Here is a 120,328-nt window from a genome sequence, read left to right as displayed (position 1 = left end):
TGAACAATATGTGCATTCTTCATTTCCAAATCTAAAAGAAAACCTGCCACACGTTTTATGAGATATGTCGACACTGATCATGAAAAAAGGCACATGTCTTATGACTCACAAGATACCTTTCCAACTTTATTTATTTCTACATCCTCATATATCTTCACCTGTCAATCGGGTGATAAGACCGGGGTAGAATAGGTCTTCAGCAACCCATGCTTGCCGTAAAAGTCAACTATGCTTGTCGCAAGAGCTAGGCGACTAACGGGATCGGGTGGTCAGGCTCGCTGACTTGGTTGAAGCTGGTCATCGTATCCCAGTTGCGTAGATCGATGTTCATGGATTGTCTGGCCTAGACTGGATTATTTACATATAACTGGAATGTAGCTGAGTGCGGCGTTAGACAACAAACACTTAACAAACACATGATCAGACATGCAGTTGATTAAAGTTCTATCCGATCTGATTCGTCGAGGTTGAACTTGCAGAAGTACAATTACGTGTGTATCTATATTTAGCCTAAATTTGGTTAAATCAGGGCTAGATAAAACTTTGAATGTAATGGGTTCAGGTTAAACTAGTAGATGTGTACATATACACGCGTGCCTATATTTAGCTTCAGCTTGCCAATCTAGGGCTAAATATAACACTGAATCTGATTGGCTGAGGTTAAGCTTTTTCGTGCAATATTGTTCACATCCGTTTCCTGAATTGAGCTATAAGTGGATTTAGAGTTTAGTGAAACCCGTTAATCCGGACAGTTTCCTGGTTAATTCGTTTGTATTAACAAATGTGCGGATTAACAGATGTCCGTATCAACGAATTACGTCGTTTGACGTAGAAGACGTTCCAAGACTGACTTTACTCAGAGATTCGACATTAAATCGTGGAGATTGTCTTTTGGAAGTGATCTGCAATGTGAGTGCAGGTTGTAATTTGTTTATATTTGATAGTACAAGATGTTGTCTTTTACGGGGGTGCTATTTGATTAAATGTTGTACATTTGAAATTAGTTTAACACCATATTTACAGTATTACAGTTACATCATGGCGTGTAAGCTTAATGTGGGATCGTCACGATATGGCTGAAATATTGCCGATGTGACGTTAAACTTTAACTCACTCACTCACTTAAAGTGGGAGGAAAGACCGAGGTGATGCAGGTCTCAGACGTTTACCACTTTGGTGAAATGTACGAGCACGGGTATGGTGCTGACAAATTAAGAAACATAATCGAACCAAGATCCAAACCCACAATCATAGGTTTCTGGCCTGTCCGTAGGGTTGGTTGTTGGTTGGTTTGTTGTTTAACGCTGCACTCAGCAATATTCCAGTAGGGATGCAACTCTGCAAAGTTAAGATATTTTCGAATATAAAGCGGCCAAAACCCCAACCCACTCGCTCTCTTACTCCCCTCAAATTGAGTTTAGAATTTAAGCTGACGCTGTAGCAGGTGAGCTACAGCACCGTGGTTCTGTTTCGATAAAAACATACACACCTTAAGACACATTTGAAGATGGTCATGCACTCTGAATATAAACGTACATTAATACAGCTTCAATCTATCCATCTATCTATCTTTACAGCTAAAATGGATAGAATTATCATTAAACCACCGCGTGTTATCAGAAATGAGCGGGCCACTGTAACTTGATAATGCCCTCATATTACTTGACGACGGGCCATTATCACGCCCGTTGTTAGGTGACGTCATAGGATAGGATCGGTGACGTCACGGTCAATAGTGACGTCATCTGATTTGTTCTATGACGTTTCCATATTTGTAAAAGTGGGTCAGTGACATTCGTGTTGATTGCAGTAAATGTTTCAAACACGATATTGTTGTTTCTTTTTATTTGATAAAAAATTCCATCCATTTTAGTCGGGCAGTTAATGGAAGACCTCGGGCTTCTGCAAATGATAATGCCCGGAAAAATAGCGTTACCCTTATATTATTCTGATTCTAGTATCAATAAATAAAGGCAGTTTTGTTTTCTTCCGGGTATTAACGATTTGTAAGATATTAAGACTTAAAACTGCACTTGTTGCACTGAATGTGCTTTTTGTAGCTACATATTTCTATCATGAGACGTAGATAATTCTGTCTTTTATTCTATTACAATAATACAGCAAACACAGTAAACGTGCCGATTTAACTGGGGTAAGTGTGGTTCGAATTATTGGACTTAAATTGTTGGTACGTACATTTATTATAAATATACATGTACATAATTAAATATTAAGATGTTACATTAACCAGATGAAGCTTAATCAGCGAATCTTAATCAGTGTGACTACATGACTATAGGAAAATTCTAGCCGATCCAAGGTTGAGGTTAAACCAGCGACAGCTATAAATATCCTCATTGCCCATATTTGTTTTTCCGGGGCTTAATTTAAGGTTATATCTGATTGGTCTAGGTTAAGCTGGCGCTGTCGTTGTACATGACTTATCAAGGGACTATATAGTGACCTATATTTGGCAACCCACCCACATGTATACACGGTACCTGGGGCGCTATTCATAAACATTCTTATACATATAACCCTCTAGTCCTCACCACCCGTGCTATACGGTGCGTGTCCCTTGTTGTTGTGTTAGATAGGGCTGTTAGCAGTTGGCTGTTAGAGATGAAAGTGACACATTATTTCGAAGACCTATTTTACACACGTAGTCAGGAATAGCATGATGACTGGCCCTTATACAGTACAGTAAACTACGTTTATAACGAACACGCTTATAACGAACAGACGGATATAACGAACTGTTTTTTTTTTGTCCCGGCCACTTTCTGTATAGATGCTGTATATATGCTCATAACGAACTACGGTTATAACGAACTAAAATTAGTCGCCCCTTTGAGTTCGTTATAACCGTAGTTTACTGTACATCCATTGCTACACCCAACGGAAAACATCCATTTTGTTGGTCATTTTCCACAGCTATTTAAAAATGTTCAAGTACATGTGTACGATCGATTAGCTTTAAAATGATGATGACTGGTATCAAAGTTCGGGGAATATAGTACATATAGTAATATAATACAGAAATATTAAAAAAAATAATGTTATTACATTTATTGTTGCCACATAAAACAAAAACCTTCTTCTGGTTAAACAAATAAAAGGGATACTCTAACACATCACTTTCTGAGAGAAAAAAGAAAAAAGAAAGAAGATCACATTTATAACGACGTTTATTCGGTATCACCTGGCCAAGAGTACAAAACATGAGATAAATCTTTTACATATGGACAGGAGGGACAAATGTTGTAGTATCTCAATACAATATTTAGGAAACAGTGTGCAGGCATATTTCTTTTCAAATATAAGTATTATGTTTGATAAGCTAAACATTTTTTGCTCGTGGTGGATACACGTAATTGTAGCTTGGGATGCAGAGCTTCCCGTTTTCCATATAAAATGGACAAACTAATCTGAATTGGTATTCATCTTCAATTACATTATGATTACATTTATTTCACTAAAATAAATCAGTATTGACTTTATCATTTATATCGAAATTGTTGAATACCAAACTTATGGCTCAGACGTATGAATTACATAATATGCGGATGAGATCTTCATCAGCCATAACTCCATATTATATATCTCTGGTTCGAGTAAAGTCGTATATGGAGAATAATGGATAAGAAATGATGAAGAAATACTCTTAGCATGTCAAGTCTGAATCTCTACGTGTTTACATCTTTGCTTACAAAATTGTATAATATTGGATATATTGCCGCAATCCTGTGCGATCCAAAGATATGTAGATCCAGTTTCTACTGGCAGTAAACGAACTTGTTGAATGTGATAAAATATGTCTGATGTCATTATATTCTATGATAGTGACCATAACACTACATGATTTTTGTGAAAAATGAAGTGAAATGAAAATTTGAAATGCATTAAACTTGAATAGTATTTATCAATTTCCTTAGGTTTTTACAGGTTTTGGATTGACCGTCACAACTCGATAACAACAACTTCATACCTTGTAACGCATGTGTATGTCCTCATTATATATTAAAAGCATCGTCTCTCAGTGTATTCTTAGTATCTCCGTGTTTCTATACATGGTGCTGAAGATATCTTCCTTGTACTACCACAGTTTCACACACAAGATCATCTAATTCCACTGTTCCGTTTCTCACCTGGGCAAGAAACGAGGCTACATTTGCTTCTGTGTCCTGTATGTCTTGGTCATCTGTGTGTGTGTGTGTCTGTGTGTGTGTGTGTGTGTGCGCGCGCGCGTGCGTGTGTGTCTTGGTTGTCTTGGTCTGGATGAAACCATGTCCACTGGAGCTGCATCACAAATAGCAGGCACACTTGGGGCATCCCACCTGGGCATATACCACACTTCTAAAGTGGCCACATTCACCAACCTGTTTCAGCTCATGTGCCAAGAGACTTTCTTTCCTGCATCTGTTAGCAGTCCACGACTGCAGGCATCTTGTGGGACACTAACTTTCTGCGACAACATAGCTCCTGGAAATCCTCTTGAGGCAGCAGCAGTCAATGCATCAGTCATCATACCATCTTCAGCTCCTGCTGTCAAAACTAGTTTTAGGAGTCCAAGTTGTTAAGCTCCCTTCAATAAATACACCAGACGACTGGTCGACACAGGGTCTTTTAATGCCTCTTTTAGCATCATATTGCACTCCAAACCCAAGTGTTCCACTTCTGAACACTAGACAGAACACATGGATGTAACACGTCCATATGTTCTGAAAATATTCTGAACGTTGATGTTCTTGACCCAGAACAGGAGTGTTCTACAAACATATTAGAACGCTTCAGCGTGTTCTGACGATGTAACACTTTTAGAACGCCTGTAAAATGTTCTGGACCGAGATTCAGAACACTACACGTTCTCGGACACGTACTTCCACAGTACTGAAATGACAACTCATCGTGTGTGTCGAATACAATCTACCCGACGTTTTTCAAGGGGTGAGAATTTGAACCATGAATATTCTCTAGCATAAAATCACACGGACGAAATTCTGAACTGCAACCATGAATTCTTTATTATATTTATTTGTGATGATCATGGATATTCAAGTCACTTTAATATATGAGTCATAGTTCTTCACGAAACATTACAAACTGTCGAGAAGCAAATTGAAGCATACTTCCATACTTAAGATAACTTAAGTTTCAAGTCTTTCAAGAAGCGCATGTACTTCGCAGATGTTTTTTGTGGGTATATATCCCCAAGGACGATGTTCGTGACAGCGACATGACCATTGCATACTTCAGGAAAGTTCAAGTCAAATATGACTCCGCAACATCCTACAACACAAAACATTTATTTGGTCATAGTCATGTAGTTATCAAACTCGTACATATTACATAAGACATTCTAACAAATGTTCGTTAGTAAACGCAAGATTATCGTGACATTTGTTTCATTATTTATAGGTTGTAAAATGTTTTGCCAAAAATGTCATTTGACTAACAAAGTAACCACTTACTTGGATAAAGATTAGACACAAATATACACAAGTGATCTGCAAAACCTTGTTTCTCTTCCTCCTTAGCCTAGGCGTGTGCCTTGTGCAATAATTTCCATGGATGGTACTGATTATCTGCAATGCACCCTGATACAGAAAGATTGTTTCACTAAAATATTTCACATAAAATAGCCAAAAACATGTCCTGTGAAGGTTTAGTTCTTTTTGTTCATTACATACTTACCCTACTCTGCTGAATTCGATGCATTGTCGATGCATGCTGATCATGCCCTCGGATCCCAAATTTAGATGTTCAGAAATTTGTTGCATGTAGCCCGCTTCGCACTTTCAGGCGTTTCATATAGAACCTGAAATATACATTCATTATATTTGAACATCATTCAAATAAACGGAAACGTTCAAATAGTCACAATTGCAATTTGGATTGGAATTTCATCTCATAATTTGTGAATCATGCGTGTGGAACAATGGCAGAAATGACGGTCAAAATGGCGAGTAATATGTCGTCTGCTATGCGTTTCGTAAGTTGCCGGTTTTACTTCGCATGCGATCAGCATATGAATATATCGCCGAAATATTACACAATTTTAGGTAAGTATCGAATATGAAACAAAAGTATTCCTAGATGGATACTTACCACAGACACACCTCAGATCATTGGAAATTGTAGCGCCAAATACAGCAAACAGACCGTATATGTTCCATAGCACCCATAAAAGATCCAGCTATAATTAGCCATCAGAATGCCAGTGTTCTGATACACGTAAATGTCCCGTAATGCAAGTAAGTGATTTCCATGTATTAGCAATGATCGAGCTGTATTTCAGTAATGTTTCTTGTTGTGTTTAGTCAGGCTACATATGGGTTATTATTAACACAAAGTATATGCCATGTTTATAAACTATTTATTATTCATCAAACTCAAAATATAACCCTTCTTATACACATTTTCTGTTTGACATACCAATCTACCAGCCTCTCTTCTTCTCAAAAATAAATATTCAGAAAACACAAATATGATGGTCGAATTTAAATTTGTCGAACAAAATTCAGCACATAATCTCTGCTAATGTGCATGGGCTTCTCCCAGGAGAGAACACACGCGTTCTACAACAGATCACAGACGTTCAGCAATAGAACACGTGCTGCATTCGTATTCTGTGGCAGAACGTGTGGACATGGACATCCTGCATCTATAGCCCCCGTCACAACATCAGTCAGTTCTCCGCATCCTATGGCCTCTTTCAGGACATCAGCCATCACCCATCACACCAACATATAAATCCCCCTTCACAACATTGCCCAGATACCCAAAACTTACGGCTTCTTTCATGACATATTCCAGCACACCAGTCTCAATAGCTGCATAAAGAATTTGCCCTGTCCGTTTATGACTGTCGTGATTACGTTTTGAGATAGTCTTTCGACACATCGGAATCGCTTAGCTGTTCAACTAAAACAGTTTGCAGTCCACACAGTTTAGCGGATTGGAAGGGATATTTCATCGACAGAACACGTAAACCCCTTCACAACATCATCCAGATTGCTACAACCTACGGCCTCGTTCAGGGCATCAGCCAGCACACAAACATGTATAGCCCCCCTTCACAACTTACAGCTCTAATATAGAATGTTCTAGATGTGTATTATTATTATTATTAGTTTTTGGTTACGCTCTCATTGTTTTCTGTTGCTGATTCTCTGTCTATTGTAGACATTTGACAGTTTTTTTACGCAATCTGTCACTTTTCATTTTTAAGTCTGCATTTCCTCTTTTCAAATGTCACACAATTGGGTCACGGAATGACGCGAGTTTTACCGAATGAGATGATTGGTTAATGTAAACCTTGATGCACCTTCGCCACCACTCGCCCCTTTACGTAAAGTGCAAGAAAACTTGTATCCCGAGGACTGTGTTAACATTCAGTTTAGGGCTAATTTCAAATCCGTTGAGCTTAATCTCTGATAATTTAGTAAAAGTTGAAAGTTCCATATCCTTTATGTACTAACATATAATGAATATGTTAAAGTAACAGAAACAGACACCAGTTCAAAATCTATTACAGTTTGAAAATTAAATAGTTTTTAAAATTCAGTCCATTTGTAATGCTTTAGCAGCTTTTTTGTAATGTACCAGATAATAAATATATATTAAAATAATGACAATGAAAAAACATTTTTTCAGTTTAATTGAATTTTCTGAATGCAGATTTTTTGCATATGCACATACCATGAGTTTAGACATGTGCAGCTGGGCTAGTATTTTGTCCACTATGGTTTTTTATATGAATCCCCGTGAATTTTGCAGTTTTATGATTTACACACTCAGGCTGAGATTCACGGCCGCATAAATCAGGCAACATGGAGCTATTTTCAGATCGATGTAATGAGTATTTCATTAAGATAAAGCCTACAAAAAACATTTCGAAATTTATACAAATCAAAGATAGTCTTGGTTGGATTTATTTGTTTGTTTGTTGTTTAACGCCGCACTCAGCAATATTCCAGCTATATGACGGCGGTATGTAAATAATCGAGTCTGGACCAGACAATCCAGTGATTGACATCATGAGCATCGATCCACGCAATTGGGATCGATGACATGCTTCAACCAAGTCAGCGAGCCTGACCACCCGATCCCGTTAGTCGCCTCTTACGACAAGCATGGGTTGCTGATCGAATACCTATTCTTCCCCGGATCTTCATGGTTGGAGTAACGTTCGGCAATTCAGCCTTCCCTAATTATCTTAAAAGCTCGTCTTCGTTCTCCAAATTCAGCTTTAACTCTTGATTAAATTCTCAAGATTTATTATTCTGTTGCATATTTATAAATGTTGAAATCCTTTAGAGCAATTTTAGTATCGTTATTTTTACTTTTTTCTTCTTCTTTTATTTTCTTCACTTCATTTCCGTCAAGTGCTATCATCCAAATCTGAATTGATATAAGTGTGTAAATTAATATCAGATTAATGCTTATATCGTCTTTCATGTCGGATTAACTACACGTGTTTCTACCTGTACTATACATCAATGGACAGTTCAGAAAAGGCCGATCATATATACTGATGGAAACGGACAAGGAATCAGTGAAACATATGGGAAAATAAGTTTTACATGTCAGTATATTTGAAATAGCGCGCATACACATTCAACACGTCCGAATCAAACGTTGAAAGGTGTTTGTGTGCATTGTTTCCAAGGCGTATTGGTAGACAAGGCTGGGAACCCATGATAGCATATCATTCTACTGTGTCTATAACTAAGTGTTCCCTTATTAATTTCCATCAGTATATAATCAATTAGTATATAAAGGGTAGGTCATTATATGTTCATTAGTATATGTGGTGAGCATAAATAGAGCCATAGCACTGCTCACAAAACATTAATCTAAAATGATCAATTTATCAGTTATGAAGTAACCAAACAAACAGAAATACTTTTGTTTTCATTTAAAGTAATGAAGTAATATTGTCATATTGACTTTTCGCCCTATCCGCTCTTAGAGGGAACAGTTGACGCATAAAATAAAAGTCTTTCACAGCAGTTTAAACTGGTGCTGGGATGGTGAACGCACAGGACTGGTATTGCCTTTACAACACGCTGCCTCAGTTCGTGCACATTGTATGATCTATCTATCTATTCACCGTCCCTATTCATCACGACTGGCAAACAGGAAAACAGCTGTATTGCGTGAGGCCGTCTCGTCAAGATTAAACTGAACCAGTGCATGAATTATTGTTACAAGTTCACTGTCCAGGAGGGCTTGTCAAGAACTATATGACTGTTGTGTACAGCAACGCTACATCCGACCCGTGAAGACCCGGGGTAGAATAGATCTTCAGCAACCCATGCTTGCCGTAACAGGCGACTATATGCTTATCGTAAGAGGCAACTAACGGGATCAGGTGGTCAGGCTCAGTGACTTGGTTGATGCATGTCATCGTATCGCAATTGGGACCGTGGATCGATGCTCATGATGTCAATCACTGGATTGTCTGGTCCATACTTGTTTATTTACACACTTCCGTCATACAGCTGGGATATTGCTGAGTGCGGCGTTAAACAACATACAAACAATGAAGTTTTAGTTTTAGGTGCGTGCGTCCGTGTGTGTGGACGAGGGGAATTTATAGCTCCACAAATAGAGACTACTTCCTCCTTTTCAAAACATCCTCCTTTCAGGGCCCTGTTCCACAAAGCGATCTAAACGGTAAGATGATCATAACTCCCATACTTTTAACATAGGCTTACGACAGTCGTAGCGCTAAGATCGCTTTGTGGAACGGGTCCCAGGTCAATAGAGGGTGTAAGCTGGTTCCCGGCTCCCTATGCGCGTCGGCAACTTGCGCCATATTGTGATATTGGAGACGGGGCCCAGCTTATAGAGGGTGAGTCACATGTTGAGCTGCTGCACAACTGTCCTACTGGACATGTAACGACTCTTCCTATTGGCTGAGATTAAGCTATACTAGACTGGTCTGAACACAATGCTACTTACGCAGAAAGACGGGTTCCCAGTTTTTCTCAAACAGTAGATTTTGAAATGACTGATCTTAAGGCCACTTTTGGCGTTCAGAATTCCAATTCTATTAACTATAAACTTAATACATATTTACATTCATTAATAAACAGAGGAATAAACAAGCAATGATGAATGAGTAAACAAGGAAATAACATCATATATAGAAATATCACTTTATTCCTTGCCAATATATTTACAACACAACACATAATGCTAAAATAGTTCCTTGAGTCAAGTTTACAATAATGTAATGCAAAACTCAGCAGTTTGAAACATCACCTGAATCAGATATGTTGTGAAATATTGATCAATCATTATCCAGGGAGCAATGATAAAACCTCTTCACATGTAATAACTGGTCATAAAAATGGTATGGAAAGGGGTGTATCATTTTTAGCTCAAGGCACAACACACTATGCAAATGTTGTCAAATATTTTGCCAGATTTCAAGCCTCTCTTGTAAGCATTTCTTTCAGCCTCGTCAAATTAATCTAAAAAAGATTTGTCTCGACTAACATATCGTCTCTGAGTGAGTGAGTGTGTTGGGTTTAACGCCACTTTCAACATTATTCCAGTTACATCACGGCGCGTGTCAGCTTAATGTGGAAGGAAAGCCAAAAGTGATACAGGTCTCAGATGTTTACCACTTTGGTGAAACCCACGAGCACGGGTATGGTGCTGACAAAACTAGAAACATAATCGGGGCAAACCAAATTCGAACCCACAATCATAGGTTTCTGGCGTGCCCAAGGGACGCAACCCTGCACAGCGAATCACAGCGCTTTAGATGACTGGATTACCCGTGCCCCCATATCGTCTCTGAAATGATTTTAATTTTTTTTTAGCTTACTTCTCTTTCAGCATATAATAGAACTGAGTCCAAAGTTGCTTCATTCAGACCTGAAACCAAGAAAGTCTAGACTTGCCAAAGTATTGGAGTCTTGCTTGGAGGTTTTTGTCTAGTTTTGTCTAATGAGACATAAAGAGGCTACGACACTGTATTGAAGTGGTTATTTTACCTAACGTAAAAAAAATAAAAAATTGTGTGTTCTCAAGGAGGATGATGATCTATACATCTTACAACAGGATCATTATTGCACACATTGTCAACAGCAAAACAAATACCCTACTGCAGTGGGTATAACCAGAGGTATACATGACATACAGATATATATCCTGACACAGAAGGAATCCCGTACATAAAATTTTACCTTCATTCAAGTGGTTCAGTTTATCCTCGTTTCTTAGCAACGTGTGTCCTTTAAATGGGAGCAACCCACTCTTGCCGTAAAAGGCGACTATGCTTGTCGTAAGAGACGACTAATTGGATCGGGTGGTCAGGATCGCTGACTTAGTTGATGCATGCCATCGATCCCAATTGCGTGGATCGATGCTCATCTTGTCAATCACTAGATTGTCTGGTCCAGACTCGATTATTTACAGACCGCCGTCATATAGCTGGAATATTGCTTTGTGAGGCAATAACCCAATAACACGAGCACAGGTATGGTGCTGACAAACCTAGAAACATAATCAGGGCGAACCGTGATTCGAAGCCACAATCATAAGTTTCTGCTGTGCCCAAGGGATGCAACCCTGCACAGTGATTCGCGGTGCCTCAGACGACTGGGCCACCCGTGCCCCGTTAATGTTTTGAGTAGGTTGAAACACTCATAATAACCTTCAAACTACATCGCTGTAGATACTTAAATAGTTTTCTTCATCAATATACTCTACTCCACAAACAAACAAACAAACAAACATGAGGCACATTTATGTAATTACACATACTTGCATTAAGGCTTGATATCACGTTCACATCTTCTCAACTGACTTCTTGTGACAAGCTCAGTTATTCACAAATCTGTTCTTTTGTGGATTAAATCTTGACCAATATATATTTTATACAAAGTATGTATAGTTAAAAACATTGAGGGCAGCGATGATATTACCCTTGGATGGAGCATGTGGAGCTAGTGTTGCTGCATTTACAAGCATGGAATACATGCATAATATTCAAATTTCTTTTTTTCCTAAATATTGAACCCGCTAGAGGGGGGTGCGCATTATACATGGGTGCGCACTATACTCAAGAAAATACGGTACTCATACCCACAGCCAATATGACATGTCTAGATGTGTGCAAGGCAAGAAGTTTTAACGATTTTTAAGATCTTCTCTGGAAATAAGCACTACCGCCATTTTCAGTCTCAGTCAAAATTGTTGCAATGGAAACTCGTAAAATAATATAATTAAAATCCCAACCTACTAAAAGGCACAAGTTTATCACGAGACCTATCTATGGGCCATGTTTGTTGGAGAAATATTGTACTGTTTTCAAGATCTTCTCAGGAAAAGAGCACCACCATGACGGACGGGGGGGTGGGGGTGGGGGTGGGGGGGCTGGGGGGGGGGGGGGAGGGACGAAAATTCTGAGTAATGTCAACACATTTTATTAAGGCTATACCATACAAGTCTGTACACAATAGGGCATGACCTAGTGTTTGATATTCTGAGTAATGTCAACACATTTTATTAGGGCTATACCATACAAGTTTGTACACAATAGGGCATGACCTAGTGTTTGATATTCTGAGTAATGTCAACACACTTTATTAAGGCTATACCATACAAGTCTGTACACAATAGGGCATGACCTATTGTTTGATATTCTGTGTAATGTCCACACATTTTATTAAGGCTATACCATACAAGTCTGTACACAATAGGGCATGACCTAGTGCTTGACATTCTGAGTAATGTCCACACACTTTATTAAGGCTATACCATACAAGCCTGTACACAATAGAGCATAACCTCAGGCTTGATATTCGGAGTAATGTCAACACACTTTATTAAGGTTATACCACAGCAGTCTGTACACAATAGGGCATGACCTAGTGTTTGATATTCTGGGTATTGTCCACACACTTTATTAAGGCTCTACCATACAAGTCTGTACACAATAGGGCATGACCTAGTGTTTGATATTCTGGGTAATGTCCACACACTTTATTAAGGCTCTACCATACAAGTCTGTACACAATAGGGCATGACCTAGTGTTTGATATTCTGAGTAATGTCCACACACTTTATTAAGGTTATACCACAGCAGTCTGTACACAATAGGGCATGACCTAGTGTTTGATATTCTGGGTATTGTCCACACACTTTATTAAGGCTCTACCATACAAGTCTGTACACAATAGGGCATGACCTAGTGTTTGATATTCTGAGTAATGTCCACACACTTTATTAAGGTTATACCACAGCAGTCTGTACACAATAAGGCATGACCTAGTGTTTGATATTCTGGGTAATGTCCACACATTTTATTAAGGCTATACCATACAAGTCTGTACACAATAGGGCATGACCTAGTGCTTGACATTCTGAGTAATGTCTACACACTTTATTAAGGCTATACCATACAAGTCTGTACACAATAGAGCATAACCTCAGGCTTGATATTCAGAGTAATGTCCACACACTTTATTAAGGTTATACCACAGCAGTCTGTACACAATAGGGCATGACCTAGTGTTTGATATTCTGGGTAATGTCCACACATTTTATTAAGGCTATACCATAGCGGCCTGTACACAATAGGGCATGACCTAGTGCTTGATATTCTGGGTTATGTCCAATCAACTTATCCTGAGCTGATCCAAGTTAGTCACCTCTAACATGACGAAATTACTGGGACTAAATCGCCTGAGCATTCTAAGCTAAGTGCCTTAATTTTCACATTTTGTTTGTCAAATTGAAATTCTATTCAATTCAAGTATCCTGTCATTACAAGAGTGAGAAAATAAGAGGAGCTTTGCTGTTAGTCTGCAATTAGAGACAAAACTGTAAACAAGTAAACATTCTTTATAACTTCCATCTGTCAAAAATCTTTTTACAATTCACTACAATGACCTTCCCACGGAAAAGCACAAAAACATACATGTCACAACATTTTGGGTTGGAGTGAAAAAATATAAAAAACTTGTCTAATGTCTGCGACTACTACAGTGATGGCAGCGGTGATACCAGCAGGGCACCAATGGTGTCCCCTGCTCATGGCAGCAATGGAACCAGGAGGGTATCGATGATGTCACCCTGGGATGGAGCAGGTGGACCCAATGTTGCTGTATCAACAATGGACGAAGTAGAGAGGACACTATTTGGCAATGAAAATGTTAAAATCACTTACAAAAATCTGTATATGTGACTGACAATTAGATTTTTGGGTCCATATTTTAACTTGCAAGTTATGGACTTATGATATATTCCAGTATGTCAAAAATAAGTTGAATTTTCAATTTTCAACAGAAAAACTAACGTTGATTAAGTCTATGATTTGATACCAATGTTCGTACTGGTGCTTGTACAGTTTGGGAGAAAGAATGTTCAAATATTAGGAATCTATTCCTCTAAACTCAAACATATGAGTTTCTGAAACACTTCAACCTGATCACAAAACTTAGAGTTGTTATAACACAGCCGTAACTTTCACAAAGAATGTTTAATCTTTTTCTCATTTCTTAAGTAAGTAAATCTAGAGTGCCCAAAAGTCGTTTTCCCATATCCTTAACAATTCTCCAACTAAAATCATCACAGCCACTCCTAAAACTATAAATACCTAAGGCTAAAAAAACAATAGTCTTGGTTCTCAGGCATATCATCATAAAGTCTGCCGCACATTTTGTTTTTATTTCAATTTAAAATTTTAAAAAAAATCCTAATACTTAAAAACAATGCAATCCAATATAGCACGCAGTTACTTCCCTTTACATACCCACTGCTTTACTGCGCATCTCGTGTTATGGCCATGGTGGCAATTGAAGTTTGTATGCCTGTTTATGTTGGAAGACCCTTTCTAAGGTTGATGGTACACAACTGTTTATTTGGTTACATACTAGTCTTAAAAAAAACACACAAAAAAACACCGCCATCCCGCACTACATTTTCAAAAGTCATTGCCTGAAAACCAAATCTTTTATTTTTTAAGCCTAATTAACATGACAACCATACCACACTCAAAGGTTTTACCACATAATTTCACCAACATGAAGACTGACCTGTTGTGTAATCCTCTCTCTCACATAAAGTAACCAAAATTAGGTTGATATAAATGTCTACCTGAGAACTAAAGGTTCAACACTGACGTCCAGTCACTCAAAACATCACATGAAACATCGCGTGAAGACATGACATGACCTGGGGTCAGGAAAGTTCATAAACAAGTTGCTTAAGTGCTAAAAATCACCTGAGGTTTCAAAATCAACATCTCCATAATAAGTACACACTTGAGTCCTTAATACCATCCTCCATCAAGGTGAGTTTGGTTTAACGCCTCTTTGAACAGAATATCGGTTATATAACCGTGTGTCAGTTGATGGGACAGGAAAGCCCAAAGTCATGTAGGTCTAAGATGGTGAAACCCACAAGGATGGGTATGGTGCTGACAACACTAGAAAAATAATCCAGGCGATCCGTGATTCAAACCCACAATCATAGGATCCTGGTATTCCTAAGTGAGACAACTCCACACATGCATCATTTGATACACCTTCAGTTCAAGTGTAAATGAGAGCCAGCTATTTCTGTCCCTCACACACTGATGAATCCAACTTGGAAAAATCAATTATTTTACAGAATACAGAAGAATAAAATAAACTTAAAGAGAATTAAATAATTTTGGGACAAACTTAATTTTGATGTAAGTTTAACAAACAACCATGCATAATGTCTGATGTAGCTAACAGACAAATATTATTTTCCTCACATACAACAACAGATTAAACAATCAATGCATTCAAAGTTTTGATCAACTGTATATACTAATTGTTGATTTACCCATTAAATGAGATCCTTTCCATAACTTTAAAACTTTAAAGTTCATCTTGTTCCTGGGATGAGTTTGAGTTTGTGCACTTTTCTTCAGCTTCTTCTTTTCAGACATGGAGGCAAATCTCACTCATTGAAAGTCAACATGTATCCCGCAAACTTGTTACCATGACAACCTACTCCTCAATGGAAATGGAGAGCCCCGATTGGTCCACGCAAGCTTCGTACACTACAGCATCTTCCAGTCCCTGTAGAAACACATTGTCAAAATAAGAGAGTTTGGTTTAACGTCACCCTGAACAGAACCCAACACATCATCAAGGTGAGTGAGTGAGTGAGGTTTTACGCCGCTTTTAGCAATATTCCAGCAGTATCACGTCCGGGGACACCACAAATGGGCTTCACACATTGTACCCATGTCGGGAATCGAAACCCAGGTCTTCGGTGTGGCAAGCTAACGCTTTAACCACAAGGCTACCTGACCATCCCTCATGAAGGTGATGCTGGGCATATACAACTTGGAACTAGTCTGTCAATAGATATACAACTCAAAACTTCACACCAACAGGATGCGATTTGGCCTGGATCTGACGTATGTTAAGCTTCTTTTCACGAACAAAAGTAAACATTTATATATGTTGTTGTCTCCTGACTTTCGTAAGAGTGTGAGCTAACACAGTCTCCCTATCAGGAGTTGAGTAGTATTGCATGTATTTGAGTGAACGTAGGACTCAAGTTGTCATCGTTTTGGAAGAGATGTGAAACCTGTATGAATCAAACATTATCTTCTTCCCATTCAGTGTCTTAACACGAACACACACACACTGGTTACACCATGCACTACCAGTATTGTGGAAATCTTCTAAAGCTTTGCACGCATGCATGCTTTACATGCTCACATGTTTACTTTTGTCTATTATTACTTGAGTCAGTGAGTGAGTTGAGTTTAACGCTGCTTTTAACAGTATTCCAGTTATATCATGGAGGGTCAGCTTCATGTGGGATGAAAGCCTGAAGTGATGCAGGTCTCAGACGTTTACCACTTTGGTGAAAGCAACAAGAATGTGTATGGTGCTGACAAACCTAGAAACATAATCTGGGCGAATATTATTACTTGAAAAAAAGCATCATATTCTGATATCTGATATCAACACTCGTTGAGAAAAGTGGCAAAAATCCTCGGCAAGCCTCAGAATTTTTCCACTTTTATCAACTCGTGTTGATATATTTGATATCAAAAGACACTCAGATGAGATTCTCTATATCCAAAATATAACATGTGTTACATAAAAGTCAGCCCTCTATCAATATTGCCCCACGACGGAGGAGTGACATTACCTCGACAGTGGCGAGAAGCTTCTCCACCTTGTCCTTGGAGCTTGGTTCCTTCATGATGCCCCACATGAACCCCCCTCCCCCGGCCCCCGCCATACACAGGCCGAGACTGTGGGGTCGCAACACCTCCATTATTCTCTGAATCACAAGAGTCTCGCATCCCGGTGCCATCCGCTTCTTCATTTCCCAATACTTGTTGGCGCAGGAACCAAGAGCTTCCAGATCACCTAAGGGAGATAATCCATATTTTTTTCAATGTACAACTGCCAGCCATTAACCTTTAGCCTGCTGAATTATTTTCACACTTCTTACCCCTGCCTGCTGGATTAATTTTAGCATAAGGCGCTCTAAAGAGGGTGGGTGATTTCAAACAGTCGGTGCCTCATTAAACAAGGGGCAATTGAAGAAATATTTTGCACATTTATTCCTGATAGAAAACTACACAGTACTATATAAAAATATCCTGATGTTTTCAATCATACCAATGTTAAGACCAAAGCGAACACAAAATTTGTAAATTTTCTTGAACTTACCTGAATTGCGTTATTGAAGGTGGTTTGCATTTCATGCTAGGAACCTTTTAATATCGTAACATTTGTGCAAATTGATTTCAATAATCATATCTCCGATATCTTAATTTTAATTGAGTAAAAATTCGGGTTTTTTTTATCAGCAAATAACAGCGCGATGGTAAATTAGGAACCATTTCAGTGAATTTATTATCTAAACGTTAAACATAAAAATAACTTAATTTTCGAGGTCATCATGTCGGTTGCAGAAATACGAATATTCGGGTTAATCTGACGTGTCATGTTATAAAATTTGCAGGAAACAATTAATGACTTATAAATATTCACTAATCCTAATTTCAAGCGTTTTGGTTGAATATTTACGATATACAAAAATAAACAACCCGTGTCATGATGCTAGCAGACGTCCTAAAATCAAACATGGCGCGCTTCGCTCGACCTCCGCATAACTTATTGCTATTTTAACATCAACAAAGTTTACATTGCCTTTAAAAATATAACTTGGCGAAAGTTGACGATCTTCTCAATCGAAGAATGTTTTATTCGTCATATTCCAATAAATATGACGAGAGAAAAATGAAAATAAAGATCGTGAATTCTGACAGCACTATTTCAATAAGTGCATAGGTCACCGGATGTGATGTCACAGACAGGGGTAGTCTGCTGATAAGCTTTCGAAACAAAACAATTACAGTAAATTTTGAAATAGTTCGCCAATCACATACAGCAAAAACATAAGTCGATACACAGTATCAGTAATCGCCACTAACATGAAATAAAAATGTGACTTTGACGATATAATTCGCGTATTAGTTAATCCGTTTGACCTTGCATACTCCCGTGACCCGGAAACGGTAGACGATAAATCAACATGCCACATGCAAGTTTCTCGGTATCTTTTATTTGAACTTCTGTTGATATTTAAGAATCACCATTCAATGTTGTGAATATAAATGGGACATGATTCATATTTCTGCGATGTAAACGCTGATAAGTTTCACTACAACAAGTGTATCCCACGTAATACGTCTATGGATATCGTCGATCAGCAAGATCACCCTCTTCAACAGGTGCGCGAAAATGGGCTTGACAAAACGTGTTTCAAAATAACATCCCCGCGTTGCTGAATATGATAGGGTATATATAAGCAATAAAATGCTACGTACATATTTTCGGTGTTAGTTCCACATTACATTTAGGATAGCTTTCCTTTCGGGAATACATTCATAGATTCTAGCATGATTTTAGAACAGTTACACGAAGGATTTCTAAATTTATTCCAAAAATATGAAGACCACCATGATGGCGTATTGATGATAGATTTGTAATTGTTTAATTATTTACAGCTGTTTACAGGTTTTAAAATTTTAAGTTATATTTAATAGTTATTTTTCCCACAATGATGGTGTGTGGGGACAGTAAATATTAGTCTTTGCATCAGCACAGTGTAACTGATCAAACTTCAATTATTATCTTTAGTTTAAACATATTTATTCAACAATTATTATCTTGCACTCTGAAAATCAACTATGTGAATAAGTAACTCTCTGATGTCATCATTTTAATTTTAGTATTCCATGAATAATGAATAAATCAGATCCTTAACATATACATACTAAACTCATATGGACATTAATCTTGTGCATTATGTGGTTTGTTTCCAAGTAAAACAATTCTAAAATAAAATTTAATAGGAATTAATTTAATTTAATTACAGTAACAGTACTTGTAACAGTACATGACATTTTTGTTTGTTTAATCACAAGAACCATGGTGGCACATGAGCTGGTAAGTTTGCCACAGGTTTCTTAGAAAATGCTATCTCAGTCTTCTGGTTGGAATGAAAAGAAACATGCCTGTGTACATGTTTACCCTTGCCAGATGTATTTTTTCCAGTCAGCCAATCCATTACTTTTGTTCATCTTATGTGGTCTATTTTATACATACAGGTACTGCTTCCAACCTGTTTTTTCTTTGTATGCAATCACAGTATCACAACTTCCTCAGCTGGTGTGTATAAAAGTTCCCCTGTCATCATGAAAAAAGAATTATAAAGGAAAGTCATATTTTCATTCAAAAACATATCTGTCTTTCCTTGAATAGTCTTTGTCTAAGTGCCAGAAATGTCAGTGTCATAAAAAAAATAAAAACAGATTTTCATAAGGACTTTTCTTAGGTAGACCTAGATCTAAGTCAAACCATGTGACAAGTTAGGTAGAATTATAACCTTATAAGCCCTCATTTCTGAGGTGTCCATATTTTAAACATTTTTAGGACTAAACGTGATCTGTGTAGATCTGCCTGTTTTGTTATGTAAAACAAATTCTTGTCTTAAAAAATGAGAAAAGGAATCATTCAGACGAAAATTTTTTATCCCATTGATTCACGAAAATCAGTTGAAATGTACAGTGGTGACTTTTGTACCCAAAATTTCTAGTAATTTGTTACCCAAATGGGTATGTGATTTTGTAGATCAACCTAGAATTATTTCAAAGATATACATTAATTTGGTGTCTTAAACTTAACATATCACTTTCCTATCAAAACAATTCATTCTAACTTAGGTTTAACCAACTTAACTGGCCTCTCCTTCAGTGACAAGACGTCAATTTTCTCTCAAAACCAAACAATCAATTTCAAGGATCACAGTCATAATCATATTTGGAACTTGATGAAATATTTTATTGTGTGTTCTGTTCATCTACATGAAAACATAAATATAATTATAGATCTATTTTCTTATTTTCTTAGGTACAAATTCACAAAGTATTTTGGGTACAATTTAATTTGTTTTGGGTACAAAATCACATATATAGGAGCCTAGAATCTATATATATTTACACTAGCCTACCTCGTTGTGTACCAAAATTTTATCGGTTCAGAGGACGGGAGGTTCTCAGAAAGTTTTCAACAACATCTTTAATATTTAAATTGTTCTTTTTGTAATGTTAGACCTATAACAATATTATGTTATTATTATGGCATATCAATACGTTGTATCGCTCTCCGTTGCGTTCGTTTTTAGAAAATATTTTAAAATTAATATCATCGAGCGTGAAATCCATTACGGTTTCGGATTTAGACTTGCACATTTGATGGCGACAATCACGAAGAAATATGAAACAAATAGGAGTAAAGACTGCTCTCCAGATCAATAAATAGTAAAGAGTTGACGAAAAATAGTAAATTATGTATTTTCTTTTGAATTTGAATCTATTTCGGAATTTCTTTATGATAGCTTACCAACTTTTGCATATTTTGCTTCCATGTGTCACATGCGGTACGTGCTTCCGGTTTCAGAAATCATAGCTAAAATTGCAAGTATTTTGATTATTTCTCATAAAATGCATTATTTTGCTATTGAATGGTTTACCTAGAATGTATATCAGTTCAGATTTTGCGTATCATCCAATATTTGTCATTTTTCGCAGTGTTTGTTGACTTTGTTCAACTCAACAAATCGCGAGTTAGGCCACGCCCAAACGTATCACTGACGTTTGTCAGCTGTTTTTCGGCTTGTCAATGTGTCGGAAAGTTTATCAAACGAAATCATTTCCAAACTCTTTAAAAATGAAATTCTTTTTACAAAGATTTATACATACGTGTCAATAATTCTAGAAAATTAAGTTAGATGTAACAAAATGATTGTAATAGTCTAACGGGATAACTATGCATGTGGAGTTGTTTGTTTACCGCCGTTGCCATGATAGTACAAGTTTCATCCAATCGATGATGTTACGATTCAGATTGTTTTTGTTTACAATTAGTTACACCGAAAGTTGCTAATTTTTAGAAATTAAGGAACATGAGTGTTTTCCTTTCGCCAGCAAACAAAAAATTATGATCGAATAGGAAAAATGATGAAATTATAAAGAAAATATCGGACTGCATGCCGCTCAACGTGAAGTGCCAAAAGTCAACAATGGCCGTTTCTGGTAGTTGTGTGCCGAGAAGTTTGGCCGAAACATTTTTAACTCGCGATATTTTCTTTTTGAGGTAAATAAATGACTGAACGTTTTGATATTGAGCAAGCTGAGGATTTATGCATGTCATACGTAATTTAAATGTTACGCAAAGCCTTCTTGGTAAATAGATATGGCGAGTTTTATTTTGGGGTGTTGTTATGTTATTCGCCTGTCGAATGGGTTCGACATCAGATGCACGGGGATGGACACCTCTGTCGAATGGGTTCGACGTTAGCGTGCAGAGCTTTAAAAGGGTGCATCTCACATTTTCAGATTTATCAGAGCTGAAAAACAATGAGTGAGTGAGTGAGTGAGTTAGGTTTTATGCCGCTTTTAGCAATATTCCAGCAATATCACGGCAGGGGACACCAGAAATGGGCTTCACACATTGTACCCATGTCGGGAATCGAACACGGTTCTTCGGCGTGACGAGCGAACGCTTTAACCACTAGGCTACCTGACCGCCCCTGAAAAACAATGATGTTGTACAGAGATGTTTATACTGATATAGACATTGGCAAACCAGTAGAAGAGTATGTCACGGACTGCCTCCATTGTCTAGTGGCAGAGTGCCCACCCGGATAGCGGAAGGCCCGGGGTTATACCGGCCGCGTCATACCAAAAGATGTTAAAAGATGGTACTTGTTGTTTCTCTGCCTGGTGCTCGGCATTTAGGGGCTAAAACAAGGACTGGTAGGCCCGGAGTCAGTATACTGTGTCTGAGTGGGGCATGGCATCTCAGTGGGCTAGCACTATAAAATAGGTATCAGTCCGGACAAGCACAAGCGGCCACACACACATACATACACGTCGCTATATAAGTACAATAATCTTGGACGCGACGTTAAACCCTATTCACCTCACCCACCACCAATTACCATCAGTGAAGGCACGGCCACATTCCCGCGCTAGCATGACCAGGGCATCCTCAGTTGTCACAATGTGGGGGTTGCGGGCGTACCAGTTCCTGATGACGTCCTGCAAGCAATATCACATATCAACCACAGACCAGTGACACAAATATACCACTATTACTGGGTATAGGCTGAGTTCTTAGATCAAAATATAAACAAATGCAAAAGTGAGCGTGGCTCTCTAATACCCCCGACCCGCCTAGTGTGTCAGTAGATACAAATTAAATAGCTAGGATAGGTTAGGGTTTGAAAAATTCATAAGAAAATGGAAAATTAATAGAAACATTTTTTTTCTTTTGACTGCACCTCTCCATATGACACAGATTATATGTACTAAGTTTGAGATGAATCCCCTGAATAGTTTAAGAGAAATCGCGCGGACAAAGTTTTCGGACAGACGGACAGACGGACGGAACCTTGGTATAACTATATATAAAAAGGAGGTTGGCCAACACCCTTATCTGACCTACTAGTATTCTGCAGGGACATTGGAGACATCTAGAGTTAGCCCTAGTGTGTTACCTGTATATACAAGAGTCATTAGGGGATGATGAAATATCCTCCCGGTCTGGTGCAATTTGGAAATGGAGTTTGGCTACTTATACCCCACTTTTGGTTCCTTTTCAATTGATACCTTCAGTTCAGTGAAGAAAAAAATATTGCTGTTTTTTTTTTCACTCTCCCAAATCATCCAAAGGCACAGGTTCACCACCAGACAGATCTACATAGTAAGTTGCATCCAAAAATATTCAAAGGTTTGGGAGTTCTCTCAAGAAACGAGCACTATCCTGCTTTTTAGTATAAGTCCAACTGTCATCATGCAAACAAACAAAATTTATAAAAATGTAAAATTTCAAATCTTTAAAAGGCACCAGTTCACCACTAGACAGATCTGTACATCAAGTTTCATCAAGACATATGTAATAGTTTAGGAGTTCTGCTCTGGAAACAGTTCACTCGCTCCTTCCCTCCCTCCCTAACTCACTCACTCACTCATACCTGAAGCAGATTCCTGGCGAGTCTGGTCTTTCCGGTGTAGATGAGGACGAGTCGGTCACTAAATTTCTGGACGTATCTTTCGGACACCTGCAGGTCTATCGCCTCCACCTTCAGGGGTAGCTGGGCCTCTGACACACCCAGCCTCACCCCCCCAAACAGACCCCCAATCTGGTCCTGCCACCCCCCACCTGTTGTCAACAGTTGCTCCAGATACAGCACCTGTAGAGAACAATAGGGCATTGTAGATACAGCAACTGTAGAGAACAATAGGGCATTGTAGATACAGCACCTTTAGAGAACAATAGGGCATTGTACATACAGCACCTGTAGAGAACAATAGGGCATTGTACATACAGCACCTGTAGAGAACAATAGGGCATTGTACATACAGCACCTGTAGAGAACAATAGGGCATTGTACATACAGCACCTGTAGAGAACAATAGGGCATTGTACATACAGCACCTGTAGAGAACAATAGGGCATTGTACATACAGCACCAGTAGGGAACAATAGGGCATTGTACATACAGCACCAGTAGGGAACAATAGGGCATTGTACATACAGCACCAGTAGGGAACAATAGGTCATTGTACATACAGCACCAGTAGGGAACAATAGGTCATTGTACATACAGCACCAGTAGGGAACAATAGGGCATTGTACATACAGCACCAGTAGGGAACAATAGGTCATTGTACATACAGCACCAGTAGGGAACAATAGGTCATTGTTTATACAGCACCAGTAGGGAACAATAGGTCATTGTACATACAGCACCAGTAGGGAACAATAGGTCATTGTACATACAGCACCAGTAGGGAACAATAGGTCATTGTAGATAAAGCACCAGTAGGGAACAATAGGTCATTGTGAAAATACAAAAAAAAAAGTAATATGTTCTTATAGCCACATATGGAGATGGGCTGATATAGGGGAGGTAACTCTCAAGTGACAGGGTTTATTCAGTTGGATTTGTTTGTTTGTTTATTTGTTGGTTAACGCCGCACTCAGCAATATTTCAGCTATGTGATGGCGGTCTGTAAATAATTGAGTCTGCACCAGATAATCCAGTGATTGACATCATGAGCATCGATCCACGCAATTGGGATAAAATGACATGCATCAACCAAGTCAGCGAGCCTGACCACCCAATCCCATTAGTCATCTCTTACGACAAGCAGAGTCGCTTGTTATGGCAAGCATGGGTTGCTGAAGATCTATTCTTGGATACCACATATAACACATAATACAAAGCAATGATACTATAACATGTCAACACACTATCTGGCTTGAATGAGTATATACATTATAACAAATACAGAAAAAAATTCTAGAATAAATGCTGTCGGGTTGGTTTGGTTGGTTTGTTGTTTAACGCTGCACTCAGCAATATTCCAGCTATATGACGGCGGTCTGTAAATAATCGAGTCTGGACCAGACAATCCAGTGATTAATATCATGAGCATCGATCCACGCAATTGGGATCGATGACATGCATCAACCAAGTCAGCGAGCCTGACCACCCAATCCCGTTAGTTGCCTTTTACGACAAGCATAGTCACTTTTACGGCAAGCATGGGTTGCTGAAGACCTATTCTATCCCGTATCTTTACGGGTCTCCATGCCGTCGGGGCACAAAGACACTGAGCCTGACCACGGATCCATTGGTTGCTGCAGACCAATTCAAGCCCAGAATCCCCCTGTGGGATTCTTCACCATAACATCCAATGTACATCTTACTTACAGCATGCACCAGTCCTTCAGGGTCACATGTCTTGCCCCCTGCTGTGAGCACTGCCCCCATGACGGCGCCGGCCAAGATGCTGCTGGTGCCGAGTCCTGGGGGAGGGAAAAGCACACCTCATCACATCACAGCATCCTTACACCAGAGATGGAATAGTAGACCTGGGTGGTGTACAAAACAACCTTAGCGCTAAGGTGATCATAACTCCCACGACAGTCGCAGCGCTAAGATTGTTTTGTACAACGGCACCCTGGGAGTTACGCTCACCTTAGCGCTAAGATCGCTCTGTACAACACCACCAAGGCCTTTTTATGTTTCTATTTGGTGAATAGATTTTGACACTGAAGAATGTGGCTGGTAGGTTAAAAAATACAAATATATGTGAGGGACGAACCATTTAATATTCTGAGAGGGGCCTGGGATGGTATTTTTCGGGTACTTACCGGAGCCAGTGGGCATGTTTGACCAGGATTGCATCTCAAAGCCTCCTCCATAGTTGTCCAGGAGTTGTTTGGCCAGGGACTTGCTGGACATCAGGTCAACGATGTCCGCACACACGAAGGAGGCCTTCAACAGAGCACCTGCACCGTGGGAGGGGAAGTTATTAAGACATGTATCGGAGTAAACTTACCTGTTGGAATTGTCACTTTTGTAATAGTAATACAACTAGGATGGGTAACTCAACATTGATGACATCAACATTGATCTTCCCAATTGGGATACGATGACATGCATCATCCAAGTCAGCGAGCCTTACCCGTTTGTCGACAACAACCATAGAAGACAAGCTGAAGACCTATTCTAATCCGGCTCTTCATAGGGATTTTTGCAATACTAATTTCAATACTAAAACCTTAGGTTCATATTTCAACTTGTTATTTATCAGACCATAGTCACAAGAGATTCACAGATTGTTTGATCAGTAAACTGACATGCTCCACTCTGTCTTACCTGGGGTGTGGGGCTGGTAGTAGTCTTCAAGGTCACTCAGCTCCTTACACTCCACATACTGGCTCTCTGCAGTGTCGCTGCATATCTCCAACTTGATCACAGGCCTATTGGATGTTCATAGGCATTTATAGGTGTGTAAGTGACTGTTTAAGTGGCTACCTCATTGCAGAGGCTAATATTTGTAGAAAAGTACTAATCGCCAACCCAGCAAAAACATTGAACTCAATGCCACTTTAATCAATATTGCTGCTAACACCAGTACATATCCGTTTAATTTTGATAAACATACTAGTGCAAGGTTAGCCGTAGTTTAACTGCGGCAAATTTAACATTTGCTAAGCATTCCGAACCAAATTCCATTTAGTGAGGTTAAATCCTCAGATAATCTAGCTCTACACTGAAATCACAGCATGTTTATCTCCTAATTCAAACTTATTCCACTCTCTAATCGTACTTACTCGGGTATTCTTCGTGCTTTTACTCCAATAGGTCTCTGAAAAAATACAAAATTAATTTTAGGGAAATGAGTGAAAAAGTTGATTTTAACAATGCTTTGAACTGCTTTTGAGCCAAGACAGGTTTTGGGCGCATGGTGGCCCAGTCGTCAAAGGCGCTGCAATTTCCTGTGCAGAGTTGCATCCCTTAGGCACACCAGAAACCGATGATCGTGGGTTTGCATCCTGGTTTGCCCGGACTATGTTTCTAGGTTTGTCAGCACCATACATGTAATCGTGGGTTTAACCGAAGTGGTAAACGTCGGAGACCTGCATCAATTCGGGCTTTCATCCAACATTAAGCTGACATGCTATTATATACATTGTAACTGGAATACTGTTCAAAGCAGCGTTAAGCCCAACTCACTCACAACATGTTTGATGTAGGAGGATGAGGTGTCGCGTTCAAGATTTTTGCACTTATATAGCGATGTGCATACACATGTGCATGTGTTCGTGCGTCAATACATGAATACCCCACTCAGACACAGTACTCTACTGACTCTAAGCCGACCAGTCCTTGTTTTACCCCCTTAATGCTCAGCACCAAGCAGGGTAACAATAAGTACCATTTTTGACACCTCTTAGTATGAACCGCCGGGGATTGAACACCGGACCTTCCACACTCTGGGCAGATGCTCTACCACGAGACCATGAAGGCTGTCAGGAACGCCTGAAGTGTTGCAGGTCTTAGACATTTACCACTTCGGTCAAACCGACTGGTATGGTACTAACACAAATGAAGAATATAAATTAGATTGAACCGGGTGAAAGACAAGAACATAGGATTCTGGCGCACATAAGGGACACAACTCTGCACAGAGGTTCGTTGTGCCTTGGCCTACTCAGCCACCCCTATTTGGAATAAAACAGTGATGATGATGATGATGATGATGATGATGATGATGATGATGATGAAAAAGTACACACAGCATCAGCATCAACCTACCTTGCCGTTAATAAGTAGTCCAACGATTGTGACAGCGCCACCGTGTTCATATGTGATGGGGGGCGTGTCCGACCACCCCCCTGATATGTCAATACGGGCGGGGCACTCCGCCGTCACCCACTTGTTGATACGTGGCAGTGTTCCTTGTTGGGGGTTGAAAAACTGCAATGTAAGAAGTTAAAAATACTCACAGTGGTGGTGTGAATTAGGGGAGAAATATTCTGTTATTATTCAATATTCAATTTTGAGAGTAAACATTTTCACCATTAAAAACTCGATAGACTGAAATTGCATGATCTTTGTCAAATGATTTCAAACTGGCGAGTGAGTGAGTGGGTGGGTGGGTGGGTGAGTGAGTGAGTGAGTGAGTGAGTGAGTGAGTGAGTGGAGTGTGTGAGTGAGTGAGTGAGTGAGTGAGTGAGTGAGTGAGTGAGTGAGTGAGTGGAGTGAGTGAGTGAGTGAGTGAGTGAGTGTGAGTGTGAGTGAGTGAGTGAGTGAGTGAGTGAGTGAGTATGGTTTTAGGTCACTGTTAGTGATATTCCAGCAATATCAAGGCAGGGACACTAGAAAGGGGCTTCACACATCGAACCCATCTGGGTAATGAAGCCCGGGCATTCGGAAGACAAGCGAACCCTATACTTCTAGGCGACTCCAACGCCGGGTAGCCTAGTGGTTAAAGCGTTGGCTCGTCACGCACTCAAAACAGAAAGTGTGACAGTTCATATATGTGAGCAATAAACAATCCTTTTTAAATAAACAAATACCCCGGTATACAAATTTGCAGGATTGTTGAATGATTTTGCATGAGTCCGTGATCGTTGGCCTTATCTCCAAGGCCCAAGGCTACCCACCGTCCCTCCTCCTCCTCCTGAATATCAGTGATCCTACCTCCTTTGCTGTCATCACTGCCTGCCTGATGAGTATTTGTGCCGCCCCCTCGTAATGTCGCGCTGCCCTCACCAGGAGGTCAGGACGACCCAGCCAGCGCTCTCTCTCCTTGGCCAGAGCAGCCACACCCACTGCGAGGTCCTTAGCCTGGGAGGTCAGAGAAAATGTAAGACGATGAAAGACATTTATTAAAAACTAATAATAATGCAATCTCATTAAAATCAGATCACAGTTCTCGCTACCACTAAACAAAGATCTGAGGACATCCCATTACTGGTCACGTCAGACCGACCTTGCGCGAACTTTGACCGACCAATAGAATGACCAATCAGAAGGCAGCTTTCTCAAGTGCAGCTTACGGCACTAATTTCAAATTTGCGACTACGCTTCAAAACATATTTTGACAAATTCTCGATTACAAATTTGAAACCTGAACAAAAGAACATTCTGGAATGGCTAATAGATGGTCTAGATTGTATGGATTCCGTCATTAAACCCGTAACTATCGTTCGGAATACCCCGTGTTAAAGTTTTCGAGGATGCATGATTAGAAATCACATTCCGACTGTCACTTTCATAATCTGGTAAGTGACGCTCTGATTGGTTGGATGAAAGGTTGTTCTGACGTGACCCCTAATGGGATGTCTTCAGATCCTTGTTAGCGGTAGCGAGAACTAAGGTCTGAATTTTATGAGATTGCTAATAATGTTACATCATTAAAGAAATCAATCAAACCCACAAAAAATGATACCATATTTACTGGTGATATATTTGTCTCTTCATGCAGGATGCATTTGATATAATTATTTGTGAAGACCAGTGTACTGTCTTGGTTCACAGGGGTAGATTTAACAACTAATTTGTATGTAGTCAGCAGGGCTTGCTCCTATTAAATGTTACTGGCCCTTCTCCAAACTAACTGGCCTACAACTAAATGGTGGAGGCCACGAAGTGGATGAAACTTAGGTCACGGAGATACCTAGCAGGGCTCTGGACAAAAACCTCCTCACCCCCAAAACGCTTGTTCCTGCACGCTGAGATTAAATCTTGGCTTCCATTTGCCTCATTTCATAGTGATTCATGGACAGATAAAGGTGTTGTTGTACACAACATTACAAAATGGCGGCCGGTTGTCATTCTACCCAGATGATCAACATATATCTTTCTTTGAGTTAACCATTCACACGACCTCATCCCCCCTTAACATTTTCTCATCAAAATGACATGATTCACAGGAAGTGTCCAATTAAAAAAGTCAAAAATACATGGAGAAGGGGTGAAATTTTGACAGGCCAGATGGACCATCTACTGTGTTTCAGCAAGCCGCTTTGTACTAGTCCAGACTGATGCTGGTTTTATAGCAGTAGCTCACACACCGTGCCACAGTTTAACACTGAGTCCCCACTCACACACGGGCAGTCGGGTAGCCTAGTGGTTAAAGCGTTCGCTCGTCACTCCGGAGATCCAGGTTCGATTCCCGACATGGGTACAATGTGTGTCCCCCGCCGTGATATTGATGGAATATTGCTAAAAGCGGCGTAAAACCATACTCACTCACTCCACTCAGATACAGTATACTGACTCTAAGCCGAGTTTTAGCCCCTTAATGGCGAGCGCCAGACCGGGCAACAACAAGTACCATCTTTTAACGTCTTTTGGTATTATGCAACTATGAATCGAACCCCAGACATTCTGCTCTCCAGGCAGATGCTCATCTATGAAATTCACTTCATCCATAAAGCAAGAGTGAGGGAGTATGGTTTTGTGCCGCTTTTAGCAATATTTAAGCAATATCACGGCGGGGGACACCAGAAATGGGCCTCTCACATTGTACCCATGTCAGGAATAGAACTCAGGTCTTCGGGGTGACGAGAGAAGGCTTTAACCACTAGGCTACCCAACCGCCCCATTTGAGACATGAAATGTGAAAATTAACGTATTACCTCTTGGCATATTAAGCAACGGGGGATCGAAGCCCCAACTTTCTGCTTTCCAGGCAGATGCTCATCTATGAAATTAACATCCTCAGCGAAGCAAGAAAACATATTGGCCTGGCTTTAAGACATGAAATGTGAAAATGAACTTATTAGCTCTTGACATATACTTGCAATTGACGCATACAATAACAGTCAGCACAAAACCCCCAGAAACCAAGGACACAAATTTGAGCACAATTGTGCCTACTTCATCAATGCCTACTTCAAGATAGCCAAAAGCCTTGGACCAGGACTTGTTGGCTGCAGGCCCACTCCGCAGGCCCCCCTTATTCCCGGCCATGCAGCCCAGGACGTCCGCGATGTTGGCCAACGTCCGAGCAGCGATACCCGGCGACCTTGTGCTGCTAGCCACTGAAACCAGGCAATACAAAACTTCATCACTTCAGATGATCCTGTGAATGTCTGATAATATCTAAAATGAAAACCTCCGGACAGGTTGTCATACTAATACTGTGAAGATATTCTTGCATAGTAGTATTTCCTTACATAGATGAATGTGCAGGATTCATCTCGACCTGCTCAGAGGCTCAGATGTTGTTAATGCAACAACATCCTCATTCAGTCTTGCTTGACAACGGTATAAGGATCTATTCCGAAACGTCGCCTTTACAGTACTAAAGAAGCTGTTCTCCATTAATTGTGTCTACTTTGTCATCCGTCAACTTCTAAGTAATGCCTATAAAACAATTCATGTCTAGTGTTGTTTAATTGCAAATTTCATCGAACAAGTTTGTTATCTACTTGTTTGTTTACTTGAAGCGATAGGACGTAGTTTTTGACTGCGCACACACACAAAAAAGCAATTTTCCTAAACTTGTACCTAAGAATAGGGGTGCGTGTATACTCAAGTGCCCACTATACACATGAAACTATGGTATTTGCACCTTCATCTAGGGATTTGAGAATCGTCTGTGAGTATCCCTCGACGCTGGCGCTGTTGTAGACATTGCGGAATCCCTTGTGCTGCTGTTTGGTCAATACGTTGCATATTTCATGGTTGCTGATGTTGTAGAAGAGTTCTCTGGAACCAAAGTCTGTCATATCAACTAGCAGGCCGGCTTTGGAGAGGTAATATTTTACATCAAATAACATTGGCAGCCGCTTTGGGTTTAACGCCGCTTGTAACAGTATTCCAGTTATATCACGGCGTGTCAGCTTAATGTGGGAGGAAAGCCCGAAGTGATGCAGGTCTCAGATGTTTACCACTTCGGTGAAACCCACGAGCACGGGTATGGTGCTGACAAACCTAGAAACATAATCGGGGCGAATCGGGATTCGAACCCACAATCATAGGTTTCTGGCGCGTCCCTGACTCTACACAGCGGATCGCGGCGCCTAAGATGACTGGGCCAAGAGGAAAAGAAATTTATGGATTCATCATTCACCTGATGAAGGAGTAAGTATATACTCCGAAATGTTGTGTTCCTGATAATAAAGAAGTTGACATCCATAAATTTCTCTTCCTTAGTATTGACTGAATTTAATTTCAGATGTGAAACTACATCGATAGTAAGCATGCTTATTGAGAATATTCTTTATTATTTGCTACCCATGCTATTAGTAACCATAGCAACACTTATACTGATCCAGTCAATGCTTATTTGCACGAACGGAAAGAATTGGTTTCAATTCAGACTTACCGTCTCTGTTCAAATATTTTACCAGCATCAGTGAAAGTCTGGATTTCTTCCAGAGAGAGCCGCCACGAAGTGCGCCACCTGGTGGTAGAGAAGACATGCATCACGCATAGAGCCTGCTATAGCTTCTTGTGTAGAATATTTACCAATGAATATGGTGAGGTGAGGTGAAATAGGCTTTAACGTCGCGTCCAAGATTATTGCACTTATATAGCGACGTGCATGTACGTGTGTGTGTTTGTGTGGCTGCTTGTACTAGTCCGGACTGATGCCGATTTAAAGTGCTAGCTCACTGAGATACCATGCCGCAGTTTAACATGAATACCCCACTCAGACACAGTATACTGACTCCGAGCCGACCAGTGCTTGTTTTAGCCCCTTAATGCCGAGCGCCAGACAGGGTAACAACAAGTACCATCTTTTAACGTCTTTTGGTATGAGGCGGACGGGGATCGAACCCCGGACCTTCCGCTCTCCGGGCGGACGCTCTACCACTAGACCACGGAGGCGGTCACTAATAAATAATCTAGCCTGCGTATAATGTACAGTTGAAACCTGTAATGTTTTGCTTCCGGAAAGATCCTGGCAGGAGTGAACACATTTCAAACTTGTTAAAGCAGCAATGTAAATTTTCAAAAGTATATTACAAAACATGATTATATTGCCATTTAAAATGTACATGTATTTCCAAGCATTTGTAGTGATTGCTGCAAATCGGGAAAGTTTTGCACCATGAAATTACTATGAGTGGCTTAATAGCCTTAACTGCATCTAGATATTTTGTGACACCCTGGTAACATTACCAAGTATTAAAGCTACTTTTGCAGGTGTTGTATTTGATAAGTAGGGAGCGGCATGATGAAATGGTAACTCAGTGATTTTTTTACTATAGCTAGATGCATGAGTTGCTGTAGTTAACAATGGAGGTTGGAGTAGCATGTTTATCTCACAGAATAGACTGTGAATGTGGTGTTCACTCCGTCAGTGAGATGAGGACTGTGAATGTAGTGTTCACCCTGTTGGTGAGATGGAGGAAGGTGAATGTAGTCTTCACCCTGTCGGTGAGATGGAGGAAGGTGAATGTAGTGTTCACCCTGTCAGTGAGATGGAGGAATGTGTATGTAGTGTTCACCCTGTCAGTGAGATGGAGGAAGGTGAATGTAGTGTGCACCCTGTCAGTGAGATGGAGGAATGTGAATGTAGTGTTCACCCTGTCTGTGAGATGGAGGAATGTGAATGTAGTGTTCACCCTGTCAGTGAGATGGAGGAATGTGAATGTAGTGTTCACCCTGTCTGTGAGATAGAGGGATGTGAATGTCGTGTTCACTCCGTCAGTGAGATAAGGACTGTGAATGTAGTGTTCACCCTGTCTGTGAGATGGAGGAAGGTGAATGTAGTGTTCACCCTGTCTGTGAGATAGAGGGATGTGAATGTCGTGTTCACTCCGTCAGTGAGATGAGGACTGTGAATGTAGTGTTCACCCTGTCGGTCAGACGGAGGAAGGTGAATGTAGTGTTCACCCTGTGGGTGAGACGGAGGGATGTGAATGTAGTGTTCACCCTGTGGGTGAGATGGAGGAAGGTGAATGTAATGTTCACCCTGTCGGTGAGACGGAAGAAGGTGAATGTAGTGTTCACCCTGTCAGTGAGATGATGACTGTGAATGTAGTGTTCACCCTGTCTGTGAGATAGAGGGATGTGAATGTCGCATTCACTCCGTCAGTGAGATGAGGACTGTGAATGTTGTGTTCACCCTTATGGTGAGATGGAGGAATGTGTATGTAGTGTTCACCCTGTCAGTGAGATGGAGGAATGTGAATGTAGTGTTCACCCTGTCAGTGAGATGAGGACTGTGAATGTAGTGTTCACCCTGTCGGTGAGATGGAGGAAGGTGAATGTAGTGTTCACCCTGTCGGTGAGATGGAAGAAGGTGAATGTAGTGTTCACCCTGTCAGTGAGATGATGACTGTGAATGTAGTGTTCACCCTGTCTGTGAGATAGAGGGATGTGAATGTTGCATTCACTCCGTCAGTGAGATGAGGACTGTGAATGTAGTGTTCACCCTTATGGTGAGATGGAGGAATGTGTATGTAGTGTTCACCCTGTCAGTGAGATGGAGGAAGGTGAATGTAGTGTTCACCCTGTCAGTGAGATGGAGGAATGTGAATGTAGTGTTCACCCTGTCAGTGAGATGGAGGAATGTGAATGTTGTGTTCACCCTGTCAGTGAGATGGAGGAAGGTGAATGTAGTGTTCACCCTGTCAGTGAGATGGAGGAAGGTGAATGTAGTGTTCACCCTGTCGGTGAGATGGAGGGATTCGAATGTAGCGTTCATCCTTAGGGTGTGATGGAGGAATGTGAATGTAGTGTTCACCCTGTCTGTGAGACGAAAGAATGTGAATGTCGTGTTCACCCTTATGGTGAGATGGAGGAATGTGAATGTTGTGTTCACCCTGCTGGTGAGATGGAGGAATGTGAATGTCGTGTTCACCCTTAGGGTGAGTTGGAGGAATGTGAATGTAATGCTCACACTATCAGTGAGATGGAGGAATGTGAATGTTGTGTTCACCCTTAGGGTGAGATGGAAGAATGTGAATGTCGTGTTCACCCTGATGGTGAGATTGAGGAATGTGAATGTAGTGTTCACCCTGTCTGTGAGACGAAAGAATGTGAATGTCGTGTTCACCCTTATGGTGAGATGGAGGAATGTGAATGTTGTGTTCACCCTGCTGGTGAGATGGAGGAATGTGAATGTCGTGTTCACCCTTAGGGTGAGTTGGAGGAATGTGAATGTAATGCTCACACTATCAGTGAGATGGAGGAATGTGAATGTTGTGTTCACCCTTAGGGTGAGATGGAGGAATGTGAACGTCATGTTCACCCTTAGGGTGAGATGGAAGAATGTGAATGTCGTGTTCACCCTGATGGTGTGATGGAGGAATGTGAATGTAGTGTTCACCCTGTCTGTGAGACGAAAGAATGTGAATGTCGTGTTCACCCTTATGGTGAGATGGAGGAATGTGAATGTTGTGTTCACCCTGCTGGTGAGATGGAGGAATGTGAATGTCGTGTTCACCCTTAGGGTGAGTTGGAGGAATGTGAATGTAATGCTCACACTATCAGTGAGATGGAGGAATGTGAATGTTGTGTTCACCCTTAGGGTGAGATGGAGGAATGTGAACGTCATGTTCACCCTTAGGGTGAGATGGAAGAATGTGAATGTCGTGTTCACCCTGATGGTGAGATGGAAGAATGTGAATGTCATATTTACCCTTAGGGTGAGTTGGAGGAATGTGAATGTAGTGCTCACCGTTTGAGTATTGTCCTCTCTCCATCATCTGCGAGCTGTCCCTGCAGCCACAGAATCTCGCGCAGACCGATTACATCTGTGGCATGAAACACAGGGAACATCTTGGCCGTCAGTATCGTCTGATTGTCATTCTCCTGGAAGACAGGGAGATGAGCAAAGTTTGACCTCATGACAACTGTTAAAATTGATCAGTAGAGATAATTAGCCCAACACAGACATTATTATATTATATACTTCAGTGTGAAAGTTTTCTGTAGTTGAGAATAGTGATATTTTCACTGCAGTGAACATAACACTTGATATTTCACTGCAGTGAACATAACACTTGAAATTTCACTGCAGTGAACATAACACTTGATATTTCACTGCAGTGAACATAACACTTGATATTTCACTACAGTGAACATAACACTTCATATTTCACTGCAGTGAACATAACACTTGAAATTTCACTGCAGTGAACATAACACTTGATATTTCACTACAGTGAACATAACACTTCATATTTCACTGCAGTGAACATAACACTTGATATTTCACTGCAGTGAACATAACACTTGATATTTCACTGCAGTGAACATAACACTTGATATTTCACTACAGTGAACATAACACTTCATATTTCACTGCAGTGAACATAACACTTGAAATTTCACTGCAGTGAACATAACACTTGATATTTCACTGCAGTGAACATAACACTTGATATTTCACTGCAGTGAACATAACACTTGATATTTCACTACAGTGAACATAACACTTGATATTTCACTGCAGTGAACATAACACTTCATATTTCACTGCAGTGAACATAACACTTGAAATTTCACTGCAGTGAACATAACACTTGATATTTCACTGCAGTGAACATAACACTTGATATTTCACTACAGTGAACATAACACTTCATATTTCACTGCAGTGAACATAACACTTGAAATTTCACTGCAGTGAACATAACACTTGATATTTCACTACAGTGAACATAACACTTCATATTTCACTGCAGTGAACATAACACTTGATATATCACTGCAGTGAACATAACACTTGATATTTCACTGCAGTGAACATAACACTTGATATTTGACTGCATTGAACATAACACTTGATATATCACTGCAGTGAACATAACACTTGAAATTTCACTGCAGTGAACATAACACTTGAAATTTCACTGCAGTGAACATAACACTTGATATTTCACTGCAGTGAACATAACACTTGATATTTCACTACAGTGAACATAACACTTCATATTTCACTGCAGTGAACATAACACTTGATATATCACTGCAGTGAACATAACACTTGATATTTCACTACAGTGAACATAACACTTCATATTTCACTGCAGTGAACATACACTTGATATTTCACTGCAGTGGACATAAAAACTTGATATTTCACGGCAGTGAACATTATACTTTGACGGAAGAATTGCTGTATCATATATCCCAGTAAACAGATGCATTTCTTATTCTAAAATTAGGAATATAGGGGATAGTTGGCATTTAAAATTAGCAATGTTAAAACAATAATGGTTATTAGCATGTCTGACTATAGTTTTGAAAAATAGTTTTTAAATTTTTTTGCATCATTTTAATCATAAAAACTCCTCAAAATCTGTTAATCTTCACAAACTAAAACATATGATTCTTAAAGTGATTATAAAGAAGTTAAATATTTGACAATGACTAACAAGATCAAAAGCTAGTTAAAATTACATGTGATTATTTCTTGACAAAGTCTGCAACATATTTTGCATAATCATCATAATTTGCAGAATTTAGTTCCAAATATGGTAATAATTCTTCAAAAATCATCCAGGTTGGCATCACAGGTACATTTCTCCCATACCATATATGGCATTGTGAACTTAACTTTGAAAAAATGTTCCCAATGCTGTGATCACCTGCCGGACTTCACTTACCAACTCCGTCCCCCACAGGTCCTCCTTGGTGATGCCCGTCCTGTTGAGGACCACTAGCCATGGCTCGTTACAGAAGGAGCTGGTGCTCTTCCATGACGGCGCCTGCACAACACAAGACATCACCCGCAGGCATCAGCCAACCACCAGAGCGGACTACGTCATCTAGGATCTATTTTCTAATCCGTATACTACTTATACGTTCGCTTCCAGCAAAAATGTCTCAGACTTCTGATCCCAAAATAGGCATAAAGGATCGGTGGCCATTTGATCAAAAATACAAAGTTGAAATGAAGGACAAAAGTATGCAATAACAGTCAAATGTTACAAATAAAGTATTAAATTTTAATAATAAAGGTCGAAATACAAAACAAATAGATGCCGGTATAAAGTACGAAGCTGAAATAAAGGTAAAAAGTATGCTAAAACAGTCAAATGTTACGAAAAGACATCATATGAAACGAAAGAACAATGTGTACTAAAGAACGTCAGTGCACATGAAAGGACACTAAACTGCTAAAGGATGTTGACAATATAGAACGCCGGATGGCGAGTTTAATCGGCTTGTTCCGCTGTGTATATGATAACTGCATGCTGAGATGCACAATGTCTTGCGTCATTTTCATAACATCTGAAATGTGAACATTGTGCGAGGATTGCGTTTGCCTGGCCGCCCATACTAGAATATGTTATATACAATTTTGACAAAACGTTTTTGGAAGCACATATCTTTGATCATAGATGAAACCATTTTTTAAACTTTCTCTACAACAGAGGTCACAAGGTTGGACCATTTGTATTATCAGACAGAGCATCACTTCAGTGTTAGTGAGAATGTACACGCTCTAACTGATCATGTGATTGTAAACAAGATCAGGTGCTTGACAAATATTGTTATGACTAAACTGCATAAACCTTTTTACTTTGGTTTAATGTCACCTAACTATTATCAGATTCTCCCCCTCTGTTGACCATCAGGAACTTATCATGACAGTATGGTTTGGAAGTCAGCGAGTCGTGGAGTTGTGTGTAACACTGCTTTGAACTGTATTTCAGTTATGTCACAGCCTGTCAGCTTGACGTGGGAGGATTTTGGTTTGGTTTGTTGTTTAACGCCGCACTCAGCAATATTCCAGCTATATGACGGCGGTCTATAAATAATCAAGTCTGGACCAGACAATCCAGTGATTAATATCATGAGCATCGATCCACGCAATTGGGATCGATGACATGCATCAACCAAGTCAGCGAGCCTGACCACCCGATCCCTTTAGTCGCCTCTTACGACAAGCATAGTCGCCTTTTACGACAAGCATGGGTTGCTGAAGAATTATTCTACCCTGGAATCTTCACGGGTTGACATGGGAGGAAAGCCTGAAGTGATCTATATACCCCTTGGTGAAATCTGAGTACAGAAAGGGTACTTACAGACTTAGGATCTTAGGTTCACATCTGGGATCCACAGTCAGCTAATGTGTATTGCTAATGCAGGCGACGTGAAATGGAGCTTAACGTCACGTTCAAGATAATGGCAATTAAATAGTGACGTGCTTAGTGTGTGTGGCTGCTTGTACTAGCCCAGACGAATGGTTTATAGTGCTAGCCCACAATTTAGCTACAATTTCCCGTAAATACCCCACTCAGACACAGTATACTAACTCCAAGCCGACCAGTCCTTGTTTTAGTCCCTTAATGCTGACTGCCAGACAGGGTAACAACAAGTACCATCTTTGTCTTTTGGTATGACGCAACCAGGGATGGAACCACTGACCTTCCGCTCCCTGGGATGATGCTCTAGCTATCCACGGGACAAGGAGGCAGTATTTCTGATAGAAGTGGCAGCTAAATATCTATAACTTGTTTGTCAGCCTCCTGACCTAGGCCCTGTTTCACAAAGCAACAGTATCAGTACACCATCCTATGATGGAATGCAGGAGGTAAGCCTGCTTTGTGAAGGAGGGCTGAGATGCAGACCAAGCGAAACATACCTTGATGTTGTCGAACCTGCCATGGACAGTAAGGACATATGGACTTGTCCTTAAGGTCTTCAGATAGATGTGGTACCCCTGAATCACTAGTCCTTCACCGAAGTTGATCGTTCTCTTTTTCTTCTACAACAAGAAATGACAGATTTACACCATTGACACTGTGACAGATATCCTTACCGAAGGCTGTGCCAAATATACGATCAGACTTTCACGTCTGCCTGCATCGTTACCAGATCTCACATCATCATTTTGTTGTCAGGTGCCTACAGATGTACCAATCACTAAGGGTGTTCCCTTCTGCGTTTGGTATTTGGTGGTTTTATTGGATTTCCACAAATGAACTACAAGGGAGATAACTCATCAACTTCTTGTGAAACAACTGGTTTTGGGTAAATTCTGAGAGGACTTCATTATAGGTCATACTTGTTTCCAACAAGTATTTACATAAATGAAAATGAAACTTGTCACTGCGTTTATTGTCATGCTATATGTAGATTCAGACAATAACAATCAACAATGAAATTTAAACTCGCCAAAACATGTCATTTAAGAGATAAATATTGATATTTCTTGGTTATATTGGATTTATACAAATGAATGAGTATTTTTCATGCATCCTTGGGTCTGTTTACCACAATGTAAAAGTTCAGATCACTCAAATATGTCATCAGAGATAAACAGTGTATTGATATTCTATGCCTAGCCATCTTGGAATTTTGGGCCACCAGGGGGCTCTGGTGATGGAGTTTCTATCTAAAAGTGTTAACTATACTTCAGTGAGTTAGTGTGCCAAGTTATATGACTATAAGTCCTAGCACACTGTTTTAAAGTTAAAAAATTCAACAGTGTAAACACACATTTAGGAATCTTGTCGGCCATCTTGAAATTGGTGGCCATCTTGAATTTTTCCAGATTTGTCAATAGTCGAAAACGTTCAGTAGTTGTGAATATCTTTTTAGAAACATAATACGGCTATTTCGTAATACAACACATGCTCTTTTTCATCAAAACATTGAACCTCATCTGAAATATGGAAGATATATTGTTAATTGGTGGCCATATTGGATTATGCAATTTAGACATATTTCCCAAACTGGTATTTGCTTGGGACTTTTAGTATGTTGTTTTAGTATGTTAAATTCTGTTGCAATTTGTTCCAGTGAAACCTTATTTTGCCTGGACTATTACTTCAAAACAGCAACAAGAAACTCTGATAACTTGTACCTATCATCACTGAATTATTGAAAATTAAACAAAATGTCTTACACTGACTTCCTCTACGTTGAGACAGGTGATGACAGAGTCTCGTCCAATGTTGATCCGTCCATGTAGGTCACAGTGGCTCACAACACTCCGTGCTGCAACAGTTACCTCCCCTTGCAAGCGGCTGTTGATGATTGTGACCTTGTCATCCACCTGACCTTCACCCTGAAATGTTACCGATATACAGTAAAGTACGGTTATAACGAACTCAAAGGGACTACTAATTTTAGTTCGTTATAACCGTAGTTCGTTATAAGCATATATACAATATAACAACAGCATATAGTCGGGACCAAAAATGTCAGTTCGTTATATCCGTCAGTTCGTTATAAGCGTGTTCGTTATAACCGTAGTTTACTGTAATCAAATATTAGAGGTATTCTAGGTTGCTCCCATGCAAGACAGATCGCCATTTGACTTCCTTTTAACTGGTAATTCACTCAAGAAGACACAAAACTAGTCCACATTATAAAGTTGAAGGCTATCATTGATCAGTGAGTGGGTGAGTTGGGTTGAACAATATTCCAGTTATATCACGGCGTGTCTGCTTATTGTGGGAGGAAAGCCCAAAGTGATGCAGGTCTTAGACGTTTATTTTTTCGTGAAACCCATGAGCACGTGCTGACAAACCTAGAAACATAATCAGGGTGAACCGGGATTCGAACCCACAATCATAGGTTTCTAGCGTAGCGAAGGCACGCAACTTTGCACAGCGAATTGCGGCGGCTTAGACGACTTGGCCACGCTTCACCTTCATTGATCAGATGAGCTTGGTTTTGGCATCACGTGTCAGTCAACATTCAGTCTATAATCATGGAAGGAGTATCAGACAACGTCATGAATCTGATATCAATATTCTGATTAATGACTGTTATTTAGAACCACTTTAATCAGAATTCAGTTACAAAACAGTTTTTTATTCAAATATAAATATCTGAAAAGGACCCAGGTTATGAATCCCACTCGCATTGCCACACTTGATATCATTATCAGGACAAATCTAGGATTAGAACCAGATGATAAGCTGAAAAAAGTCTTTAGACAACTCATCTTCCTGAGGCAAGGGCGTTAACTGACTATAAAAGTCCTGTTTCCACCCTTGCTGAACTAGGCTGGTATTATGGAGTTACAGTTTGGCTGGATTAATGAGTCTATGCAGAATCCAATCAAATTTGTGCAACGAATTCGAAATCCGGTTCGTAAACTGTAATGCAGATTTGCAAAGCATGTGCACAGCCAACTCGTTGTCAACAGATATTTGGGGTGGGGTGGCTGTGAAGGAAAAACTGAAAATGTGTGGCATAAGGAAGAGAATTTATGGATGTCAACTTCGTAATTATCAGTAACACAAACGTTCCAGAGTACATACTTACTCTTTCATCAGGTGAATAATTGTTATGAAGCAGAGAACATACATACCTACCTGTGACAACAAACAAAATAATAAGCTAACAAAGGCCGACACAAATGGACAAATGGAAGCCAACACAAACTGGATAACTGATAACCAGGATTTTAATTATCACTGAAGCGATGGGCAACTGGAAGCAAGGACTTAAAATCAGATCAGAAGTTGTTTGATCAGGGTTACAACATTCAAGGCCTCAGTAAAGCTTTCAAAAAGTTTTATGGTGGACATGTGGAGGACATTTCCAAATTTGATGTCAAATGCAATTCCCTATTTTGACTTGTACTATATGTTTCCATGTTTTTTTATTAGGTGAACAATTGATTTGCTTTTGCATGTGTTTGTGATGATTGCTGACAGTGGGGCAGGATACACTTACCTTTTCGCGAACACCTGGTATCATTTCTATTTGATAGTGATTCATAAACACATGCTCATGATATAGTCAGAATTAACAATCGACTCTGCTTTATGCCGAGATTTCGATTGGACAGGGAAAGGGTTTTGTCGCTTTATTTAAAATTAACTTAAATAACCAATAAAGTTGACAACCAGAAATTCTCTTCCTTATGTGTATCAGTCATATCAGGATGTGGCAGCCTATTGTGGGAGGAAAGTCCCAAGTGATTGAGTGAGTGAGTGAGTTTGGTTTTACGCCGCTTTTAGCAATATTCCAGCAATATCATGGCGGGGGACACCAGAAATGGGCTTCACACATTGTACCCACGTCGGGAATCGAAACCGGGTCTTCGGCGTGACGAGCGAACGCTTTAACCACTAGGCTACCCGACCGCCCAAAGTCCCAAGTGATTCAGGTCGTAGATGTAACCACACTTAGCATGAGGATGGTGCTGAAAAACCAAGAATCATAATGAACCTAGCCCAGGATTCCGGGACAAAGTAGATCCTTGTATCCTTTGTCTGTTGTACAAGGTTAAATGGATCGAGTGGTATCTGGAGAACTTCAGGAACACCGTCTGGCACACCGTCAGGAGAGCAATACCTACCTCCATGCAGGAGTGGATGATGTTGCTCCAGATGAGATCCTTGAAGCCACATCTCTCCAGGGGACAAGCCAGCATCATCTTCTTGTGTTCCGAGGCCAGGTCCGTCAGGTAGAGGAAACTCCCACCCTCCACCATGCCTGCAGTGAGTGAGTGAGTGAGTGAGTGAGTGAGTGAGTGAGTGAGTGAGTGAGTGAGTGTGTGAGTGAGTGAGTGAGTGAGTGAGTGAGTGAGTGAGTAGATATGGGAGTGAGTAGGCGTGTGAGTGGGTAGGTAGGTGTGGGAGTAGGAGTGGGAGTGGGAGTGGGAGCGGGCGCGGGTGCGGGCGCGGGAGCGGGCTAGGGAGTTGGAGTGGGCGTGGGAGTGGGAGTGGGAGCGGGAGCGGGAGTGGGAGTGGGAGCGGAAGGAGTGGGAGTGGGAGTGGGAGTGGGAGTGGGAGTGGGAGTGGGAGTGGTAGTGGGAGCGGGAGTGGGAGTGGGAGTGGGAGTGGGAGCGGGAGTGGGAGCGGAAGTGGGAGTGGGAGTGGTAGTGGGAGTGGGAGTGGGAGTGGTAGTAGGAGCAGGAGTGGGAGCGGTAGCGGGAGCGGTAGTGGGAGTGGTAGTGGGAGTGGGAGTGGGAGTGGTAGTAGGAGCAGGAGTGGGAGCGGTAGCGGGAGCGGGAGTGGTAGTGGGAGTGGGAGTGGGAGTGGGAGTGGGAGAGGGAGTGGGAGTGGTAGTAGGAGCAGGAGTGGGAGCGGTAGCGGGAGCGGGAGCGGGAGTGGGAGTGGGAGCGGGAGCGGGAGCGGTAGCGGGAGCGGGAGCGGTAGCGGGAGCGGGAGCGGGAGCGGTAGCGGTAGCGGTAGCGGTAGCGGTAGCGGGAGTGGGAGTGGGAGTGGGAGTGGTAGCGGGAGCGGGAGCGGTAGTGGGAGTGGGAGCGGGAGTGGGAGTGGTAGCGGGAGTGGTAGTGGGAGTGGGAGTGGGAGTGGGAGTGGGAGTGGTAGCGGGAGTGGTAGTGGTAGTGGGAGTGGTAGTGGGAGTGGGAGTGGGAGTGGGAGTGGTAGCCGGAGTGGGAGTGGTAGCGGGAGTGGGAGTGGTAGTGGGAGTGGGAGTGGGAGTGGGAGTGGGAGTGGGAGTGGGAGTGGTAGTGGGAGTGGGAGTGGGAGTGGTAGCCGGAGTGGGAGTGGTAGCGGGAGTGGGAGTGGTAGTGGGAGTGGTAGCGGGAGTGGGAGTGGTAGTGGGAGTGGGAGTGGGAGTGGGAGTGGGAGTGGTAGCGGGAGTGGGAGTGGTAGCGGGAGTGGGAGTGGTAGTGGGAGTGGGAGTGGTAGTGGGAGTGGGAGTGGGAGTGGGAGTGGTAGCCGGAGTGGGAGTGGTAGCGGGAGTGGGAGTGGTAGTGGGAGTGGGAGTGGGAGTGGGAGTGGGAGTGGGAGTGGTAGTGGTAGTGGGAGTGGGAGTGGGAGTGGTAGCCGGAGTGGGAGTGGTAGCGGGAGTGGGAGTGGTAGTGGGAGTGGTAGCGGGAGTGGGAGTGGTAGTGGGAGTGGGAGTGGGAGTGGGAGTGGTAGCGGGAGTGGGAGTGGTAGTGGGAGTGGGAGTGGGAGTACTAGTGGGAGTGGGAGTGGGAGTGGGAGTGGGAGCGGGAATGGGAGCGGGAGCAGGAATGGGAGCGGGAGCAGGAATGGGAGCGGGAGCGGTAGCGGGAGCGGGAGCGGGAGCGGTAGTGGGAGTGGGAGTGGGAGCGGGAGCGGAAGCGGGAGTGGTAGTGGGAGTGGGAGAGAGGGACATAAGTGTTGCAGAGAGGATGGATATTAAATTTTTTATAAACACAGTGAAACCTTGTCTAAAATGAAATAATGTTTACAGCACTGGAACTGTATGGTTCCGTCTGAGATCTTCTCCTCCTTGCACAGTATGACCCCCTTTCACACCCTGTCGTTCTAGGTACCAAAACATACATTACGGACAACAATATACGCTGGTTCTATAGCCTTGTATCTCCGTGCCAGTAAACCACGAGCCCCAAAAAATCAAGAGGATTAAAAAAACCTTAATCCTTAATCTCAACATTTTGACACTGTTTTCATGGAAAGTGAAAAGATATAATGGATTTCTAAAAAACAAACTTTGTTCATATAGGTTCCAAATTTAATTGTTTATTGACTGTTGCTATGGAGACTGGGGTACACAGACAAAAAAAACTAAGGATCCAACTCACATGTCCTCATCCTGTATCCATGGAGCTCCTTCCACAGAAGAGATCGAGCCAGCGCCATGTTGGTCCGAGACTCGCTGCTCTCCTGCTGCATGGGTTTACCAAAGGTGCCGCTTCTCTCCCCAGATACAAAGTCCGTCTCAGAGAGACCAGTTGTCATTGGCAACAGGACGTCAAAATACAGAGAGAGCTAGAAACAGATTTTAGACTTGGATACTTATAGATTTGGAATCTGTTTGAATATAACTTTAAAATCACCATCATCATCATTGTTATTGTCATTTTATTATTATTATCATCATCATAAATTTATATACATAACATCTCAAATGGATCCATTTGCATTCCTGTAATCATTCCCAACTCCCTGTGGAGTATACAACCCAAGCTGCCTATGGGCGATAGAGGGTTTTTACGTCCACCTCACATACGGGGTACCCATTCTCTGCTGGGTGAACCGAGGCACAATTGATCCAAGTCACTTGCCCAGGGTGACACCACATGTTTCGACACTTGTGTTTCGGGTGTGTGTACGTATTCGTGTTCCAACACCTGGTCATCTACCATCGGATGAGTGGGTTCTTTTGAGTGCACAGGGTGCATGAACTGTACACTAGAGGTAGTGCGACACTGTCAGGACCTGAGATCATGGTTGGTCTCGAGGCCATAACAACCTGGTCACAAGCGGGATACGATCTCAGCACCAGGAGCTTGCTTGCCTTGTGCTTTTGACCGCTTGCCCACTCCACCTCCAAAAATGAGGTAAGTAGATATATAACTCATGGCCTGTTACCTGGAGGGGAGGCTGACCGCTGTCCAGCCCCATGTATGTGCAGGCGTCAAGTGGCGGTTTCATGTAGAAGGACAGCAGTTTGCCAGCAACTGCCTCATTGAAGTAAACAATTCCCACCACCTGAAGGTATACAAATTAATTAGAAAAAATTACAACAAATGTTATATTTGGGATAACACTTTCTTAGTACAGATATCGCCAGCACACAATCACCAGTACGTGATCTAGACTACCAGTTGTCGGACTTTCATTTTTTGTGGAAGCCTCGGTGGCTGAGTGGGTTAGATCGTTGACTTTGCTGGCGATTAGGTGCCTCACTCTGGCAGCGTGGATGCGAATCCCAGACGGGACTCAGCCAAAAAAAGTATGAGAATCTGTAATCTACTAAGAAAGTGTTACATTTGTTACATTTGATCACTTTCTAAATGGCATTGCGTGTTCCAAAAAATTGAGAAACATTATGTATTTATTCTAAGTCATAGTCAACTATATCACAGCGGCCTGAAAATACTAGCAATAGTGTGCTGGGGTCAAATTCTTACCGTTTAGACACATGAGAACAACACAAACTCAAAACAACCTGAAGGTGGTATGATTTGTTTGTTTGTTTGTTTTTTGTTTAACGCTGTCATTTCGATCATAAACAAGAGGTTTACCAAACCCCTAACAAAGTCATCAGTTGTAACGAAATCTCTGAATTCTAACAGCAAGTATTCTGAACACTGTGTTAACTCAAATAGGATTCTTGTTCCAGCTTTGATTTGATGTGAGCGATCTGACCGATGTTACCGACATATTTCATCACAGATACTCACGGAAGGCACGGATCCATCTGACCTCTGACACGACTCCAAATTTCCAACTTTTTCCTTGTACAGAATGTCCTCTACGAATCCCTGGAATAACATGGCAGTCAGGTGATTTATTATCTACTCAAAACACAAAAACTTCCTATGATGATGTACATGTGTTTACATTAACTGATCATTAAACGTAATAATGTTAATGAGGCCATATGGCTTCACAAACTGATCAGCCTTCTCTATACACAACAAGGAACTTAGTTCACAGTTCACAATAGCTTGATGTCATATGTAGATATACTGGGGTCCAAAAGAAAGTCACACATCAAATGTTTTATTCCCTCTCATACTGCTGAACATCTCCAATTTACATGAAGAATTTGCCAATCGCTCTGCATAATTTGAATTTAATATTTTTAAATTTTTGCATTTGTGGGCCATATCATTTGGGTCCATGTTTGATTGTGAAGGAACGGGTTCTCAAACTCCATGAGCAACTTCCCATCATTTTCAAGATCCACCCTTCCACAATCCACCCCACCCAGATCCACCCCTCCAGGATCCACCCCTCCAGGATCCTCTCCTCCAGGATCCACCCCTCCAGGATCCACCCCTCCACTAGGATCCACCCCTCCAGGATCCACCCCTCCAGGATCCACTCCACCAAGATCAACCCCTCCAGGATCCACCCCTCCACTAGGATCCACCCCTCCAGGATCCACCCCTCCAGGATCCACTCCACCAGGATCCACCCTCCAGGATCCACCCCTCCAGGATCCTCTCCTCAAGGATCCAGTCCACCAGGATCCACCCCTCCAGGATCCACCCCTCCACTAGGATCCACCCCTCCAGGATCCACCCCTCCAGGATCCACTCCACCAGGATCCACCCTCCAGGATCCACCCCTCCAGGATCCCCTCCACAAGGATCCACCCCTCCAGGATCCTCTCCTCAAGGATCCAGTCCACCAGGATCCACCCCTCCACCAGGATCCACCCCTCCACCAGGATCCACCTCTCCACCAGGATCCACCCCTTCAGGATCCACTCCAAAGGATTTACCCTCCAGGATCCACCCCTCCAGGATCCACTCCACAGGATTCTCCCTCCAGGATTTACCCTCCAGGATCCACCCCTCCAGGATCCACTCCACAGGATTCACCCTCCAAGATCTACTCCACCAACAACTCCAACAATTATGAACTTTGTCACTCAAGGCTCTATGTCAGAACACCTTGTGTACTCACCTGCGTATCAATTTTAAACACTCCATGGTCCTTACAATACTGGGGAGTGGATGGTACAGTGATAGCAATGGCTTCCGACTGCTCCCATGGAATTTCTACAACATTGACAACAGAGTTTCAGTTTGGCTTTATAGCAGCACAAGAAATACTGAACAATACAAATTTTGCCAGTCACTATATTTGATAGTTTGATAGGCATCTGGAAGTTCAAAGAACATCAGTGATGATGATGATGATAAATTGTTTTGCTTGTGGTTTTACTCTGCACTCAGCAATATTCCTGCCATATTCCTTCAGTGATAAGATATTGTGAGCGGTGAACCGCGTCATCAGAGTACGATGACACTCAATCAACCAAGACACCGACTCTAAGCACCGGATCAATTGGCTGGCCTTTTATGACCAGTAGATTTCTGGGGACCAATTCTAACCCAGAATCCCCTTGGCGTTACAACAGAGGGATGACCATTTCGGACAATTGAAGGTATCCATACTTAGGGACAGAATTATCTTTATTTTTATCAGGGTTGAAAAGGACACTCAAAAATATGTTCAAATGTTCCGTTTTGAACTTCTGTATGCTAACAAGTCATGTGTTGTGAGACTATGAAATGGCAGCGCGAAGTGTGGAAAAGTAATACGCTTACACTGATACTTGTTAGTATGGGTGTTTCTGTTGGCTTCACATTAATCATAATATACACCGCTACAAGATATTTAAATTTAAAACCTGTGAAGATCCGGGGTAGAATAGGTCTTCAGCAACCAATTCTTGCCGTAACAGGTGACTACGCTTGTCATGAAAGGCAACTAACGGGATCAGGTGGTCAGGTTCGCTGACTTCGTTGATGCATGTTGTCGTATCCCAATTGCGTGGATCGATGCTCATGATGTTAATCACTGGATTGTCTGGTCCAGACTCGATTATTTACAGACCGCAGTCATATAGCTGTAATATTGCTGAGTGCTGCATTAAACAACAAGCAAAATAAACAAAATATAAATTTGAAAAGATTACTGTAGCTGGGTGTCAGATAATGCTCTTATTATCAGAGAACTCACCAGCATCAATTGGGATGGAGAGGAGCATGTCCGTGCTGCCGATCCAGACACCGGGGTCGGCCTTCACTGCCAGCTGAAATATTGTGTCAACTAAGCATATAATCGCCATTATTGTCGCAGGCTATTTTTTCATAATGATCATACAAGATACTTCTAACCCTTCATTTTTTGCAAGTTATCTGATATTGACACAGCCCACCTCACCTGCAATGTCATAAAGTCACATGTCAGTTCTTGCTACTGCTATACAAGCTCATGATTAACACTGGACCTCAAACTTCCATTCATTGGAAATGTTCCCTAAGAGGATGCCAAACTACCATTAACACAAAGACTTTGTAGGGGCACGGGTGGCCCAGTCGTCTAAGGCGCCACGATTCGTTTTGCAGAGTTGCGTCCCTTGGGCAGGCCAGAAACCTATGATTGTGGGTTCGAATCCCGGTTCGCCCCAATTATGTTTCTAGGTTTGTCAGCACCATACCCGTGCTCGTGGGTTTCACCGAAGTGGTAAACGTCTGAGACCTGCATCACTTGGGGCTTTCCTCCCACATTAAGCTGCCATGCCACGATATAACTGGAATACTGTTAAAAGCAGCGTTAAACCCAACTCACTCACTCACAAAGACTTTGTCACAAAGCACAACACTATATCACTGAAGAGTTGGTCACTGCCAGCAAATCATCTGAAAAAAATCATTGAGATACTGCGGGTTGAGCTGGATAATACCGCGACCACAATCCAGTTTGTTTGATGCCACCCAAAAAGAAGTTTGGAAACCTAGACTATGCCCATGAGAGGGAGACGGGACAACTGCTTGCCAACCAGAAACCAGTGAACGATTATTGTTAATAGTTTGTTTGTTTTAATGCCGCACTCAGCAATATTCCAGCTATGTGATCGCGGTCCGTATAAATAATCGAGTCTGGACCAGACAACCAAGTGATTGATATCATGAGCATTGATCCACCTAATTGGGATCGATGACATGCATCAACCAAGTCAGCGAGCCTGACCAGCTGATCCCGTAAGTCGTCTCTTACAAGAAGTATAATCGCCTTTCACGGCAAGCATGAGTTGCTGAAGACCAATTCTAACCCAGATCTTCATGGGTATATTGTTTATAGTACCCAAAATGATGTTAGTAATAAAATGCTAATTACAGATTGTTAACTGTTATTTTAATTATTCACAATAAGGTGACATTTCACACATTCAACAATGAAAACAATGTTGTTATATTTGTAGGACTAATAGTAATAGTAGAACTACTATACATATATATTGGACAATTGATAATCCCAAAAAGCATCGCAACCAATTTTTCACTTCACTTGCCCTTTAAACACTTGTCTGAAGTCTGGATCTAGTAGAGTCAAGTAAGCTAATAGTCCATTTACTAATATAAACTCTACAGAAATTGCTGCCAAATCGTTATTGGCACAGACTGTGCAAAATCTTTTACATGAATGAAATGTACAAGTCTTTCTTAAAGCAAGGAGTATATTACACTAATATTGATTAAAATGATAAATAAAACAAGTGTATAATTACAATTAATACAACAGATATTAACCTCACCAGTTGATGACAAGATGGATTCTCAATATAACTTTCAATATAAAACTCACTTTTTCTGTGAATATTTTCAGGTAGGTGTCAATGGTGTCGACAAGGCCATCATACTGTGGGGAGGCGTGGTGCACAGGAAGTGTCATGAAGACCCGGCCACACGTGTCATAGCCGTACGGTCGACCCTGGCACAAACACACAGAAGACATGTTGATGGGGACTATTTTAATCCATTTCATTGAGATAAGTAATGAATGCCCCCTCTCCTATCCCACAGAGGTGATGTGATGTGATGTGATGTGATGTGATGTGATGTGATGTGATGTGATGTGATGTGATGTGATGTGATGTGATGTGATGTGATGTGATGTGAGGTGAGGTGAGGTGGGGTGACGTAAAATGGGGTTAAACATCGCATTCAAGATTATTGCACTTACATAGCGACGTGCATTCACGTGTGTGTGGCTGCTTGTACTAGTTTGGACAAATGCCGGTTTGATAATGCCAGCCCACTGAGATACCATGCTGCAGTTTTAAAATGGATACCCCACTCAGACACAGTATGAGGACTGCGAACCGACCAGCCCATATTATGGCCCCTAAATGCTGAGTAAGAATGTACCATCTTTAAATGTCTGATGCGGTATCTCCATCTCCCGGCAGATGCTGTATCCACTAGACCACAGAGGCAGTCAAACAAGGAAAGAGCAAACAAAGATATAGAAGGGTTTCACTGGGGCTATCTATCCCCTATCTAGTTCAGGGGACTCACAGTGATATATTTTGGGGGCCAGGCTGGATGAGATGAGGCATGCTTCACCTGATTTCAAACAACTTATGGGGGCATGGGTGGCCCAGCCACAATTTCCTAAGCAGAGTTGCCTCCCTTGGGGATGCCAGGAACTAATAATTGGGTTCAAATCCTGATTCGTCCGATTCATGTTTCTAGGTTTGTCAGCACCATACTCATGCTTGTGGATTTCACCAAAGTGGTAAACGTCCGAAACCTGCATCACTTCAGGCTTTCCTTCCACGTCAAGCTGACAAGCCAATATATAACAGGAATACTGTTCAAAGTGGCGTCACATGGTAGAAGGTTCCTTGCTAACGGCTTGGGCCAACACAATTCTTCCAGGAGGGACAGATAGTCTGTAATTCCTCACAGCTTATTAGTCATAAACTAGAAAATCCCTGTCTTCACAACTTACGTGATGGAGGATGAGAATTTTGGCATCTTCAAGTACATCTGGGTTGATCACCTGAAACAAGCAAAAGAATGAGTTTTCAACACAGATAAAAAAACTGCACCCATGGTACTGATGGCTTCCAGTATTGCCAATACAACTTGTACGGAGATATATAGAGATTACCGTATTTGACGTAATAAGCACCCAGGGCGCTCTAAAAAATAGAAATAGGGGGCTCTTATTAGAATATTATTTTGGTGGAAAACACAGAGTTGAAAGATAAATTTCGTGGTTAATGCTGACGGCCTGAACTATTTATATATGACAGATATATTTTTCCTGTATTTAATTTCCCATAATTAAGGGTGTATATAACACATGCGTGCGTATTATACACGAATAAATAAGTCTTGTGTACATTGATCAATCGGAAGGGGTGCTATTTGGGATTATTCACTTGCCAATATATTAGCAAATAAAGCCGTGGGCGCTTATTAGAGCGGGGCGCTTATTACGTTGAATACGGTATTAGCTTTTGTGTTTTTTGTGATAAACAGAACTTGAATTTGAACTTAATATATTTTAAATTAAATCTTAATTTTTAAAAAACATTTTATTTCGAAATTCGAAAGTTATATTTGAACCCCTTGACATCTAAGACTCACCGTGTAGCCCTTCCTAGCACTGATGAACTCTACAACTGTCAGTAGGGCCTAAGTGATATTTGAACCCCCTGATGTCAAAGACTCACCATGTAGCCCTTCCTAGCACTGATAAACTCTACAACTAGGGCCTAAGTGATATTTGAACCCCTTGTCATCTAAGACCAAACATGTAGCCCTTCCTAGCACTGATGAACTCTACAACTAGGGCCTAAGTGATATTTGAACCCCTTGTCATCTAAGACCAAACATGTAGCCCTTCCTGGCACTGATGAACTCTACAACAGTCAGTAGGGCTTAAGTGATATTTGAACCCACCCCCTGACATCTAAGACTCACCGTGTAGCCCTTCCTGGCACTGATGAACTCTACAACAGTCAGTAGGGCCTAAGTGATATTTGAACCCCTTGACATCTAAGACCAAACATGTAGCCCTTCCTAGCACTGATGAACTCTACAACTGTCAGTAGGGCTTAAGTGATATTTGAACCCCCTGATGTCAAAGACTCACCGTGTAGCCCTTCCTGGCACTGATGAACTCTACAACAGTCAGTAGGGCTTAAGTGATATTTGAACCCACCCCCTGACATCTAAGACTCACCGTGTAGCCCTTCCTGGCACTGATGAACTCTACAACAGTCAGTAGGGCCTAAATGATATTTGAACCCCTTGACATCTAAGACTCACCGTGTAGCCCTTCCGGGCACTGATGAACTCTACAACAGTCAGTAGGGACTAAGTGATATTTGAACCCACCCCCTGACATCTAAGACTCACCGTGTAGCCCTTCCTGGCACTGATGAACTCTACAACTGTCAGTAGGGCTTAAGTGATATTTGAACCCTCTGATGTCAAAGACTCACCATGTAGCCCTTCCTAGCAGCGATAAACTCTAAAACTAGGGCCTAAGTGATATTTGAACCCCTTGACATCTAAGACCAAACATGTAGCCCTTCCTAGCACTGATGAACTCTACAACTGTCAGTAGGGCTTAAGTGATATTTGAACCCCCTGATGTCAAAGACTCACCCTGTAGCCCTTCCTAGCACTGATGGACTCTACAACTGTCAGTAGGGCTTAAGTGATATTTGAACCCCCTGACATCTAAGACTCACCGTGTAGCCCTTCCTAGCACTGATGAACTCTACAACTGTCAGTAGGGCATTGATGGTGGCACCGCCGCTCCCAACATTAGACTTTGGGTCCTCCACTGTTAACAGGATGACATCCCTGTCTATATAACCCTTGGCCTGTCGGATCTCCAGCTCTGTGAACAGGAAGTTAGCATAAAACATTGTTATAGTAACTGCAATAATCTTCCTTGTATCATGTGTGAATATTTTTCCAGAAACATACTCAGTTCATGTCTTTAATGTGTATTCATCTTTATTTGGGCTTAAATGGATTCATAGTATTTCTAAATAAATATTTTTTTTAAATTAAGATTTAATTTAAAATATATTAAGTTCAAATTCAAGTTCTGTTTATCAAATGTGTTCGTCGCATGGTGAGGCATCTGGGTATTTTGTCATGCCCATGAGATGTGAGGTAAGGTGAAATGGGGTTTAACGTCTCGTTCAAGATTATTTCATTTAGATAGAAGTACACCATAATAACGAATATTAAGGAGATTTTTCTCTGACCTACTACATGCATTAAAACAGCATAATTACAAGTTTTTTCAAATTGTTTTTTGAAAAACTTAGGATAAACTTGGTTAAACAAGAAACCAACAAAGGCTTATCTTATTCGACGTAATACGTGCCCAAGGTGCTCTCAAAATTATAAATAGGGGGCTCTTATTAGAATATAATTTTGGTGAGAAAAAACAGAGTTGAAAGATCGTAAATTTTGTGGTTTATGCTGACAACCTAAGGTGATACAAAAGAAAACTCTGTGCGTATTATACACGACAGATATATCTTTCCAGAATTTAATTGCCCATAATTAAGGGTGCATATAACACACGAGTTAGTATTATACACGAATAAGTCTTGTGTACATTGATCAGTCGGAAGGGGTGGTAATTGTGATTGTTCACTAGCCAGTATATTAGCAAACATCACCGTTGGCGCTTATTAGTGCGGGGCACTTATTACGTTGTTTACGGTAATTGCTGTTTCGTCTCACCTTTCTGTAGAGCCTGTGTGTGTGTCTTGTTGGCACACGTGAGAACTATTGCTGTCCATTTTACCCTCCGGGCCGGACTTGCCATTCCTTATATTGAAAAATAAATAATGATTATATTAAAACTGTGACATCAAAATACATGTTGATCACATCTGATGACACTTCTCTATCCTGAAATTGGGCTATTAAGTTCTGTAGCTCATCAGATTCCTTCTTGTGTGTGACCAAAATAATAAAGTGTTCCAAAATTGTTTCTCAAGGAATCCATACAAATATGCCCAAAGAAAGAATTTTGTCTCATGGCAATCCTTGATTTTGGGTTTTGTCAACTTTAACAAAAATATTTCTTTGATTGTTGTTTGGGTTTTAAAGTCCCTTAAATTCTGTCTTGTTGTAATAAGAGTGAGTAAGCGAATATTGTTTTATGCCCATTTAAGAAATATTCCAATATCACCAGAAATGTGCTTCACACATTTTACCCATGTGGGGAATCGAACCCGGGTCTTCGGCGTGACAAGCGAACACTTTAACCACAAGGCTACCCCACTGCCCCGTCTTGCATTGAGACCACAGAGGTACATGAGTAGTCCACAGGGGAGATCACTCTTGCACCCCTCCACATACACCAGTACTCATCTTTATTACTTCACTTCCATCTGCCATCACCTAGAGGGGGCAGTGGGGTAGCCCATTCACTCACTCCATCACCTATGAATCAAAATCGGCCACTTTTCAGTGAAGTCGCCAAACAATTAAGCCATATCGGGGGAAACCAGCAAGTGCTGTGACCAATGAGCTTTCAGATTACATCACACAAGTCCCATGAGGATTCTGGGTTAGAATAGGTCTTCAACAACCCATGCTTGTCGTAAGAGGCAACTATGCTTGCCGTAAGAGGCGACTCTGCTTGCCGTAAGAGGCGACTCTGCTTGTAAGAGGTGACTGGTCAGGGTCAGTGACTTGATTGATGCATGTCATCATATCCCAATTGCGTGGATTGATGCTCACGATGTCAATCACTGGATTGTCCAGACTCGATCCAAGGCGTGTATCTCGCTGACCCTTGCAGCAGTAGCCAGGGCTAGAAGAAAGACTGTCTTGAGTGTGATCTGTTCAAAGCCAAGGGTTCATTCATATTCAAGTGGTGCGTTGGTTGAAAGGGCTGCAAGGGGAACTCCTGAGCAGACGTTCATTTTGGATAACCACCTATGTAGATGGCCGTACATTTGCAATGGGCGCTGAATCGGGACCAGACAATCGTCTATCTGAAGATACGGTGTTAGGAAGCAGTGAATTGGCCACAGTTGGAGTCGACCTCACTGGGTGAGGGCTTGTGCCCATGTCAATAGATGAAATGACAAATAATGAAGAACTTTATTCAAGGTTTAAGTTGTGGAAACAGCAGTGTGAACTTTTGTTTACTGGACCGATGTTCAGAATGGATGCAGTAATGAAATGTAAATTTCTTCTGTACTGGTCAGGCACTGTAGGACTTGAGATTATTGAGAATTGAGATCTTGCAAATTATTGGACAAAATTTGTAGACTATGTGAAACCACATTCAAATGAATTAATGGCAGCATGGGAGTTACATCACATGAGACAGGGCAGTATGAAGTTAGAAGAATCTTTTGCAAAACTCAGGACACTGGTTAATGAAGCAAATTATCCACAAGAAGGAAAGAAGTTCTTAAGAGACTTTCTATTTTTCAGGATGAAGTCTGATAGGGTGAGAAAAGAATGCTTAAAACTTGGAAACATTTGATCAAACTCGAAGAATCAGCTGATATACAAGTCAGATTCATGGGTGCAACTAATTCAGGTTCTACAAACATGAACATTGATGCCATTAATTCTAAATTCAGAAACAAAACTGACACTACCGATGGCGCTGCGAATGTAGCGGGACGTGTTTGAAATCGCTCCTAACAAATCCGCTGAAATCTAAGTGAAAATGGGCCCATCTACAAGAAATAAGGGACGTAAAGAAAGTGGAAACAATAAAACTGGTTCAAATCAAACCTTGGACGAATTTGTGACAAACAGGGACGAGTCAGCTGCAAAAAATGTCAGTGAAAATAATGAGGATAATGGCGCCACCATGACACCCGAAATCATTGACGAGTTGAAAGGATTCATCTCTGCAACTACGAACACTCAAATGGACGAAATAAACAGGATATTTTAAGAGAAACTTGATGGAATTGTGGCTTGTGTTGAAATGAATTCCATGGAAATAAAAGAAAACCAGATTGAAATAAGTAAGCTGAAACATGAAATGGAGGAAATGAGTAAAAGTTTTGAGAGAAAACTTCTTGAACAAGAACTGCATTCTCGTAAATGCAACCTGTTGTTATAGGGTATTCCGGACAATGAAAACCCGAAGACGGCAACACGAGCTCTCTTGGAAGAGTTGGAGATACCCTTGGCACAGACCATGCATTTTGCCACGATACACAGGTTACCCCTGTGTGGCTAATACATCGCAATCAGCTGACAGGCCCAAGCCGATCCCAGCAGTGACAATTCACAGGACGTAATTAGTGTTTGAATGACATTGTTTATACACTTAATATACAAGTGCTGCTCAATAAACAGTGGTGAGGAATACATCAGCGTATGTCTAAGTTGATATTTTTGCTATCCAAAATGTCTTATTGTTGATATAAATGCAATGTTTAAAAACGCGAGCAAAGACCACACGCATTTTTCGCATTTAATTCACGCTCGCGTTAATTTCAAGATTTACAGAATTGAATTTACAGTGATAATTAATGTATTGTTGAACTATTAAGAAAACTGTTTGTATCACTCGTATTTGATTCATGCTGAACTAGGATTTATGGCTTTTTTAATTTTAGCAAGAATAACATTTGATTGCATTATTTTATGATTTAAAAAACTAAACGAGTTCTTCTGCTAAAAGCACAAACTTGTAGACTTACCCACGTGGACCATCCAATTATAGAACATCAGGTGATGAACACGTGACTTTATATTTAGGCTTTAATGCATTCATGTGAACTATCGTAAGGTGTATGAACATCATTTCTAATATAGTTCCATAGAATTACGTCCTCGGAAAGGATATAGTGATAGTTAAGTTTGAAGAAGCGAATAAGATCCTTATTTATCCACGTACAATTGGTGAACGTTGGAACATGATAAATGGCTCTAGTGCTGTGTTTGACTTGGTGTGGAGTAGAAAGTATCTTACTATAAATAGACTCACATGATTAATCATGTGACCATCTTCCCGAGGCAAGGGAGTTAACTGACTATAAAAGTCCAGTTTCCACCCTTGCCGAACTAGGCTGGTATTATGGAGGTTACAATTTGGCTGGACTAACGAGTCTATGCATAGTCCAATCAAAATCGTGCAACGAAATCGAAATCCGGTTCGTAAACTGTCATGCAGATTTCGGTCGATTGCAGGATTTGCAAAGCATGTGCACTGCCAACTCGTTGTCAACAGATATTTCCAAGTCTTTTTCATGTTTTTAATCAAGGTGCTCACGTGATTTGATGCATTTCGCGACTTTTATCACAATATAGGTCTTGATTATCGAGCAGATCGTCCTTACTTGGCACCGCCATTTTGTTTGAAGCAAATGCGAGTGATACGAGAGGTGGAATCTGATTGATCCATAGGAGAGGCTTAGAAGGGACATAACTGGTAATAGCCACTGGTGGCGCTACGATCGAGCCCAGGAATTCCAGCCAAGTTCGGCAAGGGTGGAAACTGGACTTTTAAAGTCAGTTAACTCTCTTGCCTAGGGAAGATGTCATGTGACAAGCATGTGTACCTTTTTACTGTCTGGTTTCAACTTTTCTTTTATTTGATGAGTGCAATTCTCAACAAAGACATTATGATAGATCTAAACATTATATACATGTATGGTTAGTAAGGTTATGGAGCCAGCTACAGTTTTATATTGGTCCCGGGCAATTTTGCACTAATGAGTGTTAGAGATATCCAGTGACCAAGTAGATTTGATGGAATAAGATCAAGGTATCTGTTTATCATGACACTGCAAAAATATGTGACTTATATATGGTTTACCTATATTTCTTTGCACTCTGATTGTGGATGGATGGGACAGATTTTACCTGGTCGTGTAGATTTATTTTATGATGGGGAAAGGTACCTGTCTACCAATATTTATACTTCCAAATTTGACTTGGATAATTGTTTAGACAAACTTTCAAACTGACTTGGTATCGAATTTAGCTAGGACTTTGAACAAGTCTTTGAAGGTTTACATTATTAACTTTAGGGGAGAAGGGAGACTACATCCTTTGAGATTAATGCTATGTTTTTCATTTTGATTCCATGAGGCGTGTGGGTACCTTTAAATATTTATGAAAAAGTTTTAGTTTTGTTTGAGTGTGGGAAACGCTATCAATCTCATTAAAATCAGATCTTAGTTCTCGCTACCGCTAAACAAAGATCTGAGGACATCTGAGGGATTGTATAGCATGGTATAGATTTAGTCGTTAAGCCTGTAACTATCGTTCGGAATACCCTGTTTTAAAGTTTTCGAGGTTGCATGATTAGAAATCACATTCTGACTGTCACTTTCATGATCTGGTAAGTGACGCTCTGATTGGTCAGATGAAAGGTCTTTCTTACGTGACCCGTAATGGGATGTCCTCAGATCTTTGTTTTGCGGCAGCGAGAACTAAGATCTGATTTTAATGATATTTGAAACGCTATATGATGGAAAACCGGTTAAGCAATTTTTATGTTTGTATTGTATATTTTCTTGATGTAAATTTTGAATTTTATGAATACAATGTGTACCTTTTCACTTTTATCTCTCCCTTAGGGAAATACATTGGAAACATCCAAATATATGACTATGAAGGAAAAAGTTAAAGTTATATCTTATAATTGTAGAGGCCTAAATAATCCATTAAAGAGCAAAAAGGCATTTAGGTTCTTGCGAAAGCGTAAAGCACAAATATATTGACTGCAAGATGTACACTTTACCGCAGAGCAGGAACAATTAATAAAGCAGCGATGGGGATACAGGGATGGTTACTTTAGTCCTTATAAAAGTAATGCAAGAGGCACAGCTATGTTATCTAATAATAATTTTGAATTTAAAATTTTAAAAGTAATCAAAGATGCGGAAGAAGGAATTGTTTAGCACTAAATATTAGGATACAGGACATTGTTTATACTATTGTTAATATATATGGCCCTAATCAAGATAAGCCTGAATTTTATGCAAAACTAAGAGATGTTATTACAGAACTAGATGGACATATACACTACTGCCTAGAAGTTCATTAATCCATTCACGACCTGTGTGCATCCCCATTGGTCACTCGTGTGGAACTCGTCCGCCACACGTGTGATACCCGTGTGCAACTCGTTGAACATGGGTGTGCACCCCGTTCGCCACTCGTGTGCGACGCATGACACACTCATTACAGGGGGAACAAACTTTTGACCAAAGGAGGACCTGTGTTAAGCTGAACATGGAGGTGGTAACAAGGAGATATTGTTTTTATTTCCTGGCGAAAAATGTTAATACACATTTTATTATAGGTATTTGCTGATGTCTCATTTTTAGATGCGATTTTTTGGAAATTATGAGTACTGTTGCGGCTTCTACATGATGTTTTGCGATAGTGTTAAGAGAATACATGATCCTGTAAATGTTATTGCTATTCACATGCTTTTTGTGATTTGACATTAAAAGTCTGCAGTACGACTTTCAGTGATCATGTTTATGAGGTTTGGTGGAGCATTGTTTTTATTAGACCCTAATTACTTTATGATGGTTGGGTCTCCTTGTCTCAGCTCCATAGCTGTGACACTGGGAATGGTGGGCAGCATTTAATTAATGAGAGTAGGTTATGTCATGTAGCATACACTTTGGGGAGAGGGTTCTACTAATTACCGTACCACAGGAAGAGACCTGTAGACATGAACGTGGGGTTGTGTGTAAGATGGCCGTTGCATAATGGCCGCCAGGAGAGGTAAACATTGAGCTAAAGCATGTGTTGTTTTCACGGGCTTGTTGAATAAATTCCCAGCGCTACTGTCAATATATCATCTTCTTGATCCTAGATACATCATTCTGGCATTTACAATATAATTTTTGTCAACATACATTAATGGTTTACTTGTCATATCTTTTAGAGTATTTGTCAATTGCGTTGGGCTTACAAGTAAATAATAATATTCAAATCGCATTAAAATACAATAACAAGATGTAACCCTAAAGTCTGTTTTCCACATTCATAGCCAGGAGGCAAAATGATTAAACAAAGGGAAGAAGCTTGCACTTACTTATATGTAGAGACATCATCTGAATATGACTATATATATATATGTTATGATACTGTACCAGCATGTCAGTGGATCTTCCAGTTGGCTGACTTACTGTTGGTAATATCCGTTTTCTTTTAGCAAATAGAGATAGTTAGTAACAAACATATACGATATACAACAAATATTTGCACAACTATCACAAAACCTTTCGACACTGACACCGCATCAAACCCCGAGGTAGACTGAACACAGTTATGTGCGCACCGATTACATAACCCCAACTGACTGGGTGTGGCTGGTGGTTCAAAGCGAAACAGACAACCCTGTCTGTTGTCTAATAAATGCTGGGCGGTGCATTTGATCTTGCCTCTAGCAATGCATGTAGTTGTAGTAAACGATGATCAGGATGGCCAGGGAATAAACAAGATTCTTTCTTGTTGCATATCAAGGCACCAATTCATCGGTCACAGGTTTTTGTTATGTATGGGTGCCCAGTGTATCCACAATTAACTAGAACGTTTCATATCTACAAAATGTATGTGCGTCAGTGTGGTTTATCAACACATGCAAACGCTTATTCATGCTTGGTGGGGCAGACTGAAATTGAGCGTTATGATAGCGTCAGTAGGGATTATAGAGGTCATAAGACATAACTTTATTTGCTTTTCTGGCCACAGACTGTTGCATATGAAGATCATACATAAATAGGTTTAAGTTACATAGGCAGCAGGCTAGATTATTTATTGACCCTACATATAGGGTCATTTACTCCAACCTTCTGTCAGTCGTCTTAACAGGACCATAATTTATGTTATATATCGACTCCCTCCTGTCTCTATGTCTTAATTCGTTAATCGGTAACTGCAGTCCAAATTTATCAACTTATTCATCTACTGTTGTAAACTTGACTGATTTGTTTACACAATAAAAATTCTAATTTATCATGAACTACTGAGGCAGTCAAGCAACAGTATAAGAAATGTAAAAGCAGCCATGTTACACGTAGTCCAAAAAGCTGGAAATTTTTTCGCCGTAATATAACTGAATAAATGCTGATGTTACGTGACATTTAAACTTACCCACAGACAATACATTTTTTGAGAGAGTGTAGCACAATTTTATTAAAGGTTTTTTTTTACAATTTGATAAACTATGATAATATGAATATTAAAATTCATCATCACTTGTCAAGTTTACTAAAATGTCACCAGTTGGAAGATGTCACAGATAAACACGGATTCTAACTAAGTTTGATCACCACAGGTTTATCCCCAATTTGCCAGACAGACAGACAGACAATAGTTTATTAACGTCTCACTTCTGTACATACATAAAACAGCTTTATACAACCTGACATAGATAGAATGTACAGAACCATTCAATAGAATTATGAGAGACAAAATATCATAAAATTTATACATAAATGATATAAAGATGATATAGTAAAACGTTATCCATATAAAAGATGATTTCTACGATTAAGAATTAAAAAGCAGACTTTGGCAAGTATAAAACACACACTGGCATCACTGAAAATTAAACAGAGTTTGTTGATATCAGGTTTATCTAAAACATTATAAGATTTAGCAATACATTCATTAAAAAGAGTTGCCCTGATATCGTCATATAAGGCGCAGTGAAACAAAACATGGACCTCGTCTTCTACGCTGTCATTACAGTGAAAACATTTTCTATTGTGGACAGGTACACCTTCGTACCAACCGGTTTCCACTCGAATAGGAGCCACGCCGCATCGAAACTTGGCTAGTGCCTATCTGTAGTTTCTGGCCATCTTATTTGAAACATAGTATTCTGTCCCATATACTTGTTTGTAACATTGATACATTCTCAATTTATTAAGCCCATTTCGCCCCTCTTCCTTTCTTAACATATCACTCCAACGGGTAACATATTCATTCATACACCATTGTTCCACCTGTGTACAAACAGAAAATTTATCTTTAAAACCTGTTGTGTTTAACAGGTGTCCTAAATCCATATTACTTATCTTCTTTCTCACCCTACCTCTGCCAGCACACTGCAGAGGATTAACAGTTACTGTGAGTGAGTGAGTGAGTGAGCATAGTTTTACGCCGCTTTTAACAGTTACTGTGTTTAAACAAGCACAGAAGTCATGCCAAAAATGCTCACAGTAGTTAGTGAGTAAACTCAATTGAGGATTTTACAAGTATCCATCACAACCTATGAAAGCTAACATGTGAATAATCTCAGTTCACTGAAATTTAAATAATTAAGGCACTTGCAGTGACCAGTCAAACAAGGTTTTCAATACCGAATGAAAGAAAGACGAGGTGCCAGCCTACATTGGAAATGCTGTATGCTGTATGTCCAGCTTCAATCAACACCTCTTGTGATCAACAATCAACACCTCGCGATCCCGAGCCTTGCGCATAACCATTGTCATGACCTGATCGAGTGACTTCCTTCCATCAACTTGAAAGGATTACCCACAGAGAAAGAAAGGATTAAAATCCTAAAGATATCCTATTAGCACGGTATAAGTACTCAACCCGTGTGCAAACGGTTGAGCACCTGTGTCACATACGTGTGACACGCGTTCTCAACGCGTGTTAGGGGAATGAACTTTTAGGCAGTAGTGTACATATTTTGTGTGGGGACTGGAATTTTATTATGGATATGAATATGGATACGTTTAATTATAAGCATTTAAACAATCCCAAAGCAAAGAATGCTGTATTAGATATTATGGAAACTTTTGATTTGAAAGATGTTTGGCAAGATTCAAATCCGTTTGACAGGTGTTTCACCTGGCGACAGCCTAACCCTATTAAGCAAGCTAGATTAGATTTTTTTCTTGTATCCCTCAATATAGTCCACTCGGTCAGTGAATGTGACATCCACCCAGGGCTGGACTACTAACATCAAATGGAAACCTGCTTCATTGAAACAGAATTCACCTGAAACCAGCAGGTAGAGGGGAGACAACTCTGTCAACCCCCATGTCAAACATCCCCACCAGTCAAGCAGTCACCAACCGATGAAACCAGCTACACCAAGGATCAGCGAACCAGAACCAGAACCAAAACCACCACCTGTGATGAACATGGTCACACCTGTGCAAGGGACTGTAACTTCCAGAAGTGGATGCGCTTTGTGACCACCTGAGAGACTTGATTTATAAGAAACTCTAATCAGTCATTAAATCAGTGTGCATAAATATCTGTGCAAATCTCAAACACAACTCAAAGACATTAACTTTATTACATTTCCCATGTGTGTTCTTTGAATTTATTAGAACAAGTTCTTCTGTGTTCATTAATAAATGTCAGGTAAACTCCTTAAAGGGGAGATGGGATGAGTTGCGCTATTAAGTAATATTGTTAGGATATTAGTACTGTATTCGGCATAATAAGCGCCCAGGGTGCTCTCAAAAACAGAAATAGGGGGCTCTTATTAGAATATTATTTTGGTGAAAAAAAACAGAGTTGAAAGATAAATATCGTGCTTTATGCTGACAGCCTAAAATGTTTATGTATGACAGATATATTTTTTTAGAATTTAATTGCCCATAATTAAGGGTGCATATGACACATGAATGAGTATTGTATGCGAATAAATAAGTCTTGTGAACATTGATCAATCAGAAGGGGTGCTAATTGGGATTGTTCACTAGCCAATATATATGCAATTACCGCCGTGGGCGCTTATTAGAGCGGGGCGCTTATTACGTCGAATACGGTATATATGTGTAGGATGTCATTACTTTTGGGAAGTCCATGCCGTCTCCCGCCTGCGAGTTGGATACACCAATAAACTTGTGTGCTTCTGTCAAGCTTCTGTCAATAAGTCTCAATACATGAAGAAAGCATATTCTAAAACATTTCCGGAACATGTCAGGAAATGTTTTTGGTATGTTTTTACAACATTTTTGCGGGGAATGGGCATGATATAATGTTGTCACAACTTGTTTCATCCTTGTAACACAAAGTTATTACAAGTCGTTGTGACAACGTCCATGGCAGTCCACTGAATAACGTTGTAGGGACGCAATATTAAAACATTGCCACAACGTAAAATACAACATTGCCACAACGTAAAATACAACATTGCCACAACGTAAAATACGTTCCCCCAACGTAAAATGCAACATGATCACCACATTGTGACAACGTAAGTATGATGTAACACAACGTTAGTCCATGACGTTGTGACATCATGAATGAGGATCCCACAGAATAACGATATATGGCGTACTTTCCCAAGCGTTACCACAACGTTATCACATTGTTGTCAAGCTGGGGAGGCAGTCAGTGGACCAGATCGAGGACAGCATGCTGCACAGATCCAGGTGCATGACCTATACTGGGCAGGTCGTCATGGTGATGCATGCTAGGCAAATGAAGGTTAAAAGCTTGAAACTTTGATCAAGGACGTTTCCACGCAAGGAATCGAAATCACAAGCTGGGAGGAATGTATACAATGAGATTGGAAAAAAAACTTGTGCAAATTGCACTCAGTGTGTCCGCCGACCAGCATGTTAAAATGACAGGGCAGGACTAGAAGTAGATTCTGTAATTCCCCACCTCCAACAGCTATCATCAGCTGATAATGTTGTTATGATTCGATGTCCTCGCGGCAAAACCGTAGCTATTTACTGTTTTCACTATCCCACATCTATTGGTCGCATATGCATCCACAATACGTAAGAAAATAAGTTATATGTATTGTTTTATATATTAGAACAGACAATGTGTCAGATGTCAGGTTGTAAAAAGCTAGCGAATACTCCCGAGTCGGCCCTAGTAGATATTAGATGGTCTACGAGTATTTCGTAGTTACTGAACAGTTGCACCTTTGTCACATCAAGCTCAAGTTCCGATATAACATTTCATGATTAGGCCTATGCTTAATGTGGTGTATTGTGAGAAATAAGCACTTGTTACACTACCTTCTCTTCGTCACAAAGTCAGTTCCTGGATTTATTGACAATATTGCACGTGAGGTTGTGGTATTAGAGTTACCTCCCTTTGTGTTGCCCAAGCTTCTCACAGCGATTGCCCGTTCGCGGAGCTCTCTATATTATTACCGAGAGTGTAACGAAGGTGTCACGCGGGGTTGCGCACCCCCCTTTTTATTTCGAAAAAAATCTTTATTTCTGTATAAATTACCACCAAAGACAATAAATAGATCTTAATTGTGCACACCCCTTTTCAAAAAAGCTGTATCCGCCCTTGATATGTGTGTTACTGGAAATTTTGTTTTAGAGCAGTAGAATTGGGTGCAGGCTAAAACGGCACCTCAGCAAAACGTCACCGATTTCTCTGGCGAAAACGGCACCGCATTTGGCGGAAACGGCTACTATGTGACAGGCGAAAACGGCACCTCTATTTCTAATAATGATAAGAACGATTTATGTACAATGTAGTAGTATATCTGATTTATGTTATTTGTTACATATTATTTGATGTATTTACATGTTATTTCCAGTTGTTCACAGATAATTACATACATTCACATATATACAATATATATTTTATGGCCGCTGTCAATACACTGAGAGGAAAGGCCTTGCGAGCATGGTATAAGATCAAAAGTTCACTGACATCAACTTCTCATCTCCCAGCAGACATTCTCATTCGCTTGTATAATGTCTTAATTGTACCCATTGCATCATATGGAGCCGAGGTATGGGGCTGCAGTCTTCTAAGACCCCCGCATGAAATGTATCATAACTGGTCTAAACAACTATGTAATGAGATCACTATCAAAATAGCAAAGCAGATTCTAGGAGTTCTTTTTGTACTGTCCAAATTATCAGAATGAAAGACAGATACTTCTTCGAAGACTAGACTTACAAAACTGCTAAATTGATAATAAAATCTTAGCAAATATCCTGAACCCCTGTCCTGAAAGAGGAAAATATGTTTCACAAATTATCTCCGACATGTTTATTAAAAGAACCTCTCTTATAGACAACATCTAGATATGACCTTATTTTACTTCAAGGCATGTTATGTTTTCACAATAATTTGAGTTGCGTATAGGCTAAGTTGGAATATAGTTGGAGTAGAGGCTAAATTCTAATGTAAACTAGCTAGTTGTAACATTTCACAATTATTGGTGTTTGCAAGCGACCATGTTAGTTTAATATCATTTATTTTATCAAGGTTAAAAAAAAATAGGGTGCCGTTTTCGCCAGGCAATAGTAGCCGTTTTCGCCTGAGGCGAGGTGACGTTTTCGCCAATCGGTGCCGTTTTCGCCAGGTGACGTTTTGCTGAGGTGCCGTTTTAGCTATAACCCGTAGAATTCAAACGATAACCATTTTTTCCAAATTAAAAAAACAAACACACCTTTTAAGACCAGTGCTTGAAATAGCTGTCTGCCCGTGGGTTGCGGTTATTTCGTAACCCAAACGAATTCTTAACCCTAGAAATTATGTAACCCCTAAAAATAAGAAACTTCGTAACCCTATTTCGTATTTCTATATATTCGTTGGGTGATGTCACAGCTACTGGATCAGTTCATTCATCGCACAGGAATAGAGGGGGAAAAGACACTATTGAGACTTTTGTAGAAAAACATATCACCTCGCAATCATCATTCAGACAGCCATGAATATTTTGTACGTTGCATAAAAGGGGTTGCCATCCATCGCATTTATCACACTGAAGTGCTTGCTTGCGCGTCTGAATTTCAAAATCACATTCGATTCATAAGCCATCGTTCAAAGTAATTGAACGAATTCATCTTCACTTTATACACCTTTTCCTGGTATTGTCGTTAAATATGAGATAGATACGCGATAAATAGCAAACAACAAGAACGAAATGTGGTTTATTATAAAACATTGTTCTATCATGACGTCATTTCTGGAGATTCGAACATGTGCTCGCAACTTGACGTGTATTGGGCGACGTTATTTTTGAGAGAGGAGTGTTAGTTGTTTTCCATAGATGTAGCTGGGCAGATAATCGCAGTGGCCGAAAGATCGCATCTAAAAGCGAGAGAGATATGACAATCGGTATTGGGAGAAAAGGTAAAGGGGCATCGACATGAGGATTGTGAAGATAATTCTGGAAATACCCACCCGTCAGGCGTGCATTAAATGGACTTGGCCGACATTGCCGAGGTCGGATTCTATTGAGGGAGTTATCATTATTAAAATACGGGAAAATATATTTAAAGCTTGTACATTACTTCATCATCCTTAGAAAGGCTGCGCATAATGCTGATATATCATATAAGAAATAAACGACTCCTGGCCGTTTGTCGTACAATAAAACACTGCAGGGAGAATAAACCATGATCATAAAACACTGCAGAGAGAACAAACCAACCGGGGCTGCGCCCTTCATGGTTTATTCTCCCTGCAGTGTTTTATGATCATGGTTTATTCTCCCTGCAATGTTTTATTGTACGATAAACAACTCCCACTCGTCGATTATTTCTTTATTAAACCGTGGCTCGATCATTTGTCCGTGACCGAGGTCTAACTAGCTGAATTGTTAGTTAAACACCACTTGGCAATGACGGAACTTCTTTTTTCTCTGTCATTTATCTTAATTATAGAATAATTCCATGAAAAACGTTTGTTGCCAGCGGGATTCGAACCCGCGAAGGTTAACGAATGTAGACTTCTCCCACGGCAACTTAGGACAAATTGTATGAAATTAACAACTGAATATTTACTTACATCAGGACTAATTGTTTATCCGTTTATGAATTGCGAAATATGTTTTATGTAATTTTTATACAGTATGTTACTCTATGCATTCTAGTATTTGTACAGTACTTGTGATTTGGTAGCTTTTCGTTGAACAGAAAGAAAAGAAATTACTATCAAATTAATCAGGGCTGTGTTTTCCATAATAGGCCCATCAACATGGGCAAATAAAATCAAGGTGATTGATAAATATGCTTGAGTTGGTCCAAAATGGATGATATACTTGCCCCGGGACATGCATTTCATAACCCACATCGGCAAAGTGCCCCGTGCACGTGCGAAAGACTTGGGGAACACATTTCACGTGCTTCAATGCAGGCCGACTCACACAGTGTTCTCACAGTTGAGCATAGAGTTGCTGAATATCTTTCAAAATACCTTTAACAAAACAATTAACCATTTCAACGATTAGACACTGGACCCTCCTGGTCTGAAATTTAACCATACACAAACACGCACCATCTCCATCTCAACAGCTACCGGATTCAAGGAGCCCACAAGTAATTGTCATTGATTTCTTAAAGCTTAGCTGCCCTTGTTCATTTGAAATATCGCTCTTACGCATTTGGGTCATCAAAATTTGTACCTCTTTTGGTTCTGTTGAATAAACAAAAGTAAAACTTGAAAATTCAAACTTTTAGTGATTTAACAAGAAACATCTAAACTTAACAAACAGTTGGGTAAATTATGCCAACACAAAGAAACATAATTTTGAAATATTTCAAATACACTGGAGAATGGGTGGAAATCTATTATCCTTGGTGTAACCATTATAGTTACCGATCTTTTGCAGAAGTACGAAATATATACAATATTTCTTTCGGTGTATTATTGTAAAACTAATATTTTTCCTCTGCCAAGAAAAGAAAAAGAATCTCATTTTAACATCACGACGTTTGAAAACCTGGATTATCACTATTTGTGAGAAATAACAATAAAAACAGATAATTTACTCTTCTCTGTGTCCCACACATTACCAAAATGATCGATATAATTTCAATATTCTGTTTGTAAATAAACATGTTCTTTGTACTTGTTGAAAATAATGCTATGAAGTGTGTGTTTACCTGAATCATTTTCAGAATTTCCTCTGGTTACACCAAAGACAAAACGGTTACACCATTACTCATGATGATTTTTCGTTCATGTCACAATAATCTATCAGTAGGAAATGATGCACTATAGTTGGTGTTGCATATTTGCAATGGCGTCAGACATTTTTGTTTCATAACGTTTTCTTTGAAGTTAATACTGTTGACTTGTGGTCACCAAGGTGTACGAATGTGTTTGGGTTACGAGTTTACATACACCCCCTGCCCGCTGGGCAAATGGTCCGACTCTCTCGGTGAAAGTTGTTTCAGGTAGATATATCACTTAGATATATACCATGGCTATTTTGTAATTTCTTTTAATTGATTGAAACCCAGGGCTGTACTGAGAGATAAGTCCATGGATGTGTAGTAATATACTACTCAAAAGAAGTTAAGGATCACATGATTCTTTCATATTACTATAGTTAATCTCTCATGCCATGACAGATTAACTTTTCCATTATGAAAGAATCGGGTGATCCTTAACTTCTTTTGAGTAGTATATAATATCCTCCTAATAGGCAAGTCTGGATATATGGACAGTACTCCAGTCTCAACAGTCCAGGACAACATGTTCTTATTATTAACATAATCTGGATTTATTTATCATACTTATTATTTAAACTAATAATTATTGCCTTAGAGACTTGTGCAAGTCTACCTGCTCGGGGTGTGAGGGGGCGCCCTACACAGACATCTGTCACACGACAAGGTATTGTTTGTTTGTTTGTTTGTTGTTTAACGCCGCACTCAGCAATATTCCAGCTGTATGACGGCGGTCTGTAAATAATCGAGTCTTGACCAGACAATGCAGTGATTGATATATCATGAGCATCGATCCACACAATTGGGATCGATGACATGCATCTTACGACAAGCATAGTCGCCTTTTACGGCAAGCATGGGTTGCCGAAGACCTATTCTACCCCGGATCTTCACGGGTCGACAAGGTAATGAGGACATGTTAATTCGGATGAAAGAATTTTGTTCTTTTCAATAACGCGCCTTGCTTTACCGACTTACCTATCAATGGAATGTCCTCGGTGTTACACCTATCATCATTAAGAGGGTGTATAAGCTTGCCAAACATCGGAACTAGAGACATCCCTTCGTGGCGAGATGAATATGGTTTGTGAAATGTTTACCCAAGTTGACCCAACATTGACCCTGCGTTATTTGCAAGCAAACCGCTACCCCGAAACGAAGAGGTCACTGTAAGGTTAATGTTGCCATTATCTTGCCATAACATAGGCAAAATTCCTGCTGCACTAATGCCCACGACGGGATCAGGATCCGCTGATTAGGGGTTCGAATCCCAGAATCCCTGTGCCTATTTTCCTTGGTGTGTCAGGACCATACACTTATGCGGATATTCATCACTTTGAGCTTTCTGGTATACACCCCTTGAAATGGGGTGGTGTGGGATGGCCCAGTCGTCTAAGGCGACGCGATTCGTTGTGCAGAGTTGCGTCCCTTGGGCACGCCAGAAACCCATGATTGTGGGTTCGAATCTCGGTTCGCCCCAATTATATTTCTAGGTTTGTCAGCACCATACCCGTGCTCTTGGGTTTCACCGAAGTGGTAAATGTCTGAGACCTGCATCACTTGGGGCTTTCCTCCCACATTAAGCTGACACGCCGCGATATGACTGGAATACTGTTAAAAGCGGCGTTAAACCCAACTCACTCACTCAAACCTCGACGGGATGCGAACCTGCATCTTCTTGGTTTGTAAAGTGTTATCCCAAATATAACATTTGTAACATGGATCTATAAGCACAGTAGGTAAAATACTACTTCCCAGCTGCGCCATCCCTAACCTTTTTTCCTATATTATCTAACAACTAAAAAAGTGAGTCATATAAAAATTCGAAGGCCATACGAGTATTCATATTCGATCTGTCATAACAAAAACAAATGTTCAAGGTAAAATGTGATTCAATATGAATGTATTTTATAATGCAGTATTGATAATGCAGTTTACTCGGATAATCGGTATCCGTATACATTGAGTACACTACTCAATCCGTGACAGCGACAATCAGCTATGTCATTCCATTTAATATGAGTGAGTGAGGGAGTGAGTTGAGTTTAACGCCGCTTTTCAGTTCTTCAGCAAACCATGCTTGCCTTAAAAGGTGACTATGCTTGTCGTAAGAGGCGACTAACGGGATCGGGTGGTCAGGCTCGATGACTTGGTTAATGCATGTCATCGTACGGCAATTGCGCAGATCGAAGTTCATGATGCAAATCACTAGACTGTCTGGCCCAGACTCGATTACTTACAGACCGCCGTCATATAGCTGGAATATTGCTGAGTGCGGCGTAAAACATCAAACAAACGTATGACCAGCATGGAGGCACGGGTCCGATGTCCTTCCGATGTGACGATGCTGCACAATCAGAGATATGGTATTGTGATTCATCATTCAAAACATCATTCGCAGACCACTGTGACGTCATTGTTACCATGACGTCACAATCAAATGACATCACTAATGGCTCTGCTACTGAAGCATTCGTCACCACTCGCCCCTTTCCGTAACCTGCAAGAAGACTCGTCCCCCCTATCGATGAATGTTATGTGCGAAAATACGACAAACCAATCAGATTCCAAGTTCTTCGTCAAAGAAACCCTCAGAAATAATTTCTGTTTTTACATATGTCTTTCATCTAAAAATATACCCAAGACACAGTTAAATGTGTTCAATCATACTGTATAATTCCGCATGTCCTGACGTGCTTTAAATTGCATCTGAAATATAAGTAATATATAGGGAAATATATGTGAACCATTGCGCAACGAGTTGACAATTGTTTTAGGTATGCCCGTTTGCGCTAAGGCGGAACCCGGTTGCAAAAATGGCCACGAGAGGGGCACGAGTCGCTATTCGGCTTGTCCCGGAATAACACGAGTTGCTACTGAAGCTGTTAGCAGTACTTTTTACACTTAACACACTGCTTACTGCTGTCTACAAACTGAAAAAGTTGGAAGAATGATGTTGGATGATAAATAAAATCTCACTCTAGTGTCAAATATACCAACGCTCGTTGATAAAAGTGGAAAAAATCATCGGCAAGGAGTTTTCCCACTTTTATCAACTCGTGTTGACATATTTGATATCAAAAGACACTCGGGTGAGATTCTCTATTTGAAACCTCTGATTAATCAATATCGATTACCACTTACCTACTGATCTTGCCCATGCTTTTTTAACTTCTTCCTCGTTGAAAGTTGAAAATATGTGGTGGCTCTCCATTATGTGATTATCTGAAAGATAAAACAGGATGAACACCATGTGCAAACGCTAACATCGTAGACTTCTTTTTGATTTACCTTTAAATATGCATGTAATACACACGAGGCTATTCTATCTTCCCCACATTCTTATGACCTACAAGAGAGTAAGCCCACGGATGTAATCATTGCTTGTGTTGCAACCACTTGTTTTCGGGGGCACGGATGGTTAAGTCGCTGTGCAGAATTGCCTCCCTTGAACACGCTCGAAACCTAGATCGTGGGTTCGAATCCCGGTTCGCCTCGATGGTGTTCATGGTTTGTGAGCACTATACTCGTCCTTGCGGGTGTCACCAATGTGGTAAAGGTCGGACTTCGGACTTCGGACTTCGGACTTTCCTCCCACATTAGTGAGTGTGTGAGTTGGGTTTAACGCCGCTTTTAAACAGTATTCCAGTTATATCGCGACGTGTCAGCTTTATGTGGGAGGAAAGCCCGAAGTGATGCAGGTCTCAGACGTTTACCGCTTCGGCGAAACAAACGAGCACGGGTATGGTGCTGACAAACCTAGAAACATAATCGGGGCGAACCGGGATTCGAACCCACAATCATAGGTTTCTGGCGTGCCCAAGGGACGCAACTTTGAACAGCGAATCGGGGCGCCTTAGACGACTGGGCCACCCGTGCCCCTCTCCCACTTTAAGCTGACATGCCGTAATATAACTGGAATACTGCTAAAAACGGCTTTAAACTCGCTCACTTATTTACAATGTATCTGACCAGCCTAATGACATGAGACAAACGCACGGAAAGGCAAGTCAATTGTTCACCTGAAAAAACACGGGAACATACGGTCAAATTAGGGAATTGCATCGGACAACATTTTTTGTCACTGCGTCAAATTTGGAAATGTCCTCCACATGTGAGCACACAATGCCATATGGAAAGTAGTCATACATGTCTACCATGAACGTTTCGAAAGCTCTACTGAGGAATATTGCTTGACATAAAGGGAAAGTTGACTATTGAACGTCATCATTCTTGTCATAAGTCTTGTGGAGAGTGTTTTGTCACTCTGAATCTTAATGCATAGATCTAAATATGAAACAGATGAGCGGTCTCGCTGGTCTCCTTTATTTCTAGTTCAGGTGGGTAAATCAGTTGAAGGGAAATGGGAAGATTAATGGTTATTGAACGACATCAGATCAGCGATCTACCTGAAGCTTAAGTTAAACTTCTTGGCCAAATAACCTTGTTTTGACCAAACCGATCAGAAATTCTGATTTATATGCATAAAGAATCAGATCAGCTAGAAGGGGAGCTCAGTTGGTGACGTGGGGATACCTACGTCTTGCCTAAATGTCTTACCCCCAAATATTACATAGATGTTATCAGTAAGAAAGTCCAGCATTTCCTAAATGGATTTCTCAGCAAACTTCAATGGCATTTGCTTTCATTTTTGACAAATTGACCTTAACCTCTGGAGATAGAGGTGTAACTATATCTCCGGTCACCAGTTTAGTGACGTGTGTCCCTATGGGTCAAGGGATGAAGTTTTCCCTTTGATTCGTGGTGTGCGATAGTGGTGTACAAAGTTGAAAAATCAAATGTTCTGACAGAATGGAACCCTGTTCTTTTCTGAGACTGTAAAAAGTCAAGTAAATCCTTTGAGTATTTGAGAATAGTAATAATGGTATTATATCCACTTATCTTACAAGTACTTTCTGTGAATATAAAGAAGGTCTCTCCTTGAATGTATTAAGGACTATGGTTAGTCTTTGAGACTGGGTACATTTGCTGGACCCAGCAAAATATCTCTCTTTGTACTGTTTCTTATTTAGTTTTGGAATCCAGTACAAAAGGCGAATAGACATGAATGAGTGAGTGAGTTGGGTTTAACGCCGCTTTTAACAGTATTCAAGTCATATCGCGGCGTGTCAGCTTAATGTGGGAGGAAAGCCCGAAGTGATGCAAGTTTCAGACGTTTACCACTTCGGTGAAACCCACGAGCACGGGTATGGTGCTGACAAACCTAGAAACATAATCGGGGCGAACCGAGATTCGATCCCACAATCATAGGTTTCTGGCGTACCCAAGGGACGCAACCCTGCACAGCGAATCGCGGCGCCTTAGACGACTTTGCCCCCCGTGCCCCCCGAATAGATATGTCTTCAGGGTCAAGTCAAACGTTGATAGTGCTGATGCATGGTTTGGGCAGATGTTAACCTCGGTTAACATACTGGCCTTAGCTGTGATATGTCACTTATACCAGGTTCATTCATCAAACAATTAATGTAGTGATGTTTACATATAATGCTCATGTTATTTGAGGCCTTGCCAGTTGGATCAACAACAAACTTTTCATGTAGGGCTACCAGACTTGGGATTGCAGCTGGCTGCGACAGAATGGGTTTGTTTCATTTCTGTTTCCTCCTTTATCAGTTTGTGCATTCTACCAATGACAACATCACACACGGGCTTAACCCACTCTGAAAGACACTCAACAGGTTCTTCTTCTCTTTTGGTCCATATATTGGTATATGCTTCGACTGCATCTATAATGATTTTAAAGTTGTGATCCCAATTTGGAAGAGTCTGCTCACTGTATTTTGGTCCATATTTGAATAACTGACAGAGGTTGTTAAAATAGAGAAGTCCCCTGTGATTATATGACCTACAGGTTGGTAGCAGTATACTGAGTCTTGTCAGCCACAAGTAGTGGAATTAACATCATGAGCTGTCAAGTCTACTTTCAGCAACACTTTCCTATGATTGAACAGCCTGGACGAAATAAGAAAATGACGTTGGTGGTTCCTGAAATTTGAAATATTGTGGCACATTTTGGGAAACTAATTTTTGACTGTTACCGAAATTTATGGCATCAAATCCCTTGTTTGCCAATTTCAAATTCAAGAACATGCGTTCTAGATCTTTGTCTGATTTAGTGGAGTCCGTTTCTGGTTTCGCCAAACGTTTCAAAACGACATTAGGAAATATATTCTCGAGTCGATATTGTAGGCTCTTGCTGTTTGTAGACCAACATATCAGCAAAAGTTTCTCGAGTCGTTAAATTTCTTTTTAATGACACATGAAATCGTCTTGTTCTTACTATGTGCAGGCCCAATGGTTCCTGACGGAGAGGCAACAAATCTTCCAAATCAATGGTATAATTTGGCCTTTGTCCTTTCTGATGCCCATGGCGGCGTCGACGTCTCTGGGATGCCGGAAACAGACTCAGTGTCTTTCTAACCAACGAATTGCCGACGTCTTATATTTTGTCATTTCATCCATATGGCATTGCTGTACACAACAGTCGAGTCCAATGATTTTCTCTGGACAGTCTATAAGGTCGACTGCATTTAGGGCTATTAGATGGGTGGTGATTTTATTAATATCCCAATTTTTGCTGGCTGAATTGTGTCGATAATTTCTGCTGTATCTCTCCAACATATATCGATCCACAAAGGGTGCATTCAATGCTATATATGATTTTTTTAGTTTGACATGATCGGTCTTCAAAAGGTTTTGTGCAGTGTGTTTCAGCTGTTAACTTAGATTAAATTCAGGATCAGTTATCAAAATAGGGCAATTTGTGTGCCGATTGAAGAAATGTTGTATGGAGATGGGTTAAAAATGCCCCCAACTTTAATGATGTTTGTTTATGAATCTTCGTTGCAAATAGAAGTTGCCTTCATGACACTTAAGACGCGAATAAAGCATCCTGACATGCCTTTATTTTATTATCCCGTTGAAGTCGTAGCCGTAAAGTGAAAGAAAGCCTGAATTCACATTACCATCTCATCCTACCAAGCGTCCATTCGATGATGTGAAATTGGGTTTAACGTCGCGTCCAAGATTATTGCACTTATATAGCGACGTGCATGCACGTGTGTGTGTGTGTGGCTGCTTGTACTAGTCCGGACTGATGCCGATTTATAGTGCTAGCCCACTGAGATACCATGCCGCAGTTTAACATGAATACCCCACTCAGACACAATATACTCTCCGAGCCGACCAGTCCTTGTTTTAGCCCCTTAATGCCGAGCGCCAGACAGGGTAACAACAAGTACCATCTTTTAACGTCTTTTGGTATGACGCGGCCGGGGATCGAACCCCGGACCTTTCGCTCTCCGGGCGGACGCTCTACCACAAGACCACGGAAGCGGCAGCGTCCATTCGATGATGTGAGATCCTCAAGCACACAAACTAGAACCATCAGGCGCTGTGTACCACATCCCGTGCTTACTTACTTACTTACTTTGGAGATTTAACGTGCGCTTTCCGACTGATGCGTATTTCGCACACGGGCCCGGCCAGGCCATTTAATGTGTTTCTGAAAGGGGCGAAAGTGGTCTGTGCAACCCAAGAGGGGGGTTTAGGGGTTGCTTATATAGAATTTGGGATTTTTTTAGATTTGGAATAGATGCCGATGGGGTTGGGGAGGAGAACTAAGGGAGCTGGGTATGGTGGATGTTTGTCTGTTTATGTGATTTTGATTTGGTAGATTATTGTGTTTCCAGATGCGTTTTATTAGTTCCGTTTTTATTAAGATTACGCCTAAGGCCATGAAGTTTTCTAGTTTATTTTGTGGGTTTAGTATTGCTTCTAGAGTGAGAGCCTTGTTTAGATTGAGGGTGGTTTGTAATGCGGTTCGATGTGTTAGGTAGTGTGTGCAGTGGATGAGTGCGTGTTCAGGGGTTTCTGGTTGTTTGCAGTGTGGGCAGTTGCCTGTAGTGTGGGTTTTTTTTTAAATTTAGGTGGTTATTTAGGTTGGTGTGTCCTGTTTGGAGTTTAGTGATTACTCTGTCGATTTTTTTTGATGGATGGAGAATTTTTGGTTTGATTTGGCTATTTGACTTTAGATATATAGGTTATGCCATTTTTTGTGATTTTTTGCTTGTTTACACTTTTAATTTCTGATTTTGAGATGGGTAAGTTTAAGCTTATTTCTGGGATTTTGAGAGATAGTTTAGCTGCTTTATCGGCGTTTTCATTACCGTATATTCCTACGTGGGCGGGTATCCACAAGAAGGTTATTTGTTTGCCTGCCTTAGTTAGGTCGTTGGAGCTTTTAAGCATTTGATTTATTAATTTAGGTCGGTTTTTGGTATTTTTGTTTTGGAGGGCTTGCAGTCCACTTAGGGAGTCGGTAAGTATTAGGATTTTTTTTTGTGGTTTTTGGATTCTTGATTATGGAGGGCTGAGGCCATGCCCATTAGTTCTGCCGTGAATATTGATTGGTTGTTTGTGAGTCGGAAGGATTGTGTGGTTTTAGTTGGTTGTGTGGTATGGCCTCCGAAACCTGTGTGTTTGGAGGTCGGATCTGAGGATCCGTCCCTGTAAATGTGACACCAATTTGGCCAATTTTCGTGTATGTATGCTAGTGTGGTAGTTTTAGCTATGTTTGGGTTTGTTTGTTTATTTATTTGGCTAGCTAGTGTGGTGTCTATTTTGGGTATTTTAAGTTTAGGGGTGAAGATATTTGATTGTTTGCAGTTTTGTTTAAGATTTTTAATTTGGTGTTCATTTAGGTAGTTTGTTATTCTTTGGGATATTGGGGTAAGTAAGGGGTGTTTAGGAGCTAGAGCTTGGTTTTTGGGGCTGATGTTTTGGTTTATTAAGTTTTGGATGAGAGGGTTTGATTGGGACGCGGCCCAGAAATTTAAGCTTAGCTGTTCTCTGCGTAGACTTAGTGGCATTTCTCCTGTTAAGGCCTGAAGTGAGGTGTAGGAGGTGCCATGTTGGGTGCGTGTAATTAGTTTGAGAGCCTCATATTGTATTGAGTCAAGTTTGTTAGATAGAGAGTTGTTTAGGGTGTTGTATATTGCGCAGCCGTAGTCTAGTTTTGATCTAATTAGTGATATGTAGAGAGAGAGGAGGGTATCTTTGGAGGCTCCCCAGTTAGAGCCAGTTAGGCATCTTAGGGTGTTTAGGTCTTTACTGCATTTAGTTGTTAGGTTTTGGATGTGAGCATCCCAGGTGAGATGTTCATCGAAAATAAGTCCTAAGAATTTGGTTTGTTTTTGAAATTTGATTGTTTGATTGTTTAGCTGGAGGATTGGGGAGGCGGGTTTTATGTTTTTATGTTTGAATACTATTCCTGTTGTTTCTTCTGAGTTAAGGGAGAAGCCCCATTGTCAGCCCATTGTTATATTTTATTAAGAGATTTTTGGAGTAAATTTTGGACCATTTTCATGCTTTTAGTGCGGATCCAGATGGCTCCATCATCCGCGAATTTTGATGTGTTTACTTTAGGGGATAGGCCCTCGAATAGATCATTTATCATTATATTGAAGAGGGTGGGGCTGAGGATACTGCCCTGTGGAGTGCCATTTTCTAGGGGACATTGGTCCGATAGAGTTTGGTCTATACCCACGGTTATTTTACGATTGTTTAGGAAGTCCTGGATGTAGTTTATTATCTGACCTTTGAGTCCTATTTTTTTAAGTTTTTGTATTAGCCCATCGTGCCATACCATGTCGAAAGCTTTAGAGAAGTCTAAGAAGATGCCTGTGGTATATTTTTTATTTAGTTGTCCTGTCTTAATATCTTGTTCTAGTCGGGCGAGGTTATGTAGGGTTGAGCGGCCAGGAGTGAACCGCTTTGATCTGGGTTTATGATGTTATTTTGGGTTAAGTAATGTTTAATCTATTTTTAGCCATTGATTCCATTACTTTACATAAGTTTGAAGTTAGGGATATTGAGTTAGCTTGATTAGCTGGTTTATTAGGTTTAGGGAATACTCAATACAATATGAGGCTCTCAAACTAATTACACGCACCCAACATGGCACCTCCTACACCTCACTTCAGGCCTTAACAGGAGAAATGCCACTAAATCTATGCAGGGAACAGCTAAGCTTAAATTTCTGGGCCGCGTCCCAATCAAACCCTCTCATCCAAAACTTAATAAACCAAAACATCAGCCCCAAAAACCAAGCTCTAGCTCCTAAACACCCCTTACTTACCCCAATATCCCAAAGAATAACAAACTACCTAAATGAACACCAAATTAAAAATCTTAAACAAAACTGCAAACAATCAAATATCTTCACCCCTAAACTTAAAATACCCAAAATAGACACCACACTAGCTAGCCAAATAAATAAACAAACAAACCCAAACATAGCTAAAACTACCACACTAGCATACATACACGAAAATTGGCCAAATTGGTGTCACATTTACAGGGACGGATCCTCAGATCCGACCTCCAAACACACAGGTTTCGGAGGCCATACCACACAACCAACTAAAACCACACAATCCTTCCGACTCCCAAACAACCAATCAATATTCACGGCAGAACTAATGGGCATGGCCTCAGCCCTCCATAATCAAGAATCCAAAAACCACAAAAAAATCCTAATACTTACCGACTCCCTAAGTGGACTGCAAGCCCTCCAAAACAAAAATACCAAAAAACCGACCTAAATTAATAAATCAAATGCTTAAAAGCTCCAACGACCTAACTAAGGCAGGCAAACAAATAACCTTCTTGTGGATACCCGCCCACGTAGGAATATACAGTAATGAAAACGCCGATAAAGCAGCTAAACTATCTCTCAAAATCCCAGAAATAAGCTTAAACTTACCCATCTCAAAATCAGAAATTAAAAGTGTAAACAAGCAAAAATGGCATAACCTACATCTAAAGTCAAATAGCCAAATCAAAAAAGTGCTCAGCAAACCACTAACCAAACCAAAAATTCTCCATCCATCAAAAAAAATCGACAGAGTAATCACTAAACTCCAAACAGGACACACCAACCTAAATAACCACCTAAATTTTAAAAAAAAACACACTACAGGTAACTGCCCACACTGCAAACAACCAGAAACCCCAGAACACGCACTCATCCACTGCACACACTACCTAACACATCGAACCGCATTACAAACCACCCTCAATCTAAACAAGGCTCTCACTCTAGAAGCAATACTAAACCCACAAAATAAACTAGAAAACTTCAAGGCCTTAGGCGTATTCTTAATAAAAACGGAACTAATAAAACGCATCTAAAAACACAATACATAAACATAAACAAACAAACATTCACCATACCCAGCTCCCTTAGTTCTCCTCCCCAACCCCATCGGCATCTATTCCAAATCTGAAAATTCCCAAATTCTATATAAGCAACCCTTAAACCCCCCTCTTGGGTTGCACAGACCACTTTCGCCCCTTTCAGAAACACATTAAATGGCCTGGCCGGGCCCGTGTGCGAATTACGCATCAGTCGGAAAGCGCACGTTAAATCTCCAAAGTAAGTAAGTAAGTAAGTAAGTACGTAAGTGTATATATACTTGTCAACCATACTCTGTACATGACAGGTGGAGCTGTGTTGGATCCCCTCACATAGATATTCATGGAAATGAAAAAGCAGACTCACTGGCGAAGCTAGCTCTAGACAAAGCGAATATACAGCCTATTCCCTTTAGTAAACTAGAGATAAAAAGCAAAATCAAAGCCTCAATAGCAGAAAGATTGCAAGCCCAATGGGACGCAAGTAAGATCGGCAGATGGCTATACAAAAATTCAACCCAAGGTCCAACATAAGCCAAACTCATACTGAAATGAAAGGACTATGACAAGGTTTGTTCATCTTGCAATCAGGCTGAAACCATTGCTCACATGTTACTTGAATGTCAAGACCATGCACCAGCCCGGGCTAGGTTAAAACAAGAATTTCAGTTAGATCCGCTATCTGTCATAGATCTCCTAAAGCCAAGAGATGCAATAGCGAAGGCCAAAACTAACTCTATTTCTGAGAGTTCAGCTACTCGAACGTTTTTGAATAGAGCAGCCAAGGATAAAAATGAAATCATATCAATATAAGAAAATAGAAATCATATCAATACAAAAACAGAAATTATGTGAACACCGAACTCACAATAGATATGTGTACCCTACACAGGAGTCCCAAAGAGGGACAGGTCAGCCGAAATTACTTAGGCAGAAGGCGACCTCTTAAACACTTAATGCAACAACAACAACTCTATACATCACTTGCTTAATGACGGTGTTAGAACGTACACCGAAACGTCGCTCCTAATTGTGATAAAGAAGTTGTTCATCCATAAAAAAAATCTTATCCTTACTTTGTACACCAACTTCTAAATGCCTCCCTAAGAAGCATTAACAGCGGAAACACATTCTCCGCGTCAGCTTTGTTCAACTTCGCCTTATTTATACATGTCACCTTACCTCTTCTTGACATAAGACGTACAGCAATAGCACAATGCTTCGCCAAATACATTGCACTTCTCGCTTGACTGAACGTACAGACCCAGGGCAGACACAATAGGCTGTACCGTCCCGGCTGAACGACTAGTTTTAGGCAGATGACAAGGCAAACAGATGTTCCTGACATGCAGTATAAGTTACGTAACAAATGTAGTCCTAAATTAATATGAGGATATGTGGAAATTAGTGCTATCTCATCCGTGTGTTACACAGCGTGGGCAGGTGCACAGCCTTAGAACGTTTGAAAGGAAGAGTCACGGTTGACGAACACTTACAATGCAGTTGTCAGCAGCCAGCTTTTACTTGAGCGTTGAGTGTGGTTGAGTTAGTGAGTGGGTGGATTGTTGGATAAGTGTTGCTTTTATCAATATTTCAACTACATCGATCCGCCTTGTAAATAAAGAGATCTGATGAGGCATGTGCCAAAGGGGTGATCAATTTGAATACCTTGGGATGGAAGAGCTATTCCGTTGACATGGTCTTGTGGTTCCGGGACAGGTAATCTGCAAGCACGTTTATGTTGCGCGGTGTGCAAGGTGCTTCCTTCCTACATAACCTCAACTCTGCCAAGGCAAATAAATGTGAAACCTCCTTCATTGTTTTGACCTCGTTCCCCCTTGACGCTGTACGTGGTGTTGTTTGTGGCTGCATTGCTCTCGAGTGGTGCAACAGATGTTTCCATGCTTAGTTTGCTTGGATAATAGCTCTCCTTCCAGACAATTGATATGCATCTTCTTGTCTTACTCTGACCAAACCCCTTGAACTATGACGTCATCCATGTGAGCACCCTTTGTCTGACGCGTCTGTGTACTAGTGACGTATTGGATAGGGAAATATGAGAGGAGTGCCTGGCATGACATTGGGACACCAGTAGTTCCAACAGCTGGCCTGGATGGTATAAAGTTAGATCTTCCGGTTCTATATTTCTGGTAGTGTTCATCTGAAGCCAGAAGTGGACATTACGGTAGCCTCTCACTGTAGGTTAGATCTTCGAGAGATGTAAGTTATTGACTGAGTATGGTTTAACGCCGCTTTTAGCAATATTCCAGCAATATCACTGCGGGGGACACCAGAAATGGGCTTCACACATTGTACCCATGTCGGGAATCGAACCCAGGTCTTCGGCGTGACGAGCGAACTTTTTAACCACTAGGCTACCCGACCGCCCTCGAGAGATGTAACAGTGCTTTGGCAAGATATTCAGGGGCGTGATCTGATGAGTTGATCGAGCGTGTTTAAGATTATCTCCCGTGCTTCTAAATATCTGTTCCCTGGAGGTGCGAAGATACCTTTTAGAATGAGTTTGGTTTTACGCCGCTTTTAGCAATATTCCAGCAATATCACGGCGGGAGACATCCGAAATGGGCTTCACACATTGTACCCATGTCGGGAATCGAACCCGGGTCTTCGGCGTGACGAGCGAACGCTTTAACCGCTAGGCTACCCGACCGCCCCTGATACAACCCTGCCCCTATGTAGTTAATGTTTTGAGCTGGAGCAAACCCCAACTTGTCGGGGTGTACCAGGTATGGCAGGAGCTGGTTGAGAAATATTGCGCCTTGTGCTTGAATTGCAACTTGTCTGGCCAGCTGATAGAAAGTCGTCTAACATAACCGCGAAGGATTACAAGACTTATACAATAGGGGTGATAATCCAGGTTAATAGCCATGGCGCTATTGATATGCCGAATGGTAGTAAATAGCCATGGCACTATTGATATGCCGAATGAATGTAAATGGACATGGTGCTATTGTTATGCCGAATGGTAGTAAATAGCCATGGCGCTATTGATATGACGAATGGTAGTAAATAGCCATGGCGCTATTGATATGCCGAATGAATGTAAATGGACATGGTGCTATTGTTATGCCGAATGGTAGTAAATAGCCATGGCGCTATTGATATGCCGAATGGTAGTAAATAGCCATGGCGCTATTGTTATGCCGAATGATGGTAAAAGGCCATGGCGCTTTTGATATGCCGAATGATGGTAAATGGCCATGGTGCTATTGTTACGTCGAATGGTAGTAAATAGCCATGGCGCTATTGATATGCCGAATGAGGGTAAATAGCCATGGCGCTATTGATATGTGGAATGGAAGTAAATAGCCACGGTGCTATTGTTATGTCGAATGGTAGTAAATAGCCATGGCGCTATTGATATGCCGAATGAGGGTAAATAGCCATGGCGCTATTGATATGCCGAATGGTAGTAAATAGCCATGGCGCTATTGTTATGCCGAATGATGGTAAAAGGCCATGGCGCTTTTGATATGCCGAATGATGGTAAATGGCCATGGTGCTATTGTTACGTCGAATGGTAGTAAATAGCCATGGCGCTATTGATATGCCGAATGAGGGTAAATAGCCATGGCGCTATTGATATGTGGAATGGAAGTAAATAGCCACGGTGCTATTGTTATGTCGAATGGTAGTAAATAGCCATGGCGCTATTGATATGCCGAATGAAGGTAAATAGCCATGGCGCGATTGATATGTGGAATGGAAGTAAATAGCCACGGTGCTATTGTTATGTCGAATGGTAGTAAATAGCCATGGCGCTATTGATATGCCGAATGAGGGTAAATAGCCATGGCGCGATTGATATGTGGAATGGAAGTAAATAGCCATGGCGCTATTGTTATGTCGAATGGTAGTACATGGAATTCGAACCTATGACAGTTGACTGGTAAGGTCGTAGGTAAAGTCGACAACTCTGGTGAAAGCGAACGTGCTAGTAGGCGTCCTGTTAGTCTGGACTGATTAATCATTCTCCGGTTACAGGCCGGTGTCACGAAATATATTCGCCCCCAGAATAAAATCTCCCCCCGGCGAATTTATACCGGTACAGTTCCGCCCCTCTCGAAATAAACTCTCCCCCACCCTACGAAATAAAATCTCCCCCCAGAATATTTCCTCCCCCGGTCGTTTTATAAATACTTGCCATGCAGTTGCCAATAGTTTTAATGTTAATTTGTTTATGTGTTTTTTTATTCATTTTTTTCTCCTTTATCTCCTTTTATCTCCTTTATTTTTTCTGAATTATACATTTAGTTACTTGTGTGGGGTGTGGGGTGTGTGGTGTGGGGTGGGGGGTGTCCCACCTTTCCTTTCGTTTTTCATAATAATATATTTTTAAGTTGTATATAACGTATGAATCCCTTCTCAGATTACTTTATCTCAGTTCTATATGACGTACTATTTTACTTTTCTGTGTCGTTCTTGTTTTCTCTTCAGTGTGAGGTTAAACTGTATCATTTTTACTATTTTGATATTTTGCAATATGTTGTGGTCATCAGTTATGCAAATCAGTTTCGGTGTGTCTTTTTAACAAGATGTTCTTCATTAATATTCACCGCCAGCCCCATTGTAACAATTACATGTACACTTTGCTTTGACGATGCCGGTTGATGTTGTTCAATACAGGTGTTTTTGAATCTATTCTACATGCTAATCATTTCGGGAAGATGATACACATTATCTATATTTTGGGTTACTTTGCTTATAAAGATTATACATGTAAACGTACGCAGTCTTAGTAGATTTTAAAGTAGATTTAATCAGTGCTGAATTAGATAGTTATGATGTTGTATGTTTAACAGAAACCTGGTTGCACCATGATATTCTAGCCCCTGGTATTACACTGATACCATTTTCAAATGGTAGCCTGTATTAAGGAATATATTTTAGATCTTTAATCATAGTATAACGGCGTGGATATGTTGACAGTTTTTACGTAGTTAGTGTTAAAACCGAATGTTTGCGAGGATTAATAAGATCTCTGAAATCAGTTACATCAGTAGTTCCGGTGTCACGAAATATATTCGCCCACAGAATACCCCACCCCCACCCCCACCCCCAGGCCCCCTCCCGGCGAATTTATACCGGTACAGTTCAGCCCCTCTCGAAATAAACTCTCCCCCACCCTACGAAATAAAATCTCGTAGGGATTTTTATAAATACTTGTGTTTGGCTTGTGTTGGGTCCGAAAGTTTATATCTAACATTTTGGAATTGAAGACAGTGATAAAGTCTTATATCAATATGTGGACTCATAAATATTGGTTTTATGTTTTAACGGAGATATGATATTTTCTTATGAAATATCGCGTAATAGAGTAATTTGCATGCTTTACCATTCATTGTACCATTCTAAACCATGTGAATGTTGTATGTCAGTCAATCGGGTGGGAAAACCGCCCAATCCTCGCTCTATAAAGGACTATGTCAATCATTTTGCAAGTTGAAATGACCCCTGATACTTTATGAATACTTTATGACAGTTTATGGAGTAAAAATCAATGCTGATTAGTCAAACCGCTATGTTGGGCTTACCATGCGGTTCAAGATAATCGAGCACTGTTCGACTTGTTTTTAGCCGAGCGGTCCTAACAGCGCCAATGGAAATACTACACCATAAATGAACTGTTTCGATTTGCCAATGGAAATACTACACCATAAATGAACTGTTTCGATTTGCCAATGGAAATACTACACCATAAATGAACTGTTTCGATTTGCCAATGGAAATACTACACCATAAATGAACTGTTTCGATTTGCCAATGGAAATACTACACCATAAATGAACTGTTTCGATTTGCCAATGGAAATACTACACCATAAATGAACTGTTTCGATTTGCCAATGGAAATACTACACCATAAATGAACTGTTTCGATTTGCTCTGTTTCACCAACCGTTCAAGATAACTAATACTCTCTGTCAATGCGTTCAACGTGTAAATGCATTTCATACCTGATATACTGACATGGTCCCAGCTGGCAAACAAGACTTCTAAGAGCTTACTGTTTCGGCATAACTTCATCTATTCATCGGAGGCAACAGATTTTTGCAAACAATTGCGTCATCACTGATTTTCAGTGATCCATTAATATATTTGTACCGCTATTGTCAACGTTCACGCCAAAAGGAATATTTTCGTTGGAAAATCGAACTTGGTTATTCTCTAGCATTGATGTTTCACATTTCTATGGTTGTTTACGTTATGTGAATTGGTTGATAACAACATCTGGCGTCACATGACACAAAATAATATGTGTATGCCTGAAGTAGATAATATTTTATTCAGGAAATAATAGCTAGAATTGGTTACCCGAACAGACTAAATGGTTATATTTCCCTTTAATATAACAGTGTTTCAACACACGAAAATGTGAAACAAACACACGTTTGTGTTTACCGTTATACTTGCCCATGTAGCCGTCGTATACATGTAAATATATAAATGTTGTGTACAGTCATGGGTGGAATTGAATACAATATTGAAATAAGGAACGTGTTCATGAGGCGAGACATTTCAAAACAATATACAATCTAAAGTGTTGAATATCTTCTTTGGTTGACTACAAACTATAGTTTTTACACGTGCACATACCTTAGCTACATCATAAATAATATATATTTCATATTTTTTTGTTATCTATAAATACCCAAATCTAAAATCAACCAACATCCCAGAAATACAATTTCACGTAGTTAAATTATAAATCTACTCAATAGAATACAATTGGATCCCAGAACGATGCTTGATTTCAGGACCAGAACTTAGGCAATCTAGACTTGTCAAATCATTCTTTACTTGGAGTCGGTTTCAAATATATTCTCTAGGATCTGGGGACAGATAGAGTAACACATAGTCAATGAAAACATTTCTTTAAAATATATTTTTTTTATTCGGAAGAACCTTTCTCCTTCTGCTGTTATGGAATCAACTAAACTAGACTTGGTTAGTATGATCTAGACTTGCCTAGGAATTTAGTACAACAGAATACCTAAAAAATATAAATTCCACAGTCATGGCGCAGGACCAGGCCTAGGAGACAGACTACCGCGTGAGTATTGCATTGAGAACTGACGGAATCCCGCTAGGGTCAGCCTGGGCCAAGTGTAATCGGATATATTGCTAGGTCTCGAGTTTGAACTGTTGGCATAATAGAACAAGCTTGGGCACAGTGGTGCAATAAAGGGGTTAGTTTTCTTCCGGTATTGTTAATGTAGAGATTAAAGCATTATCAACGCACAATTTGTCGTTTTAAAAAAGAAAATGTGCTATTGTGATTTCATATTCATAATAATGCTATGCTGTACCAGTACATGGATATTACTTGCTTGTACTCGAGGTACATTGATAACGTATGCTTGTAAAGGCTGGCATGGGACTCGGTGTAGCCGGTGTTGGTTTACTATCAACTATAATCGCCACGCCTATCGTACTTGACATGGAAATAGCCGCTGGAGTCTCTGGACTGGCAGGAATAGCGATAAAATTTATTTCTCGTAAGTTGCCAAAGAAAGCATTAAAACATGATAATATTCGGATACTCGCCGAATGAGTGAGTGAGTTGGGTTTAACGCCGCTTTTAACAGTATTCAAGTTACATCACGGCGTGTCAGCTTAATGTGGGAGGAAAGCCCGAAGTGATGCAGGTCACAGACGTTTAGCACTTCGGTGAAACCCACGAGCACGGGTATGGTGATGACAAACCTAGAAACATAATCGGGGCGAACCGGGATTCGAACCCACAATCATAGGTTTCTGGCGTGCCCAAGGGACGCAACTCTGCACAGCGAATCGCGGCGCCTTAGACGACTGGGCCACCCGTGCCCCCGATACTCGCCGAAGCAAAGTTGAACAGCATTGAGGATCATATTTCAACAGCACTGGCTGATTGTAAGATATCCGAGGAGGATTTTCGTTCAGTGTTGTCAGAACTCACCAAATACAACCCAATAAAGCAGGAGATTCGATCTTAATATTGTAAGATCAGTGGCATTAGCGAAGACGAGAAAAAAAAGTACATAGAACAGGGGACACAAGCGCGTCAATTATTCCGTGCCAAAACCAAAGAACTGGTTGGAGATTAAAAATAGATTGTTTCCTATCATTGGATCGGACCGCATAACAAATCATACATTCATTTGAACGAATGCTTACATAAATATATAATAATGGAGAATTACAAACCAACAAAGGAAGAACTCGAAAAAGCTATCGAAGCATTTATGCTCAGGGACAAAATTATCAAATGGAGAGAATTACCACAAGGTATATATTATATCAATGATGTCAGACCAACCAAATACGGTCATCAATTGTTTCTTTCCAATTACCAAGAAGAGTATATAGTCTGGTCTCCTAGTAAAATGAACGAAGAACTTAGTAAAAATGTTGAATATCACTTTGTTAAAAAATTATGGTATGCGTATGAGTAAAAATAATAGAGAATATTTTCATTACAATTTAGTTTAGTCTCATCATCGTTTTTGTGCTAAATATTCCCTCTATGGTATCATTGATTGACTCAAGGTAGTGGTGAGCTAGAGTCAATTTAACTTAATCTCATGACGATCGTTGAATCGCATCAGCGTTTACACATAAAAAATTCCCCCTGTAGTAGCAGTATAGGTATATAAATCTGGCTCCAGTGGGGTTGCGGCAGAATCACCATTACCTATACTACTTTCTGTGACGTTCCTTGTAAGAGCTGAACATTTAATATTGGAAAAAGGCTCTGGGTAGATGAAATGGAAATTTGCAATAACATATTGTGTGATGCATAAATTGGGAGCTTATTGCAATTGCAAATATCGTCTTTCTTTTTTGACAATAAATAACAACAAATTCAATCAAACGAGTCACAGCACGACTGTATGTGCTCATATTTCAACGCCATCATCACTGTTCGTGTGATGATTAACCGATCATTATTGACTTATCAACACTGACTATTGGGCAATCTTTTTGTTCCAAAGGGAAATAACTCTCCTTTTGAAATGATATAAGCGACGGTCCAAACTGTCACTTCCGGTCTGGTTCCCGGATCAATGCGCGCTGCGACAACTACACTCTCCAACCCAGAGTTCCATGCGGCCGGTGTCATTTATACCGGTACAGTTCCGCCCCTCTCGAAATAAATTCTCCCCCACCCTACGAAATAAAATCTCCCCCCAGAATATTTCCTCCCCCGGTCGTTTTATAAATACTTGCCATGCAGTTCAATAGTTGCCAAACACTTCTGATAGAGACGATGTTGAGAATGTGGAGTGAAAAGGGCTTCACTTTGAGCACTGTGTTTTCTTTACTACCGAAATATGAGACAATAAAGTGGTATATAGGTGGATATAATATTAGTCGTTAGATATAAAGAATGTTTAGTAACTTAAGAAGTTCTAGGACAGTTATTAACACATGTCGTGTCAGCCCTATTACATTCGCGATTGTCCACTTCCAGAAAACATCCTGTGTTGGTTTAACATGAATTAGTAAATGTTAATTAGGGATGCCCATAACGTTAATTAATGAAAGACGAGTAGTCAAAACACTGTCATTTCCTGTCCAGGACATCACACCCCTACACGCTAAGGTCGGTGAGAAACATTCTCATAAAAAAACACACACACAGTCAAGACTGTAGATTCCCGTCGTCTAGCTACAAATCCCTGTGATGTATTAAAGGTTGAAGAATTTTGAACTGAACTGTCCGAAAGTTTATGTTTAAAATGTTGGAATTGGATACAGTGATAAAGTCATATTCCATCTCACTCAGGTGTTGGTTCAGGAGCTGGATCTTGAGGGACGCAATACGTGCATCGATTGCCTTGTACTTCTTTCTTCGTGAAGGTTCTAACCACTGGTGAGAGAGTCTCAGGACTGCAACCTCTTTGAGTGACTGCTCTCGCTGAAATAGCTTCACTACCTCCTAGATGTTCGGGTGGCACTTCTTGGCAAGTTTCTTTATCTTGTTGTGCCACCCTCCCAGGTGATTGTTGGTACGGTGGCCTTGGTTTTCGAAATGGTTCCAAATCTCTGGCATGAAGGCCCCTCCTTGAACCCAACTGGTTGTCACGTAGTCCATGAAGGCAGTCACTTTAGGGCCAGGAGGAGAGTCATTCTGAGAGAGTTACGTAATTTCTGGACCGATTCCATTTGAAACATAGGAGGACGTACGAAGTAATCAGTGTTTAACAAATGTTATATTTGGGATAACACTTTCTTAGTAATGTACAGATTCTCGTACTTTTTTGGGTTGAGTCCGTGCACGTGGGTTTCACCGAAGCGGTAGACGTCTGAGACCTGCATCACTTCGGGCTTTCCTCCCACATTAAGCCGACACGCCGCGATATAACTGGAATATTGTTAATTGCGGCATTAAACCCAACTCACTCACTCACTCATGTTTAATCTGTTGCAAAATCGATTTCATTTGTGTATATTTATTATTTCCCACGACACTTAATGATGCACAGGAACGTGTTTCCGCTAGTATATATACGAGAATACGATCTCCATATAACAAAACACAGCACAAATGTATGTAAATATCTAGCAAATGTTATGTACGCGGGGTTACCTGCAGGTTTTATATTTGCTTGATATGTGTCAAATAAAGACATAATTTGTATTCGCTTCGTTCCATGGAAAAGTCACTTGGGAAGCCATCAGTCTTACAGTCCTTACGAAGTTCATGTCGACCGCCTCTGTGGTCTTGTGGTAGAGCGTCCGCCCGGAGAGCGGAAGGTACGGGGTTCGATACCCGGCCGCGTCATACCAAAAGACGTTAAAAGATGGTACTTGTTGCTACCCTGTCTGGCGCTCGGCATTAAGGGGCTAAAACAAGGACTGGTCGGCTCGCAGTCAGTATACTGTGTCTGAGTGGGGTATTCATGTTAAAACTGCGGCATGATATCTCAGTGGGCTAGCACTATAAATCGGCATCAGTCCGGACTAGTACAAGCAGCCAGCCACACACACACAACCACACACACACACACACACACACACACACACACACACACACGTGCATGCACGTCGCTATATAAGTGCAATAATCTTGGACGCGACCTCACCTCACAAAATTCATAATTGGTTAAAAGGGCAGCACTGTCACGGAGCTATGTTCATTAGACAAGAATGAAGTAATAATGAAAACGTGGTTATAGGTTTACGTGTTTATTAACAACAACTAACTGTACTTAGTCTAATAGGTGACAATAAAATCCTTTGTATTCTGTTTTGTTCAATAATTTGTTCACACAACTGAAACCATGTGCCCATTCTCCACTACACGATCCCTGCATTTCTTTGTTCAGTAGATAAATAGAAAGTTAAAGGAAATTTATTCATGATAAACTAAATGCGTTTTATTATATAGATGTACTGAATAGCTACACGCGTGACATACTCCTTAGAGCCTTTAGGTGAGATAAAGCCTAAAAATAGTATCTTATTTTAGTGCGTTGGAAAAACCTGTGACTTGACGACAAGACGAAGGAAAACCTTAATACATCTTTATTTAAACATAGTTTGTTTATTTGTTTGCATGTATGCTTGTTTGTTTAACGCCGCGCTGGGCAATATTCCAGCTACATGATGGCGTCCTGCACATTATACAATCACGCAACCATAACCATTGCCGCGAGAGCCACATCAATTTGGGCTATCTATTTTCGAAATGTGGCTTTGCCGGCCTGTAACCTGCACATAATCGTTTTCAGCCGCCAATATACACTGCTAACCCAGTTTCACCACACAGTTTAACAATCAATTTTGGATTTGCCATTTGTTCTGTCGGTTATATCGACGTGTTAATTGAATTTAGCTGCAGTGACGTGTGACTGTCACTGACAGCAGATGTAATCGACAACACGCTCGGTATGATCAAGGTATGCAGATGAAACCCAAACGCATCCACAGCAATTTTTCTTTCTATCCTGACATTAATTACCCAGTGTCTAAAATAGGCTGAAAACTGAAATTCGGGCTTGGGGATTATAGTCTGTTCCTGACGAGTGAATGCTGGTAAGCTCAAAAGCTTAGAAGTTGAAGAGAACATTTGACAGTTGAATTTTGAGTGAACACCTGTCACCTGGAAAAGTTTTGATTACTTATCAAAGCAAAGGTATGACAAGTTTAGTTAATTTGTTTGTTGTGAGGTCGCTTGGCTTGCTGCCGTTTTGGGCTTGCATGGGCGTGGTCTTGTTTGCCACGTCACAATGTCTATCACCTTAAAACATACAAAGATGATGAAACCCTTAGAGTCTGGCAACGAATACGCAGACAAAGCAGCCAAATCAGCTCTAAAATTAGAAGTAAGCATCAACCTACCTATATCTAAAAACAAAATTAAAAGTATCACAAAGGAAAACATCTTTCAAAAGTGACAAAATAACTATCAGAAATCTGATTGCAAACTAAAACACCTGCTACAAAAGCCACTAAAAAAAAAAAAAAATCCATCATAAAACCAAAAGTTCAATGAACAAGCCGTTAAATCTCCCATAGAGTATGTTAATGCTGTATCTCACCTTGTCGGACTCTAAGTGATTTTGCAGCAGCCAGACATAAATTTTGCAAGCTATATTGTATTAGATTGTCTTGAAAATGTGTACATCTGAACATGAATGTAATTTTTAATTAATACAAACTACTGTATTATATTGTCTTGAAAAATTATACATCTGTACATAAATGTAATTTTTAATTAATAATTAATAAAAACCTATACTACTTCACACATTTTTTTGTGTTATATCTACCTAGACAGGCTGTAGTCTGGCTATAGTCAGTCAGTGAAAGTGAAACAGTCTATAGTGTTAACCCCCATTGTTGTAGGGATTATCACGGGCTACTGATGTTTAAACTAGAACAATAGCTGCATAACGACATGATTTGGTTTAAACTTACGTCTCATTTTGATGTTGATTTTAAGATTGTTCTGTGCATGTGCTATTTACCCCCTTCATGTTCATCACGTGTTAACGATGGAAAAGAATTTTTTAACACTCTGTAACTTTATCAAAATGATGGTATTTTATGTATATGCGGCGATTTTAACGCACGAGTTGGTAATGAAAGTGACTTTATCGAGGGAGTAGACAGCGTACCTGCAGGGGAGGTAATTGACTACACTAAGAACTCTTTTGGTGGTTTGTTTATTGACTTTCTGACTGAAAGTAACCTATGTATGATCAACGGTCGACTAGGAGCACAGGACTTCACTTATGTGAAGAATGGGGCGTCCGTTGTGGACTATGTGGTTACAGCACATGATCACCTTAGTAGCTATAAGAACTTTAATGTTGTTAAAATGTCTTGGATTATCACTGGAAGTAATGTCCCTGATAAAAATCCCGATCACTCGATACTTTCATAGGACTTGGAGGTACCAACTAATTTGTCTGATTCTTTTACCACAATAGGCCAAATAGGTAAATGTAAAATGTACGTTAAAAGTAAGATTAATAGTTCTTTTTTGTCTGAGGTGTCTGCCGCTCAGATAAATGAAGTTGTACATAAAATATATAGAAATTTGTCTGTTCACGACGATGTTAATGAAGCCTATAATGAGTTTGTTTCTTTTTTGCATTCTGAATTATATAAGTGTGCTTTACCATCACAGTCTAATGTTATTGTCAATGGAAACCTTATTGGTGCAATGAATTACAATCTCAATGGGATAAAGCATGCCTTGCAGAAAACTACTGGTTGAAATGCAAGTCTCGGGTCAGGAGAAAACGTTTCAAGCATAGCTATGTTCAGGAGGTGTCCTCCCAAAACTTCTACATGCCAAAACTTCTACAGCTTAAAACAACAAAATGTATGGTCCACTGCACCACTAATCTCCTGGCTATTACCTGTTGGGCATTGATTGGAACAGTCCAATTAACTAAGTGTACAACATACAACAAAACAAAACGATTTGAAGACAATTTACTCATATAGCACTGGTATAAATAAATAGTACACACACTTTTTGCACTAGACTACTTACTAATTTAATGTAAGCAGTGGTATAAATAAATAGTACACACACTAATGTAATGTCACAACTGGCCTCACTCTGTCACATACAGCACTAGAACTACTATATTTCAAGTCTCTTAACCAAGTTTGAGAAGATGACCAACAGCATCAAGGAACTCGATAGGGCTTTTCTGTCAACATGTCCTTAAGACGTCTCGGGCGATTTTCAGTCGCTCTGTAAACTCGCTTCCTGCTGGGTGGGGCGGCACCAAAGTCTAACTGTGCGATTTTTGTCCTGTCTGCACACTCAATCTTCTTAATCATTTCTACAAATCGGTAGATATTCGGGTGGCGGTGGGGTAAGGTTCTCAAAATCCGTCTGGACAGTGGCAGGAGCGAGGGGGCGGTTGAATCTCTGTTGGACTTCTGTTTTGAGTCGGCTGAACAGCCTGGTGTAAGTTGTGGTCTGTCTGTCAGGCAGGAGGGCGAAGACAAGTGGGCACATACAAGAACCACTTCTTGCATGTGTCATGTATACCTGGTTCCACAGATCTGGGCAAGATGTAAGATGTATACAGTGTCTGCAGACTGCGAAGCTTGGAGTTGGTCATGGGTAAAAAATACAACAATCTTGTTGGTATCTCAATCAGTGAAAAGCAGGAATGGGCGTCTGTCTGTTGTTTCAGTCCAGTTTCCTTCAAGTTGGACTTCAGCTCGTGTCTGTGGGAGTGTTGGGATGTTCTTCAACATCGTACAGAAGCTAATGAGTCTTCTTAATTACAGGAGGACTATACCATTATAACAATACGTAAACTCAATCAGCCATGACAACTCTCTGTAGATGTTTTGTCATGTAGACGTTTTGGCATGTAGACGTTTTGGGAGTTCAGGAGAGGAAATGTTTTGATAGGCTATTACGTAAGTATAAAACGGCACATCAGCTCAGTGAGCAACCCGTGTGCGAAATACGCTGCAGTCGGAAAGCGCACGTTAAATCTTCTATATCAGTCAGTGAGCAACAACGTCTATAAGTTAAGTACTGTGACAGTGACTCGCGCAGCTTTTGGAAAGCAATAGGCAAGCTTGGTATCAGTAACGACCGAGTGTATGATGTCCCCTGGGAGGTGAAACAAGATAGTGGTATATCTTCAGATAGAGGTGTAGTCTTGAATACATGGAAAGATGAATACAGTTCTCTATTCCTGGAGAGTACATCTCCTAGTTTTGATGATGGTCACTTCCATAAGATTTGTGATGAGTTGGCAAATAATCAGGTGAGAGTGGACTGTCAGTTTGATACCCGTGACCTAGATTCACCGATTACAATGTCGGAAGTTGTTCGTGCAGTTGCACGAGCAAAGCGCGGGAAAGCAGTTGGTTTTGACCTACTAAAGTGAGTGAGTGAGTATGGTTTTACGCCGCTTTTAGCAATATTCCAGCAATATCACGGCGGGGGACACCAGAAATGGGCTTCACACATTGTACCCATGTCGGGAATCGAACCCGGGTCTTTGGCGTGACGAGCGAACGCTTTAACCACCAGGCTACCCGACCGCCCCTCTGAGGCCTTAAAGAACGATACTTGCATCGATATCTTATTTAGAATGTTTTCCTATTGCTTTGATAATAATGTATGCCCCGACTCGTGGCGAACAAGTTTGATTAACCCAATTAAAAAAAGTGACAGAGATCCCCGCGAATTTAGCTGTATAAATGCTGTCCAAAACCGAGCGTGTAGATTTTTCTTAGCAGTCGGTAGAAAGACTCCAAATTTGGCTGTCCGTGGTGAAATGGGCTGGACATCCTCATTTACAAAAGAAAAAATTGAAATTCTTCGGTTCTGGCGCAGTTTGCATGCTGCAGATCAATCCCGAATGCTGAGTATTATTTGCAGATGGTCAGTAAAATTCCGTAGATCCTGGAATAATACAGTTTTCAACTACTTTGTCAGTTTACATTTACCAATTTATGATCTAAATAATATTTCAACTGAAGAGTTTAACTTGTCTAAAGTATGTCTGTTATCCTTAGACCATTCTGATTGGTTACATGGACTCTGGAACGATACGGGCCAGGTAAATGGTAATAAGTTACGTACATACAGATTATTTAAAGATTCTTTATCAGTAGAACCCTATGTCAGTTTATTGATGAACAGATGTCAGCGCAGTATATTAAGTAAGTTTCGCTGCGGCTCACTGCCATTAGAAATAGAATTGGGAAGATTCACCCGCCCCAAAACACCGCTTATTGAACGTATGTGTAAATTCTGTAATTGCAATACTGTTGAGGATGAAATACACTTTTTTGCTGAATGTTCTCTCTATACAGATTTACGCTATGATTTATGGAATTTAGCTTCTCAATCAACTCCAAACTTTATACAGATGTCCGCTGCCGATCAGACCGTGTTCTTTATGTGGAACATAAGGGTGGTCAGACCCTTACCTGCAAAAATGTCATAGAAGATGAGAAGCATGTCCTTTTATTCTGTCCCCTTTACGACGAAATACGTTTTAGCCTCATCAACAAGTGCAATAGTTTATGGATAGATTTTACTTCCTTGACAGAGCAAGATAAATATATTAGGATTCTATCAACTGATGACCTCACCTTTTACTGTGCCAGAACCTGCCATGACATTTTATTGACCCGGAGGAATATTTTATATCATTGAGTCTTAAAAATTGTGTTGTATATTAATGTATGTATATTTTAATATTTAGCTTTTGCTAAAAAAAAAATTATTATGTGCCTGTTTACAATGTACCGTCTCTCATAAATCGCTGTGCGATTGGTTGTATACAACTTTAATGTAACTATATTTTTAATTTGTTTTAACAAAAATGTGGTATACAAGTGAGACGTTAATAAAATCTTCTTCAGACCCCTAGCCGCGCTTCTTCATCACATGTATGAGCGAAGACAACTGTGTCTTTCGTCTCTACCAACTTAGTTCAATGTATCTTAATATCAGAATGTTCTGATAACTGGTGATAACTCATTTTTATGTATATGTATGTACTGTGATATTTCTCATGTTTACTCATATGTATGTGACGTACTGCGTGTCTCGTAGGCCATAATGGCCGGACACTGTACACACTATTTGTGTATTTTTATTGTCATTGTTGTACAGTGTGTGACACATAAATAAAATAATTTTCTTCTTCTTCTTCTTCTTCTTCTTCTTCTTCTCTATTGTTATTTCGGAGAGGCAGACTATTCCCTTATACACCGCTTGGAAGCACACCATGGGGTTTAATATCGTGCCCAAGATTATTGCACTTATATAGCGTGTGTATGTGTGTGTGGTTGCTTGTACTAATCCGATTTTATAGTGTTATCCCACTGAAATATCATGCCGCAGTTTAACGTGAACACTCAACTTAGACACAGCATGCTGACTCCGAGCCGACTTGTCATTTTAACCCCCGCGTCAGGCAGGGTAACAACAAGGACCATCTTTTAGCGTCTTTTGGTATGCCGCGGCCGGGGATCGAACCCCCGACCTTCCGCTCTCCGGGCAGACGCTCTACCACTAGACCATGGAGACGATCGTATAATATATGAAACATAACTTACTTGAGGATATCATACATAGTATAATATGTGGATCGCAAGAAGAGTTTAACTATAAACATCATTGAATCTTACCTTAAATAGAGCGGAGATAGGTGAGTCGCTTGGCGTCTCCCTTCGTGGTAGCTTGAAGTATCAGCCACCGGCCCTGCGCAGAATGTGACGAGATGGGTCTCAGCCATAGCCGTAACAGCTTGCCTGCATATGATGAACCTAAAGCACAGGTTTGTGACACTATCTCTAGAGTGAGTGAGTGAGTGAGTATGGTTTAACGCCGCTTTTAGCAATATTCCAGCAATATCACGGCGGGGGACACCAGAAATGGGCTTCACACATTGTACCCATGTCAGGAATCGAACCCGGGTCTTCGGCGTGACGAGCTAACGCTTTAACCACCAGGCTACCCGACCGCCCCCACTATCTCTAGAAAGTACAATAGTAATCATTATTTATAATTCTAAGAATACTACCTCTATTACATCTCTGCCATAAATCCTGTATTTTGGCCTTAATCACACAAATGTTTTTTTAGATTTTCAACAGATGTCCTCCTCACTGTCAATCACACAATTAGTTGTCGCCAAATTTGTTTTGTTTTGTTTGTTTGTTTTTTAACGCCGCACTCAGAAATATTCCAGCGATATGATGTAAATAATCGAGTCTGGACCAGACAACCCAGTGATTGACACCATGAGCACCGATCCACGCAATTGGGACCGATGACATGCATCAACCAGGTCACCTAACATGACCACCCGATCCCGTTAGTCGCCTCTTACGACAAGCATATTCGCCTGTTACGTCAAGCATGGGTTGCTGAAGACCTATTCTACCCCGGATCTTCACGGGTCTTGTCGCCAAGTAGTCTCGTAACTACCATGACGTCATAATGGCAGCAATACCACTTCTCCCTCCTCATCTACTACTTATTAACAATGATAACTATTGTTCGATAATTCTTACGAAACCTCTACCTCTATTACATCTCTGCCAGAAAATGCCAGAGGGACCTGGTGGGATCTGCCTCCAATATATCCCAGTGTAACTGACAGCAATGGCTCAGAGAGAGAGAGAGAGAGAGAGAGAGAGAGAGAGAGAGAGAGAGAGAGAGAGAGAGAGAGGTGTTCATTACAAAAGCTTGTACATCCAGTCTTATTAGGCTTTTGAGACACATTTAAGTACATGTGTATTCACTGTAAAATAATAATTTTAGAATAAATAAAGAAATAAAATCGGCAAGCGTTGGCGTACGCTACAGGGACGACATCGTTCGAGATCCTATTCTACCCTTTGTGCAAATGAAGGGACGTAACGTCACGTTGCAGCAGGTTGCTGCTTGACCACATGTTGCACGTGTTGTAACAGCCTTACCGCAGACCTCCCCCAAAGAACATTGGATGCTGTGTAAATCGGCAAGGCCATATACACGCAAAGAAAATAATTTCAAGTCAAATCTTATTTTAAAGAAACAGCTCCACAGACTGCTTATTTATTCATTAACACATAAAAAAACACTGTAGACAACGATACGAAATCAGTGACATCTAACAGGGCAATAATACAACACAAGCCCTGCCCAATCAGGAAACAGAAGTCCATTAGTTGGCGTGGCCTAATCATTTTCGGTTTGTGGAACCAAAAAAGCGAAAACAACATCTAAGTCAGCCAATCAAATACCATAGAATCACTTGCAATTAATTGACTATAAATTGACCATCATAAAATGTGAACGATAAAAGAATATTATCTTGATTTCATAAACACGAAAAATGAGGCACAAACATCGGTCGAAATGGCTCAAAACACATTTCGAATCATTTTATAAAAAAACCCAGTTAAAATGTTTTCTTCCAGGTGAAGACTAAACTAAGACAGTGTGAAGTGGCACTAGCATCATTTCGCAAATTGATAACTTCATAACTGCATCTTACCCAAACTGTCCTTCTTGCCCAGGTCCTTTACACAACAATAAACACACTTAGCACGGGGGCATCCTACTTGTCCGGCACCTTTTGTCCTAGCAGTAACCTCCCTCTATTAGTCGAAACAGGCCGCTATTCCAAGCCACCTATTCCTTTAAATGACAGAATATGTAAATTTTGTGCAGAAAAAAATAATTATGTTATTGAGGATGAATCACACTTTTTAATAGATTGTTTTGTATACAGTGACCTGAGATATCAACTACTACACAAGGCAGCTGAATTAAATCAGGACTTTTATTATTTTAATAGCATTCAGCAATTATCTTATTTGATGCAAGAAGTGATTTTACAGCCGCTTTTAGCAAGCACATTATACAGCATGTATAGAAGGAGAGTGCATCTCTTCTAGTCTTAACATTGTATGTAATATTTTTATTTTGTGTTTTATATTTAATAATGTTATATGTTTTAAATGCTTTTAGAGTGTCTCATAAGCCCTAGAGGCTGGATATTGTACTTTTAATGGCAACTTGCTTTTGTTTAAAATTTGTTTTATGTACAATATGTGACACTTAAATAAACATTTCTTCTCTTCTTCTTCAGTAAAATCGCCCAGCAGGACAGTAATGAGATTGTAATCATGCAGCTGCAGTCTGGTAGTTTGATGCCGCCAAAAAAGAGGCGGTATCGGAATTTGGAACACGCTCTTGGAGTGAGTGAGTGAGTATGGTTTTACGCCGCTTTTAGCAATATTCCAGCAATATCACGGCGGGGGACACCAGAAATGGGTTCACACATTGTAGCCATGTCAGGAATCGAACCCGGGTTTTCGGTGTGACGAGCGAACGCTTTAACCACTAGGCTACCCGACCGCCCCACACGCTCTTGAAACAGAGAAGCGACTTCTGACTACAAATCAGAAATCCAAATACCAGTACCATGACGCAGTGTCGCGTCTTGTTGGTTTGTGAATTGTGAATGTATGTACAGAAATCATATTATATATCGAATAAATAAAGAAACTTTTTGTAATACAATGGGAAAAGCATTACTGGTGATACTATTGTATTGTATTTTTTGTGCATTTTTATCTAATAAAAGTATAATTTGAAATATATACAAATGTAGTTTGGAAATGTGTATGTATGTGATATTCCACAATTTGTATATGGATATACTTGAATCTTTATCTTTAAAACAAATCAATGGAAATAAAAATGTTGAGCAAAAACACTTTCTTCTGAGGCCGGACTACTGGGGACCATCAGTGACAGACTTATATTTGAGACGACCCCTCGTCTTAAACACACATGGTGAGGATAAACTGTTTGCCGGCTGTCGGACAAGTAGGACATCACCCTTAGTACACCGCATAAAATTCAATCCAATGGAGCATAACAAATGGGGATAATATACTAAACCGCAAAAGAAACGTCACCATGCATAGATATATGAGAAACCTTATTTGTCCAAACACTGTAAACATACTTTGAGAGATATTAAAAAGATGAAATATGGCAAAACTGATCATCAAGGTTGAAATTAAAGTGTCAAATGTTCTTATAGTGAAACACAACACTCTCTGAGAAAATGCGCCGAAGACCCGGGTTCGATTCCCGACATGGGTACAATGTGTGAAGCCCATTTCTGGTGTCCCCCGCCGTGATATTGCTGGAATATTGCTAAAAGCGGCGTAAAACCAAACTCACTCACTCACTCTGAGAAAATGACATCACAAGTCAGAATCTCGTGTGTCCGCCATGTACATTGATGACTGCCGTGCAACGTCGATACATGGAATGGATGAGGTGGTTGATGAAGGCCATAGGCACTTGAGCCGGCACTCTGAGGAACGCCTAACGCAGTTCAACTGCACTTGTCGACCTTGGTCGGGCGTCATTCAGCCGTCTTTGAATCTCGTCCCACATGTGCTCAATGGGATTTAAATCGGAAATGAGGGCAGGCCACAACATGGTTCTGATGCTATTCTGCTGGAGGAAGTCTGTTGTTGCTCTAGCAGTGTGGGCACGGGCGTTATCATGCTGAAACTCGTGGTTGCGGCGACAGTAGCGGCTCTCGTCTGAGAATAGGAGTCTTCTCCACTGCTGGTGGCGCCAATGCTGGTGCTGTGTTGCCCACTGAAGACGGTCCCGGCAATGACGTGGTGTCAGAATGGGTCCTCGGTGTAGCCTGTGACAGTGGAGGTGTCTGCTCGTCAATCGTCGACGCACGGTGTCCGCACTAATGTGTCGCTGGTGTGTCCCCATGGACTGTCGAGCAGTTGCAGCAGCAGTAACAAAGCGATCTTGAAGATGCTGTCGCATAATCTGACGATCTGACGTGGGGTGGTGATCCTTGGTCTTCCACTACGTGGTCGGTCATCTGTAGTGTCGGTGATCTGGTACCGTTGCTGGAGCCTGTATATGGTCCTTACGTTGACTTGAAATGCATTGGCTACCTGCCGGGCAGTTTGGCCAGCTTGCAATCGTCCAAGGGCTTGGTGTCGCTGATTTCTTGTCAATCTTGGCATGTGGTAGCAATTCAATAACGAATGAATGTTATCCGATCTGGGTGGATCTTAATAGGCGTGAAATGGGGGAACGCATGTGCATTTCAATTTGCACGGAACTCACGTGCATCGGGTTACCATGGCCGTTGCCGTGATGCGTTTGGGCGATCGGTTTTATTGTCATCTACTTTGGGGGTTTTTTATCATCAAAATTCATTTTTTTCGGACAAGGTAATGTTAAATTTTAGAATTTTTGCCAAAAAATACCCAGATATTTAAATGACAACTTTTCATGCAATGTTACTTGGGGTGACGTTTCTTTTGCGGTTCAGTATATTAGAAGCAGCACACTTGGCAAGAATTAAAAACAAACGAGAGTTGTCTCCCATAGGCATGTGACTAGTTTCAGTTCCATAAGTCACGACATCTTCACCATGCTTGTAAAGGGCACCATACCGGGGATTATTATGCCTCAAAGTGAGATTGACCAATCAGAGAGTTTAATTACTACTGACTCCACATGAGACCGTATAATATAAATGACCTTTTTCACACTTTCGCCATCTTGTATCGAAAGCGAGGTTTGGGGAGCATTGAGTGCTTCCGTGTCAAGGAAACAGTATCGAAATGGCTTCCACCAATTTGAGCGCGAAGATTGTGTGGACCAAAAATTTAAACTGTGTCCCGGTCATAGGACCCGGTTTTGTTGAAACTTGGGTAAACCAAATTGCAAAAGGGCAACGATGCAGTTTACCGGGCGCAGCCCGAGCTCTACCATCCACTCAGTGCCACCGCTGTCTCGCTATACCGTTACAGTGTCTCACGCTCCGGTGACTCTCTCTTACTAATGTAAATAATGAACTTTTATCAGTAAAACATGCGTTGTTAGATAAAATAAATGACATCTGATATAGAGAACATAAAGGTTAGTGAATGCATTTTGTTCCGTTTAGCGTACATGACAAGTACCGCGATGCCCCGAGGCTGCAGGCTATATAGAGGGGTGTGATTGTTTTTCTCTATACGTACATGTATATATGTTGTTACACACGCTATCATCGAGTTCCTGTGACAGGCTGCTTACCTGGAAGGAGTTGCTCACATCTCGACGTATGGCTGCGAACCATTTTCTCCTGAGATGCTTGTCTTTAGGAAAATTAAAAAAAGACAAATCCGAAGAAACTGCTTTTCTCCGATCGCTCGTACAGAATGGGACCGCGCAGTGAGCCATTACTTCCTGTGTGTTGAATCTACCTGCACGAGCAGCGATGCTCCCCACGCCTCTCTTTCAAACAAGAAGTAGCGAAGTGTGAAAAAGGTCTATACCGTCAGTAAATATCCAAGATGGTTGATACTGACCTAATATGAGACTGTATACCGTCAGTAACAGCTATCTTGGATTTTCAAAGACCCACCTCACATATTTCACATGGAAATGCTGGTGCCGAAATTCGTTTTTTTAAACTGTTTAGCGTTTTACTATCATTAATTGTGATGTGCAAGGACATTAATCTTTTTTCAGATCACGTTCGTGACTTTATTGATATAGATTATAGTTAAAATTTTCAACAAGGTTTGGCCTCTAAGGTTTGAAGAGTGGTCTCCCTTTGACATCAGCAAATGCTGTCAAACGCTTTGATGGTAGCACCGATGAGGAAATCTCTGATAAAAGGCAAAATGTGCGATATGGATACCAGAGAATGTAAACTTTTCGACATAATAAATTCGTTATGGTGTCTTTAGTTGTCGTATACGGTGTCGTATTAGGTTAGCATAAATAATATTAGGCTCTGCGTCAGCCTAATATGACACCGTATACCGCTGACGCCGAGCCCAATGTTTTATATGCTAACCTAATATGACATCGTATACGGCAACTAAAGACACCATAACTAAAAGTGTTGCCCCTTAGGGCCCCGTACTTCCTCTCGCGGGCCCCGTACTTCCTCTCGCGGGCCCCGTACTTCCTCTCGCGGGCCCCGTACTTCATCTCGAGGGCCCCGTACTTCATCTCGAGGGCCCCAGAGACCCACTCTATAGTTCTGTATGAGGCTGTTCCTGTGCCTGAAAGAACAAAGCGGGTCTGGAACTAATTTGCTTCAAATCGGTAGATTATTTATCAGTGGCAAAAACAATCGAAACATGTTTCAGTGAGTGAGAGAGAGTGAGTGACTTGGGTTTTTCTCCGCTTTTAGCAATATTCCAGCCATGTCACGATTGGGGACATAATGTGCTTAATGATCTGTGAGGGGCGGTCGGGTAGCCTAGTGGTTGAAGCGTTCGTTCGTCACGCTGAAAACCCGGGTTCGATTCCCGACATGGGTACAATGTGTGAAGCCCATTTCTGGTGTCCCCCGCCGTGATATTGCTGGAATATTGCTAAAAGCGGCGTAAAACCATACTCACTCACTCACTTAATGATCTGTGCATATGTTGGGAATCGAGCCATGGTCTACTCGGTGTAACGAGGCAACGCTTTACCCATTAAGCCACCCCATGTCACCTTTAATTTCCTGATCGATTCACAAGAGCATTAAAAAACCTGGGTTCGACTCTATATTTGGGTACAGTTGGTGAAGCCATTATTGATGTCCTCCATCGAGTTTGGAGTAAAGCTAACTCACGTGATCAAACCTCAGCAAAGTTTGTAAAGAGGACAACATACCGAGGTATTTAGCACGTTGTGTGTTTTGAGCTCGTCAGTGCTTACATTGCTCGTTAGTGCTTACAGTGCGTGCTTGAATGTTGCCGTATTCAGCAATATGTCAGCCTTTTCATGACATCTTCCCGGGACAAGGGAGTTAACTGACTACAAAAGTCCAGTTTCCACCCTTGCCGAACTAGGCTGTTATTATGGAGTTACATTTTGTCTGGACGAACGAGACAATGCAGAGTCAAACAAAATAGCGCAACGAATTCGAAATCCGGTTCGTATACTGTGAAACAGATTTCGGTCGACTGCAGGACTTGCAAAGCATGTGCACGGCTAACTCGTTGTCAACAGATATTTTCCAAATCTTTTCATGTTTTTAATCAAGGGGTTCACGTGATTTGATGCACTTCGCGATGTAAGACCCGTTTTATCACAATATAGATCTTGATTATCGATCACATCGTCTTGACTGGGCACCGCCATTTTGTTTGAAGCAAATACAAGTGCGTGCGTGCGTGCGTGCGTGCGTGCGTGCGTGCGTGCGTGCGTGCGTGCGTGCGTGTCTGCTTGTTCTCGTCCGGACTGATGCCGAATTATAGTGCTTGTCCATTGAGATACCATGCCGCAGTTTAACATGAATACCCCACTCAGACACAGTGACCCTTAAGTCCCTTAATGGCAAGCGACAGGCAGGGAAACAACAAGTACCATCCTTTAACGGCCGGGAGTCGGGCGGACTCTCTACCACTAAACCACCAAGGCGGTCATTTTAATGAGGAACATGTAAAGACTGGTTTATCACTTTAAGTTTGAAACCAAAATTCTAGATTTATTAGCACCATACTCGTGCTCGTGAGTTTCACTATCATGGTTAAGTCTACGACCTGCATCACTTTGGCATTTCCTCCCATTTCTCAAGTTGCCTTGATATAACTGAATTACTTTTCTGTTCACTCTACGAAATAACCTCACCTGGTCGAACTCTTTGCAGTCACAGGTCTTAGAAATCGGATCCTTGGATGTTACTAAAGCGAAACCCTCTTCCAATTTCGGTTTATTCTTTAACAGTTTGGAAAGTTCCTGAAATATATAGAAAAAAACAGAGAAGGTGTAAAAAGTAACGAAAGACGAATTCTCCCCTTGTATTAAATCTCAATCCCTTCCCATCCCGCCAAAAATTGTGAGTATTGGTTCATGCCGCCTTTTGTAATATTCCAGAAATATCACGACGAGGGACAACAGAAATGGGCTTCACACATTGTACCCATGTGGGGAATCGAACCCGGGTCTTCTGCGTGACGAGCGAACGCTTTAACCACTAGGCTACCCCACCACCCTTACGGCAAAAATACATTATGTGCACTTTGCAAACCAAATGCCTCTTGATAAACCGGAATGGTAGAAAGACCGAGTTTAATAAATTCCCGATTCTTAGTGATTCCAGAGGCTGGCTGGATAGTTAAAGCGATATGACGTCAACTACTGTTCATGACATCACAAATAGATAATATTACGTCATCTGAACAATGGGCTAACTTTTCATTTTCGTTTTCATTCATTTTCTTTATTAAAAAAACAATGAGTAATATACAGATGAGGAGAAATTGGGCTTAACGTTGCGCTCAAGATTATTGCACTTGTAAAGCGACGCGCATGTGTTTGTGTGCGTGCGTGCGTGCATGAGTGTGTATGCGTGTTCGTGTGTGCGTGCGTGCGTGCGTGCGTGCGTGCGTGCGTGCGTGCGTGCGTGCGTGTGTATATGTTTCTATTTGTCCGAGGCCGGACTTACGTCGGTTTCATAGTGCTGACTTACTGAGATAATATACCGCAGTTTAACACCCCGTTCAGACACAGTATACAGATTCGGAGCCCTTCAGTCGTTGTTTTATCCCCTTAATTCCGAACAGCAGGCAGGGTAACAATAAGTACCATCTTTTAACGTCTTTTAGTATGACGCGGCCGATGACCGAACCACAAGCCTTCCGCCCTCGCGGCAGACGTTCTATACACTAGACTTCGGATGGGGTATTATTAGAATGACGATGACCAATATACAGAATAACAACAAGAATACAACGTAGGTCAAAATGAAATAAGTATACTTAAATTTGATGAAAAAGTTATCAATTATAGCGAAACTCGTCAATCCGAATCGCGTTATTCCGTAACTCAGCTTTCCGGATGGTTAAAGTAAAAGAACAATGGACCCTTCTTTGAAACCTTGATTTGAACGATATTAATGATTAATGAGGTTTATTTGTTTCTGTTGCTTACATAAGTAAGTAGTTACATACATGCAAGACCTTGACGTGATAGCAGTACAGGTGGCGTGGTGTGAGGTGCTCCAGCACGAAGTCCTGACTCCTTCGCCCGATAGCCTTGGCCTGGAAGTGACAGGGTACTGGTTATTGTTTGTTGGTTTGTTGTTTAACGCCGCACTCAGCAATGTTCCAGCTATATATGGCGGTCTGTAAATAATCGAGTCTGGACCAGACAATCCAGTGATTGACATCATGAGCATCGATCCACGCAATATTGGGATACGGTAGCATGCATCAACCAAGTCAGCGAGTCTGACCACCCGATCCCGTTAGTCGCCTCTTCCGACAAGCAAAGTTGCCTCTTACGGCAAGCATGGTTGGCTAAAGACCTATTCTACCCCGGATCATCACGGGTCGGATGCTGGTTAAGAAGGGAACTGTGTATCGGGCTTTGTACATGTAATGTATTGATGTAGGATTTCGGATAACATCAACTTAACAATTTGTACCTTATTTCAAACATCTTGTAACTCCACAATTCGTTACTCAAAACAATAAATATATCTGCAATATATTGAAAACCAATGATAAAAAAACCAATCATTGATATTTTTGTGGAATTATTTAAGTTGTCCATCGATATGGATGGCAATAATGCCAATATGCTAAGAGACGTTTGTTGTTTGTTGTTTAACTCAGCAATATTCAAGCTATATGAAGGCGGTCTGTAAATAATCGAGTATGGACGAGAAAATCCAGTAATTAATATCATGAGGCATCGATCCACGCAATTGGGATCGATCACATGCATCAACCAAGTCAGCGAGCATGGCCATCAGATCCCGTTAGTCGCCTCGTACAACAAGCATAGTCGCCTTTTACGGCAAGCATGGGTTGCTGAAGACCTATTCTACCCCGGAATCTTCACGGGTCCCAATAAAAGTACTTGTACACCACCTTACCTCTTCATCGTGGTCCTTCGCCCACTGGATCTGTTCTAAGAGGTTACTGAGATCGCTCTTGAAGGGTATATAGTGAACGTATGGCTCCAGGGCGTGGTAGAAGTGTTCGTAATATGTGGAGTCCTGTTTCAGGACAACAGAGTCTGAGGCTAGAAGAAGAGGCAGTCGGAATGCGGCCACAGTGCCGTCGATTGTGATCTGGTACTTGTGCTGTAAATATATCTCATGTATATAAGTCAGTACACAAAGGAGTGGTTCATGGGTCACCTCAATCTTCTTTGAATGGATGCTACAGTCTGCAATATTTCAGTTTTATGATGTTGGCTGGTAAATAGTCCTGACACACTAGTGGTTGTGGTGAGCAATGTACCCATGCTGCCAGCGCAGGGTGACAACCAGGTGTAAGCAGCCAGCGCCTAGATCTTCGAAACGATCTTAGCTAAGATAAATCTTAACAACTTACATTCAAAGATAAGATATCTTAAGGTTAAGAGAAGATAGATTTTCGAATACCTATCGTAACTCTGACAGAGAACTCATTTGTGTTAGAGATTGAAAAAGCGGGGTGTTTCCCAATGACGTCACTGGGATTTCCCAGCTGCTGACAATAACAACAACATATATATGAGTGACAGGGAATTCATGATCACATTGTCAGGTCACATTGTTTAACATGCACATATTTGAGTGAAATTCTGTACAATCCTACATGTAGACATGTACTTTTGTTCTTATGATAAAGGTCACTGAGATCGACCATCCGACCCATTTAAGGTGCCTCTTTCCACAATCATAGGTTACTGAACACCAATCCTGTGCCTAAACCATCACATGATCTTTCAAGATGAATAAACATGGTTCACAGTGGTGCCATCATTAACAAAACGTTTCTCTGCCAAGCTTTGTGGTATTTCTAGTGAATGTCTTGTGGTCTAATATCAGGTGATCACGTGAAACAGCAACATGCTAATTTATTGGATCAGATTGATTCTTAGATTAGTACTTTTGCCCTTTATACCAAAAGGAATCTGTTCCAGTGGACCCAACCCCTAATGGTCTCTCACACACATACCAACACACACACACACACACACACACACACACACACACACACACACACACACACACACACACACACACACACACACACACACACACACACAGACACACACAGAGAGTAACACACACAAACACAAAAACACACACACACACACATACCAACAGAGAAACACACACGGAGATACGGTAGCATGCATCAACCAAGTCAGCCAGTCTGACCACCCGATCCCGTTAGTCGCCTCTTCCGACAAGCAAAGTTGCCTTTTACGGCAAGCATCGGTGGCTAAAGACATATTCTACCCCGGATCATCACGGGTCGGATGCTGGTTAAGAAGGGAACTGTGTATCGGGCTTTGTACATCTCTCTCACACACACACACACACGCACACACGCGCGCACACACAGAGCGCGTGACCGAAGTTAAAGCAATGGCATATGTTTGATGAAGTATACATAAGCTCAAGATTTGAATAAAGTAAAGAACAGTAACCTGAAAGAAGTCAAAGAAGTTGACGTGTTTGGATATGTTCCCGTACTTCTCATCCTTCGGGAAGAAGGACATCCGTGACAGAGACACGTTGAAGACATCTGGATGTTTCTGCGCCATGACAGCTAAGTCCAGACGTTCCCGTCGACTGTCCCTCCCTCTCCAAAAGGCCAAGTTGGTCTTTTCCTCCCAAACTGGCCCAGTCTTGCCTTGGACAGAGAATTGGTCTGTGTTGTGTCTGTTGGAGTACATGAAAGAAGGTGCAGACGCACAGGACCTACTGGGCTTCAATAAAGTGGTTTCAAGGTTTCAGTCCATACATTTTATACGAAACTGAATGCCTTAGTGTGAGAAACTCTGAAATGAAACGCTGCAACGAATTTATCTTACCGACATGTTTTTATATGTCATTGTAAAATAATTCAAACAAATTCAAAATTGATAGAAAACAGCTGTTTGACTGAGCTGTGGAAGGGTATAAGGAAGGGTATAAGGGATATATTTTGTCTCTCAGAAATGCACGTGCAGCCTGAATTGCTCGTGGCGGGGTATAAGGGATTTAGAAATGATGCTGAGAAATGATTCCCCCCCAGGCTGGATACATCGTATTTTATCAAGATCACGTGGGACAATCAGATCTCGTCATTCTGACATGGAGGTATGTTAAAGTTGGTTTATCTCCAATCACTCAATCAATCAAAACAAGAAATGTTTAATTTTGTCTAGAAACCTATGCTTATATCTTCAGCAGGTTGGATGGTCGAATTCGGGGAACAGTAAGTATTGCTTTTGATCCACAAATGTTTGCTTTCACATGCACAAACCATACATTTCACCTACTATTTACACCACTACATATACATGTAGATATACACATACATTAAATCGATTCAGAAACAGTGAGATGTGATTTCTGTAAGCTCTCTGAAGGACCTTTCAAATCAAAATGAAGCGACCCTTGAAATGTTTGGTCCTAGTATATACTTATTATCACTTCATAATGTTCTTCAGATAGGATATTTCTGGTGTCCCCGGCTATAGTATTGCTGGAATATTGCTTTTTGGTTTCGTTTGTTGATTAACGCGCACTCAGCAATATTCCAGCTATATGACGGCGGTCTGTAAATAATCAAGTCTGGACCAGACAATCCAGTGATGAGCATCGATCCACGCAATATTGGGATATGATGGCATGCATCAACCAAGTCAGCGAGCCTGACCACCTGATCTCGTTAGTCGCCTCTTACAACAAGCATAGTCACCTTTCAGCAAAAATGGGTTGCTGAAGACCTATTCTACCCGGGATCTTCATGGGCCGGAATACTGCAAAAAGTAGCGTAAAACCATACTTTCTCATGCACTCATTCTGCAGACAGAAAGCCCTAGCATTGTGTCGCATGTGACGTCACATTACCCCACTCAGACACAGTATACTGACTCCGAGCCGACCAGTCCTTGTTTTAGCCCCTTAATACCGAGCACCAGACAGGGTAACAACAAGTACCATCTTTTAACGTCTTTTGGTATGACGCGTCTGGGGATCGACCCTGGACACTCTACCACTAGACCACAGAGGCGGTCCTACTCACCTTTCTAACATATATATAGTAGATTTAACCATTTCATAGGTCGGTAGAACTATATCTCTGCTGTCATCAGATCCACAAAAGGAGACAATAGGGATGGGTCCGTCCTTAATATCCTTTTTCTCCTTAGGCCAATCACTTAGGTTCATGATGAATTCAACATCTGGCAGCTTTACCTATGAGTGGGGAAATGATGCTGTTTATTTATTTGATCGTACTTGTAGTCTGACAGCAGAATCTGTCAATTAGAAATGGTGTAAATAAGGTCACACAATCAGGTTTGCTGTAGACTTTCGAAGCCTGAATCGTGTCACTAAACCTAACAACTCCCCACTACCTTGCAACGAACAGGTTACTAAAGTAATCATAATTACCTTCATATAAGGAATCTTTCATATGAACCTTTTAAAAATATATTAAACATTCTATTCTTCCAAACATATCAATGATCATTGTTTTAAGAATAGAACAAAGGGTTTTTTGTTCACAAAACGGGTTAAAATCAGAAAATAAACCAAATACCATCGGGGTAGATACTTTGAACAAAGTCTTACTTTACGTGCGAGTGACAGCAGAATTTCGTCTATAAACGACACTCCAGTAATGCGCCTTGTACCAAAGAAATCCTTCCTGTATATCTGTTTATGAAATAAGAAGTGTAAATTAATTGCGATAATTGGATACAGCTATTGTCCTGTGATTTTACCAAGTTATTTCACTGAGAACATATTTTAGAAATATTCATTAGGTCAGTTTGATGAATTCAATCATTTATCCTTGTAACAATATCTACCAGAAATGGGCATCATATAGTATGTAAACTTGTACATTAACAGATTTCAAGGCTTTAGTTAGAACTATATTCCAGCAAAGAGTTTTCCTTATATATATGAACCGTACCTGTCAGTATTGCAAACAAAAGAATGTTTCACATGATTCATAGTTCTATCTATTATTGGTTTCCAACATGCCTTGTTAGCGATGATCTTGTAGTGGCTAAAGGTGCCAGAAAACCGTTCCACAGCTTCCTTTGCCACCTTATCAAAGTCTAGTGGGTCTTGGAAGATGCTGAGATCCTGCTGCAGCTGCTTGTAGGTGGCTGGACACATCATAGTGGAGAACCATTCCTGGAGGTTCGGTTGTGGACAGTCGCAATGCTCATCATAGATCGGGCCTGGTAGAAACATGAGAGAGTCATAACAATGTATTACTGTATATTTAATAGTTATTGTATTCTGTGTTGATTTCCTGACGATATCCATTGGTTTTGGATCCCAATGTGACATCACTGTTTTATAGTGGTTCATAAACACATGCTCATGATACAGTCGGAATCATAGCATTGACTTCATATGAAATGTGGAAATGTTTTGTCGCTTTTTTATGCACATATTGGAATAGAGAAACTGAAATCAATTATCCAATATCATATTTTGTAAGTGTTCCGTAGCAATAGTTCTGTGAGTAACCTTTCAAATAGATTTTCCTACTTTATATCATACTTGGTGTATATGTTACCCGCATACTTGGTGTGCTACATGCCTTATATGACCTGCATACTTGGTGTGCTACATACCTTATACTACCTGCATACTTGGTGTGCTACATGCCTCTCTTGCCTGCCTACTTGGTGTGCTACATGCCTTATATAACCTGCATGCTTGGTGTGCTACATGCCTTATATTACCTGCATACTTGGTGTGCTACATGCCTTATACTACCTGCATACTTGGTGTGCTACATGCCTTATATTACCTGTATACTTTGTGTGCTACATGCTTTATATTACCGCATACTTGGTGTGCTACATGCCTCTCTTGCCTGCCTACTTGGTGTGCTACATGCCTTATATTACCTGCATGCTTGGTGTGCTACATGCCTTATATTACCTGCATACTTGGTGTGCTACATGCCTTATACTACCCGCATACTTGGTGTGTTACATGCCTTATATTACCTGCATACATGGTGTGCTACATGCCTTATATTACCGCATATTTGGTGTGCTACATGCCTTATATTGTCTGCCTACTTGGTGTGCTACATGCCTTATATTACCTGCATACTTGGTGTGCTACATGCCTTATACTACCTGCATACTTGGTGTGCTACATGCCTTATATTACCTGCATACTTGGTGTGCTACATGCCTTATATTACCTGCATACTTGGTGTGCTACATGCCTTAAATTACCTGCATACTTGGTGTGCTACATGCCTTATATTACCTGCATACTTGGTGTGCTACATGCCTTATATTACCTGCATACTTGGTGTGCTACATGCCTTATATTACCTGTATACTTGGTGTGCTACATGCCTTATACTACCAGCACTCCAGCGGCGGTGACACCCGCACAGAACATGCACACTAGGGGTGGTTAGCATCAGTGTACGTCTGTTACACTTACATATAACAACAGACTCCCCTCTCTGGGCATTGCAGTTGGAAGAAGTAAGTTAAGAATCTTAAATGAAATTCTTAATCGAATACTATTAAACTAATACGGTTCGTGTTAGTACAATGAAGAAGTTTGAAGAGTCTAAATGTATATCTGACTAAATAAAGGTAAAAGGTAAAAAGTTTGGTGAAGTGACATGTGTGACTTTTACCACTCTAGGGAAACCTGAACGCCCGGATAAGGTGCTGACAGACCAAGGATCATAATCAGGGATGACCTGAAATTTGAACCCATTATCAGCGGATCCTGGTATGGCTAAGAACTCACGTGTCTCAGGCAATTTTATCATCTCTGGTCCTCTGTTGCTGGGAATAAATAGTTTCACCGTCTAAAGCTAACATACTGCCCAGTCGTCTTAGGCAACGCATTTCGTTGTGAAGAGTTGTGTCCCTTAGACGTACCAGAAGCCAATGAGCACGGATTTGAATTCCGTTTTGTCCTGATAATGTTTCAACATACCCTTGCTCACCAAAGTGGTAAACGTCTAACTTTGTTTTATTCTTCACTAATAGCCAACGTTTACTCTGAACTAAGGGAATAAACATAAACACATATTTACCCATCAATTTATAAGGCGATGCTGCGACTTGCCTGCCGTCGTACAAGACGGTGATGATGACGTTTTCCACTGACGCCTTGAGGAGACGGAATCTGGCGATGTACGATCCATCCCGTCTGTCAATAACATCCACTCTAACACTCCGTAAACGACTACCATCCGACAAGTTGATGTCGAATTTAAACGCCTGCGATCCAACCGACTCCGTGAAACTACACAACAAAAATTTAAAGTTTGTATTAAATTTTTTTTAAACGTTTTAAAGAAAAGAACATATTTTCCTATGTCCTATTATTTCCTTCTTGAATTGAGTGAATTGAGTTTAACGCCGCGCTGAACAATATTCCAGTTATATCACGGTGTTATCATGATTCAGTTAACAAGAGGTCCAACACCTGTACAACTGGTTTGAAGAGTAGTCTCCCTTTGGTCTTTAACGTCTTCGGTTGTAAGAGTTTAACGCCGCGCTGAACAATATTCCAGGTGTATCACGGTGTTATCATGATTCAGTTAACAAGAGGTCCAACACCTGTACAACTGGTTTGAAGAGTAGTCTCCCTTTGGTCTTTAACGTCTTCGGTTGTAAGAGTTTAACGCCGCGCTGAACAATATTCCAGGTGTATCACGGTGTTATCATGATTCAGTTAACAAGAGGTCCAACAACTGTACACTAGAAAATAAAATAGTTCGGATTCTGTTACAGAGTAAGTAAGGGCATGAGTGTAGATTTACGCCATTTTTAGCAACATTGCAGCAATATAACGGTATTGCATTGGGAATACCCATGTGTTGAATCGTACCCACATAGAGGACAAAAGATGATATACATTTCGCCGCAGGTGACACACGATAATGAACATATGTCACAGGTGACAAAAGATAATAAACATGTGCCACAGGTGAAAGAGGTAAGTGAACATATGTCACAGGTGACACAAGATAATGAACATATGCCACAGGTGACACAAGATAATGAACATATGCCACAAGTGACACAAGATAATGAACATATGCCACAAGTGACACAAGATAATGAACATATGTCACAGGTGACACAAGATAATGAACATGTGCCACAGGTGACACAAGATAATGAACATGTGCCACAGGTGACACAAGATAATGAACATGTGCCACAAGTGACACAAGATAATGAACATGTGCCACAGTAGACACAAGCTGATAAACATATGCCATAAGTGACACAAGATAATGAACATGTGTCACAGATGACACAAGATAATGAAGCCAATGAGCACGGATTTGAATCCCGTTTTGTCCTGATAATGTTTCTATATACCCTTGCTCACCAAAGTGGTAAACGTCTAAACTTTGTATCACTTCGGGATTTTCTCCCACAAAAAGCTGACACGCCATGAAATATAACTGAAATACTGTTTTATTCTTCACTAATAGCCAACGTTTACTCTGAACTAAGGGAATAAACATAAACACATATTTACCCATCAATTTATAAGGCGATGCTGCAACTTGCCTGCCATCGTACGAGACGGTGATGATGACGTTTTCCACTGACGCCACAGGTGACACAAGATAATGAACAGGTGACACAAGATAATGAACATGTGCCACAGGTGACGCAAGATAATGAACATATGTCACAGGTGACACAAGATAATGAACATATGTCACAGGTGACACAAGATAATGAACATATGTCACAGGTGACACAAGATAATGAACATATGTCACAGGTGAAACAAGATAATGAACATGTGTCACAGGTGACACAAGATAATGAACATATGTCACAGGTGACACAAGATAATGAACATGTGTCACAGGTGACACAAGATAATGAACATATGTCACAGGTGACACAAGATAATGAACATGTGCCACAGGTGACACAAGATAATGAACATATGTCACAGGTGACACAAGATAATGAACATATGTCACAGGTGACACAAGATAATGAACAGGTGAGACAAGATAATGAACAGGTGACACAAGATAATGAACATATGTCACAGGTGACACAAGATAATAGTGAGTGAGTGAGTTGGGTTAAACGCCGCTTTTAACATTATTCCAGTTATATCACGGCGTGTCAGCTTAATGTGGGAGAAAAGCCCGAAGTGATGCAGGTCTTAGACGTTTACCACTTCGCTGAAGCCTCCGAGCACAGATTATGGTGCTGACAAACCTAGAAACATAATCGGGGCGAACCGGGATTCGAACCCACAATCATAGGTTTCTGGCGTGCCCAAGGGACCACAAGATAATAATAATGTGCCACGGGTGAAAGTGGTTAGTGAACATGTGTCACAGATGACACAAGATAATGAACATATGTCACGGGTATACCGTCAATAACAGACATTTTGGATTTTCCAACACCCACCTCACATATTTCACATGAAAATTCTGGTACAGAAATTCGTTACTCGACACTGTTTGTGTTTTAATACAAATAATTTTGATGTGCAAGGACGTTAATGGGTTTTTTTGGATCACGTTCGTGACTTTAATAAAGAATATATACAATTAAATTATCAACAAGGTTTGAAGAGTTGTCTCTCTTTGACCTTTAACGTCTTCGGTTGTAAGTGTTTTAAGTTTTGACATGACATGTGCAAAAAAAATACCAAATACTGTAAACTTTTTGTCATAATTAATTCGTTATGGTGTCTTAGTTGCCGTATAGTTGACGCCTCGCCAAATATTTTTTCTGCAAACCTAATATGACACCGTATACGGACACTATAGCTAATAACATATGTCACAGGTGACAAGATAAAGAAATATATGTCACAGGTGACACAGGATAATGAACATTTACCACAAATAATGCAAAATAATGAATAATTAGATAATTGGTAATTAAAGTATATTTTTTGGTAGTTTTCAACTTTCTAAAGCATAATTATTTCTTTTAAGCATTTCTCGGACAAATTGTTTTTAGATATAATCCAAGCCCTTTCATGGGATAGATTTTCATATGAAAAATATGCTATTCCATGACATTCGATGTGATTATGTTGATGCCCCTTTGTGGATTGCGGGCCAAAATATGGATCGTTCGACACGCTTTCTGTTGTTAGTGTCTCTGGTCCAGACTTATTACAGTAAACTACGTTTATAACGAACACGCTTATAACGAACTGACGGATATAACGAACCTACTTTTTTTACCCAAATATTTGCTATCGTTATGCTGTATATATGCTTATAACGAACTAAAATTAGTGGTCCCTTTGAGTTCGTTATAACCGTAGTTAACTATATTTTACAGGCCGCCATATCACTGACAAACTGCTGACTGCGGCGTTAAACAACATTCACTCATCCGTGGGCGTTTGTATAATGTGGTAATTTATGTAACTCTCCTTTTAAGGAAATTTGTTTGATGCAAAATCACCCTTACGTTCAAACACACCATTACTCTTACTTGAGGCCAAGGTCACTGAGGATCGATTGGTTGCTAGGGACGCGTGTAGACAGCAACACTTGCTTGCAGTCTATAATATACAACGAACGTCCACACTTACTTCTGATTAAACTGATCGACAGCTTGAATGTAGAAATATCGAACAGGTAGAGCAATTCTGGGTGTCAGGCCAGGTCCCCAAATCAAACAGTTGTCTGGAGCAACCTCTCTTTCTTTTCCATCGCCATCCCCTTTGGTGACCGCAGACGCCACGGCAACTCCGATTAGAATGGAGGTATAGCAAATAGGTTGACTCTTCCTTGAAACCATGCTGAATCTAGGGTTCACTCAAGAATACCGATAGTAATGTTTAAATGGCACTATCGTGCAACTATCTTTGGATAAGGAGGAGCCAGATGTGCTACATGCAACCTGTATCCATGCATCGACTGGATGGTGATGAAGCTTGCTGGTGAATGAAAGTTGGTGAACCGTATAGGACAGGCGCTGTTTAAACAAGCACCTGCTTGTCGTGCTTCTGATTGTGTTTGAGGAAGGGCTGGTTGGCTGTACCACGGACTTGTATAGGTTATATAGGTCCGTGGCTGTACTATATCTCAGAGATGAGTGAAAACGTCAATAAACCGTAATGTTACGCTGTTCGCAGTTATTATCAGTGTGTTTGCATGGGGTTTAAATCATCACTTCATTCATTGCCCGTGGAGATCCGGGTAGAATAGGTTTTCAGCAACATTGCTTGTCGTAAAAGGCGACTGTGCTTGTCGTAAGAAGCGACTAACGGGATCGGGTGGTCTGGCTCGCTAACTTGGTTGATGCATGCCATCGTCGTATCCCAATTGCGTGGATCGATGCTCATGATATCAATCACTGGATTGTTTAGAGACCGCCGCCATATGGCTGGAATATTGCTGAGTGCGGCGTTAGTGGTGTGCTGGCACAGTCGAGGAAAGCGCAGATCGAGCAGTATAACACCCCATGCGGAGTTTCAATTGAGAGATTTGACCCTTTTTTGATAGTAATTTACAACAACTTTCCACAACGCCTTTGGGTCAAACTGACACATACATATATTATTTAACCGTTACTTAACAGTTTGTTTAAGACACTGGGCTGAGTTGTGAAAGTAGCGTTACGTTCCAGCGAGGACTTGGTTTCACAGTATCGACCGTATGTGCAGTGACGGAAAACAACCTTCATTCAGTCATGCAAGTCGTTTGACAGCACAATCAACAATGTTGTTACCGATTACCATCGCGTTATTTGCCGATATAAAATCAAATTTAAACTTAAATTAAAAATATCGGATATAGGATAAATAAAATCAATTTGAACAAATTTAACGACAGGTTTCTAACATGAAACGCATACCCCTTCAATAACGTAATTCAGGTAAGTTCAAGAAGCGTGTTCGCCTTGGTGTTAACTTTGGTATGATTGAAAACCTCAAGATATTTTAAAAAAGTAATGTGTAGTTTTTTATCAGATAAAAATGTGCAAAATATTTCTTCATTTTTCCTTGTATAATGAAACGCCGACTGTTTCAAATTGTACGCTCTCTTTTCGGCGCTTTATGCTAAATCAATTAAACAGGCTAAAGGTTAAAGAAGGTATGAGAGAGAGAGAAAGAGAGAGAGAGAGAGAGAGAGAGAGAGAGAGAGAGAGAGGGAGAGAGAGAGAGAGTCCGGTTCAATGCCGCTTTTAAGAGAATTGTGACAGTGCACAATTTATGATCAAATATTTCACATATTTATATTAATTTGTATAT

General features: G+C 40.7%; 2 protein-coding genes and 1 long non-coding RNA gene across 8 annotated transcripts; all 3 read right to left on the bottom strand.

The window, feature by feature from the left end:
- Positions 1-4,984: 4,984 nt before the first annotated feature.
- On the bottom strand, positions 4,985-7,058 carry LOC125381090. Its single transcript, XR_007221692.1, has 3 exons — positions 5,695-7,058; positions 5,472-5,597; positions 4,985-5,289 (listed from the first exon to the last, which is right to left on the bottom strand). It is a non-coding gene; the product is annotated as an uncharacterized LOC125381090 (long non-coding RNA).
- A 5,759-nt stretch (positions 7,059-12,817) lies between these two features.
- Positions 12,818-98,808, bottom strand: LOC124113137 (L-fucose kinase-like). Of its 5 annotated transcripts, none has more exons than XM_048397800.1 (29): positions 98,760-98,808; positions 73,045-73,125; positions 54,773-54,859; positions 53,758-53,909; positions 52,002-52,052; positions 50,853-50,978; positions 49,224-49,296; positions 48,162-48,256; positions 46,928-47,008; positions 46,113-46,232; positions 45,323-45,509; positions 43,139-43,275; positions 40,727-40,888; positions 39,461-39,583; positions 37,476-37,577; positions 35,543-35,676; positions 32,237-32,314; positions 31,481-31,617; positions 30,784-30,947; positions 28,600-28,746; positions 27,712-27,873; positions 26,727-26,761; positions 26,269-26,372; positions 25,761-25,898; positions 25,318-25,412; positions 23,572-23,790; positions 22,537-22,636; positions 17,167-17,390; positions 12,818-16,076 (listed from the first exon to the last, which is right to left on the bottom strand). In XM_048397800.1, exons 2-29 carry the CDS (start codon positions 73,112-73,114, stop codon positions 16,005-16,007), a joined length of 3,375 nt encoding a protein of 1,124 aa, XP_048253757.1. In that variant the 5' UTR covers positions 73,115-73,125; positions 98,760-98,808; the 3' UTR covers positions 12,818-16,004. The 5 variants fall into 5 exon arrangements, with proteins under 5 accessions (XP_048253757.1, XP_048253759.1, XP_046329332.1 ...); XM_048397802.1 differs by having other exon boundaries at positions 30,799-30,947; positions 98,760-98,777; XM_046473376.2 differs by lacking the exons at positions 73,045-73,125; positions 98,760-98,808 and adding an exon at positions 65,989-66,076.
- Positions 98,809-104,591: 5,783 nt separating this feature from the next.
- LOC124113138 (protein O-glucosyltransferase 2-like) lies at positions 104,592-119,067 on the bottom strand. Of its 2 annotated transcripts, XM_046473379.2 has the most exons (10): positions 118,664-119,067; positions 115,149-115,360; positions 113,099-113,301; positions 112,682-112,765; positions 112,131-112,303; positions 110,545-110,779; positions 108,995-109,204; positions 108,066-108,155; positions 106,744-106,851; positions 104,592-105,182 (listed from the first exon to the last, which is right to left on the bottom strand). In XM_046473379.2, the coding sequence occupies exons 1-10, from the start codon at positions 118,870-118,872 to the stop codon at positions 105,153-105,155; spliced, it is 1,554 nt and encodes a 517-aa protein (XP_046329335.2). In that variant the 5' UTR covers positions 118,873-119,067; the 3' UTR covers positions 104,592-105,152. The 2 variants fall into 2 exon arrangements, with proteins under 2 accessions (XP_046329335.2, XP_048253756.1); XM_048397799.1 differs by lacking the exons at positions 115,149-115,360; positions 118,664-119,067 and adding an exon at positions 116,612-117,083.
- Between the last annotated feature and the right edge of the window lie 1,261 nt (positions 119,068-120,328).

Source organism: Haliotis rufescens, unplaced genomic scaffold, assembly GCF_023055435.1.
Source record: "Haliotis rufescens isolate VD_foot unplaced genomic scaffold, xgHalRufe1.0.p SCAF_17, whole genome shotgun sequence".
NCBI lineage: Eukaryota > Metazoa > Mollusca > Gastropoda > Lepetellida > Haliotidae > Haliotis > Haliotis rufescens.
This window is presented reverse-complemented; position numbering and strand designations above follow the sequence as displayed.

Coding starts and splice junctions, on each gene's coding strand:
- LOC124113137 (XM_048397800.1), bottom strand. CDS start 73,114: ATGGAGAGCCACCACATATTTTCAACTTTCAACGAGGAAGAAGTTAAA. Junction 52,053..53,757: donor GTGCTAGGAAGGGCTACACG/GTGAGTCTTAGA, acceptor TGCTTGTTTCAG/GTGATCAACCCAGATGTACT. Junction 47,009..48,161: donor TGTTTAAAATTGATACGCAG/GTGAGTACACAA, acceptor ATGTTATTCCAG/GGATTCGTAGAGGACATTCT.
- LOC124113138 (XM_046473379.2), bottom strand. CDS start 118,872: ATGGTTTCAAGGAAGAGTCAACCTATTTGCTATACCTCCATTCTAATC. Junction 115,361..118,663: donor GTCGATCAGTTTAATCAGAA/GTAAGTGTGGAC, acceptor TTTGTTGTGTAG/TTTCACGGAGTCGGTTGGAT. Junction 112,304..112,681: donor TGCTGTCACTCGCACGTAAA/GTAAGACTTTGT, acceptor CCCCACTCATAG/GTAAAGCTGCCAGATGTTGA.